We start from the raw sequence: 124,414 nt of genomic DNA on the forward strand, positions 1-124,414 counted from the left end.
CAAGGAAAGCCTCTCCCAGCAGCTGGTTCGGTCTCTGGCTGCTGGAGAAGATCAGGGACCCTCATTCCTTCACGCACCTGCCCTGCCCACAAACTCACACCACAGGAAATTGGGTTTGTTTTGGTTTTCTCTTCCAGTTAGGCCAATACTCTACCACTGACCCACAGTGCCCCAGCCTGAGTTTTCACGTCTTACTTGTTTTATGTTTTTGAAAGCAGGTCTTGCTATACACTGTCTTGGCTGGTTTGGAACTCATGAACTCAAAATGATCTTCCTCTCTCAGTTCCTCATGTACCAGCTGGTCATCAGACCAGCTACACAGAGGACTTTTGATAGGAGTGGAACCCATACTCTTAGGAACTTGCAACCCTTGCAGGCATCTTAAGATCTTCTCTAAGTTCGCAGGCTACCCTTTGGTGGATGGAGTCAAAGAACTGGGAAGCCCAGTGGAGAATTGGAGAGCTCTGTTAACAAGGAGGCAGGGAAGACCACAGACTCCACTTTCCAACCACCCACCTGCCCTCTGACCGGAAAGGGGTCTTTCATATGATTATTCAAGGGTGGTTTGTGGACTCCCAGACAGGTGGGGATCTCAGCTCTTTGGTGTTTTAAAAAGTAGCCAGGTACTGGGTATGGTGACACACATCTGTAAACCCAGCCCTTAGGAGGCAGAGGCAGGAGGATCTTGAGTTTGAGGCTAGCCTGAGCTACATAGAGAGTTCTGGGCTAGCCTGGAAAGAAAGACGATTTCTCAAAAATAAATCAATAGCCAACAATGAAAAATGAGAAAAAAAAAAAAAAAAGAAAGAAAGGAGGGGAGAAGAGGGAAGAGAAGGGTGTGACCTCAGGTAATTTGGAACTGGTTAGTGTTCAGGAAGGAGGGCATTTAAATTCCTGGCTAACTTCAGCATGAAGTGGATCTATGAATAGCCTTCAGCAATGGCAATTGAGAGTAAATAGAAACTTCTAGAATTGGGTCTGGTGGGGGGAGGGGCTGTCTTATGGTCAGATTGCATTTTCTCCTGTTCAGCCAGAGAAAGCAGAGCAGAATCGAAACCTTTTAAGGCCTCCATTTGTTTCCTCTGTCTGCCTCCCTGTAGGCCACTGTCCAGCGCAGCCTGGCATGGTCTGTAATGGAGACCTGCTCGCCCCCTCTCCCATTGTCATTGTCCAGGTTCTTGAGCCCAGCTCGCTCATTGCAACAGGCTCCTGAAGCACCAGAGTCCCACATATGGAAAATGGCTCAGCCAGCACAGGCAAGTGGCCAAGTCCGTGACAACCTGTGGGCCCAGCACAGCTGAGTACACCCAGGCAGGCTCTCCCTGGCAGCTTCCTCTCTCGCCTTTCCACCGCAGGCAAGCCATGTCTGTTTGGAAGGCATGCTCCCAAGGCTCCACATCATTTGCTCCCACGGTTTCCAGAGAGACTAGCGGCCCATGAGGCTGGAGGCCCTGCCAAGGCAGGGAGACAGAAGGCAGGGACTTCCAGCCGGCCTGGTTTTCACTTAAACAGCAGCAGTGTGCATGCTGGGCACGCGCCGTGGGCTCAGAGTTTCCCAGGCATTTGCTCATTTCATCCTGACAGAAGCCCTGGGAAGCAGAAGCACAGGGAGGTGAGGTAAGTTTTGCGAGATCACACAGCCGGTGAGCAGAGCAGCACTCTGAGGTTGGTTCTATCTTCCTAACTCCCAGGCAGGGCCCTGGATCCTGGCCCCTACTGCTGACCCCCTCACCAGCTTGCAGCTCGGCAGTTGTTCCCTAGGAGCCCAGGCACTAAGTGGAACTGAAAACCTTCAAGCTCCAGGCTCATTCTCATTTATTCTGCCGAGCTTTTCTCTTAATTGAAAAAGGATAAAAACAAAGAAACAGAGCCGATGCTAACACCTTATAAACAAGAACTTAACATCTCATGAGTACCAGGGACACAGACTCTTCTCCCCAGGGCCTTCTATGCCAACATGCTTCCGGTTCCAGGCTCAGCAGGTGACATGCCCCTCCACCATGGGCTGAGGAACCAACAGATCAGTCAAGACCCTGGACCTGGAGCCTTTGACAGCCCAGCCTCAAGGGGTTGGGTTGAAATTGTGAAAAATATCCCTCAGGACCCCCAGGGACTTCCAGGCTGACAAGCTGACAGGGAGCACAGAGGAGCCTACATCTTCAGCAGCTCAGCCTTGTGACTGGGACCTGGTAAGGAGGGAGGGTCTGGGCTGGGCCAAACTGCCAGAGGGCTCTCACCAGAAGCAGTGTGTTCTTCCAAGTTCCTCCTTCCCTAGACTGGCTCTCTTCTAAGAGGGGCCTTACTGGAGAAAGCGGCCAGAGCTATGGGGTGGGGGACAAGGAAGAAGGGCATTTGAGCAGCAGGCTAAGCCATGTCTGGACAGCCTTGCATGGAGCTCTGAGGAGATTAGAGGTGATTGTCACAGGATGGACCAGCAGAGAGCCTAACTCAGTCACCAGGTACCATGGATGGACGGTGTGTGTGTGAGTGTGTGTGTGTGTGTGTGTGTGTGTGTGTGTGTGTGAATGGAGCTGGAGGCAGAGTTGGGAGCTGCCGGGTGTGGAGTCTCCCCACGGGAATATCTTGAGCTCCTGTTCTTTGCACTTGGCATTTGACAATCCCAAGTTGTGTCTTTTCTTTCTTCTCCTCCTACTCCCATCTTCCAACCTAGCACGGCACAACACTACACCTCCACATACTCACACACACAGACACAACGCCCACATGCACCAGGAACACCCAGACAACTGCACGCTCTCAGATCACGTCAGCCTCCAGTGACACTGTGCCTCTCCCTACAGCACAGCACATGACACGCTTGCACACACAGACACAGGGCTTACGGCTTCTGTGTTTGCATATGCACAACCTTCCAAGCATCACTTGCAAACACACAGTCATGCGGGCATCCCACCACCTCAAGAACCCGCTCACCAAGCCTCTTGCTTATCTTTCTTCTTGTCCAGAAGGGTCTGTCTCTTCTCCTTTCCTGCTCTTTGCAACCAGCGATGAGCTTGCTTTTGTATATGCCTGTAAACTTGGCATTTTCTTTTTCAGAACAAGGCCTCACAGAGCCCAAGCTGGGCTCGAACTTGATATGTAATTTAAAAAATGACCTTGAACTCTTCTGATCCTTTAGCTTCCACATCCTGGGTGTTTTATAGACATGCACCATCATGCCTGGTTTATGTAGAACCTAGGGCTTCATGCATGCCAGGCAAATGCTGAGCCGCATTCCCAGGTCCCTACCTAAGCACTCTGGGTATGTCTCCTGGGCTGGGTTATACTTACCAAGATGAAGAGGCTGAAGACCTGGTGGCAGGGGCTCTTAATCTACTGTAAGAAACATAGAAAGTGACCAGCAGAGTCCAGTACTCACAGGACTCAAAAGCTGTGTACAGCACCAGTGACGCTGGGCCTAGGAACACAGAGCTAAGGAAGGGCTGGTTCTGCTGGCTTCTGGGGACTTTCAGACATCAGTGGAAAGAGAAGAGTGAAGGTGTATCAGATAGTGCCGAATGTCAACAGAACAGTGGGCGTCCTAGGGGTGTTCCTGAGGTGAACTGGGCTGTGAACTGGAGACACGGGTCCTTCAAAAGAACAGGAGGGTGGTCAGACTGAACACCTGACCAGGTTTGTCCCGAGCAGGTTCTAGTGTGAGCCCTATGAGCTCCGCCTCACCACCATTCCCCAAAGGAAGGCCATGTGTGGATTACAATGATGTGTGTTGATGAGGGTTGGCTGAGGGAGGAGACAAGATGAGAAGAAATGGAGGTGGTTGGGGGAAACTGAAATGAAAGTCACCGTCTGTGATATCTGCTGGCCATTCCCAGGCTCTGCGGCCGGCAACATATCCCGGGGCATTCCCTGAATAAATAAGGCCAGGCTGCTGCCTTCTAACTGAGAAGGTGGGAGATCTGTGGGCATGAGAGAGGCTGTCATGGCACTGCAGTTGTACTCTGAAGTCTAGCTTCTTAGGGTTTCTGTTTTGCAGTCCAGCTGAGGGGCCTGACCCTTTGAGACTGAACCTTCCCACGCTGGCCTGGCTCCCACCCTGCAGCTGCCTGGTATGCCTCCCCTGCCTAATCTTGGTCTTGCCTGTATTTCCCAGATCCCACCTCAGCTCTCTTAGAGGCTACTGTTCCCTCTACCGCCAATTAGCTGTCGTCAAGCAAGGAGTGGCTGGATCCCAGTCTCCAAGCTTCCCCCATCTGAATCACCTTCCTAAAAGGAGCCTCCTCATCGGAAGCAACTGTGTGAACTTGGTCTCAGCACTCACTGCTCTGAGCCTCAGTTTCCCTGACGTGCCCAGGAATATGGGTTTACAGGCCTGTGAAGGGTGGGCCACTTTCTTGTCCCACCTACACCTCCCTTCGTTTCCCTGGGGATGGAAGAGGAGGCCATAAGGCTCATAGCTTCCTGGGGACAGACCTGCTCAGCCGCCCTGTTTCACCACACCGTGTCTTATGAGGAACCTGCCCCTCCCAGGCACACCCCAGTTTGTCTCAGACCCCACAGCCTCCTGCTGTCTGTCCCCAGCTACTCTGCACGGCATCTGAAACATGTAAGTCCGAGAGCCCTGGACTAGCTGGGTCTAAACGTTCTTCTAAGTCCCTCATCACACCTCTGGGATGTGGATAACGGGGCAGGCCAGGGAGGCGTCAGGGCTGGCACATCACAGCACTTGCTCAGGGCCTTGCTTCCCAGCTGGCTGCCTTTCTTCGGTCGTTGGCCTAGCCTGTCATTCAGTGATGTCAGCTACTATCTGAGAGCACTGGGGTGGGCAGGGCTGGGCTTTCCCTCACAGTCAAAGACAGCACACAGGCAGGTCCCACAGTCAAAGACAGCACACAGGTCGCTGTTCACCTTCAGAGCCCAGAAAGGAGCTCCAGGTGGCTGTTAGTGGCTCTTGCACAGATAAACAGCAAGCGGGTGTGCTAAGCCTCACTCTCTCCCACCTGAACCCTTAGCCTGCACTCAGAGTCAGGAGGAGGGGCTCTCAGTGAAGCCAGTACAAGCGCTTCAACTACCATTTGCCAAACAAAGTCTTACTGCTGACAAAGCCTACCGGAAGTCCTGGCCCACAACTCACGCCGGCAGCCTAAAAATATTCAGATGCTTGTGCACATGTGTACGCGCGCACACACACTTTGATGGAGGTCCAGCGAAGCAGGCTTTCAGGACTTCAGCCCCCACCCCCCCATGACCCTGGCTGCTCTACTCCGCAGCTGTGAGGCCACCTCCCTCCCGATGGGGTACCTGTCTCTGGTTTCCTCATGTTCCCAAGAGGAGTGAGATGTCTGTGTGCCTCTCAGGCTCCCTTGGCTTTTCTTCCCATTTTTCCAGGCCCCATCTCTTTCTTCTGCTCAGATCTCTGTCTGCTCCCTCTGCTCTTATCACGGTCTCAAGCCCCTGTGGACAATGGTGTGTGTGTGTGTGTGTGTGTGCGTGTGCGTGTGTGTGTGTTGAGGGTGGTACGCACCTCAGCCAGAGAGGAGGAGCTCCTCTTTGTAGCTGCAGCAAATGGGTCAGTTAGAACTATCAGATGCTCAAGCAATTGAACAAAAAGAAAGCAAAGTAGCTGCAGGTGGCTCCCCAGGGAGAGGAAGAGGCCAAGGCCAATAGTCCCAGAGCTCAGAGGTGGGTCGGAGCTGCAGGCTTCCTGACCAGTTGGCTGTTTGGAGCATACCTCTTGTTTGGACTGTCAGCCACCTGGTGGGCGTGCCTGCTTCCCATCTGTCCCACTGGATCCAGCCTCCCGGAGCAACCCTGCCAGAATCCTGGAAGTCCTGAACTCCTTGGGGGTGGGGGATGCGGTGCTGCCAAGTACACAGGAGTCTCCTATTGTGGAGTGTAGGGTAAGGGCCCCACACTCCACTAAGGCCATCTACCCCCAGCGTGAACTGGGGACACAAAGGCAGCAGCATAGTGAGCTGTGCAGACACCATGCTTGTGAGCTGTGCAGACACCACGATGGTGAACCCTCACACACTCCTGCTCTTGCTGAGTGATCTACAGAAGAGGAAACAACAGCCTCAGTCACTTAGGGCTTGGGTGTTGCTGGCTAGTTCTATGACAACCTGACGCGAGCTCAAGTCATTTTAGAGGCGGGAACCTGATTTGAGAAAATGCCCCCACTGGGCTGATCTGCCGGCAAGGTTGTGGTGCATTTCCTTGGCTGATGATTGACGTGAGAGGGCCCAGCTCAACATGGACGGTGCCACCCTGGCTGGTTGGTGGTCCCTGGTGTTATAAACAGCAACCCTCCCTGGCCTCTGCAGTGGCTCCCACCTTCAGGTTCTTGCTGTGACTCCCCAGATGATGGACCACAAGCTGGAAGACAAAGGCAAACTCTTTTTTTCTGATCACAGTGTTTTATCAGAGCAATAGAGACTCCAAGTAAGACACTGGGGAGCCCAGAAAGTATCACTAGGATCTACCACCCATTCTCAGGATAAAGTCCATAGAGTGAGCCTGCTTAGAGCAGAGCAGAAGAAAACTCTGGACCTTTGAAAGACTCAGAAGGCCTGCCCCATGTGACTTGAAGTCTATGCTTGAGCTGTGGGGAGCCATGGAAGGTTTTGTGAAGAGAAAGGGCCATGCAGTTTGCTTCTTTCTAGCTATCCCATTGCCCAGTGGGAGGGGAGCAGGCTGAGGACTGCTGCAGACTTCCAGGGAAGAGGACACAGGCCCAAGGCAGAGGCAGCTGGGGAGACAGAAGACCCTGTATATGGAGACTGTCTGATGCAGGGACCCCAAGCTAGGTAACCAGACCCCTCCTCAGCTCACACTCCTGTAGGAACTTTTGCACAGGAGTGATGGCAGCCTTGCCACCCTCTGGTAACAGACACCCATCTTTCCCCCAGCACCCCATTTCAGCCTGGAACTGAATCTCTTCTGAATGACTAAATACTGTCCCCACAGCCTGGCCTTATATACACTCTGGATCTCCTCCTGTCCATTTCTGCCCTGCAGCTGGATTCACCTGGATATGCACTAGCCTGTGTTTTTTTTTCCTCCCTTGATGAATTTCTAGAATTTCCTTCTAGAATGTTCTTCCCTTATGCTACATGTCCAAATCCCTCTCAGCCATCAAGCTCAAATATTCCAAAGTTCAAAGATTTCCTCCACGCAGCCTTCCTTCTTCTTCCTCAGGGAACCACAGCACATTGTCAGAGCCTCTCTACTGCAGTTCCTGTTTATCTTCTGGATTGTCCTCTGTCCCAGTCCCAGAGCTCCTCTCTAAGCAAGTACTGTCTGTACAAAAGATGTTCTCAGGCCAGGGCTGAGGCTGGGACAGCCCCATGAGAAGACTCCGTAAAGGAACAGTGTTGGGGGAGGGGATGTGAGAGGAGACACCGTGGGCTGCAGCTTGAAGGGGAGGCTCAAATGCCTCAGCTCCTGTCAATGACTCATCCCCACCCTCGGCTCCACTCCTGCCTCAGTGCCCACACATGGCTCTGACTTGGAGATTGATCTATCCCCTCACATCAAATCTGACATTCACACCAGAAATCTTGCCTGCCTTCTTTCTTCCTAAAACTGTGACTAACTGCGTGTTCAAGTTTCCTCCGCTCTGCAGAATTAGATGGACAGATAGATGGATGGACACATGCATGTATGATGGATGGAAGATGAGTGGATGGGAGATGTGTGGGTGAGTGGGTTGATGGATAGGTGTGTGGGAGGAAGGATAGGTAAGTAGACTGATAGATGGAGTTGGCAGGTGGATGGGGTGGGCGGGTGAATGGATGAGTGGGCAGATGAATGTGTGGCTAGTGGGTAAGTGGTAGATAAATGAATGGAGAAATAGGTGGGTTGATAGATAGATGAATGGATGGATTGATAGATGGATGTATGGGTGGATGGGGTAGCTAGGTGTGTGTGTGTGTGTGTGTGTGTGTGTGTGGATTGTGGGTAAATGGGTGGGCATATAAACTGAGAAATAGGTAGGTTAGTGCATAGATGGGTGGATGTGGTAACCAGGTGGATGGATGGAGGGATGTATGGATAGATGGATGGATGGATGGATGGATGGATGGATGGATGTGTAGATATATAAATGTGTGGGAAGGAGGCTGGAAAGATAAATGGATGGGTGAATAGTTGGGTAGGTGACTGGATGGCTGGATAAATGGGTGAGTGGATATATGGATAGAATGGTAGATGGACAGATAAGTAGGGAACTAGATGGATAGATAGATGGCTGGCTAGCTGGACAAATGGATGGGTGGGTAAATTGGTGAACAGGTGGATGCATGAGTAAACAGGAAGATGACTGAAAAGATGGCTGGCTGGGTGGATGGTTGGATGGATAGACAGGTGGGCTAATGGACAAATCAATGAATGGATGGATGGAAGAATTGAGGAGTGGATGGATAGGATGATGGCTGGGCAGACAGAGGAGTACAGATAACTGTGTAAGTGTCTAGACGAAGTGATTGACCAAGATAATTACTAAGAGGAACACGTGCTAGAAATGGCAGTGACAGACTATGAATGACCGACCGTGAATGCTGCCACCAGACCTGTCAGATCAGAAATATTCTGCCTGAGCGTTCTTTTGCTTCCCTGGCACAATCTGAGTATTTAGCACCCATCTGACCTATGTTGACCACAGGGACCATGAATCAAACACACACCCTCAGCCAGTCAGCGCCTCGAGAAGACTGACAGAAGCAGGTTCTCAGCTTCCAACCAGCTGAGTATGTTGATCCAACCACGGGCCAAGTATGCTGACAGGCAAAAGTGCTGAGATGTGCCTAAGCAAGAAGGAACTTGGCTCTTCCTTCAGGAGCACAAGGGATGGCTTTTTGGGGAAAGCCGCATCACAATGCAAGTCAGTAGAGAACCAGAATGAGCCTAGTTTAGGGTCAGGAGGGAAGGCAAATGACAGATTTCAAGTGGGAAACAGGAGCCTGTGATAGGCCTGGAGCTCCCAGCATGAATCCAGGCAGCAGACAGGCTAGAGAGGAGGCAGGAGCCTGACACTGGACTTGGGATCCTGCCTCTTCCAAGGTCCAAGCTTGGCCTCAAGGCCAAGGTCCCTTGACAGCCTTGGGCAGGGAGAGGGCTGGTTGTAATCTCCAGGGACCTTTTAATTGAGTAACAGCTGTGTAAATTTCTTCTGGGAATACAGAAATGTGTTTTTCTCCTGACATCTTGTAAACAATGTCATGCTAAATCCATATGTCACCACAGACATTAAGCGGCATGATGCGGGGATGGGGGGAAGAGATGTCTGTTCTTGGTGATAGCAAAACTAAGAAGGCAGCCAACATGGTAACCTCTTACCCTGCCCTTTATGTTCATGGTGGCCGGGCTGAGCTGCTTCTATTTCCACATCGTCTAAAAGTCACTTCAGTTTTATTTAAAGCCCAAAGGTTACAGGGCCAGAAATCAAAGCTCATGACTGTCAAACAGTTCCCAAACTTCATTGAGGAAAAGAAAGCAGAGTTTCGAAATGCGGTCTCCTGGATAAATAATCCATTTTCTAGAAAAGTTCTCAAGTGCTCACTGTGTTGCTGTGAACTGATGAAGGATGGACAGCTCACATGATATAAAAATGATAGTGGCAAACTACTACCTCAGGAGACAGGGTTGCATTTTTCTGATGTGGCTATACAAGGAAGCAAAGAGAAGGGATCTTCCCATGGAAGGGTGATGATATGTCCCAGAGTGTGCTCCATGCTGCTGCTCTAGGGGTGACCTGAACAACAAGCTGGCATGCACAATTTTGGGGGCATCCCTTATGCCAAGGTTAGGAAAAGCCTGGCTTAGGAGGTGGGGTTTTCTCCAGGAGAGTACGGCTGTTCCCGCAAGGCATGGTGGTCCATGCCCTTCATCCCATGCCTCTCTCTCTTTCTGCTTGGGAGGGAGAAGCAGGAAGACATCTGCAGCCCAAGGCCAGCCTGGTCTACATGGCAAGTTCCAAACCAGCCAGGGCTGTACAGTGGGACCACACCTCAAACAAAACAACAAACCAATCCCACAGGTGTCCAGCCCTGTCTGGGAATGCTTCTTTACCACACACTTTGTGTGAGGGGACCCCAGGCTTTTGGGGATCCTGGCCAGCCTGCCCTCTTGCAGCTGTTGTCTCTAGGTGCTGGGAGCCTGAGGGGAGCTCAAGGCAAACCATTTAAGGCCAACCATTTAAGGAGATTGTGTCTCTAAACAAACACTCCAAGCCACTGCCTTTGTTCCCAGGGATGGGAGCACAGAGCTAGGGTCAGAGACACCCCAAGGGAGAGGTGACAAAGTGTCTATCCAAACCACAGACTCTCCAAAGTCTTTTCCCCAGTCCCCAAGTCCCACCCAGGCCATCTGGCCTCGGGCTGTTCCTTGGCTGTCTGCCAAGCTGTGCCAGGAAGAAGGCCAGAGTGCTTCCATGACTCGTCAGCAGGAATGTGGCTTCTATTTTCCTTCTTGGGCTTCACTTTATTATTTTTACTTTTTATTAGAAAAAGGAACATACAGAAAAATGTGCCCATGTAGGTACATTTTAAAGAACATGTTTATTCCAGAAATAATAAATGAAAGCTTGTACCCCTCCCCTCGTGAGAAACATTACAAGCACCTTCCAAACCCCAGTCAGACCCCGAATGAGTATCCAATAATGGGAACAGCCAGCTGCTCAAAGACCCTGGAATGCCACTTCTGTGGGCACAAAGCCTGGCTGCACCAACGTATGGCCGCCACGGGAGGCGCTGGAGTTACCAGTAGAGTCATGTGAACACAGAGGACAGCGTAGGATTTTCCAGGCTTGGGGGACCCAAGAAGCTGGCCCTCTGCACGCTGTTCAGAGTCGGCGCTCCATGTCAGTCTAGCTGGCAGGAGGGCAAAGAAGCCAGAGCTGTGGCAGTGAGGAGCAGCGTCTGCTGGGATCGGGAGTGGAGATGGGACATTCAGTCAGGGGTAGGAGACGTCAGAGCGGCAGCGGTGTCTGTGTCTCAGCTGGAGGCTGTTTGTCAGCTGGTCTCGTTTTTTTGCTCAGTGTTAGTGGTGTTTTTTACAGCTTGCCTGTGCTATCTGTGTCAGCTGTGTCTACACTGTGGGGCAGTATGTTGGGAATCACCACCACCGCCCCATCCCCGAGCTGTGTCCCGACCACATCTCTGCCGTCTCCATCTGCCCGACATCAACACATGTCCATGTCTCCACACCCCCGCAGCCTTGTGGGAGGTCACGTGTGCTCTGGGTGCTCTGCTGTGGGCGAGTGTCTGTGGGTGCAGGGCTGCGGTTGGGGAGCAACAGGAGGCTATTTAAAGAGTGGAGGCTAGCAGCCCATGAGCTGAGAAGCTGCAGAGCTGGGCTGCAGGAGAGCGTGCTGAGGCCTGCCTGCTAGGCCCTGCAGGTAGTCCCAGCCTGGGCCGTTCAGCAGGCCGGGTACCCAGAGACCCAAGGATCCAGAAGCTCAGAGACAGAGCAGGTCAAGGACAGCCAGGAGGACAGCCACAGGCTGGTCCTTCTGACCATCTTGATCCCAGCCAGTTTCAGGCAATTCTGCCTCTCCAGGCCTCAGCTTCTCTAACTGTAAAGTAACAATAAACAGTGGGAGACTCTGGACTGGTGAGAAGACCCAGGCCACATAAAGGCAGATGGCTGTGTGCAGATGGAGCCTCACCCTTATCCCCACCTGGGGAGTGCTGGAGCCACAGGTTAGCAGGTGCAGGTCACAGGAGGTAGATGCCGACCACCCTAAAGGTTTGCCATGACCTCACCTGATCGCTAATGTTGGACATGAACATGAAGTTGGAGAGGCCAAAGACTCATGTGACCTGCCCTGGCTGTTTTCTGTTGTCCTCTGGCCCAGTAGGCCTCCCAGAGAGTACGGTCTGAGCTGTCATGGGACAGGAATGGGAGGCTGGGGGCCAGGGGAAGGATGAACTGCTCAGGAAAGGATGGAGAATGGCAAATGAAAGAATATTCAGGAAGGAAAGAGGACCAGGAGGAAGGAGGAGAGGGCAGAAAAGACAGACATTTGAAGGATTTATTTGAAAGACTGGGTGAGGGGGAGGAAAAGAGGGTGAGAGGGAGCTTGAGAAGAGGCCTGCTCGGGCCATCTAGAAGAAGAGCAAAGTCAGACCTACCAGAAGCACTGTCCTTGTGGAGCTGACAGTGCAGAGCTGGAGGGAGCCTTGGGCAAGAGGCTGGACAGGCCTCTCCGGGAGCTGGCATCCTCTGCTCTCACCCTCTGCCACAGAGGAATCACATCAGCTTGCGGCTCCTTTCACTGGGAATGATGGGGAGCCATCCAGAGCTAGGTCACTAGTCCCTGCCCCAGAAGGAGATAGAAGTCCTGTGGTCCAGACCCAGGGCTCAGGGCCAGATGCCACCCTCCATGTCCACCTTCTTCCTCTGCTTCCTCCAGTCAGTCCTCAACACTTCCAGTTTCTCTCCCCAGGGACACCCCACACTGAGTCTTTCTACTTCCTGCCATTTGCTGGTCACACTGAGGGCAGACAGGAACTGGACAGTGAAAAGACACACGGGTTTTAGCCCAGACTTTATAACCATGATGGGCATGGTCACCTGTCCCTCATTGCCTCTTCTGTCCTTCCTGATAAATGTCACTCCTGATATTGGCTTCTCAGATGCAAAACTACACTTCCCGGTCTTCACTGCAGTTAAGTACAACCACGTGGCCAAATTCAGCCAAAGTAATATAACTACAACTGTGGAGGAATGTCTCTTCCCAAAGGACAGGCTTGATGGCTGCAGCTGGGCAGCCACCTTGGGCAATGAGGTTGGTGATAAGCAAACTGGGAAGAACTAGGATCCCTAATAATTGTGATACTGCCACACTCCCCAGGACCCTATCAATTTCCATTTACTGGAGAGAAAAAAATAGCTTGCTTGTGACATGATCTTTCGTGCTTTCCATCATTTGGATATTTTCATGATCTTAAATGGCAGAATTTTGAGTGTGCAGCATAATTTTGTACTTGTCATTTTCTGTCTCTTGACTCTAGTTGGTCCTCTGAACAGTGGACATTTCTCACTTCCAGGCACCTCTGAGAGCCCCAGCCTCTTCTGATGTTTTAAGGTTGGTGGGCTCTCAGATGACCTCACAGATGAACAAGATAATGGACAGCCTTTAAGTAAATGTACTTCATAAGGGCCCAGAAGGCTCTGCCAGAGGGGGCCTGCTCCCCTCTGCCACCCATGTACCTCCCTCTATACTCTCTGGCCTCCTTCCCAGGGCATCAGACTTCTGACCAGCACAGGACTTCTATACCTACTTCTCCCAGGCTAGAACGCTCTTCCCTAACTGTACCTGGGCCTCTGCTCATGGTCGGCTCCTTAGGAAGACCCACGCCAACTCTCCTTGAGACTTGACTCTTCTGCTCCTCCCCACCATAAAGCTGAGAGTTGTTTTGCTTTGTGGCAGTGTCTTGTAACCCAGACTGGCCTCAACCTCACTTGTTAGGCAAGGGATAACACTGAACTTCAGATCATCTTGCCTCCACCAACCAAGTTCTGGGATTATAGACATGTGCCACTATGCTCAGATTAGGCCTTGCTGGAGATGGAACCTGGAGATTTACAGGTGCTAGGTGAGTACTCTACCAAATAAGACGGGGTACAATGACTTCCCACCTAGCCTAAAGAACCTGGTGCACACTTAGTTCATGGATAAAGCGTTGGCGAGTAGACACGGGTGGACTGGAAGGACTGGGTGGGCACAGGAGCTGATTGAGTTGGTGCTAACATTGAAGAAGTCTCAACCCCAGCTCCCTTCATGTCCTCATGTCCCAGTTCTAGAATCCAGATGTAGAGTCCTGAGGTCACAGCTCACACCACTCCTGAGCCCAGAGGTCTGAGCAACGGGGCTGAGATCCGAATTCAAGGGCCCTGGATGTATTTCAAGTAAATGAAAAAGAGTGTGTTCTTCGTGCTGTGGGCAGCCCTGTGCTCCAACCACATCAGATATCTTGAACCAGCTGTAATTCCTTGACTCTAAGCCCCTCCCTCAATCCATGCACTGGTTGTGTGGTAGGAAACAAGTCCTTTCTCTTGTCTGATCTCAGTTTCCTCAGTGCCTAGACTTCTTCACCTTTCCTGGCAAAGGAAAATCAGTGGTTTTTAAGTGAGTTTTTGTTATGAGCCAGGCAGACTCTCCTGCCCCGATGCCATGAGGACTTTACAATTAATTCCATTTACCAGATGAGAAGACTGAGGTTCAGATGAAGGAAAAAGTCACACAAGGTCACACAGGGGATGTGGGACTTGAATTCAGGCCAGAGCTTGAGCCAGTCACCTGCTATGAATGCAGAAGGCCACAGTTCCTCTCCTTCCCACCCATGCTCAGCATTCTGCTTTGCCTGAAATGGCACCATGAGGTCTCCAGTGCTGCTTGCAGAGAGTGTGGAGAGGACTGGCAGGGAGTAGGATTCGTGACCTCCACTGCTCTGGAGGAAGCATTTGAGTAGGGGGGCGTCTGCCGAGGTGGAGGGGTAGGGGGTAGTAGGACAGTTGTCCAAGGGATTGGACAGGCAGGGGAAAGAGCTGTACATCCAACGTCACATCACTGGCAGAGGGCCAGGGAAGTGTCAGAACAAAATGTGCTTGCTGAGGCTGGAGATGAAAATTCATTCCTGGCTGCCCCAAGCAAAGCTTTTCACTTCCCAGCGGCCAGCTCAGGCAGAGGGATTAGTCACTGAGAGCGCGCTTCAGAACCACGGACAGCGCCCACCTCCCGTCCCTGTCCGTTTCAGGGACCAACACCTCAGCAAATACAAGGCTCCCCGGACTCAGCCTCTGGTTCAACAAGGAAAACTGTCAGGTCAGGAACTCTCACTCCATGGAAGAGCTGTTCCAGCTAGCATTGAACTTAAAACCTTTTCACACCCTGGGGCTAGACAGAGGGAGCCCTGTGTGTCTTCTCCCACAAGACACCACCGAAGGAAGGGTGTTTTGGTAGAGCTCTGGTTAATCTCAGAGACTGGAAAGAAAACGTTGACTAACAGCTTATACTCAGTTCTTAGCAGACTCGAGGGCGGCACTGGAAGCTTGATCCAGGACGGGGTGACGATGAGTCTCATTTTTTTTTTTTTTTTTTTTTTACCTACCAGTTAACGGGGACTGTGACCTATCCAAGGTGCTGAATCCAGGAAACTGTCTTGCAGCTGGACCCAGAAATTCCTCACGGTAACCACTACCAGGATGGGGTCAGAGAGAGAGAGTGAGCCCTGGGCCCAGCTCAGAAGGACCTCTGTGGTGTGAAAAACAAAGGAGTGAGAAAGAGCAGAGAGAAGAACTGAGGCTCAAGGAACTTGGTACCCCATGGTAGGTGTAGGATAGGGTGACAGGAAGGGCATAAGGACACAGTTGTCAAAAGTGGGGTCAGAAGGTCGTGAAAGGTGATCCCTTGGGGTGTTGTGCAAAGCTCAGGATTCTGGGCTTGAAATTAACGCTCTGTAGAGAAGCACTGAAGTGTGTGCTTAGGACTGTGCGCTGAAAGGCAGGCGACTGAGCTAGGTAAGGAACCATGGTGGGTGGTGTCCTGTGAAGGAGGGCCTGTGACAGGCCCGCGTGCTGGTGAGGAAGGGATGGCCATAGCACTCTATAAGCTGATGTCTCAGGCTTGGGGTCCCTGTCTCACAACAGAGAGCTAGGGTGCGAAGGCGGCTCCCGCAGTCCTCAGACCCCACCCACTGCTCTTACTTTACATACAGCTTCTACAGAAGGAGAGTCTCAGTCCCAAGCCCTGGAAAGCAAAGGCAGCAGCTGTTCAGTGGTGCATATTTGCTAACGGGAGCAGCAAGGAGAGGAACTGCAACGAGAGACCAGAACCTTCTTTAAAAGAAGAACAACTCAATGAAAGAAGAAAACTCTGAGTTGGCGATCTTGAAAGTATCAACACAGCTTACAGAGTTACCCTATTTAATAGAGTAAGAGAAACATTATTTCTATCCAAAATGTAAATGAAGAGGATGGGGAGTGGCCTACTCACTGAAGTGTTGGCCCCACAGTACAAGGACCTGAGTTTGAGTCCTTGGAATACAATCAGTAGCCAGGCATGGCAGTGTGTGCCTGTGATCTCAGCTATGTTGAGACGGAAGAGACAGGCTGATCCCTGAAAGCGTGTGGGCCAGTGAGCTTGACCCATGTGGCTAGGCTGCAGGCCCACAAAAGACCCTGTCTTTAAAAACTGCCTAAGGACCAACTCCCCAGGTTGTCTTCTGACTCCCCCACCTGTGTGCTCTGCACACACACCTGCACTCGAACACACAGGTGTGTGTATATGCATACACATCGCCACCTCATGATGCCACCACCACCACCACCACCACCACCAAATTCCAAGCACAGGTTGAGTCAGTAAAGGAGAACTAGCCGTCAGCCTCACAGATCTCCCGATGGTCCTTCAGATTCAGCTTGGCTGAGGGGACCCAACATGCCTACTCCATTGGAGGAAATTGAGGAGAACTTCCTGACAAGGAGGGCTGCAGGCAGGTTGTGCAGCAGAGACTTGCAAGCCTTCAGACCCTGGCCCTCCTGTGTGGCCTTCACGGGCTAGGCCAGAGGCTGGGTTGAAAGTCGCTCTGATCCCACTGAATGTGATCCCAGGAGTCTGTTCTCATCCCAGCTCTATGCTAGTGGTGATAACTACTGCAAGCTCCCACAGACGAGAGAATTCCCAGCCCGGTCTCACTGCACTTTTCATGGGCTGACCTGGGGTGACGCACCATAGCTAGGAGGTCCATCCAGCCACTTTTGGGAGCCCACTGTCTGCCCAGCAAATATTCCTCTCTGAGTCAGGCCACCGTCTCCTGGCCCATCTTGCTGGTTCATTGGGTCCCATCAGTCTGTTCCACACACTTAGGGATACATCCTGTGCTGGGAGCCTCAGCGGATACCAAAGTGAAAAGTGGGCTCTGGCCGTAGGAACTGGTACCTGACCCAGAGGACAGACCCGGAACAGTCCAGTATGAGCTCAGAAAGTCAGGGAAGGTTTCCTGGTGATAACTGAGCTCCCTGTGTCACTGGGGCCAACGGTGACTCTAGAGAGTGTGGCAGGGTTAACTTCTGACCCAGGTCTTTATTCCCCAGCTCAGGGTCCATCAGTACCTGAGCCACAGCCTGTGTATTTATCCTCATTTCCTATATGGACAGATATTGGGACAGGGGAACCAGCCATGTCTGCTGGACCAGATCCAGAGTGACTATCCACTGCTATCCCCACCTGCCATCCCAAAGGCCTGAAGCCAGGCCCAGTGTGGACCCCCGGATCTGTATTCCACACTTGACCCTTTGGCACCATCTGGAGGTTAGTTTGTAAAATGACAACTGGCCCATAGGACAACCATTCAAAGAGGAATTTGAGAATGAGGGATGCACAGGGGAAGGGGGGGGACCTATTTGGTTGATTCTGTGGATTGCTTTGTGCTCTGAGAGAGGGAGAGTGTCTGGGTCCTGGCCCGGAGAGGCATGGGACTGTGTGACCATCATGGCTTCTCTGCTAAACAGTGGATAAATCACCCCTAAACAATCATCAGCTCTAGAAGAAGCTGGGGACAGATATGTGCATATCAACCATTTAGGGACATTTTGTCCTCTCAGTAGCCCCAGGATGGCACAAAGGGACAATTATTTTCAAAAAAACATACATTGTGTTGGAGATTTCCTTATTTGTTTTGTTTAGGGTCGTGTGTGTGTGTGTGTGTGTGTGTGTGTGTGTGTGTGTGGTGTGGTCTCATGTAGCCTAGGCTGGCCAGTAACTTACTGGGCAGTGGAGGAAGACACTGAACTCCTCATCCTTGCCTCTAAAAACAGTGCTGCTACAGGCATGTGCCATGAAGTCCAGCCTGGTGGAGACAGAGTCCCAGTCCGTAGCCCAGGGATTTTGGAACTCACCCTGTGGCCCAGGCTGGCTTTGAATTGCATAGATGCAGACTGTCATATAGTCCAACCTGGCTTTGAACTTCTGATCTTCCTGCCTCCACCTCCCATATGCTGGGACTATAGTTGTTTGATACAAGATCAGCATGGCATTTTGAGACAGAATTTCACGCTGTAGCTCAGGTTCACCTGAAGCTCATTATGTTGCCCAGGCTGGGCTTGAACCCTGGACACTTCTGCCTTCACACCCTGAGTGCTGTAATTACAGGAGTGCCAAACTTCCAGCTCATTGTAGATGTTATAAAAAAAAAATCCAGGAATCATTAAGAATCTACAAAAGAATTTTCTAGAAAGCAGTGAGCACATACAGACTTTAGGTATCCCAGTGGGATTCCCAAAGGCCCCTCCATCCTGTCACTTACTGAGAGTTATAAACACTCAAAAAGTAGCCCATTACCATGAGTTATGACTGGTTTTGTGAGGTATGAGATCTGCATGAAGGGCTTTAGCTCAGAGCCTGGTGCAAAACCATTTCAGAGAGATGGCCGTGGTTACCCTGAGGTCATCTAGCGCTTTCAAATACAGCCACAGAGCCGGTAAGCTGGCTGGCTTTTACAGCAGAGGGCCTGGGACTCCATGAGAGCTTACTCCTCTTTGTATCATCCAGAACCAAGAAGTTTACACCTGAGCCTTGCCTTCTGGGCCCTGGACCGAGCCAGGTCCAAGGCAGCAGGGCATGGGAGCCATTCTGTTGTAGGATGGCATGGACATGGGAGACATGTCCAAGAAGCAGACAGAGCTGGGTTTAGGCCCAGGCTCCTCTGTGTGACCTAGGACACATCAATCACACAGGGCAAGATCTGTGTCCCTCCACCACTCATGGTTTCACTTCGAAAGTGCGGACACTCCATTATGTCCTCTGACCTTTCAAGGAGACAGAGCCCTCTCCATTTTACAGGCAAGTAAACCGAGGCTCAAATATTACAGATTAGCTCCAATCTACCTCTTACCCAAGACTTCAGCTCAGGGAAGAAAATAAACAAAGCTCAGAAAAGAAGGAATACTAAAAAGAAAGGACACCACAGCTGGACCAGATACCTAGGGCCACAGAGTAAAGAAGAGAAAAGATGTGGCCAAAGATACTCATGGGACAGGGTTATTGTCCCAGTACTGAGGCTGACTCAGACCAGATTCTGGATGGACCCTTGGGAACATGAGGACTAAGCCACTTTCTAGGCAGCCCTCCTCCAGGAAAATCTCAGACCTGGCTCCTCACCTGTATCCTCATCCATCATGGTCAGATGTCCCATGTCACCTCAAAACATGGAGCTACAGTGGAGCTCAAGGGGAAGCTTACAGATGAGCATTTATACCCATTACTTTGGCTGGAAAACCAAAGTCAGGGTGCCAGGTTCTGATATCTGGACAGACCCCCCCTTCCTAATTCTTGCATGGGGACTTCTTGCATCTATGATGGGGAGTTTCTCTCTGGGCCTGTTCAAGATTAAGAAACATTCATTTCAGGCCTCTGTGCTTATCATCTAAGCCATCCGAAGGCCCTGACACACCAGTGATTAGGATCTGATGTATTAGCCAGACCACAGTGTCCCATGACCTCCTGAGGCTACCCAGCCCTGGCTACTACAACAATCTCAGGGCCCAACTAAAGCAGGCCTTATTTTTCAGGGAAAGAGAGGGGCTCTTATCCTGAGACTAGGCCTCTGGGGGTGGGAACTGTGCTTGCTTGGCATTTGTGACCTGTGAGCACACAGCTTCAGCCTTTATGACTGCCTCTGATATTACCATTCCTCTGCCTAGCTAGGACAACCACAGGGCTGGAGGAAACTGGATCCAGGTTCCCTGAAGGATGGCCCTTCTAGACGAGCAGGGATGGCCTAGCCTGCCATCTAGGGATCACATTGAGAATTGTCAGGACAAGGACCCCGTCTCTGGTCTCGCCCCTGACCCTGGGAAAGACAAGCTTGGTGTAGAGTTGAAGGGAGGAGAAACCTGTGTCTTTCCCCAGAATTCCTTTATTCTGATACACAGAGGGCTCAGGGAGAATTTGATTGAAGCCTCTTCCTTGAGTCCACAGTCTCCTTTGGATGTTAGAAGGCCTGGGGTCCTGGGAAGTCAAATGTACTTGGAGTCGTACACTTCCTCAGGCCCTTCCAAGCTCTCTTGAGGGTTTCCTGGAACTGGGTGCCCTCATCTTGAATTGCACAAACTGGAGAAGGTATCTGTGTCCCGTAGGCCTCACGGTCACTGCAGCCCAGCTGCAGTCTGCCAAGTTTGGCTGTGTCCGCAGACTGATAGGTCTCTAGCTCCCCCTGTGTGTCACTTTCAGGCAGCCATTCCCCACTGGAGATCCTCAGCCAGCTAAGCGCTCTCCTGGGGCACAGGGTCTCAGAAGCCTCTGGTGATGGTGCGGTGTCTAAATATCACAATGGTGGGACTGCACACAGAGGCGCATATCTGAAAAGGATGGATACACTAGCCCAGGAGATGCCAGAGTCATCTGATAGCAGTTTCCGGTGCTCCCGGGTTTGGGGCTCGCCACCACTGTCTCATCTGCATGACCTTGAACAGGTGCTAGCCTGAGGGCAAAGGAGGATGGTTTTAGCTGAGAGAATCCCGTCTATTTTTAGACGTACAGAAAAGCTTGCTACAGACAAAACTGCTCTTTAAGACCCCAATGGGTATGCCAACACGGAGACCTAAGGTTCTGTGCACAGTACTGTGAAAAGGAAGTCTGACCCATGCTTACAGACAAGAGACAACGGGGAGGCTGCAGCAGGTGTCTGCCCTTTAGGACATATCCATTTGCAGCTGATGGGTGGGTAGGGTGGGGTGCTGAATCTGTCAGGCTTGCCAACTGGCTGTCTAGCTCTGTTTAGTATCAGTCCTCTATGATCTTAATAGCAGCCATGGACTGTATGCAAACTACCCTCGTGTAGAGGCTCTTGGCACAGTTCCTGGCTCCTAATAGCTGCTCAGTAAATAAAAGTTAGGTTTGAGTTTGGATATTGCTTGACTGGGGCAGATATGCAACTCCTTTTCAGCTGGCACGGTTTTTCTAGTCATTAAAATGTTAGAATGTGTCACACATTCTAGATGGCAGGCTAGGCCATCCCTGCTCGTCTAGAAGGGCCATCCTTCAGGGAACCTGGATCCAGTTTCCTCCAGCCCTGTGGTTGTCCTAGCTAGGCAGAGGAATGGTAGTATCAGAGGCAGTCATAAAGGCTGAAGCTGCGTGCTCACAGGTTCAGTTCCTCTATAGTCTCCGTCTTCCATGGGTGCTCCTTGTTGCTCCAGGGTTCTGTATGCTTCCCGCTTCCCTGGTATATTTAGAATGCCCGCTCACTGTCCCCAAGTCCCATGAGTGCTCCCCCATGCCCTCAAACACTGTGATTACTCCACGCCCCCATGTCCTGTAAGTGCTCTCCACTCATGTGCCCTCTCAGTTTTCCTCACTGCCCTGGCTCCCCTGACCTCTTACATGGGACCCTCTTATCTCCCATGATCCAGCACCTTGAGGATACTCTGAACCAGGACTTGTTTGTGGGCACTAGCCTGGGCTATTTTCATTCGGTTTCTCTCAGGAGCATCTGGAGTTCCATCTTTCCAGTCACTCTTGAGCACACCCACTGCTCTGTGAAGAAAAGATGGAGGAGCCAGCACACTTCTCTTGCTCTTAGTTCACGCCTCCTGTGGGGCCTTGGTCCCCTTGTTCAGCTTTGTGTTCATGCCAGGGGCTGGAATCTGGGAAGGTCGCATCCTTGCTGTGGGTTCCTACACACGAGAGGATACGTATGTTTGCACAGGGCATGAAGGGGCCTGGGTACAGCAGGTCCACCCCAGTGGCTGTTTTGGATACCCCAGGCCATGAGCCTGCCTGCTGTGAGTAAAGACCTTCCCCACAATGCTTCCTCCCTCCCTCCCTCCCAAGGCACCTGCTAGCACCAAGGGGAGATGAGCATGTCTGCCGCAGGCCACCAGCCGGAAGCAGCTGCTACAGGTGTGGGGTTCCTTTGAAGTCTTGATTTTGTCTCAAAAATAGAGCCAGGTCCTGCTTTGTCTGCTCCCTGCCTTCTACTCTAATGCCCTGCTGCTTTGTGAAAGACTTAAAATAGCTCTCTGAGTCCCTACTACTCACTACGCTGGTGCTCTGGGAAAGTGGGTTCATCCGTGGCTCCATCTTTCCTGCAGACTTGTGGTAGGGCCACACCCAAGATGACAAAGGGTTCTCGATGCATTTTGAGAGGGATCTTTAATTTGGTTTCTAAGGAGGATTAAGTTTTCTGTGGTCAGACTGGAAATGCAGCAGCATTAAAGAGTTAAACTTGTGCTCACAGCCTTAGCAAAATGAACTTCACTAAGTCCCGATGACAATACAGACCCAAATAGAACTGCCTGGAAACTGGAAAAGGTAAAAAAGTTAGAAAGTGGACAGGTCATTTAGTGTTAAATGTTAAAAAACCAAGTGTGATTTTTTTTTTTTTTTTTTTTTTTTTTTTTGAGACAGAATTTCAGTATGTAGTTCTGGATAACCTGGAACTCTCTATTCAGACCAGGTTGACCTTGAACCCATAGAGGTACACCTGACTCACCTGACTCTGCCTCAGTCGTCCTAGGTTTAAAGGGGTACACCATCATGTAGGACCTAAACAGGATGTTACATCAATCCTTGTAACCATCCTCAGAGAGACTAGGTTGCAAAAGACCCCCAAAGCTACACATATCCATGCCCCAAGCATCTGACCAGCTGCCCCCTGGTCTGTTGGCCACCATGCCCGGAGGATGTGCCCTGGACACAGCCGTAGCTTCCTTACCCAGGTACCCTGGGTTTGGGGGTCTGCTCTTCCCATAGTTGTAATGTTGTCCCCTTTGCCCAGCAGGGGGCAGTAAAGCATTCAAACAAGTGGTTCGCATAGCTGTCTTCTATGTATTTGTTCATCCATTCTTTTGCATGTGTGCACGGATGTGTGAATGCCAGTGCGTGTGCGTGTGTGTGTGTGTGTGTGTGTGTGTGTGTGTGTGTGTGTGTGTGTGTGTGTGTGTGCTGGTGAACTTGTGTGGAGATTAGAGATCAATTTACAGGAATCAACTTTCTCCACCATGTAGATCCATGGAATCAAATGCAGAGCATCCTGCTTAGTCACAAGCACCTTTACCCACGGAGCCATCTTGCCAACCCAGTGTTTTATATTCTGAGATAGGCTCTCACTGGGTTTCCCAGGATTGCCGTGAAAGCATTCTGCAGTTCACACAGGCCTTGGATGTGAGATCCTCCCACTTCAGCCTTCTGGGCAGCTGGGATGCACATTTCTAGGTGGGAGCTGCATTTCTGGCACAGCATTCAGTTAAATAATGAGAGTGTAGGGGACCTGTAGGGTACTAATGCAGATTGGTTATGAACAAGAGCTGCTAGTGTGCTCTGATTTGGCTCCAGGTCCAGTAACAGCAAACCGATTTAATTGAGTTAAACTTTCCTCTAGGTAAATAATAATCACACACTCTGAACATAATTATTTTCATACTATTTGAAGACACTAGAGGGAAAAAAAGAAAGTAACCAAAAAGTCAGAAAGTGGAGTGGTATGAGCAGAGGAGCAAGGGAATGGAACCATTTGAGAAGCACATTGTTGGTGCTTTGCTTGACACAGGTGCCTGTCCTGTGCAGAGCGGGGAGGGAAAACATTCTAGGAACCACCACATGGAACATGGAGAGCGGAGCAAAGAGACCACAAGGAAAAATTTCAGAAGGGATGAAACCACAAAATAGAATCTAAACTACAAAATTCATGGCTGCCCTCAGAGAGGCCAAGACAGCTAGTGAGCATCAAGAACAGGAGAGGGAAAGATGAAGGAAGATTTTGATGGCTGCCCATCAAGAGGAGACAACTCTTGGATGGAGTAGGCTGAACTCATTGATTGCTACAACAAATGTCAACACTGCACCGGAAGAGGCCAGAGAAAATAATGACAGAGCAACCAGACTGTGTGACAAAGACCTTAGCATCCTCACAAAGCTCACAGAAGATATTGCACATGCCCTCAAAGACTTAGAGGAAAGTGTTCACAACGAACGAACAAAAACGACAGAAAATGAGAACTGTAAAGAATGATAAAAAAATCTAGACTAGTGCACTGTATAAAACAAAAAGACTCTCAGCTGTGCACTGCAGCAGACAGAGTCTGAGGAAAAGAAAAGGTGAGCTTGAAGCTTGGAACGTGAGGGACCATCGGAGGGAGAGTGGGGATAAACGGAACAGCTGCTCAAACATGTGTGGGACAGGATCGCTTGGCCTAACATACAGACTAAAGTTGGAGAAAAGAGAAAATGAATACCAGAGAAAAAAAAAGATTTTCAAAAAATGGTTAAAAAATAATATGTACACTCAACACATTCCCCGAATGCCAAAGCGTATACTACAAAGGAAAAGTGTACACCTAGGAACACGATAAGGAGGAAAATCTTTAAAAGCAGCCAGGAAAAATGCAGATGAACAACAGAGGCATGAATGTCTCCAGCAGGGGCCACATGGGAGTTTCATATAGACAGCTGGGGAATTCCCAGCAGAGACAATGAACAGACTTCAAACATGGAGAAACAAAGACATTTCAAGTTAATGATAACTGAGGTGGTTCGTTGCCAGTAGATCTGTTGTACAAAAAGAAAAAAATAATGGCCCTAAACAGATGGCTCAACAGTTAAGAACACTGGGTGCTTTTCCAGAGGACCTGAGTTCATTTCCAAGCACCCACATAGCAGCTCAAAGACCGTTTCCAGAGGATCTGCTGCCTTCTTCTGGCCTCCGCATGCATGTGGTGCTTTAACATGCATGCAGGAAAAACACAATACACAAAAACATAAATTGAAAAAACATAAAGCTAAAAAATTTCTGAAAGAATGAAAGAAATAAAAAAGAAATCTTTCAAGTCTGAAGGGGAAATTTAGATCAGAAGAAAATTCAAACTCACAAGAAGAAATGAAGAATACTAAAAATAGCAAATGTGTAAGTAGCTATTAAAGTCTAATTTTTATTCTCTTTACTTAACAGATACATAATTGTGAGAAGCATAAACTATAACCTGATATTATAGAGTTTACAAGGCATATGATTGAAAGAAATGCAAAGAGCAGGGAGATTGTTGCAAAGTTTGACATAAAATGACAGGAATGATAACCTACGGGTGTAAATAAGTACTCTTACAACAAATACTACAAAATGATGCCCATAGATTGACCAAAAAAGTCAGAAGAAAAGAATAATTTTTTTAAAAGTTTAACTCAGAAGAAGACAGCGAAGGAGTAACAGTGGAACGAAAGTTGTGTGAGTAAACAGAATGCAGGTGGGAAAGCTGGGGGAAGTACATTCAAATATACCAGCAATTATATTTAATGGAAATGGATTAAACACTCCAGTTTAAAAAAAATGAGGCTTATCAGGTTGCATAAAGGAGTAAGAACTGACTCTGTGCTGCCTACCAGGGCCAATCTTCAAGGTACTTAGAGCCTGAAGACAAAGTTTTCCCACTCCAACATTAGAAAGATGAAATGGTGATGTTAGTGTCAGCTTCAATCATTTCAAACCAGGCGGTAGCTGCTAATGAAGTGCATACTGTGAAGACCAATTTATCAAAAAGCACAACGATTATGTGTGTGTGTTTCCCCCTGCAGCTTTGATTACATGAGAATAAACCTGATAAATCTAAAAAGAGACATGGACAAAAGCTATAATACTGCTGTATTTGTTTGTTTCTTTCTTTTGCTGTGATAAAATGGCCTGACAGAAGCAACTTATAGGAGAAAAGGTTAGCTTTGGCTCACGGTTCAAGGTACATCACAGTGGGAAATCAAGACAAGAGGGGTTCGGGCCAGCTGGTCACACAACATCTGAAGTCGGGGCGCAGAAAGTGATGCAAGCATGTTCCTGTCCAGCTGTTCTTTCTCCAGGAGCCAGGAGATGGCGCCACCAACAGTGGATGGGTCTTCCCACCTCCACCGAGGCGGCCAGGATTGTCCTTCACAGACGGCCATCTTCCGCGTGAGTCTAGATTTTTTTTTTTTCAAGTTGACGGTTAATGCCGACCGTTACGACCACCTTCTCAGAAATGATGGAACGGACCAAAGAGGAGCTAAAACGCAGTCGAGATCTGAACGGCACAGTACATATCCAGTTGTCACTCACAGACTATTACACCGTATGACCGCGCTAGGTTACTATCCATGTGGACATAAGAACATTCTTCTCTATGAGACGGGTTTCTCCGTGTAAGCCTGGCTGTCCCGGTACTCTGTAGACCAGGCTGGCCTGAAGCTCACAGAGATCCACCTGCCTCTGCCTCCCGAGTGCTGGAATTAAAAGCACGCTCCACCATCATCCTGCCTATAGAGCATTCTTACCCTTCTCTGGTATCCTTAAGTTTTGGTAATGAAATATTACAAACTGTGTTTTCTGTCAGTAATAATTTAAATTGAATTGCCTTATCTGCTACTAGTGAATAATCAGAAGCTTAAAATTTAAATGTATCATTAATTTAAAAGAAAAAGCTAATATATCGGCGTAGAATGTCCAATTTTAGAATTGTTTAAAATTCTAACATTGATCTATTCTAAAATTATCTATTATTTATATAAATATATTTATTTTTTATCTGCCTAAATAATTACCGAAGGTATTTTTAAATATTCCACATTGATAGTCTGTATATTGTGCTATATTATATGCTTCCTTCTCTTGAAGTTATTTTTTTTAAAGTTTTTCAGAAAACAAAATATTTTTTGTTTGTCAATAACAGTAAGAAAGCTACAAAGCTCCACAGACATTTGGAAACCAAACAACGTTGCTTTAAATAGCGCACCGGTCAGAGAAACACTCAGACAAACAATCGCACAGTCTTTGAGGCTGAGCAATGAGGTCAGGACAACGTTCAGGGCGTGCAGGAAGCCGCTGGCATGGAGCTCAGGGCCCTCACCCTGGGGTCGTGCGGAGAGACACCCAGCCTGTCCTCCCGTGTGGGCCGGCCCTCCCACACTGTTACAGATGACGGTCTGACTCAGGAGCTCCTGGTACTAAAATGTCGCCAGAGCGGAGGGGTTTCCGTGGAAATCCCACGCAGAGGGGAGTTTGGGACTTCACCCGCAGAAGCGGGACACTCAGGACGGCAGCGAGCCCTGCTGCTCTCAGCCACGTGACCGTGGGAACGAGGAGCTAGGTGGACTCGCTGAGTCGTCCTTGCCTTGACTCTGTAGCCCGGGCTGTCCTCAAACTCTCAGTCCTCCTGCCTCTACCTCCTGTGTACTGCGGTTACAGGGGAGTAGCTCCACAGCAGGCCCTTACATGTATCTATTGTGTTTATTTTGATGTGTGTTTGTGTGTGCACGCACACTTGTTTGTGTGTAAACGCACATGTTGAGGCCAGAGGCTTGCACCAAGTGTGTTCCTCAGTCTCTCTCTACACTTTTTTTATTTTTTAATTTTTAATTTTGAGATGGGGTTTCTCCCAGAACCTGGTGCTTAACAGTTGACTAGACTGGCTGAACTCAAGGATCCATCTATCTCTGTGTCCCCTGTGCTGCAGAAGTGCTGGGGCGTGAACAGATGCCAACGGCAGGCAGCGCCTAGCCTGTATGTGCACGGATGCCGGGAATCTGAACTCAGGTCCTCATTCACACTTGTGCAGCAAACACAAACTAGCTTTCTTCCCAGACCCTTAATCTTTTTTTTTTTTTTTTTCAAAATTCTTTTGCAAGGTCAAGGTCCTGTTTGTAGCCAGATCTATCTTCACATCGATGATGTCCTTGCCTCAACCCCACAGGTGCTGGGGTTAGAGACATGTGTCACCACACATAAAGGACTTGTAATACTTTCAGTTTATTATGGCTTTATTTGCACCTAACCCACTGGAAGTTCGGATACCCCAGCACAGGCCTCTACACTCCAACTCAGGAGTCGGGGCTCTCCAGTCAACGACCGAGGAGGGTAATATAAGAGATACATCCAGAAAAGCTCATAGCTGAAAGACAAACAGAAATCTCCCAAGTCGAGGTATTAATCGAAGGAAACTAGGAACCAACTGAAAGAAATATATAAGTGGTTAAGGCTGGAAAAATTCAGTAATAAAATCAGTGAGGAGCTATCGGATTAAAATGGAAGCATGATACGAATATTCCTGAATCCATAGTGATGCAATTAGTGATGTGACAAGTTAGGAACTGCAGGGAAAGAAATATCGCATGCAGAATAATCACAATGAATTGAAAGAAGCTTCACTTCTGGAGGAGCGGGGCCTGCTTGTCGGCGTGGAGCGCACATCCTGATGCCTTCCCAAGTGCGCTGTAGGAAATGAGGGCTAGGGTGGGTTTGCAGGGAGAAGCCTGGTAGACCCTTTCAGTTGGGTATCTAGAGTCTGCATCAACAGCCCTACACTGTACTGACAAGATGGATACCTGGTGCCATGTGATGAAAATGGAATTTCATTTCTGCCTCCTTCCACCCAGCAGTCCCTGACCTCAACCAGGTCAGTGAATGAAGAATATTGAATTTATGGCTGGGTAGCCAAGGCTATCCCCAAATGGGTGATCTTTTTTGTCTCAGTTTACTGAGTGCTGGGGTTAGCAGGTATTTGCTACTGAACCTGGTGATTTGCACTATTTTTAACTTATGATATAACAGGATTAATCATTTGTATCCAGTCGTTCCCCATCATACTGAATAACTACAGAAAGGATACCTCCTTGGAGATAGATAGATAGATAGATAGATAGATAGATAGATAGATAGATAGATATATTTTCAGACTAGATTGGCAACCAGCATAGACCTTATTAGCAGCGTAGCTAAAGAACACTTCAAAGGCCTGAAATTCTGTAGACTTGCTCCCTCAGTGGAGTGGAATGAAATGGAAAAGCTGTATGGAAAGGTCACAGCAGGCTCTCCAAAATGCTTGCAAACAACCAGCATATTGCTAAATAGTACATGGGTTCAAGAAGAAATGACACCACAGTAATTGGGAAATATTTTTAATGAGAAGATAGTGAGAATCATGAGCTGTGTATAAAAGCAAAATGAAACTGGAAAGTTGAAAGTTGGAGTCATTAAAAGAAAAAGCCATTTGGACTGGAGAGATGGCTCAGAGGTTAAGAGGTTAAGATGCTCTTTCAGAGGACCCAGGTTCAATTCCCAGCAATCACACATGGCATCTCACACCTGCCTGCAACTCCAGTTCCAGTGATCTGACATCCTCGCACAGACATACAGGAAGGCAAAACACCAATGCACATACAAATGAAAATAAATAAAAATAGCAAACTGTCACAGTCTAACTGACTGTGGGATCCAGGTGACTGACACCAGCCCTCCATACTCCAGGATTCTGCTAAGACCTTTCTGTATGTAATCTAGTTTAATCTGCAACAATTTAAGTGAAATGAGCACATTCATTGAAAATACAACCTGCCACATGAACAGAAGTTAAAATGTGACAGTGTGGTGTGCACTGTGAAATGCAACCTGTATTTTTAAATTAAAACCTTCCTGCACAGAGTGTTCCAGGCCAGACAACTGTGCTGGGAGTTTTCAGTGCTAATCTTGCAGAAATTCTTTCAGAAACTAGAGAAAGAGGAAACAACTCTGAACTCGTTCTGCAAGGCCAGCTACCCCTTGTGATAAAACATGACATTTTATTACCGTGTTTTAGAAAGGAAAATTACAGACCCGTATCTCTCATAAATATAAATAGAAAAATCACATGTGAAATATTTCCAAATCAAATCTAAGAAAGAGGTTAACATGGCACGACTAAATGTAATTGATTAAGAAACGTGTGGGGTGTGTGTGTGTGTGTGTGTGTGTGTGTGTGTGCTTATCTGTATGTACACTATGTGCATGCAAGTATCCAAGGCCAAGAGAAACTGTCAGTAACAGGTGACCGAGAGCTTCCCAGTGCAGGTCCTGAGAACCTCGCCCAGGTCCTCTGCAAGCACTGTTAAGCTCTGAGCATATTTTCAGCCCGATCAAGTGGGTTTTTAAAGATTGTCTTAACAAACTTTCAATGCAATTTACCCCATTAACCCAGCAGGAGAGAAAAAAAATACAAAATCAACTCAAGAGATAGAGAAGCATTACCAGACAAAATTTCAGCACTTTTTCACTCATCAGCACACAGGAACCAAAAGGAACTTCTCCCATCTAGTCACAATTGTGTAGAAAAATCCTTGGAGAACAAATTTTAAAGTTCAAATAAGCAAATGCTCTCTCTCTCTCTCTGGAGTTAAGCAAATACAAAGCTACATCAGTATTCCTGTTCTGCATTGTGCCAAGGACTGTAGCCGGTGCAATAGAGAAGAAAAAGCATATGGTTTGAAAGAAAAGCATAAAACCACTATCAGTCCACACATGGCATGATGATGTATACAGGAACGCCAAAAGGATCTAAAACAAACTGTTAGACTTAAAAAGCAAACCTTAAGGTGTTGTTTTCAAAAGGTAACTTCCAAATCAACTGCATTTCTATGAACAAGCAAAACAAATTAGAAGGACTTTCATTTGCAACTGAGTTGTTAAAATCAAATGCTTAAGAATTAGTTGTATTGGGGGCTGGAGACATGGCTCCTCAGCTAAGAGCACCCGCTGCTCCTGGAGAGGACCCAGGTTCAATTCCCAGCACTCATGTGACAGCTCACAACTCTCTGTAACTCCAGTTCCAAGAGTTCTGACACCTTCACACAGACAGACATGCAGGTAAAAAAATAATTTTTTAAAAAAACCTGTCTTTGGTGGTTTTTTAACCTCAGCTCTTGGGAGGTTAAACCTCATGCCTTTAACCTCAGCTCTTGGGAGGCAGAGGCAGAGACTAACAGAAGTGGGTCTCTATGAGCTCAAGGCCAGCCTAGTCTATAGACAGTTCCAAGACATCCAGAGCTACACAGAGAAACCCTGTCTTGAAAACAAACAAACAAACAAACAAAGAATAATTGGTACTGTATACACACTGGATGCTATGAATATGAATACTGCTGAGTAAAAGTAAAAATTATATGTTTATCAATTGGAAGGCTTGGTACTTTGTGAACAAACTGGAGAGCGACTTCTAAAACTTTCTCAGAAATGCAGAGAAGCTGAACTGCCAAGCCCCACCAAATAGTAATGCTGAGTTTAAAGCTACAGTGATGACGTTCATGCAGCTTTGGTTAGGAGAATGGCGTCCCGGAGTTTCTGTTCCTGTGACAAAACATGATGACCAAAAGCAACTTGGGGAGGAAAGACTTTATTTCCTCTTACGGGTTACAGTCCGTCAACCCAGGGAAGTCAAGGCACGATCTCAAGGCGGGAACCTGGAGGTAGAAACCGTTGCAGAAACCTTGGAGGAACACTGCTCACTGGTCTGTTCTAAATGGCTTGCTCAGCCTATTTCCTCCTATCACCTAAGACCGGGGTGAGTGCCGCCAGAGAGCTGGTTGCTTCTATATCATTCATCAGTCAAGAAAATGTGCCATGGACTTGCCTCCAGGCCAGTCATATAGAGGCATTTTCTCAATGGAAAATCCCTCCTCCCAAATGACTCTAGCTTGTGTCAGGATGACGCACCCTAGCCAGAAGAAGATAGTGGGCTAGACTCCAGATAGACTCACACATACAGAGTTGATTGATTCGTAGGGAAGGGGCACACAGACGTAGGGGGTTAGTAATATGGGAGAGAAGGGGCAGGCACCTGTGTGGGGGTCAGAGGACAGCCTCCAGCAGTTGGCTCTCGCTTCCTATCTTCTTCTCTTTTCAGATGAGGTTATTGCTGTGTGGCCCTGGCTGGGCTGGACATGGTGATCCTCTCACCTCTGCTTGAATTAAAGGTGTCACCAGCACATCCAACTTCAGCTTCACAGAGTCTCTGCTGTCTCTGCTGCTGTGTTGCTGTGTTGCTGCAGGCTGGCCCCTGATCTTCACGCATACCCCCCCAGCCTCCATTTTCCTTGTGGCCATAGGAGTGCTGGGGTTATGGATGCCTTGGTATGTGAGCTCTATGAATCAAAAAGCGTTTTATACACTGAGCCATCTCTCTGGCCCCTTGACTGATTTTTGATACACACACACACACATTAATGGGGTAAGGATACCCTTTAAATGCACATTCTAATATTCTTTTTTTATGAGATAAACTAATGTCATTTATTCTAGAAAGCTGCCTAGAACTTTCAAAAATGAAGTTAGGCATATATCTACATACATCTATTACCCATCATTGAGTAATATGAGAAAACCAACACACATACATTAATCAAAAACAAAAAACAAAACATGTGTCAAATGGTTTATGGTGTCCATTTAAAGGGGTCAGGAATTAGGTGCAACTCAAACAGCAAAATGGATCTACAAACAGCAAAATGGATCACTGTGTTTATACAATGGAATATTACACAGTAACAAGAGGAACATGTCTGCTTTTCTCAGTATTCTCTGAATCACACACAAAGGAATGAGCAGAGGCAGCAAACCTAGCAGTTTATGGACTGTGTGATTTCCTTATATGAAGTCCAAGATTGGCTGTGGTAAAAGCGACCTCTGAAGTACTGGCTGTGGTAAAGTCTGCCTCTGAGGTACTGGCTGTGGTAAAGGCTGCCTCTGAGGTACTGGCTGTGGTAAAGGCTGCCTCTGAGGTAAAGGCTGCCTCTGAGGTACTGGCTGTGGTAAAGGCTGCCTCTGAGGTACTGGCTGGGTGAAGTGGGCCTGGGCCTCCTCTGTTCCCCAGTTCAGTGTGACTACATAGAAGGTGTTCAGGATCTGAGAATTAGAAATAACTATTCTAGTTACTATAATCCAAATTTCTGATAAGAATGAGTAGAGGGGAGAATTCATGTTGGCTCACACTTGAGGGGATGAGGTTATTGGGGGTGGGAAGGCTGGAAGCCGGAGACCAGCTCCTGTTTGTGGCAGTGGGAATGTGAGACTGCTTACTCACATCCCAGCAGATCAGGACACAGCATCCTGCCCAGTTGCCATCTTCCTCTTCCTCTTTTTATTTAGTCCAGGACATCCCCCCACTGGAATGTGTCATCCACATTCATTAATACTCTCTGGGAACCCAAAGGTGTACCCCCTAATTAAGTCAAGGTCACAAAGTCTACAATTCCATAGTTGCACATGACATGCTCACCAAGCAGGTTGGTAACAGTAATGAGAGTATGTGCATGCTCAGACTCTGCTGACATCACTACGGATCAACAGAAAGTTCTGGAGAGAAACCTAAGGAAGATCTTAATAAGGCAGAGATGTTTCCCCCCAGTAATTTTATTCCTAGAAAAATTTCCCTCGAACCAAATGAGGATAGTATCACACCATTATTTGTAATGGCAAAAACTGGCAGCATCCAAACACATCACAACGTGCTCTGAGCAGTGCAGCCACTTAAAATGGTCTTAGAGATAAAAAGGTGCTTGAGAGAGAGAGAGAGAGAGAGAGAGAGAGAGAGAGAGAGATTTGAAAAAAAAAGAAAAAGGGAGGGAATTTGTAAAAACCTTCACAGTGTGTTATGAAATGAACGGGCACATTCAAAATGACCTGTGCCACTCTGCCTGTCTGCAACCTTTAGAACACCTTTACAGCAAATCACAAAAGGCAGACTCAAGGGCCCCAGTGGTAAGGGCAGCTCCTCCCAAATCACAGGGTCCCAAGAAGAGGCAGTTTCCACCCACTTATGCACCTTGCTTTTGTTGCTTTACCCAGGGCTCAGGGTGGTTCTTTCAAGCTACGAGGCTTGTCCTGCCTCATTGGAGGGGATGGAGCTCCCACAGCAAGGCTGAGGGGCAGAAAGATAACTGTGACCAAAATAAACCCTTTCTCTTTTAAGCTGCTTTTGTCAGAGTATTTTAGCACAGCAACAGGAAAGGATACCAGGACAGGAATTGGTACTTGGAACTGGGACCATTGCTTGATAAACCTGGTCATGTGTTTCTTAGGCCACTGGAACTGTTCTATGGCTGGCATTCATGGAAAAACTGGAATTTTGGAACCTTGGGCTAGAAAAGCCCTCAAAAGCTAGACACAGAGCTTAACGGCCAATTCTGGTGGGAGCTAGGAAGGTGAGAATGTTGAGAAAATTTGGTGAGGGCCCAGCTCAAGAGGTTTCAGGGGACAAGGCCTCTGTCACGAACTGGCAAGGAGCCATTTATGTGATATTTTTTCCAAATAATCTGGCTTCATTCTGCCCCACCCCCAAACCTGGATGAAGTTTAATTTGAAGGCAACCGATTGACTTTTCTGGCAGAAAAATTTCAAGACAGGAGAGCTTTTAGGCCCGTGCTGGGGAAGCAGCTGTAATTATTAAAGACATCAGCACCACTAAAGAGAAACCTCCTGACCCACTGGGAAAGGTATCCTGAGGACCAAACCCATTAAAGCCTCCCTTCGACGAAGATTCACTGACTGGATTTACTGATTTTCTGGAAAGCAACTGCCTGGAAAACTGTTTCTCTGGGATCAACACACAGAAGTACATAGAGCTGTCAGCCAAGGTAGGCAGGCTTCATTTTAAGTGAGAAGCAGAACGCTGCAGTGTCATCCATATAATGTTGGCTTCACAAGTATGGAAAATACAGGACCAAGAAGGCCATGGAGTCTTGCTCCATGTTTTCAGAGATGCCAAGGTCAGGCAATGTGTATGGGGTTAGAGTCCTTGCTAGGGGGCCATGAGAGGCGATGATAAAGGTCAAGTGGGGACCACAAGGACATGCAAGGAGAGCTGTGGACATAGATTGACACTAGTCCAGGAGAGAATCTGAGGGCAGGAGAACAGAATGGCTGGTGCTATCCTAGTCTTTTGGAACCCAGCCGATTTTATCACAAGCTCCAGATGCCAGACATGGAGCTCATGATTTGATGTTTTCCCTGTTTGATTTTGGTTTTGCTCTTGTGTGATTTTTACTTGTTATATCCTGGTTTCTCCATTTGGGAATAGGAAGGTTTCTTCTATGCCATTATATGTCACATGTATTTAACTTAATTTCACAGTAGTACACAGTAAGAGAGTATTGATGAAAAATATATTTATTTTTGTTTTATATGCATAAATATTTGCCTGCAAATACATCTATCTGTCATCTATCTATCTATCTATCTATCTATCTATCTATGCACCACATGTATGCTTGGTGCTCACAGAGACCAGAAGAAGAGGGCATCAGATTCTCTGGAACTAAAATTATAGGTGGTTATGAGTAATTGGACATGGGTGCTGGGAATCAAGTCTAGGTTATCTACAAATGCAGCAACTGCTATTAACTGCTCCATTCTTTCTCCAGCCCAGACACTGGACTTTTTTTTTTAACTTCTTACTTTATTTGACATTCAGAAGGTTAGTTCTCATCCACACTGACTGTCTGTAACTTTTTAAATGTGGTAACAGGCACGTTATGTTAGTTATGTGTAGAAATTGTTTGGTGAGTCCTTGTCCTCATTATGGTTTTTATACAAATGTACACAGAAACAATATGGAACATTCCATATCCCTTAGCCATTCCAGATGGCTTTATTGAGCCTGGTATCAATGTGCACATCTGGAGTACCCATCTTCCTGGCAAATTTCTGAATTTCTTTGAGTACCTAAGGAGCACATTTCTTGAAGCCCATTTTATGGATGCTGCCATGGTATATTTTCCTGTCACCACCTCATTGATGACAGAATAGACCTTCTTAATTTCACCACTCTTCTTTGTGGGAGCCATTCTGCTGGGCCCAAGTTGGAAAAAGAATGAGTCTGCACTTCTAAAGTGTTGGAATCATTAAAGACTTTGGAGACTTTTAGAGTCAGGCTATTTAAATTTATAGCAATACCATGAGACTTTGAGGACAAGGTGTACAAGATTATGGCTTAAAAATGATGTATTCAAGTATCAAGTTGACAAAGAGTAGAGCTGTAAAATGTTAACTGTCAGCCTGGCAGAATCTCTTTTTAAATAATTTGCTTTTTATTTTGTATGCATGTGTGTTTGGCCTGTATGTTTGTGTGTGTGAGGGTGTTAAGGAGCTTGAGTTATAGACAGTTGTGAGCTGCCATATGGGTGCTTGGTTTTGAACTTGGGTCCTTAAAAAACAAAAACAAAACAGTCAGTATTCTTAACTGCTGAGCCATCTCACCAGCTCCCAGAATCTAGTCTCACCTGGGAGATAGGCTTAAGGCATGCTTGTGAAGTGTTATCTTGTCTTTTTTTTTAATGTATTTTGTTCAATTCTTCCCTCTCCATTTCCTGCCCTATCACTTCCCAACTTTTCCCTCCTACCTTCATGTTCTCTTTTCTTTCTTTTTTTTTTTTTAAATTCATTTAATTTTATTTTATGTGCATTAGTGTGAGGGTGTCAGATCACCTGGGGCTGGAGTTACAGTTATGAGCTGCCACGTGGGTTCTGGGACTTGAACCCGAGTCCTTTGGAAGAACAGTGCTTTTAAGCACTGAGCCATCTCTCCAGCCCCATTCTTGCTCATCTTAATTGGTGTGAGAAGACCCATCTTCATTATCGATGAGGCCAGTCCTGGGCAAGGAATCCTGAACTGTATGAAACAGAGAGAGCAAGCTGAGCACTAGCATGTCCTGACTGTGGGTTTAATGCAACCCACTACTTCAGGCTCCTGCTGCTCTGCCTTCTAGCTACAGCAGATTGTACCTTAAAGCTCGAGCTAAAATAAGCCCTTTTTTCTGTAAGTCAATTCTTTCCAGAATATTTTCTCATGGCAACAGAAAAGAAACTAAGGCTCCATGGCAGCTGGGTGAGCTTGTGCAAACGCAAAGCAGAGCTCGTGTCTCCCAGCCCCGAGGCTCAGTGGCTTTTCCTGCTCTTCCAGCAAATCTAATCGGGAAGGGCTGGGCTCCGACCTCACTGCTGCCTTCATCATCTTTGCTACTTCCCTCCCATACTGTGTTGTTCGTCCTACCTCAGTGTCTTCACAGTGGCTGTGTCCCCTGCTCTGGATTCTGTCATTCTACTCTTGGCAAAACTGAGTCTTCAATCTAGCACAAGCCCCTGCAGTGCCACTTTCTCAGAGAGGGCTGTCCCTGTCTAAAGACATTCGACAGTGCTCTGGGCCTCCCACCCCAATCTCCCACCTGCAACCTATCGCCTCTCCTTGCTTGGCACACGACAGGAGTCTGGTAAGTGGCTTTTCCAGAGAGATGGAATTGTCTCCTGCCATGTCTCAGTGGGATGGATCCTTAGGAGACACTTGGGGTGCTGAGTTGCGGGTGTGGTTTGTGTGCCTAGGGAGCTAGCAGGAGAGAGGCGAGCTGCCTGTCAGTAGAGAACCTGACCCTGGCTGTTTGATCTCAGCCTCTGCCGGCAGCTGTGTGAGCAATCCCTTGGTGTTAAGCCAGTCCCTCTTTCCTTCCAAGAGAGAGATCCCTCAGCTGTTGGGTAAGTGGGCAAGACCAAAATGGAACCATGCCTGGCCAAGAGCTCGGCTCACGGGATCCAGGTCACTTCAGCAACTCTTCCAAATGTGGATTCATTTGAAAGATTTATTTCTTGCCATCAACAAAGGGAGACATCTTTAATGAAAGGCAGAGAAAACAAGGCTTAGCCAGGATTAGAAGCGGGAAGCAGAAATGAGAAGGAAGTAGCTGCCAATGCTGTTGGGAATGAGGATGGAATTTGGCTCTGAGCTTCCTGGCAGCCCTGTGAAAAGGGAAGCCCGGTCAGTTACAGAGTTCCTCTCACTAGCAAGGAAGATGCTTGCTGGTTCCCCAGGGGAGATGTAATTTGTTCCAGTCTTAGTTTTTCCAGGCAATAAATCCTGAATGAAATTTCTCCCTTGAGGTTGTAGGAGATATCATTAATTGATGGGATAAATAAAATGCTTGTCTTACAGTTAACTATGGAAATGACTCCCCAGGGACCTGGAGGGTACCTACCATGCAGTTCACTAGGTATGGGTTTTGTTTGGGTGCCCTTATTTTTCAATTAATTAATTAACTAATTAATTAATTAATTTTGAGACATGGTCTCTTTCTGCAGCTGCAGCTCTCTGGGATTGGTATCCTTACCGATAGATCTCACACGGACTTTTCCTTCTGAAGAACTAAGACTATTTACAAATCATATCTCAATGTCTTCACAGGGACGTTTTTGCAAGGAGAGGTAAGGAAGAACCTGGCTTCCCCCCACAACGTGCTGGTGAACTCTCTGTGTGCCAAAGTTATGGCACAAAGCGAAGGAAATCCTTGGTGGCTTTGTGGGAAAAGAACAACTATGGGAGAAACAGTGGAGGGCACTGCCTAATGGAGGGAGGCAGGCTGTGCTGGAATCTCCCCTGCCTCTAGCTGTGAGAGTTCAGTTGACCCTCTCTGCGCATGCTCCCCTGTTGGTAAACCTGATACTTGCCCTGGACGATGAAAAGGGCAAAGAAAGGGTCAACCGCAAAGCACCCGATGTGGGTGCCATGCACCCTATTTATTTCAGTTCCTGTGTCGGAGGTCTTCAGGGAATTCCAATGAGCACCCTCCCACGCACATTTCTGGGATTCAAGCCCAACTTACCCACAGAGGGAAGCTTGAAACACGCACTGACTCTGCCTTAGCCACATATCTCTGGGAAGAGGGGATGTCCCATGAGCCCTGTCAAATCGTTCAGACCAGAGTAACTCAGTCTCTAAGGACCGGACAATCTCTAAAGAGCCCTCTGGTCATGGCCACGCCCTTTCTTTTCCTCGGCCTTTCTGGTTTTTCTCAGCTTCTCCACCCCACCAGCACTAGTCACTGAAGACCATAGGTCAATTTCCTGGGCACTTTGACACCTCCAGGTCTTCCCTCTTCACCTTCCTGGCACGCTACCCGAGGATTCCTGGCCCACTTTTGATGTCCCTTCATGTATGCCCTCCTCCCCTCTGAAAAGTATCTAACTCCTCAGCCTGACCTCTCCCATGTGTTAGTTAGAGCTTGAGGTAGTCTTTCAGACCTCGGGCTGGGCTGGAGTCTCACTGGAATACACCGATCCAGGTCTTCATCTGCATTACCCACAATACCCAGTACTTCAGAAAGCAGCACCCGCAGGACTCACCCTAGAGCTGGCAGCTGGACCTCACAGCTTTGCAAGATGAGGAAACAGGGTCAAAGCGATGGACACTCAAGGTTACACTGCAAGTGAAAGACAAGGGATTCCAAGAAGCATTTGTAGTATCAAGGTCACAAGAAACAAGCCGTGAAGTTCCCTCCTCTCCCAGCCCCCATCGGATCTCCAGGAGCTACACCATTATCAGGAATGCTTAACCTTAGAAGGCCCCCTGGGACCACCCTGGCGGAAGCTCCTTTCTCTTGGCAATCCGCTCCCCTGAAGTGATACCTTCTTGGGACTGTCTGGGACCTTCCTGGACATACCCAGCACTGAGCAGGCCTTAGACCTCTTACTGGGGCAGAATCCTTTTTGGCAACTTCCAGGCTGAGGTGAGACCCACCTAGGGCCAAGGAATCAACCCTGCAGCAGCCTCCCCTTGTGGGGCATTACAAAGAAGGGCTTGCTTGGGGTGTGGTTATCCGGTTCCCCAGCTCACCATTCACACCTTCAAAGGTCCCAGCCTCACCACATCCCTTCTTGCTGTGTCCTATTTCACAGATGGAGAAAACGAGGCAGTAGGCAAGAAAGTGCTACTTAAACATCTTGTCCAAACCAAAGTTAGAGCGCAGTTGGTCCCAGTTTTCTATTCTGTCTTGGTCACTGTACTTCGATCTGGGCATCAAGTGAGGCTCACCTTTTAAGCCTGCAGCCCCACGTAAATGGTTAATTTTTCTCAGGGGCCCCGGGGCCCTTCCCCCTGGTGGTCTGTGGGACCGCATGCCACCCAGCTTCGGCTGATACTTCCAAACTGCCGAGTACCCAAAGGGTTAAAGGGGCCCGGAAGGGGACCCAGGAAGGGTTAAAATTATAAACGCATTTCTGGCTCTCTGACTATTTATTGGGTTGCAGACCGACAGCTTCGAAGCCCGGCAGAGGCAGGGGCCACCCTCTGATGGGCTTGCGCAAACGCCACAACTTTCCAGCACGACCCCCCGAAAGTATCCCGGGCGCAAAGTTGGCGCAGCCCGCTCCTCCTCCGCGGCGTCGCCCTCCCCGTGGGGCGCGCGGCGGGGACGCGCGAGCTCCCGCGCGGGGCCGGCTCGGGGGACGCGGGGCTCGGCGAGGCCCGGCTCCGGCCCCCTGAATTGGGGGGTCCGCGTCTGCCCCAAACGCCGCTTTCTTCCGTTTTCCATGTCATTTCCTGTACTAATAAGATGGTGGTCAAAGCAGGGGAGGAGAGCAGCAGCAAGTCGCCGCCGCGCTGCCGCTGGCGCTGAAACTTTGCCCGGCCGGGGACCCCGCGCGCGGCCGCCCCGTCCCGCCGCGCCCCGTCGCCCCGGCCCCGGCCCGGCCCGCCGCCCCGCGTGGGACCCCGCGAAGGTGAGTGGGCCCGGTGGCCACCGTGGCCATGAAAGCGAACATGGCTTCGGAAGGCGCTGGGCGGCTCGCCAACCGGCGCGGGGACCGCGGCGACGCGCGCGCGGGGACACTGGGGAGCGGGGCGCGTGCGGGCGACGGGGCACGGGCCGGAGCACCGGGAGCGGGGCGGGTCCCAAGGTGGCCCCGGCCCTCAGGTCGCCGCCGCCGCCCGCCGCGGGCCTCGGGCGGCCCAGCCTCCGCCTCCTTCCTCCGCGCACTCGCCCGCCTTGTTCCACTGTAGCCTTTTCCTCGGCTCCGCCGCGCGCTGACGGACGCGGCCGCCGGCCAATGGGAGCGGCTTCCCGGGCCCGGCGTTCGGAAAGAGAACGCGTAGACAGGGGGCAGGGCGGGGCGAGGGCGGGATGCGGCCGCTGGCCTAGTTGGGAGGACCGGGTCCCCGGTGCTCCGGGGCTGGGCTGGGGGGGATTGGGGACCGCATCCCGCTCTGTGACCTGCCGCGGGCATAGGGCTGCGGAGGAGGGCGTGTCTTTTTTTTGCTATTTTAAGTCTTGGTTGCGGCGTGGACTCTTCGGGAGATCGCTCTTGAGTGTCTTCTCCACCCCCACCTCCTCATTCCAGGTCCCCAAGGTACTATGTGATGCAGAAAACTGCAGAAACTTGGTGGCCAATGACCTTCCTCTGTCAAGGCCAGCGTGCCCTAGGCAAGTCGCTGCAGGGACTACAGAGCAGCAGCCCTGGGCTAATTCGGCAAAAAGTTGCTGGTGTCTTGAGCCCAGCAGAGTTGGAGCTCAGACCCTTAGAATGAGTTGGCGACCTAGAGGAGGAAAGTCTCCTAATCTTCTATTTTTCGACTATGGCTTTGTGTGGAGGACAGCTTTAGTCTGTAATTTCGAGTGATCTAGAGGAAGCACGCCCAGTCCTTTGTGCATGGGGACCACGGATGGTGAAGGGAGCATGCTCTTCATCTTGGAAACACTCTAAACTTTGGGACTTCTGTCCATCCTGAAGCAGAATAATTTTCCACGAAGTGTGCTGTCTGTGACACCCCAGGCTTGCCTGGCCCACTTGTCCCCTGCAGAGGAAGAAGGCTGGGGCTTTCCTAGGTCTTGATTGGTGGTCTAGGGCATACGGGTCAGAAGTCCCAGTCTGTTGCCCTCAATCCCTGGGGAGCGGGCGGTGTTCTCTGCTGGGAATCTTCTGGGCACACGGCCCAGGCCCCTTGGTTTATTTAGTTTCATGGAAAGGACATCTCCAGGATCCTTCCCGCAGGGCTTTGGACTTTGCAGGGCTGCAGCTGATCTCCTCAAGCGGGCTCTTCTTCTCTACCATGTGCTCTGGGAGTCAGCTGGGAGAGGGTTGGGAAAGGAGGAGTCAAGTACCTGGCCTAGGATCAGGTTCATGGTCTCAGAAGCCAGGGCTTTGATCCTGAGCAACGCTCTGCAAACCATCTTGGGTATCACAATCCTTTGCCAGATCCCAGCCTGCTCCACCCAGCCTCTAACTGACAGTGTCCGCAGGGAGCAGCTGTTCTCAGGGTGTGGTACCTTCTGAGTGTCCTTCTAGGGATGAGAAGGCTCTTGTCCCAGGGGCTCTTAATCTGTCACCACAGTTGTCACCTCCAGCCTGAGTAACTGGACTTTTTTCAGTCCACGTGTTTCTTTGATTGGTTTTCTGAGGTGTCTGTCATCTGGCTTCCTTACTCTTCATCTAGATTCAACATGGGGTTATCAGAAAGCATGAAAGACATTGGAGGACCAGTTGGATCAGGCATGTTTATTAAGCTGCCTCTGCGGTCTCTCACTTGGGGATCCTAGCCTACTGATGGCCTTCCTCCGTAAGCTTCGTCCACCATTGATCAAGGGCACAGAATGTCATGGGTCCTTCTGGGAAGCATGCTGGTGTCTCTGCCTCCCTCAGCCAGTCCACCCATCTCCAGGCCCAGGCAGCTCTCTTGAGTGAATCCATCCTGGCTTTGTAACTTCTCCCCACTAGCATGTTGGTGAAACCATGCTGCCTGTTCCCAGGACAACTGCTCCAGCCTGAGAGAATGCACCTGCTCTTGCCCTGCTCCCCACTGTATTCAAGAGTGGTACCATTAGGGTCACTTGGGGCTCCCTGGTTCCTGCTCCTGCTCCCCCTCTAGTCTGCCTAGCGCATTTCTGATAAGGATCAAGTTGTTGCTAGACCTAATGTATTCTTATACATTAGGCTCTCCCCTTTTTCCAGCCTCATCTTCTGCCCTTCCCACCTCCCTGTGCCCAGCCCACTCTGCCCTGGCCAGCCTGCCTTGGAATCCTGATCTGGGATTTATGAATGAGTGAAAGATAATGAGGGGCAGGGTGGTGTGGAAATGTCTGGTAGTCTTTATTGCTCTCCCAGAAGTATTTCCAGGAAATCCAGGCACACCTGAGGGCTGGGGTCAGGTCCTTTTATGCTAGGACAGGGCCACGTGACCAGCAAGGGAGTTGGGACCCACAGAGATGTGTTACTTGTGGCTCAAAGCATTTAACTGTCAAGGCAGACTTCTCCTAGGGTCTCATTCTTGGTGGTGGGGCATCTGATGGCAGGCTGAGGGCTGCTTCTGTGTCACTCCATGACCAGTGGATCCTTGATGGTCTACAATAACAATGCAGTGTAAGTGAGAGATAGATCTTTGTTGTTTGAAACCACTGAGACTGGGCTGGCTTGTTACTACAGGATAGCTATGTCACCCCAGAAAGCCTGTCAGGGTTAGGCTAAACTTTGGGTTACAGGTGTTTCCAGTCTCCTACCCCTCTCCTTGGATTTTTCTTTCTGTAGCAACTTTCCACCTGCTCGTGTTGTTATTTGGTGGTGGTCCTGTTTCGGGTATGTGGCTTGTGTCTGAGAGCCTCTAGATGAATGCCTTCTTTGAGTGCTTGGCCTTGACTTGGAGTCACCACAGGCAAAGTCTGGGGACAGGCAGTATGCTCCAAGCTTCCCTGGACTGCTTTCCCGGCAGAAGGTTTCAAAAGCTCATGATCCTTACAGGTCAGCTCAGCAGTGCTGAGCCGCAGAGAACTATGACACACAATTCTAGGAGAGTGAGATTGGTGACCCCGGGGTCTCCACTGATGTGTAGGGAAATTCAGTGCAAGGGCCAAGGCGTGGAGACTGGGATGCTAAAGGTGGAGAAGACGGTGGTCACAGCAGCTAGTGTTTCCTGAGGGCTTACACCTGTCTGACACTATCTGGGCAGTCACATTCTGTATAGGTCATTTTTTTCATTATGATAGTGAAAGGCTGAGGCTGTATGGTATCTGAGGCAGGCGCATTCATTTAGCTAATGGTTTTGGAATCTGAAGGAACAAACAGCATGGCTCCAGCTCCGGGGAGGATACCTTTGACGGTATCCTCATTGTGGTGGATAGCACGGTAGAAGGGGGCACTTGATGGGAGATCACATGGTAAGACAGGAAGTCTGGAAGGAGCGTCTTCAGACCCTTCATCAGAGTTACACACACACACACACACACACACACACACACACATCGTACAAGGGCCCTCAGTAGGCCCCATGTCTTCAAATGCTACCACCTCTGTACTGCCACAGAGCCCTTAAATGCATGAACCATTAGGATACACTCAAGTGCTTAGCCACGCATTACCACATCCCCATTCTGGACGCACCACAGGCATTTCACAGATGGGGAAACTGAGGCTCTGAGAGGTGGGGTGAGGGATACAGAGCTACTGACACTATCAGAATTGGAAAGTGGCAGTCTGGTGTCGCCCCCTGAGAGTGCCCTCTTGGAGCAAAGGCAGGGGATCCTGGGACCTCCCTGGGTAGGCTGGGCAGGATGGAGAGAGAGAGAAGAGGCATCAGTGTGGGAAGGGGCCTGTGGCCAGCCTCAGAGAGGCAAGAGTTGGTCAGTGGCTGGTGAGCGTGTGAGTGTGAGAAGGTAGAAAGCACATATATAATAGAGCAAGCTCTAGGAAAGTGTCACATGGGGTCTGAGGACCTCTTCTGGACATCCCTCTATTATCGGGGTTTGAGCAGAGGAGTACCTGGCGCAGGAATACCTGGGAGTGAGGCTTGAGGGCTCGTTCTGAGGCCGGTTGGTAATCTCCACCTCTGACTGGAGCCTGTAAGTCCTTGGAGGTTCCAGAGCCCCATGTTCTCAGAGTGGGGCCAGGGAGGAGTTTCTCGGCAGCTGGCCCAGGGGCCATGCCGGAAAAACAAGCCGTGAAGAAAGAAAAGAAAGAAAGAGGGAGAATGTGCTGTTATTTTTAAAAAGCCTGTTTCCTGTTGCAGATTCGTAGTGTAACTACACTGGTGGTGTCCCCCACAAAAGGTTTCAGGAGGAGGAGACTGGGGCTCAGGACTGGGTGTCATCCTGTCTTTCATTCCTGCCTGAAGCTCATATATCCTTGCTGTGCCAAGCTTGGGGCCACCCGGTCTCTGCTTTCCACAGCTCACAGGCCAACACACAGCGAAGCACCAGGAAAGGTGATCATAGGCTGCAGTAGATGGGAGAGGGAAAGGGGAGAGCTGTCAAGGCACAGTCTCCTCAGGGGAGTAAGCCTTCAGGTGGGACTCTGAAGGATGGGCAGGATGTAGAGGAAAAGAGAGAGGGGAGAGAGACATCAGAGCGGGTCAGGGCCTGTGGTCGACCCTGGAAAGAGTGGGCCTGTGGTTGGTGAGTGTGTGGGTGCGAGAAGACGGGAAGGGAATAACAGAGCAATGTCCTGTTCCTGCTCTCAGTACTCCATCTCCCTGGAGTACTGAACCCGTTAGCTCTGTACTGCCTCTGTCTGCCAAAATACTGGCTTCTGGGGCACTTTCCTGTTTAGAATTGTAGCCATACAACAGCCTGTCTCAGCTTCCTGCTTTTTTTTTTTTTTTTTCTCTTTACAACACATCTTATGCCTTATTTACCAGTTTTGTTTATTTCTCCCTCTCTGTAAGTTTCTAGAGAGCTAGGGCATCTGGCACTTGGTTTGCTCTTGTGGTCAGAGAGTGTAGTAGGGTTTGGTGATCCTGGCCTGGAAGCTGTGTGAAATGTGAATGTGTGGAGTACTCATTCCTCACAGATTGCTTGTCCTGCCTGGTCCTCTCATGTGTGTTTCCCCAGTCTGTAGTTTGGAACAATGAGGTTCAGAAAGGGAGAGGGCTTCACTGTTGATAAGCCCGTGCACTGGGATTTCCAGCTAGGTCACCTGGCTCCTGAGTGGTACTTCCTCACCCTGACCCTAGATCCCAGCTGGTTTGGAATAGTTGTGCTGGCTGAGGAGGGGTTTGCACAGTGGTGGGCTGCAGGGAGCCTCAGGAGGGGGCGGGGTTCTAAGACACAGTGATCAGATCCTTGGTCTAGAATGCACAGGCTGCATAGAAGCAGAAGTGACAGAGGGGGAGGGTGAAGCCAGCAGAAGGAGATGGCTACAGGTCAGAGTTGACAGGTGAAGGCTCAGCTCAAGAGGGCAGAGACTCCTAGTGTTCATGGTTTGGTTTGGGAGTTCCTGGATTTGGGGCCCTTTCAGGGAGAGGGAGTTGACGTTATGCCCTGCAGAGGACATGGATCTCTCAGGTCAGGTCCCTTGCCTTGCTGCTTGGCAGTAGGGGTGTCCTGACAAGAGGAGGCCACGCCCCCCAGGCTGCCTGTAGAGTGAGGCTGATAACCATGTCCAGCCCAGGGTTACACAGACAGCTCCCAGCAAGCACTGGGCACCAGTGACTTGATGTCAGGTAAACTTGGAGCCACCTTCCTGGATGGAAAGTCCAGGGAAGCATGTCCTAGGCATGGAGATATTTTTTTTTAATCCCTTCCTGGGGACAAGGGTACCCAAAAAGAGATGAGCAGAGAGGCCTCTGTGCTTGCCTGTGCTCTGGCCACACCCTCAGGCACTCATTATTCCATATGCTGGCTGCTGTCTGAGGCCACTGAGCCTGTCTGCCTTCAGTTTCCTTTTCTGGCCACAGAGATGAGGGTATCAATCCTGCCTCATAGTCTGTGGAAGAAAACATTCCCCTCTGTATTGTCAGTACCAAATTGAAGACACTGCTCCACAGGAGGGCTCGGCTGCTGGAAGGAACATGTTCTGAGTGCCATGCTTCTTGGCAACAGTTGCTTTTCCCATCGATTTATGGGATGGGGAACCTGGGGCTCAGAGAGGCCCCTTGACTGGCTGAAGGTCACACAGCTTAGATTCCTCTGAGGCACCCCGTGAAAGCTACAGCACAGAGAAAGCCTTAGGGGCCACTTGATGTCTTATCTAGTAATCCCCATCAGGTTTCTTTGGTGCTTTAAAATGGATTTGGCTGGTAGGGTCTTGGTACAGCTATTTTCAGGACCTTTCCCACCCTGGAAATCTCAGAGTCAGTACGTGGAGTCATATTTGGCTAGACCAAGAGTCTCAGATGAAGTGATGATGGGGGAGGGGACTAGACACGGGCAGCTGGCACCCTGCCTCTTGGCATTGGCCTCAGAGTAGAGCAGCTGTGGAGGCCCGGGATCTGTCTCTTCACATACACACCTGAACCTCTGGAGCCTTCTATGGCTTGTGAAATGTTTTTTCCCGTTTGACACAGAAAGAAAAAATAAACAAAAAACAAAAAACAACTAAGTCATCATTCTCCTTCCAATTCTGCCTTCCCCCAAAACCTTTATCCAAATTCCCAAGGCAGGCAGGCCAGCTCATAGGACACCTCATTGTGCCAATGAGGAAACTGAGTCTCAGCAACCAGAAGTGACCTATGAGAAGTCATGTGCTTCACTCCAAATCCAACTCCAAATCTAACCTTCCCCTGTGCCCCAGGACCTCATTCCTGGATGTACTTGTAGTTCCCAGTGTCCACACTCAGGGAGGGGTTGGAAGTAAGCACAGGGTTGGCAGGCTACAGGTGGGAGTCGGGTGGGGATATGGTTTGCCTCAACCTTGAGCTGAGCTGGTATGGACATAACTGAGGAAGTAAATGTGGCACCTCCCCATTGTCAGAGCTCTCAGACTTTCGACTCCTGCTTTCTAGAATTTTCCTGGAGGGAAAGGATGAGGGCTAAGAAAGGGTCCCTTGCCAGCTTCCCTGGGTGATGGAGCGCCTGGCTTGGGATACAAGAGAGGTAGGAATAGTAACTGGGCAAACCCTCAGTTCCTGCAAGGAGAAAGACTCCTCCGAGAGAAGTTGTCATGGCCTGAGGTAGGGTGTGACTCTGGAGGTTGGGGATCTGTTAATGGGACCTGACTCAGGCCTCACAGACCCAGCATAGTCAGGGTGACTTGCTTTGTATGTATCCATGTATCTGTGTACCTGCAAAGGCCCTCTGCAGGCCAGCGGGGTTCCAGGAGGCAAGTCAGACTAGCCAGGGAGGCTGGTGTTTGCAGAGGACCCAGTGGCCCAGTGAGAGATTGTGGTGTGAAGAGAGAAGTCCCTTGCCTCGGGAAGAGGAGGTGTGCCAAAGAGACCAGTGGCTTAGCAGCTGGTACAGGGCTTATCCCGAAGGTGTAGGGCTAAATCCCAAGGAATGCTGAGATTCCTGTGGGCTTCTTCTAAACCCCAATACTAGCCATGCCTGCAAAAGGCACATCTGTGTGCACAGTCCTGCTGGCACCAGCTGCCCCATGGTGCTGATGTTTTTGGATCCGGTTTGTAAAGGTGAAATGGGGGTCCAAAGAAGGGAAGTGACTTACCCGGAGTCACATGGATGGGCAAGGCTGAGCCAAGGTCACTCACTGCTGTTGTGAGTGCTGTGTTACTGCTGTAGGTGGTCTGGGCTACAGGAATCTTTGCACTGGGTGACTGGTGGCTTTGGGGTTTCACCCCTGCGATGCTGGGTGGTACAGGAAAAAAACAAAAAAAACAAAAAACTGGACATGAAGAACTATAGCCAAGGCCAGTCTGGGAAATGGGGCCCCTTGGCACACGTAGAGCTGTATTGTGGGTATATTGGATCTACCTACCCAATATTTTGTCATCACACGTTTGAGCAGTATTCCCTTGGGGTCTGCAAATGCAAACACCCCACTGGATGGCTCTCCTCAGAAGGCTAGGCTAAGAGCAGCCCAGCCAGTGTCATCCAGTGCATGCAGGGTGGGCCTCTGCTCTAGGTAAGCAGCTGCCAGTTACTCGGCTACAGGCCTGTCACGGGTGTGTCACGGATCTGTAGGGAGAGTGGCACAGACCTGGAGGAAAAAACCTCTTACTGCAACATATGGTCCCCATGCCGTTTTTATTGTGATTTACAAATGAAACCATGGGCCACTTTTTGGAAGCTGAAACAAAAGGTCCCTTTTCTCACAGGCAGTTTGAGCAGCTCTGGCTCCCATCCTGACTATAAGTGAAGGCAGGAACTGGGAAGGTTGGTATTGGCAGTGAGAAAAAGTGCAGGTTCAGTTCTCAAAGGTAGTGGAGCAGCTGGACACCCCTCCAAAAAAGTGTGTTGGGGGCAGGGGGAAGGGAAGGGCATTTGGGCATGGAGAACAGCCATGCAGAGATGAGCATCGGAAGGCCTGTGATCCATGGAATGGCAGGCGGTCTTGGCATTTGAGAGAGGGGAGGAGATGGCCCTGGAGACTGGAAGGGAGTTGCTGTGAGGGGAGCTCTTGATAGCTCCTTAGTAGGGGTGGGATGCAGTTAGTTTTTAGGTTGACAACTTGTGTCCCTGTGGTGGGAGGCCTGGAATGGAGATACGTCATGGTTATTTAGAGGAAGGACAAGACCACCCTGGTGTGCAGCCCTTCTTTACACTTGCCAGGGAGGCTGCCCTTGGACCCAGTGGAGTGAGTTGCCAGGAAGGAGCTATCTGCCCTAGGAGACAGTCCTCGCTGGCAAGCCAGCAGGTCCCTGGGGTGAGGCCACAGTCTTCCTAGGCTGTCCTGGCCGTGGGCTGACATCTGTTGTGGTTGCTGGCTGTTCTTGAAGTTTCATTCCCCCCACCTCTAACAACAGAGCTATGGGGGCGTGGCCTGGAGAGCAGCCAGTGGGGTGTCCAAGTTCTTTGAGGCCCCACTGGGGCCTGTGCAAGGAGGGACGTTGGGACTTGTAGAGGCTGAGGCTCCCTGGGCTTGTGGTCGTCTGGGGACCTGGGGGAAGAAGGGACAGCTGCCTGAAGTTGTTTCCCATGTGGGTCCTCTACTGGCTGGGTCTGAGGCCTGCATTCCTGCCACACCTGGAAGCTGGGCCCAGCCTTTGCCAGTCCAAGGAAACACTGCATAGTCTTAAGAAGTTACTCCCTCAGCTCTCTCCCAGGCTCTTTTCTGAGCTGGAGGGACCCACCTTGTCCTTGGGTTTCTGGGAACAACCCAAGGTGTGCCTGGGTCTGCATGTGGCCACAAGCCCAAGGAGGGGGCTGCCCAGGAAGAGCTGTGGGAGCACCCCTCCCACTAGCACCAGCCTCACCCTTCTCCTCGGGGCCCTGTTAAGGGTGCCCCTAGCTCACTGTCTCTTAGGCTCCCAGACCAGCTGGGTCCTGCAGCCCTTCGGGAATCCGAACTCCTGCAGAACGGGGCGGGGCAGAGCAGGGCAGGCCTCCTTCACCTGACCCAACTTGGGCTTGGGCCAACCAGCCCAGAGTCACTGGGCTGCCTTGGTTTTGACAGCGGTTCTGGTCATGCTGGAAGAGTGGCATGCTCTGGGGGCGGGGGGAGGGAGCAGATCCTACGCCAGTGGCCCTGGTCTCAGGTTTCTCCCTGCCGCCCACCCTCCCCGAAGCTGGCAATGCCCCTGGCAAATGCCGCGCAGGACCAACTTGCTTCCCATGTCCCTTGTTTCTCAAAAGACACCCAAAGCCTGCTTGGCAGTGCTCCCTCCCCCATCCCAGGAGTCAGGGCACAGTCAGGTGTTTGTCTTGTCTCAGGCACCGTTGAGTGTCCCGCAGTAACAGCTCCCTCCTCCTCCTCCCCTTCCAGCTCCTCCTCTCCGTGTAGATCAGGCTGGCCTCAAATTCAGAGATCTGCCGAGTTCTGTCTCCCAAGTGCTGGAATTAAAGGCACATGCCTCCACGTTCAGCAAGCCTGGCCATGTTGGAGCCCAGGCATTGCCCATTTATTTTTTCAGCACCTTGGGTCCCCTGTGACCGCTTATGTAAATGAAGTGACTGTTTTTCACAAAGAAGTGGACTGACATTAACTTACTCATAACCAGCTTGGGAGATGCTCCACCATTGACCCAACTGGCAATGGACCAGCTGAGGCTCCCAAGGGTTCCCTGAAGTTGGTACATTCTTGTGTGGATACTTGAAGGCAGAGCTGAGACTCAGGTCTATTTCTCCTGGCTCTTCTCTCCAAACTGGAGCTGGCTTGAAGTAGTGATGTCATCGGCACTTGACTGTTACCTGGGGCTATCAGGTTCAGCCTGTTTGGGGTTAGGGTTCACTGGGCAGTCAGGGCTCTTGCCTGGGTACAGTGTAACAGTCAGTTGTTTGGCCCCGTGAGCGCTTGGTATGTGTGCCTGCTTTCTCCTCTTTTCTTCCTGAACTTCACCCCCATTCAGATTCCTCCCAGATGCACGCTTCATTCTGAAGCACCCCAGAAGCTGAGCAGGAGCTGGTCAGCTTCTGGGAGGGAGGCTTGAGGTCACAGAGGAAGCTGGATTGTGTGGGGAAGGGAGGATTGCTCTCAGTAGTGAGGCTGTTCACCTCTGACTGCCTAAGCTGTTTCTTAAGTCACAATGGGATCTACATTGGGATCTACATTGCCCTCCCCTGCCCCCGCTTCCAGGACCTAACATGTACCGTGTTTCTTTAAAATGACTCCACGTGTGGGTAGACAGGCCTTGGCTCCTGCTTACCTAACCAGGCTCAGCAGGGACATCCAATCTCCTGTTGAGGGGCATTAGAATTTCCTTTGATGTTGTATTGCTGGGAAACGGGGTGGTGGCTCAGTTTCCCAAGGCAAATCTTTGCGCCTTTTAAATTTTGCTGTGCTGAGTTGTAATCCTTTATAAAGAACACACGACCATATATTGGCTGCAAAAGTGGAATGTTGACAAGGAAGGTTTTCCTCAGCAGACTCCACATTCCCAACCCCTCAGCAAGGCTAGCATGCCGGTTGCCGTAGCTCTGCAGAGTTCTTTCTACATACAAACTCATAGCATATAGCACATAGACAGCGGCTGTTGCCTGTGGTGCTGATTACTGAGTACATTAACCCTCAACAGTCTACATAGAAAATCGGGGGGCTTTGTGGTGTGTGTGTGTGTGTGTGTGTGTGTCCTTCTGTGTGAGTGTTGGGTCTGTGTGTACATGTGCTAGTGCACGTAGAGGCCAGAGCCTAGTGTTTATCCTCAGTCACACTCTGCCTTGTGACCTTGTGCGTGACTGCTAGGGTCTTTATCTCACCAAAGGTGGAGCCCACTGTTTGGCTAGGCTGGCTAGCTAGCAAGCCCCAGGATACCATCTGCCTCCCCAGATTTCAGGAACACAGTGGTGCACCTGACTATTGACACCCTGAAGGTTTCTGCTTGGATACAAGCACTTTTCCTGATGGGGCTTTCTTCCTGTTCTTCCCCAACCAGCCCCTCTTTGCTATGTAGCCCAGGCTGGCTTCCAGCTTCTTGATCCTCGGGCCTCAGTGTTCTGAGTACTGAGATTACAGGCCTGAGCCTTCATAGACAGTTTGGTTATATCTTCATATGGAGAACTACCACTTTAAAAGAACACCAATACCCAGTATTTGGAAGCCATTGTTATTTAGCCATTCCCCTACTACTGGACATTGAGGCCAGTTACGATTTTATTCCAGAGCTTTCTTGGGCCTCTCTAGAGTTGCACTTGTCCAGTTATGGGAACCAGCTGTGTTTTTAAAATGTATTATCGGATATTTAAAATTGGTTCTTTGAGAGTTTGTGAAGAACCAAATGCCTCCTGTGGATGCCAGTTATCCTGGGCTCTCTTCTTTCGAGCTGGATGAGAAACCAGTATCCCTTGCTCCTGGAGTTTCCTCTCCTTCACAGACTCCTTTTCTCCCCTTGTTCCAGTGACACAGTTCTGATGAGCTGGGGGCAGGGTTGTGATGGCAAAAGATCAGCAGCCTCTGGAAGCAGAATGCCCGGGTTGGAACTTTGACCTGGCTCCAGAGCCACCATTTCTAGAATTGTGGCACCTCTGTGGCTTGACCGTACCCACTGAGAACCAGAAATAACAACACTCACGTCAGTTAAGCGAAAAGGACTGGCCAGGCAACGGGTAGATGCCCGGCAGTATCCCTATCATGGGGTCCCACCTCTGCCTTAGCTCACCATCATCTCACTGGGCGCTGAGCCTGCAGCCCGGGTCGGATCTTGCCTTTGTGATGCCTCCATTCCCCCTTCAGCGGGTGTCCCAGAGGACGCTGCTGCCTGGGAATGCAGTGGCTGATCAGATTTCTACCCTGCTTGGCCCTGGAAGTTTTGGACTGGGGCCTGCAGAGAAGGGGAAGAGTCTGTCCTGGTCATTTGCTCTGAGGAGGTGGCCAGAAGCATAGTGCCTAATGTAACCCCACACCTTGGACACATTTTCTGGTTTTCAATGGGACTGTTGTAGCTGTGGATTTGATCTCTGTTGGCCTGCAGGGTAGGCAGGAGAAGAAAGCACCTTGGTCCAGAGCCAGACTTTCCCCTGGGAGCTGGGTGTCTTAGTACCATGTTGGCCCAGACTAGGGTTTGCCTCAGCGTCTGGAGCACATCTTTCTCCTGGTTCCATGTTGGCGTTGGAAGAATAGCTCTGGCTCTTCCTTACAACCCTTGCAAGCAGTAGAGCACCTGCACTTCCTGTGAAAGAGGTTCCCTGGCTGTGGCCATTGCCCAGGAGGAGACACCAAGCTCACAGATTTCTAAATGACATTCTCAAAGCCACCCACATGGTCAGCCACGGGCAGAGCTGGGAGTGGTACTTATGCCATCTGGCTGTCCATCCACTCCTTTCTTACAAGACCACCCAACGTGATCATTTTGGCAGAGGGTGCCCAGCCGGGCAACCTGGTTGGCCTTGCCTCTCTGGGCAGTGGTGTGGTCAGTGAGTGTAGACAGCTGGGATTACATTCTAAAAGCAGAGAAGTGTGTGACTGGCCCTGGCCCAGCCCTCCCCAGCACCAAGCCACACACCCTCCTGGTAGTCGAAGTGGCCAGCTGGAGAGTCTCTGCTCCAACGTCCCTCTGCCTTGCTAGAGAGAGGGACACTGGGGACTCCCAGGGAAGAGAGGGCAGCATCATTGGTCCAGTTTTCAACCAGGGGAATTAAGTGTCTGAAAGACTAATGGGCTAGTGGGTGCTGGTGGGTGGCAGGGCAACCGAATGCCCCTCTGTTCTTGCTGCTGGCTCCTGCTGGTCAGCTGTTGCCTTGCTCTGAAGGTGTTGGCCTGGCCCTGCTTGGAGTGAAGGTTGTGAGTGTAGTTGGAGGGTCTTACACATGAGTCTGGTCTCGAATCTCTCACGTGTACTGAGCTAGGTGATGTTCGGCCCCTTGTGATGAGCCTACCACTCCTTAGAATAACCCCAGGTTATGGCTATGCCCATTATTAGTTCCTGTGTACAGCTGAGGAGGCTGAGGCATGGGGAGACAGCCTCACCATGAAGCCCAGGCTGGCCTCAAACCCATAGGGGTCCTCTTGTGTCAGCCTCTGAAGTGCTGGAGTTACAGGTGTGCCTGGCTACGTCCAGCACAGGCTCCGTAAGCAGGGATCCCATCAGACTGTGGAATAAAGGCTTTTCCATGAGGCACTGCTGACTGGGGAGGGGGGGTGATTTGTGGGAGCCACTTGGACTCTTTGCATGTAGGTTTTGAGGGGGAGAGGCCTGAGCAGTGCAGTTTGGAAGCTCTGTAGCCAGGGCCCTGGCCGCGGCAGCTGTGTTCACTCTGGGAGACCTGTGGCTGATCTGATCTGAATTACATCCTGGGGAGGAGGCGCTGCTTCTCCCAGCTGTCCACGCAGCCTCTCAGCTGCCAGCCCTGGGAATGGAAGTACACTCTATCTGCATGGGTGGCTGTACCGTGCTACTGGTGCTGGCTGTGGCTTTCTCTGGAGCCAGAGGGGCTGCGGACAGACAGTGTGCCCACCTTCATGGAGGACACTTGAGTTGCCATCGAACAATTCCAGTCTACAATGCTCTCCCCTGCCCCATGTGCCTATCTTCAGCGAGGCTCGGGAAAGTGAGGTAACTTATCTGCCTCACTTGCCTTCAGATGAGCCCCCCTCCAGTGACTTCTGTGTCCCCCGTGGGTTCCCAAGAATAGGAACAGATACCTAGATGAGAGCTAGACCCAGGGTCTTACAAGTGACGCTGCCACATGGTTCCCTGTATGCAATGAGTCCTCACACCCACCCAGATATATTCTCTGCACAAATAGCCCAACAGCAGGGTCTCTGCAATAGTACTCACACTTGCTGTGTGGCTTTTTGTAAGCCCCTCTCCCTGGGTGACTATGGAGCCTCCCTCCACCTTGACAGTGGAAGGAATGGAGCTTGGGCTCCAGAATCCGAGAATGGAAAACACACAGTAGGTTTGAGGGGCTGCCAGTGTCCATTTATCACACTCACCTGAGGACTGGAGCTCAGGCAGAAGTGCCAAGCATGGGAAAGCATACCACCTCATGGAAAGCAGGGGTCTGGGTTCGAATTCAGATTTGTTACTTCTCTGTAGTTGCCCAAGTGGCCCCTCTGAGCCGTGTTTGTCCCACCTGTGAACTGAGGATACCAATCAGGAACTTAAGACATTTGCTAGAGGTCTGCTGCCAGGGAGGGGCAAGAAGAGTTTTAGGAAAGTTTAGGAGTCTGTGCCAGCAGTCCAGGAAGCTGAGGCCAGAAATAGACAAGCCCAGAGACAGGGGCTCCAGATGGCCAGGCTGCCCTCTGCCAAACCAGGGGCCACCCCAAGTCTGCATACAGTCCTACCTCCCAGAGCTGCTTACTGCATAAATTACTCCTTGGCAGGGCAGACTAATTTTACCTTCTTGGTTTTCATGATTCCTTTCTTGTCTGGGAACCTGTGAGAAAGGGAAAGAGCTCTGCTACTTGGATGCTGGGTGCGGGCTGCAGTGGCATGCCATGCCCTGTGGGGTGCCACTGAGGTTTCATGATTTGGTGGAGAGGATCCCAGGGCTGGGATCCATTGGTTTTTACCACATTCTATTTTGGCCTCTGTGGCGGAGTAGATTGGCAGGAAGGTGTTTGTCACCTGCTGGTCCAGGGCTGAGAGTTTGCATTAGACTGACTTTTTTCCCTCACCATGGTCACAGAAAGCCAGAGCAAACAGATGCTAAAGGAAATCAAGCCCCACCACCTCACTGTACAGACAGGTAAACTGAGGCTCAGTGCCTGAGTGGAAGAGGTCACTGGGCTCCCTGCAGCCCAGTATTGTTTCATTTTGTAAAGGGACACGGAGGCTTTCCTAGTTATGATCACACCAGGGAGTGTGATCCTAACATCTGACACCCGCACTTCCCGCTTTCACTAGAGCCACTCCTTTCGGGGACATGGCTGCCTATGTTCTGCTTTCCTGCCTCCCCTGCACTCCTTGGGAGCACACAGTTGCCTCCGCTCTACCTCAGAGCCTGCAGGGTTCAGTGTGTTAGAGCAGTCCAAAGGAAGGCTGACGGTTCCCAAGTCATCATCTGGGATTTGTCCTCACCAGCTCCGATGCCTCCCTCATGCAGGGAACTCAGAAGGCTGAGTGGCTGCCTCCGGAGCCGGGGAGCCGCGCTGGCCCATCTGAGTAGGGCTCCCACTTACCTCCAGCGCACCGCCCCCACGTGGAGCCACCTGACCGTGTGACCGGCCCTTCTGACTGTGGAGAAGCAGACTGTCCATCCACGCTTTCTTATGGAATCTTCTGCTTCTTTAAAGTTGGCACAAATGAAAGTTGAGAAAGCAGCAGCTGCCAGTTTGCCACCTACGCTTCCTTCCTTCCTGCCGCCTCAGGGTGGAGCAGGTTCCATGGTAATTATCTTGTGGGATCCCCTCAGGAAGCCCCATCCTCCTGGGCAGGATCCCTTCCTCTCTCCATTGCAATTTGTCACCTGTCCTACAGGCTTGCTGCCTGGGAATGGTGGCAAGAGGGTGGTAGGCTTTGGGCTGGTTAGACCCCACATAGCTGCTGTGCTGCTTTGTTCAAGCTGTTTGACCTCCCTGGCCTGCCATCTGAACAGCAAAGGAAAACTGCTTCCAAGGTCGTGGACTTTATGGAGTACAGCCTGCTAGAAACCCAGCAGTCATGCACAAATGGATTGCATGTGGCTCAGCTCGGGGTCCAAGAGGATCCTGAAAGCTTCAGGCATTGTTGGATCCAGGGACTCACACAGTGTCTTCAGGACTCTGTCCAGCCTTCTCTGCTTCTGTACTGGCTCCATTCAGAGGCAGCCGCTGGAATGGGGTTGTGGATGGTGGTGAGGCACAAGCCTGGCTGTTCTGCATCCTTTTCTCTTCCTAGTGGGTTCCTGTGAAGCCAGAGTTGGTGGCAGAAAGGAGAAGGGACAGGGAAAGGCATGCCCACAGACATAGTTTCTGACCTGTGAGGACGGGAGCCGTCCTTGTTCTCCAGGTTCCCGGCATGTAGGACAGCGCTGTCATTCAATGCCAGTACCGGTACTGCAAGAGCACAGGTCAAGAGGAATGAATGGACACTCCACACTAGCTTTAGAAGATGCCCAGCCAGGGCATTGACACATTAGAGCTGCTTCCCTCCCACCTTCTTCCTGGAGGCCTGCGAGGAAGGTCACCTTCCTGGCAATGTTACTGCTCTGCAGAGCCTTTCTTCCACCAGAGCAGCCCCACAACCCCAGTGTGTCCCATAGGTGTGACAAACAGCCATTATAAGTGTTAGTGCCCGTGTGACATCTTAGCCGATGTCATTTCCCCCCACCCCCCTACCTTGGCTGCATTTATCTGTAAGCTTCAATAGCTCACACTGTTTGTCCTCCATTCAAAGCAGAGCTCCTGTCCCCTCATCCGCAGGAAGAGCAAGGTGATGAGTGAGATCGTGCATGCAGTAGGTGCTTGAGAAAGGCAGGACCCCTGTGCTTGGAGGGCCAAGCCAGGATCTCCCTCAGCACATGGGTCTGTGCATGAGCCCTTCCACCTCTATGGAAAAATGCTCACTCAGTTCATAAAGAACATGACTGACAGGCATACATGTACACATACACACACACACATGAGTCATGGAAGAATCCCAGGCACATAGTGTCAATACCAAAGTACAAAGGATCACAACAACTACATCACCAGCAGCTCGGTGCATAGTAGGGTCATCTGCAAGACTAGTCACCCCATCCTCAAATCACATGAGAGTGTGTGATGAGGCGGTAGCTCTATATGCAGTGGGTTGCTGTGTAGGGGAAGGACCCAGGGCCGAGGGCTCAGCGCCTTTCATAGCAAACAGAGAAGCCAGTGTCAGTCGCTCTTGACCTACTTTGTTACTGTGTGACTAGCTGCAGAAATGGTTTTGGGGCCAGAGGACTGGAAGTCCTTATAGCTGGAGATGCATAGTGACGATGGGGCAAGGATGTCCAGAGCTCAGGCAGGCAGTCCTCCCCCATCTTGAACACACACTGTTATAGTCTGCTAAACAGGTCATGGTAGGCAGACTCTGGCTCAGGAACTCAGGGCTGGAGCCTAGGGCTCTGTTTTATCATCAGGCTCCATGAAATGCCAGCACTTGAGAGTTTTGGACTCGTCCTTTGGAAAAGAGGGTTGTTTTTTGTTTTGTTTTGGTTTGTTTGTTTTTGATTGTAAGATTCTAGGCCGTGGCAATAAATACAGAGCCAATGAGAATGGCAGGAATGGATGGGATGGATGTAGAGGAGGAGACTGCGGAGTTGCCAACCTGGGCCTCCAGTGGTCTGTATGTGCCTGTCCCAGTCTTCTCCCACACTGTGCAGGAGGCAGGGGCATGTCTGAGAGCTCACTGCTAGCCAGTGTTCCAGTCTCAACACCACCTTGGGAAGGTCTTATACATGACTTACAGGGGTGCTTGCTCAGGCTCCCAGGGATTCTCCAGTAATGTTGTGAGGCGAACAGTTGGTGAGACCAGGCCTGTGGGAGTGGGGGGGGGGGTCCCAGCACTTGCCCAGCATAGGCAAGTTAGTGGGCTATGTGGGAAACCATTTGTTATTTTCCAGAGAGCCCCCATGTTCAGGCCCGGGCCCATTCTGTTTTGCCCTACTGCTTTGCCATTGGTGACGGCTTTCCTGGGCCCAGACTCTTTTCACCCCTTGTATCCTGCCCCTGGATAGCTTTTACTGGTCTCTGGATGACCCATATTTAGGATTCTGGAGGCCCTGGAAGGGGGTGTCTTGAGGAATTTGTTTGGACTTCAGGGCTCTCCTCTACAGAGTGGCAGATGGGAGCCCCCACTTATGCCCCTCCCCCATTTGTTGCCAGCATTCTGGTATAGCCATTGGGGAGAAGGAACCTGGGGGATTTGCTGTTAAAATGCTTAGTATCAAGAAATATTTTTATTATCTATCAAAGAATGAATAAGAAATTTCCACATACTTGTCACCCAGCCTCAGTTACTAATTCCTGGGCGTTGCTGGTCTATGTTTTAAATCGAGAATGTAGCCCAGTGGTCTCAAATACAGTGAGAGGCGCCTCCTCCCCGGCTATTCATCTACTGCTGGGAACCATCACTGCCCAGAGCCACCCAGAACATACACATACAGCTAAGTACCAGACACATTCTGTCTGTATTACCAGTGTTATCATGTATTTGAAAATAAATGTGTCCGTTTATTGTGTATGTGTGTGTGTGTGTGCATGTGGATGGGTGCACATCAGCCGTTATGCAAGTGTAGAGGTCAGAAGATAACATAAGTCAGTCCACTCCCTCCACCATGCCTGGGCATTGAACTCATGTCATCAGGCTTGGCAAGAAGGACCCGAAGGGCCTTTACTCAATGAGCTCCACAAATATTTCGCATAGCAGCCTTACCAAGTAGATGCTGCCCGTACCCACAGGCCCGGAGGGGTCCCGGCATTCCCCCAGCTGTGCGACGATAACTTGAAACGTCTTGGTGTGCACCTCTCACCAGCCATTGTGTTTCAGATCCCGCTGTCACCATGGAGAAGGTCAGCATCCGAGAGCCTGTTGTGTGTCCACTTCTCACCAGGCTGCAGGGGACACAGCAAGGGACAGCAAAGATAAGCATCTTCACTTCCTGGAGTCTACATTCTAGCTGGAGAGACCGGGGCCAGTCTTATAAATAAATACTGTGCGAGCTGGATGATGATCTGGTCTGCAGCAAGTACAGCAGGAAGGAGAGAAAGAGCAGGGGGTGCTGTTTAGTGTAGGGTTGCCCAGAGATTTGACATCAGCCAGAGCCTGGAGGGCGGGACAAGCCAAATGGCTCTGCTGGAAAAGTGCTCCTTCTAGAGGGAACAGCCAATGAAAAAGGCTCATGCAGGAGGCAGGGCAGGCCCCTGAAGCTATGCTGGGGGTAGTGGGAGAAAGAACCATGAGAGGTGAGGACTCAGGAAATGGGGACAGGATCCTGTATTCATTTGCTGTGCATGAGATGGTCACTTTGCAGGGTTTGAAGCAAGGGGCCCCTTGTGACAGGTTTGCCCTGGCTGTGGATGGACAGTAGGGAGCCACGCTGGAGAGGCTGCTATCTGCTAGTAGCTGAGATCAGGAAGAGTCACTGGGGAGGGGTGGCTTCCTTCTTTGGGACAACTGCCTGATGTGTACATGTGTTATGGATCTCATAAACCCATTGGTAGGCTCAGGAAAAAGAAGAGAAATGGTGGTATTGAAAGTTACATGTAACTTTTCTTTTTAATAAGAAGTTATTTTATTTTTGTTAATTACAGTCTATTCACTTTGTATCCCAGTGGTAGCCCCTTCCATCTGACCCTAGTCTTTCAGGTCTCATCAGGACTGGCTTCATTGTCTTCCTCTGTGGACTGGTAAGACTGCTCCCCACTCAGGTGGAGGTGACCAAAGAGCCAGCCCACCAGAGATGGTCCCTGAAGCAGAGAGACACACATATATACTCACTTATAATATAAGATGCTCAACCTACATGTAACTTTGAAGTGTTCTCATTTTGGGACCAGATCTCACTATGGAGGCTGTCCTTGAACTCATGATGTGGATTACAGGTTCGAGGCATTACATCCAGGTTCTGTGCATCTGGTAGAGGCCCCAGTTCCAGGTGTCTCCCCACAGAGTGCCCAGTGCTGACTCCAGTCAAGAGAGGGTGCATCCGAGCAGGAGATGGCTTCCAAGGCCCGGGTGGAGTGCTGGAGCCTATCTTTAGGGGGCTCCCCATGCCTGCAGTAGGGCAGGGTGAAGCAAGGATGGGTGACAGCTGCTCAGAATGTAAACCCTGTCTGCACAGGCTGGAGGGAGGAAAACAGGGTTCCAGGAAATGAAGAGGTGGGCTGGCTTCCCAACCTGCTGACCTTGCCTGCCGACTCCTGCCTTGCCCATTGAATTCCCCCCTCGAGTATGTCCGGCACCATGCAGCCCTCTGATCGTCCAGCCCCAACTGTGTCAACCAGTCCACCCACCTCTGACACTGGCTTCCCAGCCTCAGCACAGACCCCTGAGGACCAGGACTCAGTCCCATAGGACGTCCTTCAGGCTCCTCTTTCAGATCCTAGTTGTCCAGGCTTCTGACCTCTAGAGCTGAGAGGCTCCAACTTTCTCAGTCTCCGTCATCCACTGGGTTGACACACAGACTTCAGGAAATGGTGTTTCTCACCATTCTCGCCTTAGAGAAAGGGCCCAACCCACACACTGCCAGGTGGAAGAGCTGCATAGGAGATGGTGTGTGTGTGGGGGGGGGAGGAGCTATGGAGCCCTCTCTGGGTACACCACCCTGACTCATGAGCCTCAGTGTGTGTGTTCGCTAGTCTGACAGGTCTCTGGATCTCATGCTTTCGTGTGTGTGTGTGTGTGTGTGTGTGTGTGTGTGTTGTTCATGCAGTATGCATGTATGCATGCATGCGCCCGCACTCTTGAAAGCACATTCGAAAGCACATCCTCTATTTTTGAGACAGGATTTCTTCTTGAACCTGGAGCTTAGTTGCAGCTAGACTGGGTAGCCTGCAAGTCCCCAGGATCTGTCTGTCTATCTGTCCCCACCCCCTTCTGCAACCCTGGGGTTATAGGCACCCGACCCCGTGCTCGGATTTTGTGTGGGTGCTGGGAACTGAGCTCAGCTTTTCATGCTGGCCGAGCACTTTGCTCATTGAACATTTTAAATTTTATTTTAATCTTCTTGTTCTGGTCACGGGATCCAGGGCCCTGTGCATACGAGGCAAGGACTCTGCCACAGAATCACACCCCAGCCCTGTTGTGGTTTTATGGGTTAATCTCGAGCCCACTCATTGCCCTCTTCCAGGGCTCAGTGGGTGAGGCTGAAAGCTCTAGCCTTCTAATGACTTGGGCTTTTTAGAGGCCAGCCACACCCTGAAGCTCTCGGAGTCCACACAAGTCACCTCATTAGCATAAGCTCCGGTGCTGGCCAAAGGGCTTCTTATGAATAATAAGTTAGAGAGTTTGCCGGAAATCAAGGACAAGGCCAAATACGTTTCTTAATGTACCCCATGTCCTTCTGCTCTGACACTGGCTTCATGATTAAGAACGTGCTGTGCAGAACTTTGCAGGGCTTGTCTGGCTTGTCTGTGGGCTTTCTCACTGAAGTCACAAAATAAACACCTATCACTCCCTTTGACTGCTCCAAAGTGGGTCAGGTGTCTTCTCCAGAGGGGAAGTCATTTCTTAAAGGCCAGGTTCTAACTGGGCATGATGGTGGACACCTTTAATCCCAGTTCTTGGGAAGCAGAGGTAAGTTTGATGCCAGCCTTGTCTACAGAACGATTTCCAGGACAGTCAGGACTACACAGAGAAACCCTGTCTCGAAAACAAAACCAAACCAGAGAGCTGGCTGGAAGGATGGCTCAGTGGTTAAGAGGACTGGCTGCTCTTCCAGAGGATCGGGGTTCGATTCCCAGCACCTGCATGACAGCTTACAACTGTCAGCAACTCCAGCTCCAGGGCGTCCAACACCCTCACACAGACATGAATGCAGGCAAAGCACCACACATAAAACAAAAATAAGTAAGCCATAAAAAAGAAAAACAAACACTGGGGAGGCCATGGAGGTGTGCCATTGGTTGACATGGGTGGCCCCTGCTTCTGGGGCTGAGAGCAGGCTCATCTGCTCCTGAGGGGAGGCATGACACCTGAGTACGTCAACCACAGTTAGAAGCAAGCCCACCAAAAAGGGTGCCACTCTGGAGCACCTTCCCCAGGGCTCGCTCCAACCTCTGCCTCTCCAAGTCCTACAGCTGAGGAGAACAGGCAGCACATGTTAGAAGGCCTGCAGGAGGGACCACCTTGGGAGGACACAGTGTTCAGTCCCAACCAGCTGTGCTCTACTGACAGTCCTGGGAAGAAGCCCTGATCTGGCCGGAGCTCACTCCACAGCTGGCTATGGAGTCTCTTGCCTTTGCATACTAGCTCATACAAAAAGAATATATATATATATATATATATATATATATATATATATATATATGTATATATATTACAAAAGCATGGCCAGAGGTATTTCCACAAACATACTCATGGAGCCAGCCCCCAGGCCAAGAAATCAAACCTGATTTTAGCACCCGAGAACGCTGTGTGCTTTCTGCCTATTTCACTCTGTACCAGGAATAGCTCCGAACTTGCCCTGTGCTTTTCTCACTCCTCTCGGAGCTGTGACTGCATACCTGAGAGAAACAATGTGAGAGAGGAAGGCTCTATTCTGGCTCATGGTTCAGGAGATATAGGCCATCATGGGGGCTGGGGCTCCATCTGTGGCAGCTGGAGTGAGGTCTCAGTGACAGACAATGTTATAGAGAGACCTAAGTGAGAACTGGTCAGCCATGGACTTTAGGTTTTCCTCTACCTGCTGGTATCCATTGCAAAAGGTTCTACACCTTCCCCCAAACAGTGCCACCAGCTGGGGACTAACTGTTCACAAACCCCTGAGCCTGTGAGGGGACAGGGTTCAAGGGCGTCGCAAGTTAAACCGTAACAGTTTTACACGACAGCCGATTGTTTAGTTTCTTAACTTTCTATAAACCAAATCCCACAGAGAATTCTCTGGTAGCTAGCTGCTCTTCTCAGTGCTATGATTCAGCCACGGGGTACATATGGCTGTGGTTAAATTGCTCCCCTTTCCACATGGCATTCTATCCACCGATTGATTTTATTTTAAAACATGAAACTGGATACTTTGGCAAATGCTTGTCACCTCAGTTTTCAGGAAGCGAAGGTAGAAGGGTCAAGAATTCAAGGCCAGCTTTCGATGTATAGGAAGACTCTGTCTCAAAAACAACAAAACAAAACAAAAACAAACAAACAAAAACCAAGCAAACTTAGGGAGCAGTGTGTACTCCAGGAGGAGGCAGGGCAGAGTGAGTGCACTTTAGGGCCTTTGCTTAGGATGCTGACAGCTAGCCAGCCTGTTGATCTGATTGGCACACAGCCTGAGTGCAGTGTGGAGGGGGAGGATGGATGCAGCAGGCAGGCAAGCCTTTCAAAACAGGATCATAAAACAGAACCAAAGATGCCTCCTGGTGGGAATCCCAGGCTGCATTGCTCCACATATGCTGAACGCCACTTTTGTACTCAGCTTCTAACCTGAATCCCTCCTTTTACCACTCCGCGGTCGGATCTAAGAGTCTATTGACAAGTGGAAAGAATTCCTTTAAAGCAGCGGTTCGCTCTCTTTTTTAATTTTTAATTTATGTATTCAATTTACATCCCAATCGTAGCTCCCTCCCTCCTCTCCTGTCAGTCCCCTCTCCCATCCTATTTTTCCTATGCCCCCCTCCCCTTCTCAGAAAAGGGAAGCCCCCACTAACCCACCCCAGGACTGAGCTCTTCCTCATCCACCTGTGCATTGCAATCCTTATGTGGTCGAATGACCCTTTCCCAGGGGTTGCTTAAGATCGTCTCACATATCAGATATTTACATTATGATTCATAATGTTAGCCAAATTACAGTTATGAAGTAAGAATGAAAATAGTTTTGTGGGTGGACGTCATGAGGAACTGTATTAAAGGAGCAGCATCAGGAAGGTTGAGAGCCACAGACTTAAAGGCTTCATTCTCCTAGCCCGTCCCTCTTTCTCTTCCTTTACCGCTTCCTCTTCCACTTCTTTCTCCTCCCCTTCCTCCTCCTCCTCTTCTTTCTCTTCCTCTTGCTCTTCTTCATGCTGAGGTCAAACCCATGTCCTTATGCAGATCTTCAAGTGGAATTGTTTTGTGTGTATCTTTTTATATCGCTCCTGGGATCATTCCCCTGCCCACAGCCGTTTTAGACCCAGCCCAAAACTAAGTGCGAAGTACAGAGCTCCATGTCCCTGATCCTCCCTCACCCACCACGAGGGTTGCATATTTGTTTCAGCTGATGACGTCACAGTGACATCACTGTCAAAGTCTACAGTAGCATGAGGCTTCCCTCTTGGTATTGGCGCCCCATAATTCCAAATAAATGGGTGACTGGATGTTGATTTTATATATATATATATATATATATATATATATATATATATCTGTTGTCAGAGTGTCTGACACAGTCACTTCATGTCTAGTGCTCTGCTGCTTTTTCCCTTCCTCCCCATTACTGTCTTTACAGATTTCCTTTCTCAGAATGTCACACGGAGGCAATCTTATAATACGTAGCTTTTTCCTCAGTGACCTTTTTCCACTTAGTAATAACTTCCATTTTTTTCTTTCATATGTGGAGCATGTGTTTTATGTCAGTAGTCGCCCAGCAACATTGTAAATTGCCCTTCAGCGTTCTCTGTGTCAACTTCTCCCTGTATTTGGAGGTTTAAATCACTTCCGTGTTTCTGCCATCATGGATCACATTGTGGAGGACAGCTCTGCAGAGCCGTGTTTGCTCCAGCCATCATCCTTACGATTGCTTCCTTACAGCGGATTCCTAGGGGGAGATTTCTCATGTAGAGCGCTCGCTGGTCTCTGAGTTGCTGAACCGCCTTCTGGAAACACTGTTCCACATCCCACTCTAACGCATAATCTGAGGTCCTCAGTGTCACTCGGATTTCAAGGTTTTGTGAATTTGCTAATGGAGACATGATGCTGGAAGGCACCGCCTAGTACTGAGAAAGAGCCAGTCAGAGGCCAAGTTCAAGCCAAGAAGGGAGGAGGACTTGGATAGGTTAGTGATGTTTACCATGGGTGCCACATTAGAATTATGAGAGACATATGCTTGTTATCTCTGACACCCAGAGCCTGAGTATTGATAATCTTTTACATTTTTCCATTGATTAGTGTTTAATCACTTCTTTTACACATTTTTCATGATTTTTTTTTCTACTGAGCTGAGCATCATTATAAACAGATGAGAAGTAGCTTTATGTTGGGTATTGTAACTGCTATGAAGCTCTTCAACCAAGTGCTAAAGATATGGTTCAGGGCCTCAGACATGATTGGCAGATGGTCTACCTCTGACCTATATTTTCAGCCCAACCCCGTTTTTAAAAGTCAGAAAAATGCCAGGCGAAGTCACCCATGCCTTTATTCCTAGCACTCAGGTAGGCAGAGGCAGGTAGATCGCTGTGAGTTTGAGGCCAGCCTGGTCTACAAAGTGAGTCCAGGACAGCGAGGGCTACACAGAGAAAGCCTGTCTCTAAAACAAAACAAAAAGTCAGAAAAATGTCACCAACCTCCCTTTAATGTCTAGTATACTTTTTTTTTGAGACATGATCTTACTATGTTTCTATGGCTGACCTTGAACTCATGACTCTCCTATCAACCTCTCAAGGAGCTGGGCTTAGTTTTTATATGCTTTTAAATGACACTAACATTTAAATAAAAATAATAACTAATGTTAATAAAGTGATTGTTATGGGCTAAAAACATTGTGTGTGTACCTGTCCTATGAAACAGAAATGTGTGAAGAATCAGTCCCTCTAAACAAGTGGGAAAACCAAGACAAGGGTCATTTGTCAAAGTTACAGAGCCTAGGTAGGTCAGTGACAGAATGTATGCTGGAGGAAGATTTCCATAAATTTAGCAGGGTGTAATGGCACTCCTTTAATCCCAGCATTTGGGAGGCGGAGGCAGGATGATTGCCACAAGTTTGAGGCCAGCTTGGTTTACACAGCAAACATCAGTTCAAGTAGACTACATAGCGAAACTTGGTCTTAAAAGAAACCAACTTGGATTAGAGTTGACTCGGCAGTTGAGAGCACTTGTCCTGGCAGACGACCGGGGTTTGAGTACCAGCGCCCACATTGTGGCTCACAACCTCTTGTAACTCCAGTTCCGGGGTATCTGACATCTTCTGGCCTTCCTAAGTAATCCACACACACAGTATGCATATATACACATAGGTAAAGCACTCATACACGTAAATCAATAAAATAAAATTTTAACTCTCTACAAAACAAAAAAAGAGAACACTAATCAAATCTTTTCAAGAAGGGGAAACCGAGACTCAGAGCACAGGCAGAAAATATCTCAGTTTATGGCACAAACAAGCCCAAGCCCCCAAGCTTAGGGACCCCCATCCCTGGTCTGTGTCTGACCTTCAGTCCTTTTGTTATTCAAGGGGACATCAGAAGATGCAGGGTGGATAGCAAACAGAACTGCCAACTCTCATGGGGCCAAGCTTAAGGGAGGCCAAGTGGGCACAGCCTCCTGATGCCCCAGTCCCCTAGCTGCCAGGCATTCTGGGATCCTGGCTCTGTGCCAAGGGTGAAAATGAGCCGCCGGCCTCTGGCCACTCGCTACCCCTCCTCTTGGGTTTGCATCTCATTGCTGAAGGTTGCACCAGGCTTAATCTCTGTGAGTGCAGACTCCGAGGAGCCAGGCTGGAGGGAGCAGTGCCAGCAGCTTGGAGTGCTTCGAGAGGCTGCCCTCTGCTCGGGCAAGGAGGCCAGAGCAGCATGCAGAAATGGCTTTCTGAGCTTCACCTGGCCCATGCCTTCCGGTGCCTCCTGAGATGGATATGAAGGACTTGGTGAAGGTCACTTAGTCACATCCTATTCTGACCCATATCCCCGTAAGCCTTCAGTTGAAGTCCATTTCAAAGTAAAATGCACAGCACTCGTACAAGTGAGGCTTGTTCATGGTCTTCAGGCGGCTTTTCCAAGAATGGGAAGACCAACGGCTAGTAAGTAGACATTAAGGATAATGAGAGTAGGGAACCGTTTCTGTTTTGTTTGCCAGGAAGCTCAGAACTGAATGGATGCTCCATCACTAACCATCTAACAACAGGCAATTATAATCTGTTGGGCGCCACATGGGTGGGCATAGGACATGCTTGTCATCTCTGACCTCTGGAACCTGAGGTCTTTGACACTTTTTGTTTCTTGAGCATCTGATTTTTTGTACAAGTAGAATATTCCTAATCTGAAAATCCCAAATCCAACATAAGTCAAAATCTGACAATGTTCAACAAACAATCAAGTTTTGGGATTTGGGGGTGTGGTAAAGAGTATGCCAGCCTTCCAATGCTGGGACACCACCAGGTCTGAAATACTTCTGGTCAAGCATCTCAGACAAGTGACATACAAGCTGGGTGTGATTCTGTCAGACAATGTGAAATGTCACATGCAAGCAAGAGCCACAGGCCTCCCTGCTGGGAGGTAGGGACACTGTCAGTGACCACTTGATTTGGCCTGTCTGTGGGCCTCTTCTCCTAGCTCCTAGTCATTGTGTCTCTTCTCCCTCAACCCCTACCCTGACACTTGTCCTTGTCTCTGGGCAGCCAATGAAACACAGCCCCTATAAAGTGGTGGTACTTGGCGCTTTCCAAGGCCTCCCATCAGTCTGTCCCTTTTTCTACCCATTGGATGCCCTGGCAGTTATGACATGAAGACTCCTTAAGGCTTAACAGGAATGTCCAACCTTTTGATGTTGCTACTGATGCTGTCTTCCACAGTATTCACACTCCATAACCTTGTTTAAAAAAGAAAGAAAAGCAGAGGCTGGAGGGATGGCTCAGTCACTCACACTGCGCTTTCCTGGGGTTCATGTTTACTCCCCAGCATCCATATTGGTTGACTCACAACCACCTGCAATTCCAGCTCCAGGTGACCCCACAACCTCTTCTTGCTGTCCATGGGCACCTCCACTCACATGTACACGCACACACACACTTAAAAAATGAAATCAATAAAAAATTTTTAAAACTATTTTCGATTTATTTATTTTTATTTTACGTGTATGAGTGTTTTGCCTGCTCTTATGTCCATCTACCACATGTATGTAGTGCCCACAGAGGCCAGAAGAGAGTGTTGGATTTCCTAGAATTGGACTTATAGATGGTTGAGCTGCCAAGTTCTGGGAATCGCCTCTGGTAGACCAACAAGTGCTCTTAACTGCTAAGCCATGTCTCCAACCCCTAGAAAATGTGTGTGTGTGTGTGTGTGTGTGTGTGTGTTTAATGTTTTAAGAAACTCCCGTGATTCATTAAGTGAGTTTATGCGTCTAAGGGTGCATGTGTCCTGTGAGCCACAGGCTTGACATGCCCAGTAGAAAGACAGGATGACTGCCTGGAAGCTGGCATACTTTAGGGCTTGCTGTGAGAATCCGGCTCTTATATTTGTGAATCGGATTCAGCCGCACCTCTCACTGCTCTAGCCCCTCGCTGCCAGCCTTGTCACCTCTCTTGCCACCCCTTGTCTGGTCACATGGGGAAGTAGAGTCAAATGTAACTCTCCAGGCTTGCTTGCTGAAGTCTCTTGTGGAGCTCCCTACGAGTCAGCGGGACACAGAAGACAGTGCACTGATTGTGACCAGGCTCACTTGATTGTCAATTCATTTGGCAGATGTGAATTCTGCTGGGGTGGGATGGGGCAGAGAGCAGGATGAGACCAGCTAGGTGCTTAAGGTGCAGAATTAAAGGGAGTCCACTCCCACACCCCACAGACTCCCTGAGGATGAGGTTCATGCCTCAGTCCTTGGTGCCTATGTTCCCGGTGCTGGAGAGTCAGTGGCAAGTCAGAGCCCAGGAAAGCCATTTGTCCTGCCCTCAGGGAGCTTACAATTGCAAGTTAGCAAAAGGCCAGTATACGTAAGGCATGTATTGTCAAACATGACCAAGACTAGTAGAGGCATTACTGGGGGTAGGGGCCAGTGAGGAGATGGGTGGAGCACAGCTAGGCAGTGTTGCCGGTGGAGTAGACAGGGGCCAGAGGAAAAAAAAAAAAAGCTCTGTAAAGTGGTCCTAGGCCATGTGCCCTCAGAAAGCACCGAGACTGTCAGCGATTAGCTAAAAAAGAGAAATCCAGCCTTGCAGAGACCATCCATTCTAAGCTGCCTTTGTCATTGTTGCCTGGCTATGTTCCTGTTCAGCTTTCTCTGTCTCTCTGTCTCTCCCTCTCTCTCGTTTTTGAGTCAGAGTCTCACTCTATAACCCTGTGTGTCCTGGGACTCACTATGTCGACCAGGCTGACCTCGAACTAACTTAACAGATCTGCCTGCCTCTGCTTCCTGAGTGCTGGGATCAAAGGTGTGCGGCACTATGGGTGGCTCCTGATTAGCTTTCTAACCTGGGATTGTAGCCTCCTCCAAGCTTCTCTCTGTCCCTCTCACCCACCACAACTGTGATGGAATCTATCAAGCTGTCCTCTGACCTCCGCACACGTGCACACACACCCCTACTAAATTAAATAGGGTTACTAAAAGAAATGGGAATGTAGAGAAATCAGACAACCTTCCTTATCAGTCAGCTTGGTAGCCATGGCCACTGACTGGCCACATGGCTTCAGCCTCCCAGGAGTGAAGGTTAAGAGGTCAAAGGTCAAGGTGCTTTCCTCTTAGTTCCATCCAGATAAGGACTACCATGAAGATGGGACCATCCTGCTGCCCCCTCACAAGCAGAGAGCCCCATGTCATGCTCTCTTATGAGGGCACCTGACCCTACAGCCCTAATCTAGTCTTTGCCTCCTCTCCAAATAGTCACAGTGGGATTTGGGACTTGAACATGACAGAGTGTCAAGGGTTCAGCCCCTAACACCTGCCCCATGGCTGCACAGCCTGTCATTGAGCTTGAACTTGACTCTCTACAGTGCAGGCTGCTCTTAGACGCTGTGCTTGAGAAACTCCTGCCCTTGCAACAGCATCCCGGTCAGCCTGCGTGACCTTGGGCCAGTAACTTCTCAGCCTTCAGCCCGCTGCACCCCTTTCCTCAGCGGGTGGCTGGGGAACCGTCGGCCTGACTGGGAGGTGGAGCAAAACGCACCGCTCGCACCCGGGGCGGTGCAGGTGGCGCAGGGCTGCGGTGGCCGAGGTGGGTGGCGGCGGCGGCGCTGCAGAGGCGGCTGCGGGCCGCGCGCAACCGTCCGCGCGTGACCCCGGGGCTGTCCCCTCGGCGGCCGCCCCCTCCCGCCGCTCGTGTCCTGCGAGCCCCGCGCCCCTCCCGGCCGCCAGCCAACTGCGTGCCCCCGGGGCCGGCAAGAAGCCACATGCCCCCGCAAGGAATGCCGGGCTGCCGGGCGGGCGGGGGACGGGCCGGGCCGCGGCGCCCCGCCGCGAAGGTGGGTGATGGCCGGGGCGCCGCCCCCGAGCACACTTTCCCTGTGGGCCACACGCGCGGCCGAACGGCGGCCCCCGGGCTGGGGGCAGGGCTCCCGGTCCCCTGCGCGCGCCCCCCCGCGTCCCGGCTCGCAGGAGGGGCAGGCCGTGCAGCTCCCCCACCCCTCCCGCCGCCGCGGGGCTTTGGGGCCCCCGGTGGGGAGCAGGGGGCTGGTGAGCCGAGGAGCAGGGGTGTGGCCAGCGGGGGCCCCGGGGAGTGAGTCACACACACACTCTGTTCGCCCAGTCCCGGGGCCCAGCACAGTCCCAAGGCCGAGCTACTGCACAGCCCGCTGAAGAAGAGTGTCCCTGGGTCTGGCATGAGGACCGTGGGGAGGGGCTGCAGCCAGGTTCTGTGGTCAGGGCGGTAAGCATGCTCTGGGGACACTGCCCCCTGGAGAGAGAGGTGGGCTTGGAGTCAGCGCTAGCCCTGGCTGGCACTCAACCAGTTCCCCAGCCCCGCCTGTACCTGCCCAAGGGGCCTGGCTTCTTCCTCCTGGCAGCCCCTCACTCGGGGCCTCACAGCCAGCCATGCAGAGCGCATTTCAGCTTTCCACTCCCTCAGGCCCAGTTGGACTTGTGGGGTCTCCTTCCTGCTCCCTTTGACAGAGTTTGCCAGGTTCTTGGGGGTTCCTTGTGTCCTTTGGACCTAGTGTCCAAGACTGTGCTTCCCAGCCCTGTCTCCTGGCCTGAGCTGCCCCTGGGCCCTGACCCCATGGGGCTGGTGGCTCCAATCGTCCCCAGGACCAGCCCGGGATAGAAATGGCATTTCCTCTTGGCCAGGCTACAGCTGTTTTTGTTGTCTGAGTCCTCAAGCGCTTCCTCTGGGGATGGCAGGGAGGGTAACCAGATTCCTAGGGACCCCTGCTCTCCCTCCCAGCCACTCACCCTTCTTCCCCTGTCTCTTTGATCTTCTTCCTGTGCTGGTCCTGCCTCCTGTCCCCAGGACAGAATGACTGAGAACATGAAGGAGTGCTTGTCTCACACCAAGGCGGCTGTAGGGGACATGGTGTCAGTAGTGAAGACAGAGGTCTGCTCACCACTCCGGGACCAGGAGTATGGCCAGCCCTGGTGAGGCCCCTGGGTGGTGACTTGAGGAGAGGAGGGTGGGTGGCTGGGCTGGAGTGGTTGGGGACCCAGGGAATGTTCTTACTCGATGTCCACCTTCAATACTGGGCAGCTTCTGGGGTCAGAGGTGAGCAGGCACTAGATGAAGTGAGGGCCCAGCCCTCAGGAATTCACGTGCTCCACTGCTCTTACAGAGAACAACCAGCCTGTTGCCCATCTGCACCTTCTGCCTCCTGGACAGGTGTCCAGCCTGTCTTTCCTTGCACTGTCTCTGATGGCTTCTTTGCCTTTTTTTTTTTTTTTTTTTTTTTTTTTTGCTTTTTGTGGGCCCTTGCCCTGACCAGCTCTCGGAGACCGGAGTCCTCTTCCATGGAAGTTGAACCCAAGAAACTGAAGGGAAAGCGTGACCTCATCGTGACCAAAAGCTTCCAGCAAGTGGACTTCTGGTGTAAGTGCAGCTGGGGCTCTGGGGGGCCTCCTCCCTTCACCCCATACCCCACCTGCCCCTGGTTTGGGAATATTGTGCCAGAGTTCCAGTGAGAGGCATTCACCCAGGAACGCCAGTGGCCTGCCTTAGGTCTTTAGCCCACAGACATACAGTTGCAATTCCAGCTCGGGCCTGTGACCCCAAAGCCATTTGTTTTACTTGAGACAAAAACCTTGACATTAGCGGCCTGACCTTCAACCCCATGGGGAGTAAAATGAGTTACTGCTTCTTATGGCCCTGCGCCTGCAGCTAGCTGGGCAGATCTAGGGCCGGGAGGCCTTGCATACACTATGTGCTTCTATTGCTTAGTTGTGGCACCCAGTAATTTCCTCAGCCACCGGGAGGGGGAGAGTCCACCGAACTTTCTCTCTTCTTCACATTCCTCCAGTCTGTGAGTCCTGCCAAGAATACTTCGTGGATGAGTGCCCGAACCATGGTCCCCCCGTGTTTGTGTCTGACACGCCAGTGCCTGTGGGCATCCCAGATCGGGCAGCCCTCACCATTCCACACGGCATGGAGGTGGTAAAGGAAGCCGGCGGTGAGAGCGATGTGCGGTGCATCAGTGAGGTCGTCCCCAAGGGCCACATCTTTGGCCCCTATGAGGGGCAAATCTCCACCCAAGACAAGTCAGCTGGCTTCTTCTCGTGGCTGGTGAGTGTCCCCCGTCCCATTCCTGGGGAGAGGTTGACAAGGGACTTAGAAGCGAGTCGGCCGGCGATATTTATGCTTGCACAAGTTCTCTTCTGTGGCTACCTCTGGACATGTGGATGGTGGGTCTTGCTGTCCTCTTGTCCCAGCCATGTGGCTTTTGTCCTTTGGTGTCCAAGGGCCACCTCAGTAGCCTAAGGGTGTCTAAGGGATCACAGCTCAGTAGCAATCAGTTAATCATCACCAGGTTAAACTTAAGACTGGTTTTCCCAAGTATCTTAGTGTGTGCATGTGCCTGGCCAGTAGTAGTTACAATGACCTCAGCCAACCCTCTTCCAAAGTGGAAGACTTGTAGCTGGGGGCTGTGGGGCCACAGAACATGATACTCAGCTAGGAAAACGCGCATCCCAGGTACTGGAGGGAAGGCCTTCCACAAGGCAGGCATGGGTCCCATTCTTGAGAGCAAATGGTCTCTTGGGGAGACAAGCATCAAACAAGCATGTACTAGTGATTGTACCAAATGTTGTATAACTATACAAGTGTTGTCAGCAGAGGGAGAGCACAGAACACTTTGGGACGCTGTGCTTGTGGTACCTGGAGCCTGCACTGGGAATGTCTGCAAGCTTCGCTGTTTACTGTCTAATGACCTTGAACGCGTCGCTTTCTTCTCGGCCTGTTTTGTGACACAGGCTAATGAGAGCTGCTGGTGGACGAGGACTCCAGGTGGCCTTGCTCTGTGCTTGGGGAGCTGCTTCCTGAGTCACAAGGCATTTGCCATTGCTTGATGTTACTGCTCTTGGCCTGGTTTGAGGAATGGCTTCCTTCAGTCTAAGACCTGAAAAATGAGTTGTAGTTTCTCTGGGAGGTAGACCCCCATTCCATGCAGACAGAAGAGATAGGAAGAAGTCTGGTGTGGTGGCAATGGAGGTTAGTGGGGAGGATGGCAGGGGCTGTGTGTGACGCATTTCCCTGGCCTGAGGACTCAGGAAAGCTAGTGATGTGGCTTGTCAGGTTGTGGCACAGAAAGTCTTGGTTTTCAGGATGAGGCTGGGGAGAGAGTTTTTTTTCATATGAGCATGATGATGGCTTGAACTGAGGTCTGGAAGTAGGTGAATCTGAGTGATTCAGGAGGGAGAAACCTGAGGTCTGTGGGATGGGTAGGGTGCCAGAGTGAGTAGGGGCTTTCAAAAACATGAGGAGGAATTTCTAGGACTGTTTATGGGAGGAGAGGTAGACAATAGGTGGAGAGAGGATGATAGAAGAAAGCAGTGAGGTCATTTATACCATATCTATGTCTCTGAGCCTCTCCTTGTTGCCAGGCCCAGTGGCAGGCCAGATCAGGCATAAATCCTACCTTCATGGGCAGGAGATGGAATTAACCAAAGAATAATGAAAATGCACATAAAACTACTGGCAGTTGTTGAAGAGATAAGAAGCTGAGAGAAAGTGAAGAACAAGGGGGATCCATGTGGCCAGAGGACAGAGGAAGCCTCCAGATACTGAGCTGAGGTCAAAGGAAGAACATGGTCACCTGTAAGAGTCAGGGTTCTTTACAGTAACAGAACTTATAGAATGAATATCTCTCTCTCTCTCTCTCTCTCTTCCCCTCTCTCCATACACTTATATATGGGATTTATTTATTAGAATGGCTTACAGACTGTGGTCCAGCTAATCCAACAATGGCTGTGTATGAATGGGCAGTTCCATGAATCAAGTAGTTGTTCAGTCCATGATGCTGGATGTCTCAATTGGTCTTCAGAATATGCTAGAATCCTGAAGTAGTAGGCTCCAGTGCCAGAGAAGGAGTAGACTTGCTAGCAAGGCGAGAGCAAGCAGACAAAGAGCAAACACTTCCTTCTTCCATTTCCTTGTATAGACTTCCATCAGAAGGTGTGGCCCAGATTAGAGGTGGGTCTTCCCGCCTCAAAGATCCACATTAAAAGTGGATATTGCTACTTTAAATTAAGAAGAAAAAAAAGTTCACAGGTGTTCCCTCCCTTTTTGAGTTTTAGTTAATTTCAGATGTAGTCAGGTTGACAATCAAGAGTAGATGCCGCACTACCAAAGATCACATAGCAAGAGGTATCAGACAGGTGGACTCACAAGAGCAAAGGCCCTGTGGCAGGACGGGACACAGAACATGTCTGAACAGCAAACATGGGGCTGGAGAAGCATCGGAGGCGTACCGTGTGGGGTGCAGGGCAGGCTTCACTCACTGAAGGATGGCGGGAAGTTTCTAAATGGTTTCAAGTAACGATGAGTGACTAGATTACTTTAGCTTCTGTTTGTTTAACTATTTGTTTTGCTGTGTGTATATGTGTTCAGGGTGGTGATGGTATGTGTATGTCTGCATATGTGTGTGTGTGTGTGTGTGTGTGTGTGTGTATGTGTGTTCATGTGTATGCCCATGTGGAGGTCAGAGGTCAATGTCAAGCCTCTTTCTTAACTATTCTCCACCTTATTTTGAGACAGGGTTTCTCTAACCCAGGAGCTCACCAATTCAGCTGGACTGGCTGGCCAGTAAACCTCCAGGGGTCTCCTGTCTTTCCCCCACCCCCCAGCACTGGGATTACAGGTGCATGACATGGTGTTGGGGCTTTTACCTGGGTCCTGGGGACCAGCTCATGTCTTCACGGTCACACAGAAAACACTCTTCACTGAGCCATGTCCTCCAACCCAACATTAATGTTTTGAAAGAACAACGTTGGCTGCAGCCTACGGAACTGATTGGGGCAGAAATGCGGCATTGGTTAGGAAGCAGATAGAGTCACAGTAATCACAAGCCTGAGATGAAGGTGGCATGGAGAGAGACAGGGCAAAGACCGACTTGATGGGACTGGATGGGAGTGAAGGCCAGGCAGGATGGGGTGTCTTCCATAGAGGAGCCAAGTACCAAGGTCAGCTTAGGTCCTCCCTGCCTCTCACCCAGCAGGTGGGCAGAGGTTCCTTCACTTCTGAAGCGAAGACTGCCAGGTGGAGAGAAGGTTGAGAATGGTTGGGATTCCGTGTTGGTCTTGTTGAATGGTGGTGTCAGCAGGCAGGTGGATGTACAGTTCTGGAACGTGCTGAGGAAGTACAGAGATGTGACTTAGCTCACAGGAAGTGGGTGGGGCCAGCCTCGGTGTCGAGGGAATTCAACAGTTACCAGTGCAGAAGGGAGCACGAGAGAGAGAGCTGCACTGGAGGAAAGTGGGCCAGCAGAGGGGCCTGCGTAGCAAGAAGGGTGTTCACAGGCCTCAGGGCCAATGGTGTCTCTTGCTGCTGGGAAGCCCAGGATGACAGGGCTCAGAAGTGTCTTGTTGGGGCTTGCACCTGCAAGAACGTTGTGACATCAGCAGGAGCCGTAGGCTTTAAACCTGGGATTTTGTATTCACATGGTATTTGGTAATATTGACAGCTCAAGGTGGGGGTGTGCTACCCGTACCTAGGGCAGAGGCCAGGGTCAGTGCTAAGAGGTTTGTACTGCCTAGGACTGCAGCCCACAGCAAGGGCTTATCAGTAGCCCCCTGCAGAGAGTGCTAGAGCTAGGCACCTGATTAGCTCAGAGGTGGCTAGTAAAGCAGTTTCTCAGAAATTTGGTTAGAGCTCAGAAGTGAAAGAGAGAGATAAGAGAGGTGGATGGTGATTGGAGGGAGCCACTGAGGTCCATTTTTAGGACCAGCAGGAGGAGTGCTTTGGTAAGAAACAGGAGGATGAGGTAAAAACTCCAGCCATATGCATTTGTAGCCCTTCTAGAAGGTTCTAAAGAAGCCACTGGGTATAGAAAGGGGTGGGTCGGCATACTTTCCATCACCTAAGGGAGAGCCCAAGGTAAGTAGGTGTGGCAGGTCAACTAATGGCTCTGTGAAGATTAGTGTTAATTGACACCTTGGCAGGATCTGGAGTCACCTAGGGGACAAGCTTCCAGGGAATCATTGAGCCTCTGTGGGGATTTTATAAGCTGATTGATATGGGAAGATCCATCTTAATTGCATTCCCTAGGCAGGGGTCCTGGACTGTATAAAATGGAGTGAGCTGAGCATAGGTGTTCATCCCTCTTTGCTTCCAGATTGTGAAGGCACTGGAACCAGGCTCCTGGCTGTGTGACTTGCCCATCACAATAGACTCTGGAATTGTGAGCCAGAATGACCCTTCCCTTCTTCCTTAAGTTGGATTTGTCAGAGTATTCCGTGACAGAAATGAGATTAAGATAGGCTCTATAGTGTCCTCATTCTTGTCCCCAGAACTTGTGACTGTCTTTTGGTGGCAGAAGGAGCTAGCATCTGTGGCACCGGTGAACATCTTGATGCAGGGAGATGATCTTAAGTTTTCTGGCTGGGTTCTTTCATGGAGGGAGACAGAAGGGTCAGAGTCAAATGGAGGCTGCTGGCCTCCCAGACGTGGAGGTTCCTGGAGGTGTTAGGTCTCAAACCCAGGGCAAACGGCTAACTGAAATGCCTATTAATGTATCAAAGTGGACTCTGGCTGCCAGTCTCCCTCAGCCCCTACCTGTTACAGGGTCCTCCTGGCTGGCATATTTTCTCCTCACCCCCACCCCGAACTCTTCAGCCCCTTTCCCCAGCTTGTCTTCCCTCTATAACTCAGCCATTTTGGCTAAGTGATCCTTTTGGTCTCTTGGTCTCCTGGCTCGCTCCTGGTCTCTTGGCTTCTGGTTCTGACCCCTCTTGCTGTCTTGCTTTCTCTCCCTCTCATGGCCCACTTCAGTCCAGACCCTTCCAGATGCCTCTGCCTGTGTTCTCCCTTATATGTGTATTAAAAACCTCAACCCATTAAGAGCAGTCGTGTCCTTTTTTTGTTTATTTTTATTCAGGAGGCAAGGATGCTGGTGGCCTATAGAAGTGAAACAGTAGGTGACAAGGCAGGTTCTTGTTTGGAGGAGTTTTCACCTGCAGAATTGTAAAAGAATGTATTTGCTTTGTCCAAAGTGTGTGTGTGTGTGTGTGTGTGTGTGTGTGTGTGTGTTTCTACAGTGATAGGAGACTAGATTAACAGAGGAGGACATCTGTTAAAATGTGCAAGGTGGTATAGGGAGGTAGCTAGGCCACATAGTGGGCCCTTGACTTTCAGAATATCAAGAAAAAAAAGGAGCTTCTCTCTCTCTCTCTCTCTCTCTCTCTCTCTCTCTCTCTCTCTCTCTGTGTGTGTGTGTGTGTGTGTGTGTATCCCACATATGTCAGATGTCAGGAACAGCTGTTTACCTCGCTGGGGAGCCCAGGGAGCAGCTTGGCCTACTCAGATGATAAATGAGAAAGGAAAGAAAAGACCTGGGTCATGATACTGACATGGGGCCAGAATCTGGAAACCCTGCATCGTAAATAAAATGCACTCATTGGCAAATCCTGTCCCCAAGCTTTCCTGGGTACGATCCCTTTCTTAGCCTTTTTCCTGGTCTCAGAAGACCTGGCCCTGTCCAAGAAAATATGTTTGCAGGAAGCAGTTACAGAGTTGGCTCTGTCACCGAATGAATGCTTGCCATATGGGCATCAGGACCTGAGTTTGATCCCAGAATGCATATAAAGTAAATCATGCTGTGGTGGCTAGCTCTTGCAATCTCAGCAGTGGGGAGGCGGAGGCCTGAAAAAAGGAGGGGAGTCGAAGTGTGTGTGTGTGTGTGTGTGTGTGTGTGTGTGTGTGTGTGGTATGTGTGTCCAGTCCAAGCCTTTTATAAAGTAGTTTAGGGGGTTGGAGAGATGGGTTAGCAGGTGAAAGCCTTTGCTGCTCTTCCAGAAGATCCAAATTCAGTTCCCAGCACTGGTGTCTAGCAGCAGCTCACAACTGTCCATCACTCCAGCTCCCTGGCTGGACCTCAGCACCTTCTTCTCGCCTCTTCAGGCAGCCTCACACACGTGGCATGCACATGTGTAAAAATAAGTCTTTTTTTTTTAAGTGGTTAGAACCCATGACGCACCCAGTTTCTGTCCCAGCTACTGCACTGTGCCCATTGTAGTGAAGAAGCAGCCCCAGATGACCTGGGAGTGGGTGGGGGCAAAGTGTGTTCCAGTAACATTTTATTTAGGTTCTAAAATCTGAATGGTATGTGATTTCAAATAAAATTTGAATTTGTTATAAATGTGTAAATCCACAGAAGTAAAGTTACATGAAGAAAAATATTTCAAAAACCATTCTTAGCCCCAGGAGTGTGTGAAAACCAGGTGGGTGCATGCTGGTGTGACTTGCCATCAGTACTTATCATGTGTCATCCTGGGTTAGTACCCCGGGCATATCTCCCATGCTCAGCGCTATCTTGTCTCTACTCCATATTCAGATTTTCCCAGCTGCTCGAGTCATGCCCTTTATGAAGGCCCTCCCCTGGAGCCAATTAATGGCCCACATGACATGGATGGTCACGCTTCTTTCTCGATGCTTACTAAAGCGTGCGGGCCAATAGAATGTTTATAAGGTGTTCCACAGCTTCTACTCATCCCGCTCTTCACTTCTAACCAACTCAGATCACGCATTTTCCCCACGGCAGTGCATTGTGGGGTGTTTGGAGGGAAAGGAGGAGGTAAAAACAAATTCACCAATAGAGCAACTTAGAAAGAGTTTGCCCCTCGCAGTTGAGACCAACGAAGTCATTTGAATGTGACATGCCCTAGCTTCGTAGCTAGTGTTTCTGGTGAAGTTCTTAGAGTCTCCAGACACCCAGATTCTCCGGGGTTGGAATGCCACACCTTTGCGTGCCGTGCTTGAGCCCCCTCCCCTTCGTGTGTGTATATAATGTGCATGTGTATCTGCACACCTATGTGAGCATGCCTATGGAGTCCCAAAGCAGACACCCAGTGTCTTCTCCAGTAGCTCCCTACCTCACTTATGGGGTGAATCTACAGGCAGCCTTTGCCTGGATTCCCTGGCTGGGCTTCCCCAGTACTGCCACGCCTGCCCAGCTTTCACATGGAGTCTGGGGATATGGACTCCATCTACCTGTGCAGCAAGCGCTTTATCCACTGAGCCACTAACCTAGCCCCAGCGATCTCTTTATTCCCCCCTTCATCCCCCGCCCCGTGTTTGTCCTTGGCTTTGATTACCGCTACCGCTGTGGGGAGCTTTGCCTGAAGCAAGTATTTATTTACTTACACAGTGTGCATCCGCCCTTTGGTCACTGTCTAGTGACGAGTAGTAATAACTGATAGCGCAAAATCAACTCTTCTGTGACACCAGCTACCTCGGCGTCATGAAACTCCGCCAATGGGTTTTCTGTAAAGGGCCAGATGGGAAACTCTCCCGTTTCCTGGGTCACAGTGTCTCTCGCAAGGACAGATGTCCTTAGGACGGTGCTGTAGCCTGATAAATCCAGAGTATACTCGGGTCACCTCCTCTGCGCAGCATCCTGCGCTGTGACACGGTGCTCTCTGCAGGCCCAGTTGTCCCTGTGACTGCAGAGGTGCCAGGGTATGATTCACCGCTGCTGGAAACCTTTCTGAGCTTCAGTATGGTACTTCACATTGGCTTTTGCTTCCTCCTCTGACCAGTCCAGTTTATACTCATGTTGCCTCTAGGGCAGGTAGATCCGTCTAGGTTTCACGCCCCTGCTCAAGGCTCATCTTGCTCCAAGCCACCCTTGCCAACCCCACCTCATATAATTCCTGAGATCTGCTGTAAGACCTGAAGAGATGCCCTTTGCTTCCCTGGGAGCCCACTCCTCACCCTGAGGAAGGGGTAGATGGGTGGTACTGACACTGCTTTTGTGGGGCCAGATGCCCCTCCCAGGCAGAACCATGAGACCCTCAAGGTGAAGCAGTGTCTGAGGTGGCCAAAGGACTCTGGATAGTTCAATCCTGGCTCTTTAACTAACTAGAAGTATGGCTTTGGGTTTGTCATCTGTTCTCTCTGTGCTCTAGCTTTGATGTGTGAAACAAGCACAGCCTCTGGAAGACACCCAGGATTTATAAGTATTGATGTTCAGCGGGCCTGGTGCCTGTGGTGATGAGCAGGTGACAGGCTGCTTTGATTGTCCTTGGCCAACTTCACATGGCTTCAGAAAGGGCTGGAGAAGGTGAATGTGTCAGACTTGGCTGTAAGATCTGGGTTTGTGTGAATTAGGCCTCATTTCCCACACCACAGGGACATAGATAGATAGATAGATAGATAGATAGATAGATAGATAGATAGATGTTGTTTAGATAGATAGATAGATGTTGTTTATGGTGATGGCTACACAGAAATAAAGAAACCCATCCCACAACAGTTCTAGGAAGAATTGGAGACCACCAAACTCGCAGAGGCAGAGACAAAAAGACTGGCAGTTGCTGAGAGCTGGGACACAGAAAATCAAACCTCTGTCAGAGAGTGCCAAGTGTCCATCATGTAGGACATTACTGTAGATCTCAGGGGCTTGGAATGCATAGTGTTGTGTCAGGGCGGCCAAGGGCAGTGCGGATACTTCACGGAGTCACAGTAACAGTGGCCCTTAATGCAGAAGCAGGAGGGACCCACGGAGGCAATGGGCATGGATTGTGCTGATGTATCAAGATGGGTACTTCTCAGACTCATCAAGGGCAGTCTGTTACCAGTGAGCATGACAGACCCCAGGAAGGTGGTTTTACAGACAGAAATGTGATAAACAGCAGTTTTAGAACGGTAAAAGGAAGTACTCATTGTTTTTTTGCAATGACGACAATGGACTAAACCTCTGAAGCCATAAGCAAGCCCTCAATTAAATGCTTTCTTTCATAAGAGTTGCCTTGATCATGGTGTCTCTTCACAGCAGAAGAGCAGTGAGGAAGACAGAGGTTGGTTCCAAGGACTTGGGTGTTGCTTTGGCGGGCATGACCATACTGTTTGTGGAGGAACAGGGAAGACTTTGGGACTTTGGGCTAGAAAAGTGACTGGAAGCTTTAAGCAGGACTTTACGGGCCACTTTTGTAGGAGCATAGAAAACAGTGCTGGGGGCAATTTGAACTGTGGGAGCCCAGAAAAGAAGTTTCAGAGGGGCAAAATATTAGTGAGTGTTCTGGAGACCAGTCCTGTAATATTTTAGCAAAGAATATGGCTGCTTTTATCGTTGTCCTAAAAGTCTGCCCGAGGTTAAATTGAAGAGTTTTGGGTTAATGGCACTGGCAGAGGAGACCTCAAGGCTTGTATCGTGCAGCTATTAGTAATCACTCTTATGCAGACTTATAATGAAAAAGAGCCAACTGGACAGCAAGCAGTACAAGATATGCAGTTTGAGGAGAAAAAGAGCACCAGGGAAAGTAATGTGGGAGCCAACGCCAGTGCCCAGAGCCATAAATGCTTAAAGCAAAGCCTGATGCTAAAAGTAATAAAAGGTTTGGTGACCCCAGGATTCAACCTCAGGACAAGACCCCACCCAGCTAAGGTTCTAACTTAAGTGGTGAAGGACAACTTCAGTGACAGAAAACTGATGCTTATGTAGTTGAAGGAGGGCCAAGATCAAGCAGCAGAACTTGGCAGCTTTGGCCACGGGGTTCTGGCTTTAGAGTCAAGGAAAGGGGTGTGGAATCTCCCCTCAGGACTGAGTAAAGCTGCTGAGGCCAGGCATGTGTCAGGGCTGTCCCTGCATGGAGGCCCAGAGAGGCCATTGTGTGAAGCTGTGAAAGTGAAGCCTGAACGGCTCAGAGACTCCATGATGTTGGAGATGCCAGAGTCATGGGTTACCTGCCGTGGAGAGCTGCTTACAGGGAGTGGACTCAGCCTAAGAGAGAGAAGTGTGTTGCAGGCAACCAAGCTGAAAGGAGATGGAGATCTGAAGACCGTTTTGACATCAGACATAGAGATGCAGAATTTGGAGTTCGCCATGATGGGTTTTGGTCTTGCTGTGTTTTATTTCCTTGCTCTGCTCTCTTTCATCCCTTTTGGAATGGTAATGTATACTGTGTGCCATTGTATGTTGGAAGTATGTGATCTGCTTTTGATTTTGGTTTTACAGGGGATTACAGTTAAGAGATTGCATGAACTCAGAAGAGACTATGAGCTTGTAAACTGTGATAGACTATGGGGACTTTTGAAGTTGGCTGAAAGCATTTTTGCGTTATGATATGGCTACAAGCCTACGGGGGCCAGGGAGTGGAATGTGGTGGTTTGAATAAGAATGACCTCATAGGCTCATATAAGCATGATTAGGAAGTGTGGCTTGTTGGAGGAAGGGGGTGGGTGTTTTAAGAGCCCGTGTCAAGCCCAGTGTTGCTCTCTCTGTCTGCCTATGACCAGGATGTAGCTCTCAGCTACTGCTCCAGCACCTGCCTGCATGCCACCATGCTCCCCTCCATGGTGACAGTGGATTAACCCTCTGAGACCATAAGCTTCTAGTCAAATGATTTCTTTCACAAGAGTTGCCTTGGTCATAGCGTCTCTTCAAAGCAGTGGAACAGTGACTGAGATTTCTAAGTCTTCACCATTTTGTCCCTAGAGCTTGTCACTGTAGTTGCTCTCTTGGTGGCATTTACTGAATGATTGACTGCTTGAATCAAGAAAGTCCTGAATGGTAATAAGGCTTAGCCAATGAACACTCCCTGGAAAACCTTTAGGCCCGAAGCAGCCACAGAGGCTTTAGGCATACCATGTCTTTCCCAGTGCAGCTAGAGCCCTCTGCTCTGTTGAAACTATAAGGGGCCAAAAGGTAGTTAGTACCACTCTATGTTAACTGGCAGACACTACCCCCACACCCAGAACTAACACCAGGGAATGTTTAGTCATGACGCCTCATGCCTTCTGCTGTGGTTAGGGTGGAAAGGCTGCAAGGTTCGTTCTCACTGGCATTACCGGGAAAACCAGTGAAACACTTGCCCAAGGCTGCACATGCAGGTCCTAAACTGTGAGCTGAGATTTCAGCTCACTGGGAGCTGTGATGTAAGTGTGCAGGGTTGACATAAGGACCGGAGGCTCTGCCATTCCGTAGAGGTCCCAATCTGTCACCTGGGGAGACTGTGGAAGAGGAGAAGCCTGAAATGCTGCACATTTGACCTTTAGATCTTAAGCAAGTATGTTCGCACTTGTTCCTGTGTGTGCAGGAACACGTGTGCACGTGTGTAGAGGCCAGCATTCAACCTCGGGCATCACGCTTCAGAAGAGGTCCGTTTTCCTTCTGTTTCTGAAGCAAGGTTTCTCACTTGCTGGAGGGACTGCAGAGTGGCTAGACTGTCCATACATCAAGCCCCAAAGATCCTCTGTGTCCATCTCTTCAGGGTCAGGGTTACAAGGTTACATTTATGTCCAGCTTTTTTATTTGGGTTCTGAAGGTTGAACTTGGATGAAAAAAAAAAAAAAGAAATTAAAAGGAAAGAACATCTGCTCCTAGGCATAATGGAGGAGAAACTTTAGTGTAGATAAAAGGGAGAAAGAGCATAGTCAGAGGCTGGTAAATCTACAAGAGTCCAGAGTAGGCGTGACCAGACTGAGCTGAGCCAGGTTGGGAGCGGGGGAGGAAGAGGGAAGAGAGGGGAACCAGGTACAGCAGCCAGGAGGCCAAGAAAGGACTGTTAACCAAAATGGTTGATTATATTGGGAAGGACAGCCTTGCCCCATGGCATGGGGAGTTCAGGGTAGGGGGCAGGGTATGCTAACAACACCCTGTAGGTACTGAGGCATGCTGGGAGAATCTGGCTGCTGGGATTGATTTGATATGTCAAATAGGCACCTCAGCTCCTTGTCCCAGGTTTTGAGACTTACCAGAACTCAGGACTTCATGTTTGGATGGCAAGTACTTTACTGAAGGGGTCTTCTTCCCAGTGTCCTTTTCTGAGATTTTGAAAGCGCAAAGGGAGGTTAGGCTCATGCACAGACAGAGAACACCCCGATTCTCTCTCTCCTCCTTTAGCAATAAAGGAGAGTGCCGCCCAGGTCCTCCGATCCTATAAGCATGGCCATAGCTGTGTGCTTGTGTGACCACCTTCTGGTAGTGGCAGACACGCATTTTGGTTCCTGGGGTGCTGATGCTTTTGACGTGCCTTGCTCCCAGATCTCCCACCTGGATCCCCCGAGTCCGAAGTTGGAAAGAAATACTTTGAATATGGTACTTCCCTACACAGAGTCAGAGTGTGTGCTAAATGGATTGGATGACTCCAGCGAGTGAGTGTGTGGTCCTGGGAATGGAACCCAGGGTCTGTGTGTGTTAACAAAGGGCCCCACTGTGCCTGTTGCTGTAACGGGATATGTGAGCCGGCTAAGTTGAGGCCTGGGCTCACAGTTTTGGTGGTTTCAATTCCTGACCACATGGTTGCTTTAGTTTGGGGCCGGGCATTGTGATGGGGAGCACGGAGGAGCAAGCTGCTACATCATGTGGCCCTGGATAGACACTGGCATTCCATAAGCACCTTGAAGGGTATGTCTTCATGACCCACTAGGCCCTGCAGCTTAAACGTGCCATCAGCTCTTAGTAGTGCTGAGCTGAGGACCAAGTTACTAACTCAAGAGCTTTTGGGGAACAGTCTAGGTCCAAGCTGTAGCCATACAGACAATAGTCAATTGTAGTAAAACAGCAGGGGAATGCTAAGTTATGAGTTACCTTTTTGTTTTGTTTGTAGAGATAGGATTTCTCTGTGTGTAGCCCTGGCTGTCCTGGAACTCACTTTGTATTCCAGGCTGGCCTTGAACTCACAGATATCCGCCTGCTTCTGCCTCCTGAGTGCTGGGATTAAATGCGTGTGCCACCATCACGCCCGACTCTGAGTGTTACCTTTTAAAAATCTGAAATCTGTCGCCTTGTAAGTTTTGGTGATGTCTGTGTCGGTTTAGGAAAGTCCAGCAAGGTAACAGTTGGCCCTGGTTATGACAGGCTAGCTCTGTGTACCCACTCATTGCTTCTTTACTAATCGACACTTAGGGGTGTTTTTTCCCCCTTAACTTGCTTTTTACCTAAAAGGCTTTGTTCCATCATCGACCAATCAACCAGGATTCTACCACTTATATATACACTAAATAGGGAGGTGGGTTGTGGGTGGCAGAGCCCTGTGCCTTATCTTCATTCCTTTAGACCTGGTGAGGGGGCCTCTCCTTCAGACTCACAGCTAACAGACGTATAGCATCAGCAGAAATGTGCTTTGTCACTAGGGTTCTGAAAAAAGTAATAGGATGTCATGGAGCCAGGGCTGTGGGAAGCCAGGGCTGTGGCAGGAGAAAGCTAGCTCAGATCAGGAAGGCCTGCAGAGGTGACATAGTTGAGATCCACAGATCAGAAGGGAGCAGGTACCCACAGCCTGGGGAGGAAACGTTTGACCAGGTTGTGGCCACCGGGAGGCCATTTCTGCAAACTCCCGACATTAGTTACTGCTGTTTGTCTGTAGTCGGGTACCCAATAGAAAAGGAAGAAACGCTTATTTTAGCTTAGGGTTTCAGAGGGATTTCAGACCATCACATCAGGAAAGGGCTGGCAGAGTGTGTGTGTGTGGTAGGGGGAGAATGTGCAGAAGACGCCTCACACCCGAAGCAGAGTCAGCCAGCTGGGCCCACCTCCTGCATCCTCACACACTTCAGAAGAGCGCCACCAGCAGGTCCACACTGTCAAAGCAGAAGCCTGCAGGGAACATTCCAGACTAAACTGTAACGTTTTCTAGATTTTTGCAGAAGAGTACTGCATGTTGCTCTTAGGAGAGGAAAATGTATGTGAAAAACATGGGGTATGGGGCTCCCTGCCAGCTTCAGGATGTCGTTACCCTCGGAGGGAGGACGTGGAAAGGAGTTGGAGGCAGAGAGGGTCTTTCTTAGGGATTTATAATTTGTATTTATTTGAGGTGTGTGTGTGTGCAAGTGTGTGCATGTGTGTGTTGACAGTGTGGTGCATGTGTGTGTGTGGTGTATATGGTGTATGGTATGTATGTGTGTATATGGAATGCGTATGGTATGTGTATGTGGTATGTGCGTGTAGTGTCTGTATGTGGCGGTGTATGTGTGTGTATGTGGAGGGGGAGTGTTGGCTGTGTGTGGCATGTGTGGTGTGTGCAAGTGTGTGCATGTGTTGGTCAGAGGACAGCTCTCAGGAACTGGTTCTTTCCATACTCCATTTGTGATCTGAAGATTAAACTCAAGTTGTCAGGCCCAAGTCCTGGTGTGTACAGCCACCAAGTCGTCTTCCTGTTCCAACGTGGGATCTTCCTGAAGCAAAGGGGAAGGTCTGAGGAGAATATGACTGGTGTGCATTTTGTTGGCTCTGGCTGTCAGCTACATTATCCTCTTATCATTTCTGAGTGTTTGAAATACTCCCTGAGTATGATTCTCTTATGATTATGGAAAAGAGATCTGGGCATGGATGTCAGCTGGGCTGACTGCCCCTCAGAACAGTGAAGTGAGGGACAGAGAAAGGCTGGATTATTTACCTTTCTCCTACTATGAAAACATACTTGACATAAACAGCTAGACAAAGGAAAGCTTATTTTGGCTCACCGTCTTGGGGGTGCCAGTCCACCATCATTGGTTCCATTAATCCTGGGCCTGTTGTGAGGTGGTGAGGGAGAAGATGTTAGCAGGAGCTGTGGGGAGAGTGTTGACCTTATGGTGAAAGGAAGCAGACAGCAAGGAAGGAACCCTTCACAGCATTCCCCAGGTACATCTTCTGAAGTTCTCAGCAACTCCTAAAATAGCACCACCAGCCCAAGACCGTGTGCTCGGCTCAGGAGCCTGAGGTGCACCCTTCATGTTCAAACCATAACAGGCCAAGATCAGTCAGCCATCTGGGCAGGGCTGGAAGGCTATGACCACAATGTGAATCAGAAGCTCAAGGGATAAAACCTTGAGAGGACATGAATGGGATGATCTGATTTCAATTGACAAAAATTTGTTCTGCCATCATGAGGAGAAAGGCTGGAACACTACCACCAGCATCCAGGGGCTTGTGATTGCTCCAGCAAGTCCTCAAGGAACTAGCATCCATCTAACCCCCATTTCCACAATCAGAAAAGTTTAAGTTGTATGCTAATTATACCTCAACTAAGCTGTGGAAATGAGGAAAAGGGAAACCCAAAGAGACAAACGAGAAAAAGACAGATCTTCAAAAGGAATCAGTAATATTGAAATTGAAAAACATTAATCAAATGAGAGATGCTCATTAAAAAGGAAGCAAAGATGTTGGTGAGTACCTGTAATTCCATCACCCACGAGGTTGATGGGAGGACCGAGAGTTCAAGACCAGCCTGGGCCACCTAGTGAAGGTCTGTCTCAAAAAAATTTACAAACCAAAACGAAAACAAAACATCTAAAATAAAAGCAGGTGAGGTAAGAAAGGAGAGCTATGGTAGATGGAAGAAACTGGAGTAGACAGAAGAGACGATTAGTGAATCAGAATAGAGAAAATTTCTGAGAATTTTTCCTTGCCACTGCTCCGAAAGCAGAGCAAACTATGACGAGGCAGTTAAAAGACGAAGGGGATTGAATGAGCTGTTCCAGGGTTCAGGTTTATTTTTTATTTAATAGAAATTCTATCAGAAGAGAATAGAGGCAATGAGGGGTTGTACTAAAAAAAAAAAAAAAAAACAAAAACAAAAAAAAAAAACGTAAAAGCTGAGAAATTTCCAGAACTGAAATGCAGAGGTGCTCACTTAGTAGTGAAGAGAATTTTATAATCTTTACTTCAAAAAACGCAGTGGAAAATGATGTCAAGTATTGAACAAATGGAAAGATTATAGACTGATTGCCTACAGAAGGTCCATAGTAGACTAACAGGAGGTTGCTTGTGCTTGGGTTGAGAGAGAAACAGACATACTAACTGCTACAGAAGCCGACACCCATGATCCCTGGTGTATCTGCCTTCCTGAGTGCCTCTCTTTCTGCCTTACCACCTTAACCTTCAAGCTTAAAATCCGTATCAGAAAGACACCTACCCTCAAAAGAAGAAATTAAGGGATAACCTAAAATTCCATTGTCTCACTGGCCCTCGATATGCAGAATGACTGAGCAGGATAGACATTTGGACACAACCCTACCCCAAGTCCCAAGGGTCTTGACTATTTGAAGTTTGGGGAGAGGAGGTGCCCTTTTAGATCACAAGTGCCTGGGTTCCGGTGATGACCTTCATCCCCTGCAGACACACCGGAGAGAGAGAGAGAAAAGGGCCGTGTTCAGCTTTGTGGTGCAGCCCGGTACCTGTGGGGAGTGGTGATCATGGGCTATGTTGCCAGGATTCCGATTCCCCCACCATCTCCTCTTGGGTCTTCTCCAGGGTCTCTAAAAGAATAGGAGTGGGTAGACAGAAGGCAACAAAGATTCTTGACCCTAGATGGGGTGGTAATGGAGACAGTGTAGGAGGGCAGAGGGAAGAGAGGTGAGACTGGGGCTGGAGCTGAGCCCTGGGCCCCAGGTAAGGAGCCCAGGCATGTGAGAGCCCCTTCTCTAATGCCCCACTCTACACAGTCTCTCTCTTTTCCAGATTGTGGACAAGAACAACCGCTACAAGTCTATAGATGGGTCGGATGAGACCAAGGCCAACTGGATGAGGTGAGTCCATCCCTGCCAGCTCCAGTGGACCTCACCAGCCTCTGGGATGAGCCAAGGGAGTGTCTTGGGCCTCCAGGCCCTCAGCGCTCTTTAGGCTGCTCCAGAACTGCTGCTGCCAGGGTCTAAGAACTACCTGGCTTCCATCAGAGGTTCTAGAGGTGAGCCTGCGGCCAGACCAGTGGGCTGCAGGAATTGGGCTGCGGAAGTCAGGCTGTAGGCCATGGCTCCTGGTAGAACTCCTGCAGAAGAAGAAAATATCTACAGCCTAGGCTGGACCAGGGACATTTCTCCCAAAGCGGATTTCTGCTGCCTGGGTGGCACCGCTCCAGGGAAGACCCAGAAGTCATTCCATGGTTGTGGGAGTGAAGGCTTCTGGCATCTCCACCTTTCTTTCCCCTGGGGCTCACACTAAGCCTGCCTGTTGATGAGCATGGGTTTACGCCGGCCCAGCCTGTGGTCCAGGAGAGTGTCAGAAGAGTCCCTGAAGTCTAGCCAGAGAGAGCAGAGAATTGAACAAGGGGCCCTCCCAGGTGGCCATACTGAGTTGGGATCCATGCTCAGAGCTGGCCTGTGTGGTATGTGTGGTACTACTGGGTGTGTATGAGGGAAAAGGTCAGGGGTCTAGCTGAGACCCAGAGCTGGCGACAGGGCATTTTCATCTGGTTGAGAGGAAAGGGAAGCCTTCAAGGACCCAGGGGCCCAGGCACATCATGGGTCCAAGGCCCTGTCATTGTACAGTCCTATGAGTCTCAGATTGGTGACCATTGGGGGCTGATGGGAAGACAAGAGGTGAGGACAGGAAGGGATGTCTCAGGCAGTCCGAGCACATGACGAGGAGCTGGTTGCAAGTGGGGCATCGTGAGGGGGGTCTCTTTTGTCCCTCTCAGTGGCCTCTCTGTCACCTGTGTGTCCTCAGACCTTCAACCTCCTCTTATGGAGGGCACAGCTGTTCCCACTGCCCTGAAGTGGTGCAGCACCAGCGGCCACACCGTGCCTCCTCCTATACAAGCTAGCCAGCTATCCCTGAAAATGGCACAGGACATTGGGCTTGACATTCATAGCCACCTTCTTCTCCCTGTGTCCGAAGGTCCAGACAGGGCCTCGTATCCCTTATGCTGAGCCCTACTTCTGCTCATATGCAGGCTGGGCGCTTGAGAGTAGGCCAGCTCAGCCCTGAGCTTTTCTGCCCTCTGCATTCTTACAGGCTCACACCCGCCGCGTCTTAAATGGCAGAGAGGCACAGGCATGTGCTGTGGGGGTCGAGATAGACTAGAAAAGAGCCTTTGTCGTGGGTCTTTAGAGGGGCTAGGACTTTGTTGAGCAAGTGTGCCCAAGCCTTGCAGAATGGCTGTTAATGGAGAGCACAGACCAGACCCTGGCTGGGCCTTTGGTCACTGCAGTCAACTGACAGAGTGGGTCTGATGCGTCCTGGCGTCAGGCTTTTGTGCTGTCACCTGCAGAGCTCCAGCCACTATGGCTTAGAGAGCTGACCTGTCCCTTGTATTCTCATTTCTGAGCTTTTGTCTGGGAGAAAGAAAGGGCTTTCCCACAGTCCCTTAGAACATAGTGCCTCGTCTCAACCACCTCGGCCGTTGTTTAGCGTTCCAGGACTGCTGATGTAACTTGGTTGGGGATGGGTCTGGGGCATCACAATTTTACAAGCTCTATATAGTGGCTCTGATGTGGCCACTCAGGCTGACAGCCGTTGCTCCGTGCTGGTGGTCATGCCCCAGTCATGAACTGAGACCCGAAGCAGGGCAAAGTCTTGCTCATGTTCAGGTCATCCGTGGCAAAATGTGGACTGGGCCCCCGTGTCTCAAGCCACAGTCCTTTCTGCTAATATACAAGGGACCAAGCAGAGCATGGCTCCTTGTGACTATGGTGGATGCAGTGGGCTGCCGTCTGCTCCTCCCACCTTTATTGGCATGACTCTGTCCTGCCGCCACTAGCCTGTCCTGACTAGGTGGCTCCTGGGTGGTCTTAGCTGATGTGTCCTGACTTGGGAAGGTTCCAGGATCCAGTGTTTGTGTTTGTGTGTGGCCTTGCTTTTGGTAGCTCTTGTTAATTTACAGACAGTCTGAGTTGTGCTGCCATGGGCCAGGGGCTTGGGGCTGATGTAATGGATCAATGCCTTTATGGAATTAGTGGTGGGCCAGGCGAGGGGTAGGTATTCACATCTTGAGTGTTAACCTGTGCAAGCTCTGCATTACGTGTGCTCTGCGCGCAGTAATTCTCAAAGAGGGGCACTTGAGACATGCGTGCCTTTAGAGTGCCTTCAGACATTTCAGAAGGGGTGCAGCTTCATGCATGGGTACTCCTGGTTTGTGGGGGTAAAAGGTAAGCGTGTTATTGAACGTTCCATACTGTACAGTAACCTCCTTCTCTCCTAACACAGACTCTATGAATGCCCATAGGGGAATAATGGAGGCCCTGAAGGCTTCACCCTAGTTTTAGAGAGGCCCTGTGGTCCCCAAGGATGGTCACAAGTCTGAGTGCAAGGCCTTTGTCCCGAGCTGGGTACCGAAGCCCCTAGTTTTCCTTTATCTGATCATACTCTGTTGACTGGGAGAACTGAGAAATAAGGTTTGAGGAACTGAGTACTGCCGGTCTCCCTCCGGATGGTTTGGGATCGGAGCTTCCCTCAGCACCCTGCTTCCTCCTGGGTGGAACTCCCGTTTTAAAGCTATGGTGAAAGGCGGGTAGAACCACAGTGTGGAAAGACTGAGTTCCAAAGCCAGAGCAGGTGCAAGGTCAGGTTGGAGATCCTCAGCAGAATCCAGGTTATCCTGGTGTCCTTCCAACGGTAACGCATCTCTGGGGGCCTCTTATGGGTGCCTTACATCTTAACTAGAGTGCCACAGCAGCCGCCCCGTGAGGAGCCTCTGGTGGTGCCTCTGAGCACACAGGGAGGTAAGGGACATGGGGGGCACTGGAAGAAGGGAAATGAGCCCACAGGTGACAGAATAAGACACCCTACCTCTGTGGTTGCAACATGGACACCATCAGCCAATGCCACAGGCCACTGTAGACTATTTGTTTTTAGATTAACTTTGGATTTTTATATCTATGTGTGTGTATTCACACATGTGTGTAGATGCCCACAGAAGCCAAAAGGGGGCAACAGATCCATTGGACTTTGAATGACAGTCATTCGCGAATTACCTGATGTGGTTGCTGGGATCCAAACTCTAATCCTCAGAGAGAGCTGCGGTGAATGCTCTTAAACACTGAGCTGTTTCTCCAGTCCCTTAAGTTGTGAGAGCTCTTGTACATAGACAGAACCCTCAGATACTGGTGTGGTTGGCATCCCCACTCTGGATGGGGAGAAGGAGCCAGCAAAGGTTGGATAAAGTTGAACTGCCTGGTGCTCGAGGCTGATGAGAGGTAGGGTAGCCCTACCCTGCAGTCACTAGGCTCCTTACCACCTCCTTCCTGCCTTCCCTCTGAGGATGAGGGAGGGAAAGGCATCACTGTAGGAGGAGGGTGTGGAGGGGGCCCAGGTGGCCCCAGGCTTCCCAGATGGGGCCTGTGATTAGGAAGGAGGAGGACCACCCTCACTGACGGTCATTTACCCAATTATGCTTTGTGGGATATTCAACCCAAGGAACATGCTGCCCCTGGCCGAGCGTAAGAGGAAGCCTAAGTTCTCCAAGGAGGAGCTGGACATTCTGGTCACAGAGGTGACCCGTCATGAAGCGGTTCTCTTTGGGAGAGAGACCATTCGACTGTCCCACGCTGACAGGGACAAGATTTGGGAAGGCATAGCTCGGAAAGTCACCTCCGTCAGCCAGGTGCCCCGCTCCATCAAGGACATTAAGCACAGATGGGATGACATGAAGCGCAGGACCAAGGACAAGCTAGCCTTCATGCAGCAGTCACTGTCGGGCCCAGGGATCGGGGGCCACACCCATCCCATCGTCCTCACTGCCCACGAGAGGGCCATCAAGTCGGCACTGCTTACTGCCAGGGCTGGACACAGCTTTCCCAGGGCAGAACTGGACGGTACCGACAGCCCTTCTACCAGCTGTAAGTATCGCTGCCCGTCCATGGCCTGAGTGTGGGGGCTTGCTTCCTTAGGTACACCCATTCCCTTTCTAGCTCGGGACCCTCCCTGTCTCCCTGACTCTTTCCATGATCCCATCCTACCTCTGTCCTGTCTCCACTCCTTGTATGTCCATTCTGTGCCAGAAGCTGGCTTGGGAGCAGGAAGGACAGGGCTACATCTAAAACCTACACAGACACTTGTAGGACTAAGCGAGCTTCAGATGCATCTAGACTGTGGCCCGAGGGCCATAAGCACATAGCTATGAAGGTGGACTAACCCAAATCATAAGCTTGTTTAAAGCAATTACATTTACTTGTTTGCTTATTTGTTTGTGGTGCCTGGAGCCAGGAACTTTGTAGGTGCTGCAATGTCAAAAGGTTAGACATGCCTGCTTGAGATAGATTATTGTCCACCTTAGAGGAAGGATAAGGGCTGACCCAGCCCGGGACATCCCAGATTTCCAGCCTTAGGCTTGTGTGTTCCCCAGGGCCCACACTGGGTCTGCTGCTCTGTAGTCAGTGGGGCCCAGCGTCCTCAATCTGTGCTGCGTCTGCAAAGCACATGGCAGGAGAAGCTGAAGCTGTAGAAAAGACCAGGCCAAGCCTGGCTGAGGAGGATGTTTGAAGGGTGAGGAAGAGTTAACCAGGCCTGGTGCGAGGCGCACAGGAGGGGAGGGGAGGGGAGGGGAGGGCAGGCAGGCTGGGAACAGCATGTACAGGGCCCACATCAGGAAGGCACTTGGCACGTTCCAGGAACTGCAGAAGCCAGGGAAGCCCCATAATGGCCAGCAGGGGGAGGGGCACCACCGCAGCAGCCAAGTGTCAGGGCCCGGCCAGAGAAAGACCTTCCTGTGATTGCCTGGTCACTTGGTCAGCCTTGGCCGTGTCATCCGCTCTCCAGTCCTCTGAGCTTGATCTACTTCTCTTTAGTCTGAGCCTCTCGGTGCTCACCTGAAACTGGCTTGGGCTCCCTCCCTGTTCTCTTCCGGCTCCCCTGCCCCATCCTCTGTTTCCTGTGTTCTCCCACCTTTGCTTCCTGGGACTTTAGCACTGCCTTTCTACTGGGAGTTCACCAGAAGGGGGAGCCGTGGAGTCCCTTCCTGAAGCACTTCACCCCTCCCCTCCTCCTCTTCACACACCCACACTCGTCCTCATCTACTGTCCTCAACAGAGGCTAGGAGCCCAGCAGAAGGATCCACTGAGGCTCTTGTGTCCAGCACTCAGCCAGTGGGAAGGTGGTTCACAGTCTGCCTTCCTCCCTGGCCCTTTGCCATGGGGATCTGCTCATTTCCTGTTTGGCCGAGGCCTCCAACAGGTGGCCACTCACAAAGTCAGCCTCAGGAGTAGAAAAGAGTGTTCATGATGAGGCAGACTTCCTGGTTAGCCAGCTGAAGAAAACAATCTTCCAGAAAAGGGAGGTGGTCATGAGACGTCAGAACCAGACTTGAGCCTGGATCTGCCAGGGTTTGCTGAAGCCTCAGGGTGGGCAGTATCCAGAAAAGTCTATTTCCTGAACCCTGCCCTGTTTACTTATCCATTTCCTAGAGATCAAAAATGATGAGGTTAGCCAAGGTAACCTGGGCTGCAGGAGCCCCCAAATCTACTAACAGTCGGTAGCTTTAGTGTGGCTGGGGCCTTAATGGCCTGAGGGCTTGGGAAAGGAGAAATGACATATCAGAGTGCTCCTGCCCACCCTGTCTGGCATCCCAGGAGGTTGGCTGCCACTTACTGAGCATGCTTTCACTGTGCCAGCCCCACGAGCCCGCAAGGGACCTGCGTAACTGAGTGCTCACGGATGAGGTCAGGCCATGGTATGCCTGACCTCACAGCCCACCTCAGGGGACAGCAGGACTGCTGGCTTACCCCACATAATCCTGCTCCAGCCCTTCCCTCCCATCTCCAGCCTTTTGGTATCTCCCTATAGTGACTTTTAAGAAGTTAGGATTCCAGCCAGGCCACAAGGTGGCCCCAAGCAGCTTTGAAAGTGCCTCACTTGTGGAGTCTGGAGCTCCTAAGAGAGCAGCTTAGACCCTCTCACAGGGGGTAGTGCTTTCCACCCTGCAATACACTGTAAGGGTCTGGGATCTCACAGCCCAACTGACAGCCCAGCCAGGGGCTCCAGGGGTTCAGAAGAGCAGTTGTTATTGCTCCTCTGAAATGAAATACAGTGACACCATCAAGATCATGAGCCCTTAGATTGGCATGGCCGCCACTGGAACTGGGGACTCTAGGTACTCAGGCTGGACTCCTTCATCTCACAGCTACGTCTGTGGGAAAAAGTAAGCCAGCGTCTCTTCACCCTTCACCCCATGCCTGGCCTATTCACCTCAGGGACTTAGGGGCTGGCATTTCTCCAGAGGTGGTACCAATGGTAGGCTGAGGGGTGGGGGGGCAGTAAGGAGTTTTCAGATGTGGGTCCATGACCACAGATGCCCTTTCCTTTGTTTTCATAATCATCTGTCCTTCTCTCCTTGTATGCCCCAAGATGATGAAGATGAGGAGGCTCCTGGGCCCTCACAGCAGCCTCTTCGAATACCCCTACTACGTCCTCCAGAAGAAGAGGCCAACCTGGCCAGCCCCACGCTGCTCTATTCATCTTCCTCAGACCAGTCCAGGATGTTGGGCCCTAAGCCAGAGGGCCTGCCCCAACCCTCACCCGAGGCCCAGGCCTTCAGGACCCCAGAACCACATCCCAGCTCACCTACCATGGGCCTAGACTGGCATCTCCTCCATGCCCATGCCCACCAGACTGAAATGTTCCAGCAGTTCTGCCAGGAGCTGGTGACCGTGCACCAGGACATGGCCGACAACATGCATGTCATCAGCCAGGCCATGGCTGAGCTGAACAGCCGTGTTGGTCAGATGTGTGAGACACTGATGGAGATCCGGGATGCAGTTCAGGCATCTCAGCGGGGGCCAGAAAGTCCAGCCCCCATGAACTCTACTTCCCAGACTCAGGCACCCCTGCTGGACCCTACACCAACTGCCCCAGAACCAGCCCCCACACGGACTACCAGGTCTCGAAAGAGAAAGCACAGTTTCTAACCTGGCCAGCTTGCACATGGAGGAGCGATGGCTGTGGTGTCTGGCCTTGACATGGGGGAGTCTCCTGGGTCCAGAAACAAGACTGATGACCCTGGGGGCACAGTCATCTCCTCACCTGGTACAGTCCAGCCTCCCGTGCTATAGCAGAGCACACACTCTTATCTCAGGAAGATGTTCAAGACACAAGAAGCTTCCTGCTTGATGCTTGCTTGGCCTAGAGGCTTGCTCTCCTCATGGCCTGTGGCCTGTGGCCTGTGGAGCAGGCCTTGCTGGGGCAAGGGGCAGCATCCAACAGAATCTTGCTTCCGACTCAGGGCTGCAGCAGAGCTGACCTCTCAGGTCCTGATTCTGCCTTGTCCCAGGTCTGTGGGTGGGCGGGGCTAGCTCGGCCGGGTGGGAGGGGCCCGGCCTTGGCCCTATGCTTGCCCTGCCTTGCTCAGCTGCTGTGCTTGCCTTTTGTGGAAGGAAGGAGAGTGGGGAGGCGTGCTGAGGGAAAATAGGTGATTTTTGAGTCTTAGCACACTGTAAGCTTTTCCCCAAGCCTGCCCATGGCAGGTTATCTCAGGGAGCTTTCTGAACAGTGTGGAGGCAGCCAGGTCAATCTTTATAGTCACTGATTACTGGTCATTCCAATCATTACCATGTATCTCAGGGGTCAGAGGTGACACAGTCATGTAGTGGGGACCAGGACTGTGGACCCGGGCAACTTTCTTCAAGAGGCCAGACCTGGAGTGCTTAGAGATGGGAATCCTGCTCCTCACCTCTGCCTCAGGTCCTACAGTTGGAAGAGGGAACAAAAACATCATGGAGATGAGTCTGCCAGCCTGCCGTGGCCCTGGGTCTCACAGAGAGTGCTGGGGAGGTCCTGAGCCCAGGCCTCAGGAGCCAGCGGGCAGACTGTCTTCTCACTTGGCTCCTATTAAGGCCAGACCCCAATAAGGCCGTGTCCAGACCACTTCCCAGCATGCCTTGCCTGTTCTTGCTTGGGCTGTATATTCACTTAGCCACATACACTTCCAGCTTTGTGTTTTGTTTAGCGGGCATGATCAGAGAGCTGGGTTCTTAGAGTTAGGGAGGGAGACTAAGCCAAAAGCTTAACTGACCTAGGTGCAGCTTTGTCATCGCTCCTTGGCCTGAGGCTGACCCTGGCAGACCTTTTGCACCCTTCCCTTCCCCCTAAGAGACTAAGTGGACCTGGAAGCCTATTGGACCCAGTGCCCACCGAGGCTGTTGCTAGAGCTGTTTATAAACACACCGTGCTTTATCCTACATGAGGCGAACAGATGGATGGCACCTGCCATGGCCCTGGGCTCTGGGCCCTGGGCTCCATCGCCTGAATTTGTGGTTCTTTGGGGGCTCCTGCCCCCTCAAAGTGAACATTGTCTCATCCAGTAATAGTCTGGTGCCTGGAATTGCCCTGTCTGGAACCCAAGATGGCCTTCTCACGTATTTTTGTTAAGATGGCAATAAAACGAAATGGATGTCACACTTTAAACACAGTCAGGCTCCAGGATCTTTTTTTATTTTGGTGTGTATTTTCTTTCTTCCCAAGGAAACCCACAAGCCTCCAGAGCAGGGATTAGAGGCTTAAGGGAAAGCGTGTGGGAAAGAAGGATAGTGGGGACTTACAGGCCAAAGGCAGCTGAGCACCCACGGATACTAGGTCAACTGTACTTTATTTTCCTGTACATCAAAAGCGATATAGTGCTCAGTGACTTTAACCCTATGCTCCCCAAAAGTATTAGGATATCTAGGGAGTGAGATAATTTCTGGATGGAGACTTGAGAGGCTCCTGGCTATCAATTAGGGGCCATCCTGAGACACGTGGCTGCATCTCCACTGATCTTGGTTATGCCTGTGAAAGGCCTGGCCCTGCCTAACGAGATCCAAGACTCTTCAGAGGAACCAAAGTGGCTTCCTCTGGCATTCGCCAGAGTGTGCCCCCCACAGAGCAGCCCCACTTACCTGGCTTAACCTTCAGTCGTGGAGAGAGTTTCCTTGGGGCAGGAATCCCCCAATTGTAGCCTGTGATGTCCTTTCTGAAAAGCTCTTAGTTACCTTCGGTTTTGGCATCCAGACTGTTCTCTAAGTTCCCGGCCAAAATGCATGACCTTGGAAATCAAGACTGCAGTTTTCAGGAGGTACAGAGACCCCATGCAGCTGGCCTGGGTCTCCCCGACTCCCAAGTACTGTGCAACTGTTTGGCCTCTACTTCTGGTCTTGGGGAAGAAGAGGCCAAATTAAAGACTGTATACCAGAAACAAGGTCAGAGCCTAAGGGGGAGTGGTCAGTTTGAGATGGGGATGATTTCCATTTTGGTATCTTGGCGGCAGTGGGGAACCCAAAATATTCTATTGGAAGAGGAAATGAGTGGGAAGCCTATGCCAGCTACCCAAAGGGATGGCTTGAGTGGAAGCTCATAGCATATGGGGGTGATGTTTTACAGAGGCAGGGTGACTGCCTGGATGTTGGGTACCAGAGACCTAATCCAGTGACATCAAAAAGGGCCCAGGCTCTTCTTGTTTGGTCTTGCCATTTCTGTCTCCCTGGGCAACTTCCTTTCTGTTGGAAAGCTGTGTTGACCAGGCTAGGCTTGTGTTGGTTCCATTAAACAAAGTGGAAGTCTCCATGGGCCATTTTCTTTCTTGAGTCGGAACCCATAATCATTTCCTGACCCAGCTAGAAAATATGGTACGTTAGATAAGAACCAGTGGGTGAGGCCCGAGAATTGTCTCCTGTGCTTATCTGTCTGGTACCCAAGGCCAGAGAGGAGACAGGACTGAAAACAATGTGTTATCTTCTGAAAAGATTCAGTCCAGGTCTCTTACTCTCTCCGCCACTGTCACTCACCTTTCAAGAACTTCTAGGGTTTCTGAGTCTGAACTGCCAGACATGAGCTCTGTCGCTACAAGACACAGCCTGGGTCAAACATTTCCCACTCTGCTTTGTGCTCCCAACCGGGGAATGAGGGGAGCAACTCAGACCCTCTTGCAGACGACTGAGCTTGACTACAAGGAAGAGGTCGTTCCTGGAAGCCTTGGAGTCCTGGACTGTGTGACACAGGGCAGACAGTATTTCATAAGAATGAGGACAACAGGGTTCTGGGAATGGTCTGAGCCATTGAGTGTTACCAAATTGAAAGGAAGGGACCTAATTAGAGGTGATGGGTGCTGAGTCTTAGCTGGATGCAGTTAACCTTCTCTTGAAAGTTCTGACACACACACACACACACACACACACACACACACACAAGTTTTGTCGGGGGACCGGGTGGCTGTGGTTCACCCACAGTTGCCATATGTGTCTCGTTTCAAAAGCCAAGTTTTAAAACAACCAAATGCAAGATGCTCAACACATTTTGATCTGATGCTGAAAATACTTTGTGATCTGTATCAAGACTGAGGGTGCTCTCTGAAAGCTGGCTCTTGTTGGGCAGGACAAGAGGGTGAGGGTGGAATGGAATGGAAGTGGATGTGAATCTTTTGACTCAGACACTGCTGTGTTGAAACCTCGACAGTAACTTGTTCCTCATTCACCTTTTCTTCTGGCATTTAGTATTTGATGGCTGGCCAGAAACCGAAAGGGGAAAGGGAGATGGTACCCTTAGGTGTTCTCTGAGTCTAGTGATTTTTAAGAAAGTACATGAATGACGTTTCTGCCTTCCAGATGTGTCTGGAGCAGAAAAGCTTGGAGCTACATTCATTCTGAGCCCTGCTGACCATTAAGCTGGTTGATTTGGGACACCAAGCTTAGAGTCTTGCTAAACTGGGAACTTAGAATTGTTCTGCACATGTAAAAGATGTCTCAGCAGTGAAATTGAGGCTGGTCCTTTGAATGAAGACATGAGTGTGATTCCTGCTGTCTCAGGGTCTTGTCTTTTGCCTTGGCTAACGATGTTGTGGCTAGGTGCATAGAGATCCCAGTGAGACTTTTTATAGCTCATGGGGGCTCTCTGGTGCTCATATAAGAGACTGATGGGAACATAAGTGTGCTGAGGCTAAAGTCCTGGATGGGATGTCTGACCCAGGGCTGTAAACACCACCAATCTTGTCCAGATTGGTGCTTGCTGTTTGCTCTCCCACTGCTTTGGTCTTCATCCCTCCTGCCTATGATATATTCTGTCACCAGAGTGGATTGTTTCCTAGATTTTAGGGGATGCCTTTGTAAAGTGCCAGCCTACACCAAGGCTAAGTCAAGCTGAGTCTGCAGGGACCTGTCCAGATAAGAACAGGGCAGATATGAGGACTGCAGGTACCGCCCTGGGGGTAGAGAGGTCTCCAGTGCAAATTATTGGAGCTACTGGTTCCCATTGTCACCTTGCAAAGGAAGTGACATCTGTGTGAATATTTTCTCTCTGTCTATAGGAGAGATAAGTAGCACAGACTTTACTGAGGAAACATAAAAGGTATAGACAGTTCCAGAGATGGTCCACCCAAAACAATGGTCATGGTTAAAACATGGGCGTGTTTACTTCAAGTTGTCCTGCTGAGTAGACACATTGTTGGAGCACAGGGTGATTGGCTCTGGCCCTGACCTGTCTCAGTTGTCGTCATAGCAGCACAGTTTTGGAATTGGGTGAGGTGACACCAGGATGTTGGAAGTGCCATCTGAAGGAAACTAGGTGAGGGGTGTGAATTCTGAGTTGGGCAGAACTTCAGTGGTATCTTGGGCATTTGCTGAGTCAGTGCTTTCCATGGCCACATGGAAGCCATGAGTTGTAGCGGAGAAGTGTAGGCCACAAAGCTGTATCACCTATTAATTAACTACGTGTTGGGGCAAGGTTCTCAGTCTCTCTCTGAGCCTTTCTGTCCTCATCTTAAATTATTTAGATGAAGCAGATGTTGCTGATCTTCTGTTGTCTCTTACTGACCTTCCCCCTTTGTCCTCACTGGACCACTGTAAAGACACTGCTCATTAACCTGAACTGTCATCAGTCACTCTTGGAGGATGGGTTATTTCTGCTATGCCTAGTAAAAAATGGATATAGTCCAAAGCTTTCCCCTGGCTAACTGTCATCAGAGGCCTGAGGCTAAAAATCAGTGAAAGCAGAGCTAGAGCAGTGGCTTAAGCCACTGTTCTCTTAGAGGACCCAGGTTTGACTACCAGCATCCTCATGGTGGCTCACAACCATCTCTAACTCCAGTTCCAGGGGATCCAGTGCCCTCCTCTGGCCTCTGAGAGGAGCACATTCATAGGCTACGCAGACATACATGAAGACAAAACACCCCTACATGCAAAATATTAAACTAAGTTTTAAGAAAAGTCAGTGAGGGAGAGGAGGGGATAGCCACCTGCTGTTGAGTCTAGCATTGACTGTGACCCACAAGGTTGGCAGGGCACATATCATTTCCAAGCTCAGGTAAACAGATTCCTAAGTCCAGAGAACTTGCTAGACATGACGCAGAATGGAGATACAGGTGGGAGGGTCAGCTCTAGTTAGCCGTCTCTCAGTGAGACATCACTCTGCTTACATGCCCACATACCTTAACCTCTAGTGCCCTGCACCGAAGGCACTCAACCAGGTGTGACCCCTGGTTCTCACCTGTCCCCTCCCCACCAGGTACGTGGTCATTTCCCGGGAGGAGAGGGAGCAGAACCTCCTGGCCTTCCAGCACAGCGAACGCATCTACTTCCGGGCATGCCGAGACATCCGGCCAGGAGAGTGGCTGCGGGTCTGGTACAGCGAGGACTACATGAAGCGCCTACATAGCATGTCCCAAGAAACCATCCACCGCAACCTAACCCGGGGTGAGTATGGGCATGGTAAGGAGCGTGCCCTCGGGGCCGGAGCCACGCCCACACAGCGAAATCCATAGGACTAGGCCTGTAATGATTGTGAAAGGACACACTCACAAAGCTAGAGGTCCAAGATCACGCCCACACTGCTAAGGCCCTGCCCACCAGGAAGGGTCACACCCACTCTGAGCCACAGAAGTTTAGAAAGCTCCTCTGGGAACCTTCCAAGCAAACCAGTGAGGAGTCCAGTATTCAGCAGAACAAAGAGCCAGGGCAGGCCAGACCTGTCAGCACAGTAAGCCAGTGACCACCCCAGGGAATCTTTTGCCTAGGAGGCAGTCCTGGAGATCAGCAAACCCCAGCCAAGGAAGTCAGTTGAATGAGCACCAGTCCTGTTCTCCCAACTCGAATTGATGAAAAGACAACTTCCCACTCAGTACCTCCATAGATACTTCCTGTGTGCTAGCTGTGTGCTAGCTTCTTACACATCGCCGTGAGATCATGGTAACACACACTAACCCACCAAGATGCTCTAAGAATCCGTGGAACAATGCACTTACCACCATTATTGCGATCTCCTTCATTGTAAAATTCTAATCTGCTGATTCCTGTGGTATCAGCCTCATCATCATTCAGATGTCCGAACTGACCATTCCAGAAAGTCAGTGGCTTACTGAGAGTCACACGACTAAACAGGCCAGAGCTAAGACTACAACCTCAGGCATCTCAAGTGAAGATCTAAATTCTAAGCAACAGTGGCCACCACACAAAGCCAGTCTTGGGAACTGCTGATCTTGTTCCTGGAAGCTCAGATGAAGCACGGCATGAAAGAATGGTTTCTACCAGAATAAGGCTAAAAGACAAGGCTAAAAGACATCAAGAAGATGGTCTCAGGTGGAGACCCTGCTGAATTGGGTGTCCATTGGCAGGCTTCATTGAAATGAATTATTTCGAAGGAGCTTGTGTCATTCCCTGTCTCTGGCCCTGTACCTGCCATCCCCAGCCTGGCCACGTTCTTTCAAGAGAACCACCTTTGCACAGAAGCCACACATATACACACACCCAGAATCCATTTGGTTCTTGGAGCCACACCCAAGCCCTTCTAGACCATCTTTTTAACTAACCTCTTTGCTGGAGATAGTCTTGTTTAGAAGATGAGTGGAGGATGTGGAAGCAGGTAGCTCGCTGGAATGAAGCTGGCTTGGAAGACAAAGCAGAACAGGTCTTCAGGTGCCCAGAAAGCCATTTGGCTTGGTCAAAAGCATCTGGCAGTCTTGGGAAAGATGAGAGACCTGTGGGTAAAATCATCTCTGTCTCCTTTGTTGCTGAGCTTCGGCTATGTTGTTTTCATTGAGAAGGCGTGCTTCTGTGATGGGTGCTGGCTGCCATTGGACCTCTTCCTGAGACTCCAGACCTCTGTTGCATTGATAAAAGCAGAAGTGAATGAAAACAGCCAGGTGCTTTCCAGAAGAATCATACTTCCCAGAGAAAAGAAAACTAAGAGAAGTCACAGCTCTGGCACAGATTTCATCACTTGCCCACCTCTTGGATTCTTCTGGAACATTTCTTCCTGTGTCTTCTCCAAAGTACTTCAACTAGCATCATCTTCAGAAAGCCCTGAGACCCAGGGACAGCTCAGAGAGAGGAGTTTGGGGGGAATGAATGCTCACAGGAGGCTTGAAAAGAGAGAGCAAGCCTTAGAAGCTATAGGAGGAAGGCATCTGTCCATGACCAGGCTGGACTTTAGGAAATCAACAACTACAGTGAGCCCAGCCACAACTGTAATGAAAGTGGTCCTTGAGAGTGACTGTGGGTTTGGTAGCTGATTGATGTATGTTAGATGTTAGCTACAGAGTCTGGGTCCTTTAAGTGTCTTGGATGGCCTGTCAGCCCTGTTGAGAAGGTCCCTCTGCCCAGTCATTAAGGTATTACAGACAGAGCCGAGTATGGTGCTGCATGGCTGTAATCCTAGCACTCATGGAAGCAGAGAAAGGTGGATCTTTGTGAGTTTGAGGCCAGCCTGGTCTACAAAGCAAGTCGAGAACAGCAAGGGCTACACAGGGAAACCCTGTCTCCAAATGGGCTAGGCTGCCTGGCCAGTGCACTGCAGGAATCCACCTGCTCCACCTTCCCAGCACTGGAATTACAAGTGCCTGCCACCACACCTGGCCATTTCTTAACGTGAATTCTGGGGATTGAACTTGGGCCCTCATACTTGCAAAGCAAACACTTGACCACCTGAGCCATCTTCCCAGTCAGGCCCCTCCCTACTTTGTGAGACATGGTCTCATGTATCCCAGGCTGGCCTTGAATTCCATACGTAGTTGAGGCTGGCTTTGAACTGTGGACCCTCCTGCCTCTACCCTCCAAGCAGTGGGTTTACTAGTGGGCACTACTGTACCTGGCTTCTTCACAGTGGGAGACTGCTTAACCACGTCATAGTTATCCTCATTGTTACAGAAGAGTGTTGTTTGGGGCCCAGGGCTTGTGCAGAGAATGTAAATTATTCCTTTGTGGTTGTCTTTGAAAGATAGGAGTCAACACACTTGGGTGATCTATTTGGTTTATGTGGGGATTTTTTATTTGCTCTGACTTTATCCCTGAATGTCATGAAGGATTTGGAATAGAACTCATGGTGACCTTTATTAAAGGTCATCTCTGCACCAGGGGTTTTAGGTGGAAGCCACAAGTCCAGAAGGGTTTTCTACTCATCCTAGGAAACATGAACGACTTTATCTTCGGTCACAAAGACAATGGGAGTCTGCTGTGATTGTCATCCTGACCTCTAGCATGCCTAGCTGTCTGATATCTGATGAGTCTGTGAGAAGGTGAAAGGGCACCTTTGATTTTCAGAGGTTCAGCTTGGGAAACACCCCACCTGTTCTGTGACACTAACATTACAATTTTTTAATTTAACTTTATCTATATATTTTATGTGTATGGGTGTTTTGTCTGCATGTATGTCTGTGTACCACATGTGTGCCTTTGAAGTACCCTGGGGTTAGAGTCACAGAGTGTTCTGGGCTGCCATGTGAACTGGTACTGGGAGTTGAATTCTGGTCTTTTGGAAAAGCAGCCAGTGCTTTCAGCCTCCGAGCCATCTCTCCAACCCACACATTTGCCTTTTGAAAAAGTTCTCATCTCATCATCACTGAGCTGTCTGTGGTTCTGCACTCCAGGAGCTTAGGATGGGGCTGTTACTTAAGCAGCTCCTGTAGGGACAGAATAGGGACCTGAGTGGTTTAAACCATGTGTGCTATTATCTGTGGGAGCCTGGCATGAGGAAAGCAGCTGAGGGAAGCCAAGCATGGAGCCTCCTGACCTTCACTCAGGGCCTATGAACTCCTTCCTCCAGAATCCTAGAAACTGTACAGAGGCCCAAGGTTACAGCAACAGGACCCTGACCCTGACCTTGACCCTGATCCTGATTCAGGAAGTCTTTGAGATTGCCCAATCCCTCAGGCTGCCAGACCTTTCAGAGAGCCTAGTGACGCCTCTGCTTTCTCAGAATGTCTCCCCCTGGGGATACCAGCACTTCTGTAGCAGTCTGTGCTGTTCTTCTGGCCACATTAAAGACTCTAAAATAGCTTACCAACATTTCAAGGTAATTAAAAACAGCAGAAAATGAGACATCTTTTATCAGGTGGGAAACAGCTGTATTTGAGAATAGTCTGGCTCTTGTGGCCATCTTGCCTCTATCTTGAGGGAGGCTGATATTCTAGTATCTTTAGGAATCTCTCCCAAAGCATCGAGCTTTCTTTTTTCTACCTTAGCCATGACTGAGAACCACAGGGCTTTCAACCATCTTTTTTCTTTTTTCTTTTTCTTTTTTCCTTATTTCCTGCCTTTAGACTGCTGGGAGAAAGAGAATAGAAAGATGGCAGCTATAGGGTGGCTGTTTCTCACAGTTCTCCAGAACCCTGAGCATGGAGGAATGTGGGCCTGTGCTATCCCTGTGACTTTTACTGAGGCACAGAAACCACTGTGTAGTTTCTAGGTTTAGAGGGCAGCTTGCCCATGGTGGGTGGCCATTTACTCAGCTCTGAAGTTTGTTACATTAGCCAGATAGGGTAGAATACTGTCTCCTAGGATCACAGTATGGCAAGTCCTGTCCCCCTAAGATGGTAACTTCTTTTTATTCTCCCCTTCAGATATATCCCAACTCACAAGTGTAGCATTTATCTGTGTGAGATTCTTCCAAACTGCCTTTTGGTAAAGGTCTTGTCCTGTGACTCTAGTCCCCATCATCCATTCTTTTCTCCATTTGGGTCTCACCTGATCCAGATGGTCAGAATCAGGGGGATGTGTCAGGCAGCGCCCTAGCAGAAGGCCCATTCTGTTTCCTGTTGGTTTCTCCATTTGGGGCTTTTCCCGACGTCCTCACACCCTGGTTTTCCTTCCTAGGAGAGAAGAGGTTGCAGAGGGAGAAGGCTGAGCAAGCCCTGGATAGCCCGGAAGACCTAAGGGGTCCCGCTCAGTTCCCTGTGTTGAAGCAGGGCAGAAGTCCTTACAAGCGCAGCTTTGATGAGGGCGACACGCACCCTCAGGCCAAGAAGAAGAAGATAGACCTCATCTTCAAGGATGTACTGGAAGCCTCCCTGGAGTCTGCCAATGTGGAAGCCCGCCAGCTGGCCCTGAGCACCTCTCTGGTCATCCGGAAAGTCCCCAAGTACCAGGACGATGACTATGGGCGGAGTACAGCTGCCATGACACAGGGCATACAGAACATCCACAGGACCCAAGGGGAAGAGGACTGGAAGGTCCCCCAAAGGGTGGCCAAGAAACTGGGCCCTTTGGAGGATGAAGAGGAAGAGCCTACATCATTCAAGGCCGACAGCCCTGCTGAGGCCTCTCTGGCGTCTGACCCCCATGAGCTGCCCACCACCTCCTTTTGCCCTAACTGCATTCGCCTGAAGAAGAAAGTACGGGAATTGCAGGCAGAGCTAGATATGCTTAAGTCTGGAAAGCTGCCCGAGCCCCCCATTCTGCCACCGCAGGTACTGGAGCTCCCCGAGTTCTCAGATCCTGCAGGTAAGTCGCTGAGGATGAGTCTGCGGTTAGAGGGAAGAGTGCTCGGTGCGCAGTGTGGAGGGTGGCCCAGAGCTCTCTGTCACAGCCGCCTGCCAGGAGACCGGAGGAGTGCAACGCAGAGGCCGCCACCTCTGGCAGTGGGAACCCACCCCCTCGGGGGCCAGAGGCAGGCTGGCTTGAAGCTCTGGGGAGCACTGCATGTGCCAACCTGTATTCTCCTTGTCAATAAAGTATGTCCCATCGCAGGAGGGCTGTGTGCTGTGTTCTTGACCTGTTGTTTTCTTCGGGGAAGGGAGGGCACTGTTGTCTTCCCCTGGCCCAACTTCTCTCTTCCCCAGTCTTGAACAGGGTATCTTCTGCGAGCTTTCACAGCTCCCCACACTCAGGCCAGGAGCACAGCCTTGTCCACTTCTTCCAGACTCTGTCCTGCCCACATGGTGCTCAGTTCCCAGCCTGGAGTTCTGGAAGGATGAGGAACCAGACAGCCTGGGGCCGACAGCTCTGTGACTATCCTTCATTGCTGGCTGCCTGGATCTCTTCAAGTTGTTGAACCGAGGAGGGATGGGGGTGGGGTGGGGTGGGATGGGAATCTGTTCTGTGCAGATCTGCAGCTAGGCCAGGTTATCTTCCTCAGGCTTTCTTTCTCAGCTGCCCTCAGAACGGGATGGGGTGGACATAGAAGCTACATTTTGCCTCAGTATCCAGGCTGCCTTCAGTTAAGAGCCACATGCTTACCCTGGCCGTATCAGTGTGTGTGTGTGGTGGGGGGCATTCCAGTGCCTCGTCCTCCAGTGTAACTTGAATGTGTGACATCAAACATTCTGCCTCTTCTAGAACCTTCCACCCAAGAAGCACCCACAAGTCAACACTGAGCTCAGGTGCAGGCAGCTTGGAGCATGAAGAGTAGTGTCCAGAGAGCGCCATGGGCAATCCGTGGGGAAGGAACCTCAGCATGGAGAGCAGCAGTACCTCAAATTAACTCTGGGCTGAGGTTCCATCTCTGTGGGGCCTGCTCTCCAGCAGTGTCCCTTGCTGAGGCTGTGTTGTCAATAGCCCGCATGAATGTTTCCTTCCGCTCTTATTTTCCAGCCTCTGAGAGCATGGTCTCCGGCCCCGCCATCATGGAGGACGATGACCAGGAGGTCGATTCCGCGGATGAGTCTGTCTCCAATGACGTGATGACGGCAACCGATGAACCCTCCAAGATGTCCTCCGCCACCGGGCGCCGCATCCGGCGCTTCAAGCAGGAGTGGCTGAAGAAATTCTGGTTCCTGCGGTACTCCCCGACCCTCAACGAGATGTGGTGCCACGTGTGCCGTCAGTACACAGTGCAGTCCTCACGCACTTCGGCCTTCATCATCGGCTCCAAGCAGTTTAAGATCCACACCATCAAGCTGCACAGCCAGAGCAACCTGCACAAGAAGTGCCTCCAGCTGTACAAGCTGCGCATGCACCCAGAGAAGACGGAGGAGATGTGCCGCAACATGACCCTGCTCTTCAACACGGCCTACCACCTGGCGCTGGAGGGCAGGCCCTACCTGGACTTCAGGCCGCTGGCGGAGCTGCTGCGGAAGTGCGAGCTCAAGGTGGTGGACCAGTACATGAACGAGGGGGACTGCCAGATCCTCATCCATCACATCGCCCGGGCACTGAGGGAGGACCTGGTGGAGCGCATCCGCCAGTCGCCCTGCCTCAGCATCATCCTGGATGGGCAGAGCGACGACCTTCTGGCTGACACCGTGGCTGTCTACGTGCAGTATACCAGCAGTGATGGGCCCCCGGCCACAGAATTCCTGTCCCTGCAGGAGCTAGGCTTCTCCAGCACGGAAAGCTATCTGCAGGCGCTTGACCGGGCCTTCGCCGCCCTGGGCATCCGCCTCCAGGATGAGAAGCCAACCGTTGGCCTGGGGGTGGATGGAGCCAACATCACCGCCAGCTTGCGAGCAAGCATGTTCATGACCATCCGCAAGACGCTGCCCTGGCTGCTGTGCTTGCCCTTTATGGTGCACCGGCCCCACCTGGAGATCCTGGACGCCATCAGCGGGAAGGAGCTGCCCTGCCTGGAGGAGCTGGAGAACAACCTGAAGCAGCTCCTCAGCTTTTACCGCTACTCGCCGCGCCTCCTGTGCGAGCTGCGCTCCACGGCCTCCACCCTGTGCGAGGAGACCGAGTTCCTGGGGGACATCCGCGCCGTGAGGTGGATCATCGGCGAGCAGAATGTCCTGAACGCCCTCATCAAGGACTACCTGGAAGTGGTGGCCCACCTGAAGGACGTCAGCAGCCAGACGCAGCGGGCAGACGCTTCCGCCATCGCCCTGGCCCTGCTGCAGTTCCTCATGGACTACCAGTCCATCAAGCTCATCTACTTCCTGCTCGACGTGATCGCCGTGCTCTCCCGCCTGGCCTACATCTTCCAGGGAGAGTACCTGCTGGTGTCACAGGTGGACGACAAGATCGAGGAGGCAATCCAGGAGATCAGCAGGCTTGCGGACTCCCCAGGGGAGTACCTGCAGGAATTCGAGGAGAATTTCCGAGAGAGCTTCAACGGGATCGCTGTGAAGAACCTCAGGGTGGCCGAGGCCAAGTTCCAGTCTATCAGGGAGAAGATCTGTCAGAAGACACAGGTCATTCTGGCCCAGAGGTTTGATTCCCGAAGCCGGGGCTTTGTGAAGGCCTGCCAAGTGTTTGACATAGCCGCCTGGCCCAGGAACAGTGAGGAGCTCCTGAGCTTCGGCAAGGAGGACATGGTCCAGATCTTCGACCACCTGGAAGCCATTCCTACCTTCTCCCGGGATGTGTGCCGTGAAGGGATGGACCCCCGGGGGAGCCTGCTGATGGAGTGGAGAGACCTCAAGGCTGATTACTACACCAAAAATGGCTTCAAAGACCTCATCAGCCACATCTGCAAGTACAAGCAAAGATTTCCGCTCTTGAACAAGATCATTCAGGTCCTTAAAGTCCTCCCCACCTCCACTGCCTGCTGTGAGAAAGGCCGCAGTGCCCTCCAGCGGGTCCGCAAAAACCACCGCTCCCGCCTGACCCTGGAGCAGCTCAGTGACCTGCTGACAATTGCTGTGAATGGACCACCCATCGCCAACTTTGATGCCAAGCGAGCCCTGGACAGCTGGTTTGAGGAGAAGTCCGGCAATAGCTACGCACTGTCAGCCGAGGTCCTCAGTAGGATGTCTGCCCTGGAGCAGAAGCCCATCCTGCAGGCTGTGGACCACGGCTCTGAGTTCTACCCAGACATGTAGGGGGCATGCGCTGCAGAGGTCACAAAGCCGGTGAATATTTTTTTAATCTATACTCATAAGCTTTGATATATTATATAAATATATATTATATTATATTATATATATGTAAACCCACACTGAAAATTTTTTTAAAAAACTAAGGTGATGTGTCCACCAGAAGCTACTGGCAGCTTTCAGAAAGGAGCAATGTCGGCAACTGACTCTTGTCTCCGCAATTGGCAGCTGCAGCCTACGAGGCAACTCATCTTCACTCACACGAGCATGTTCTGGGGCCACGCGTGTTCCCACCAAACGGTCAAAGCAGCATAAGCTAAATGACGACTCTCTTCGTCACTTCTAGGTGGCTTGTTCCGTTTCTGTTCTCATGTGTTGGTCGAAGGCCTGGGGGTTGGGGTGATGATCTTGCCTTCTCCTTTTTTTGGTTTTACGACTGGGGAGCTTTGTGGTCTCCTCATTGGCATTCTGGTCCAGACACACTGCGTCTGGCTTTCCATAGGGTGAATTGGATTTATGTGTTGGACTATCTGGTCTTTCTCCCCTTTCCTGACTTCAGCTTGGGAGATCTTCCTTTGTTCGTTTTCTGACTGATTCCTTCACTTGTCCCACCAACAAACGCGTCGCTCTCCCTCAACTGTGAACCCTTCATTCTCACCCACGCCACCCCTCCCATCCCTCGGTCGTCAGTTCCCTTCTTAGGCCTCTGGACATTAAGGATATTAGCTACTACACTGAAGGCAACTTGTTTTTCACATTTAAGCTTGAAATCTGGGGAGCAGGAGGAAGGGTAAGCTTTGTGCCACCTTCCTTCCAGCCAGTGGAGGAGAAAACATACTTCCATTCAGATCTGGGGCTGTTGGGGGAGACAAATGAGCCAAGAAATCGAAACCCTAACAGGTTTGTTTTCTTTCTTTCTTTTATTTTTAATTTTTTTCTTTCTTTTTTTTTTTCTTTCTTTCTTCTTTTTTTTTATTTTTATTTTTTTAGCAATTTTTGGCTAAAAGCAAGTAAAATGAAAAGTGTTATTCAACTTCCACAATTTTTTTTGTCCTTATAATTATAGAATGTGTTGGGAAATTTTGGGTTTCTTTTTGTAATCAAAGAGCAGCTGTTTTGTAGTTCAAGGGCAGAATCTATGAATGCAGGTCATGCCCTGAGTTATACAGAAGAGTCCCCAGAGAGGCTGTTCCTTTTGCGAAAGGCTGATGATATGCTCCTCAGCCTGGTAGGAAGGTCAGAGGACACAGGGCAGTGCTTCTCTGCCTGTGAATTCTTCCTATTTTGAATAGAAGTGGAATGTCCAAAAGAAAAGGAAGTGAGGCGGGATTCTCAAAGTAAGAGCAGGAATGCACACATACACAAACACACACATACACACACACTCTGTAACCACATATAAGCTTTAGAAATGCCACTTGCCTCCCCCTAGCAGGGGGCCAGACAGTGGTTTTAGCCAGAGGAGTCTGACCAATGTTCACTTATCTACCAGTATACCTCGCAAAGAGTTTTCAGAAATGTGCGTGAGCTGTTAAAAACTTCTCTCCTGTTTCCACATCTGATCTGTGCAGTCTCTGCAGGTCCCAGGATGTGGATACGGGTTGTCTTGGGGGAAGGGAGGAAGATCTGAAGTACCTACCCAGGGTCAGTTCTGCAGAGGACTGTCCCTCTCCTTCAGTGGGGGTACTGGAGATCCAACCACAGGCAAGGCCCCATGTCCTTGACCTGCCTGGTTGGACCTATAACTACGTGGTGACTTCCTTCCTTCTGGGTTCGTCTCGTCTCTGAGGCCTCATGGAAATGTCATTAACACTGAACATGTTGCTACCCTTTCCTGGTTCTGCAGTCTGTCCGTCCTCCCTTAGATCCTCCCATTGCCTCGATGGTCTTGGTGCTAAGATAACTTTAGAAACATTGCTGCTAGCCAATAGCTTTTCATGATATAAATATATTATATATATATATATATTATATTATTTTTGAAATGTTTTTGTTTTCAACAGTGATGTAGCATGTTTAAAACAAGAAACAAAACTAAGCAAACAAACAGAAAGCTGGGTCTTTCCAACTGTTCCACTGCCAGGCCTCTTACGCTGCCTTCTTCAACAAGTTGATACACCCCGCCCGGTGACTTTCATCCCTGACCTCACTCTGGTCCCCATCTTATCTCCCTTCCCTCTGCACAGGGAGAGTTAGCAGGAGCTAGGTAGGAAAACCCAAAGCCCGTTTTAGAAGCTTGGGAATCCCCATCCTCGTCCTATTTGCCGGCTCTGAGCTGGTCTCTCCCTCCAGCTGCCCCTCCCACCCAGGGCCAAGCCTAGCTGGAGCCTCGTGGCTCACTATTGTGAAACACAAGGTCTCCCACCTGCCCAGGTCCTGCCCTGGGACCTCCTCACGGACAGACTTTGGTCTGGGGCATTTTCATTGAAAACTGAACAGACCAAGGTGGCTCAGAGTAGGGATGTCTGGCAAGGCAGTCTCCCATGGGCAGCCTGCAGCCGTAAACAGTGGCCTGGGTCTTTCTTTCTTGCCAACAGTTGCCTTACACCTCTCTTTCCCAATGCATGGGGCTTTCTCATCCAGGAAGGCCAGACATGTGAAACCAGGACTGAGTGTTAGTTCCCAGGGGGCTGTGGCTGAGCTAACTCAAGTCCTCAGCTATAGAGACAAGTTCTACCAGCCCAAGCCAGTGTTCTCTAAGTCTCCTCAAAATACCCAGGGAACAATGGACCTACTTTGGGGCCTAGAAAATTACCTGATCTGGCAGCATGGGTGCCTAGTCACCCATTCCCCTGGTCCTCTGTCTCCCCAACCCTACCCCTGTCCTCTGTTTCAATGGCCTCCACCTGAGAGCCACTGAGAAGCTGCACTCTCCTGGTGTCTTACATTCGGCCTCTGGGACACTGGGGTCCTGGTGACCTGGATTTAGCCAAGCAGGGCTGTGGCAGATGCTCTATAGACCACTTTGCCTTGGGATGATGAGTGAGTAAGGATGATGAGGATGAACCCCACCCAGTCTTTCCTCAGAGTGGATGCTCCCTGGGAGGGCCAGGGCTTCTGCCCAGTGACTTCCATTTGTGATGCCCTGTGATCCCAGACCTAAGGACTTCACACACTTCTCTTGGAGAAGGGCTTGGGTCCGCCAGAGAACCATATGCCTGGTTTACCTCCTATCTTGGCTGGTTTAACAGACTGTGGGAAGATAGCCCTTGCAGGGTAAATGCAGTTTTTTTCTGATTGGACGGGGACTGTAACTCAGCCCCTGGTGTAGAACTAGTAGCCATGGGCATTAGAATGAAAAGCATCTGTGAGACTTATTCTCTCTGGGCTGATTAATAGTGGCTTTCATTGGCTCACAGCGAGAGTAGGAAGTGAGACAATGTTGAAGACTGAAGCTTGGGGCTGTTGTGCCAAATGGGTACCTTTGCTGAACCACATGTTTAAAATGTACTCCTGAGCGAAGGGAAACAATGACAGCTTAGCGTGTGTGAGACAGGAGGACTATGCAGCCTGTGAGCAGTTCCTGCCCAGTCAGAATCTCTTCAGGGACAGCAGAGTCCAGGCATCAGAAGTGGAGGAGGTTTTTGTAACGTCTGCTTGTGGCATCACATGATGACAGGTCCATCTTCCCTTTCACATCCTCACTGGGAAACGAGAGCCCACTGAGCTCCAGGACCCTGTGTAGCCAAGTTCTGCCTGGAGCCCTTAGGTCTGAGGTGCCTGGAACTTCCGCCCTTTGCTCTCCCTGTGCGTTTCCCAACTTGAGTTGTTTTGCTGAGGTTTCTCCTTGGCTTGTTCATCCCAGACCTTTGATTTTGAGCAAGGACCCTCTGAGTGACTTAAAACCCCCTTTTAAATGTTTCTCATTTGTTTGGAGGAGGAGGAAACAGGGGAAGAGGTGGAGAAGGTGGACATGGGCAAAGAGAGGTAGAAATGGACTTAGAATGTTACTCAGCCTGAGCTGGAGGACCGGCATCCCATTGCTGCCCGCCTGGAGCCAGTTGGGGCCCGGGAGAGGCCAGATGGCTGAAAGCCCAATTTCTGTCTTCTGGAACGCTCCTTTATTTTCACTTCTGCCTCCCTGAAAGGCATCCCAGACTGTTTTCAGTGTATGGTCTGGGTTAAATTCTAACTCAGATTTGTGCTTTTTTTTTTTTTTTCCTTTTTGTGGCCCATGCACCCCATTTGGGCATAGGCTCCAGGTTCGCTGGAGGTCATGTGTGCCCTGGAGGCCCTCCAACTTTTCGAAGAGGCAGCCCAGCCAGACTGGGCTAGCAACTGAAGCAGGGAGAGCGGGCCTCCAGAGTGAGGAAAGGAGGACACAGAGGGCAGTTAAGGTAGACCACCCCTTTTATACACTGCTCTAGGTTCCAACCTGGCCGTCCCTCCGATCCTCGAGAGGGAAAGTGCACGAGACATGCGCAGCCCTCTTCTCAGAGGAATGCCCTTTTCTAGTCCTCTGTCAGTCAGGGTCATTTTAAGAGTCTTCGAGGTAATCTTTGCATGTTAGTCAGAGGGAGAAAAAGTGCCCTTTGGAGAGGAAAATAGTATGGTCCTCCTCTTCCATCTAGCACTCTCTCCCCTTCCCCCATCCCTTCAGGCAGTATCACCCTAGAAATACCTATGCAATCTAGTCTCCCCAGGAGGCTGTGCATGGAGGCAGGGGTATGTGCAGTGTATCATAGTGATGCTAAGGCATATCAATTGTATATACGGACATATACAGTACGTATGCACACAGAGTAAATCACGTCTATATATCTATAAATAATATCCTATATATTTATACATTTCTATGTTTTAAATATATGTAAAAATAGTCTATAGAGTTGGAGGGGTGGTGGGGAAGCATGGTGCTGGGTTGGCCAAGGGGAAGGAGACAGGGCTCTGGAGGGGAGGTGGGAATGTTTTTCAGGCTGGTTTGCTAACCATTGTGGGGACAGCTTCCTTGGGGTGTTGGAGAGGGGTGGCTGGGTCCACGCTCTCTCCATGCACTTTCTCTCCTTTCCAGCCAGCTCAGGCTGAGGTTGGAAGGAGAAACCCCCGAGCTCGGGCTGCAGTAGCCCCTACCTCCCACTACCGCCAGCCTGCACTTAGCTGGTCATTGCTGCTTGGCAGTAGGGGGTTGGACTTGGTCCCTGACTCCCAGTGAAGGGACCTCTGCACAAACTCCCCCAACACCCTCCCTTATCAGGAGTGAGCAGCATTGATGGCAATAGGAGCACCTTGGAAGAACAGTTAATTGTCCGGGAAGATGTCATCCCTATTTCCCAGATGCTTCTGCCTGCCCCCTAGAGGCCAAGCCTCTGAAGTACAGCCGTCCTGGCCTTCACCCATTCAACCCCTGGGAGTTGAGGAAGGCAGCGTGAGCTTCACATGGGTCCCACCCATCCTGAGGCCCCACCTGGTGGAAGAGATCTATCTGCACACTTAGATTCTCAATGGCAACTCAAATTCAGGAGCGGGGCCTTGGCCCTGCCCACTCTGCGCAGCTGCTGGCTGTACTCAGGACAACGTTGTCCCCTCTTCCCAAACCAACCAAACAGCCCAAACCACCTCCGCTGTGACAGCAGGTTTAGGCTTAGTTCACAAACACTGTTCTCATTCTGTGACCGGATGCCCAAGCCCACTCTTTTCTGGGAAGGGTATCTTCTTCACCTTGTCCCCAGACAATGCCCCCCTCCTGAGCTGGGTGGGGATGCCTGGGGCCCCAGGGAGTCTGGTGGCTGTCAGCATGATAGTGGGCTTGTGTAGCCAGGATGGGAGTCAGAAGCTTTACTGCTCCCAGCAGCCTCTATTCCCTTCTCTCTCCTGGAAGCAGGAGGGGTCTGGCGATAGAGGCCCTTCCCTGCTCTCCAGAGCAGCCTGCCTTTGGGCTCCACAAACACACTCATTTCCCATACCGAGCCTTCGCAGGTCTCTCCCTGCTCTTCCTCACCATCCTACCAACGGACCTCAGTCTCTAGCAGACCAGTCCTGTACCACGGTTGAGACCAGGTCTGCTCTGCCAGTGCCCACTTCCTTGAGCCACAGCTAGCTGCCAACTGGGCTGAACACCTTCTAGTGCCTGGCTCAGTGGAGTTCAGGACCAGCGGCCCAAGCCTTCATCCCACTACAGTGGGGCAGAGCCTGGCCAGGGGATAGGCATTCCCAGTAGCAATCCCACAATGCACTGTACCTCAGAGAGAGAGAACGCACCACAGGGCATCGAGGGGACTGGCCTCCATGCAGAGGGGGCAACCACTCACAACACTGTTCATGAGAAGGCAAAGGCCAGGCTGTCCTAGGGCATCCCTCAGTCTACCCTTTGGCCTCTCTGGAAGAACTAGTAGTCTTTTTCAGCCCTGGTTTCTCTCCTCCTTTCCACCCCCAAGCTGCTGAACCATTTTTCATGTCAATCACAAAGAAAAAAAAAATTAGGTGGGGGTGGGGGGAATTCCTAGGAGCCTATTACCACATACATATTAATTACTATGTTAATACTTTCTTTCTTAAAGACAACTCTCAATGTTATTATTTGGCAGACTGTGCTTTATAGTACCTGTGTGTCGGGGCTAGAACACTGGATACAAATAGAGCTATGCTGGTTTATAATCTGTATGCAGAGTCTTTCCTTTTATCACATTATCCTCGTAATGTAAGAAGATTATTATTAATAAAAGCATTTAAATTGACACACCAAGCTTGGCTCCTTGCTTCTGTGACAGACCTCAGTAAGTCACACTGAAAGGCTCAGGTGTGGGGTTGGAAGGAGCTCAAGTCCTCTTTAGCTGTTCCCTGCTTTTTCCCATTGCAGCTTCATTTTCCCGTTGCAGTCCACTTCTGGCAGGAAACCCCTGAACATGTCAATCAGAGCACAGGAGGTATGACTGAGACCACAGAAAACACCTACCCCATGAACACTGGGCCTTGCAAGACTCTGGTGAAACATCCAGAGCCTCTGCAAATGAACTGGCTCCAGCACTCCTGCTGACTGCCCTTGGTGCCTCTCCACTTGCGGGCCTGGTCCCCACTTAGAAAGGCATCTCTTAGTACCTTGCTGCTGTCACTGATGGCACTGGGCGATGAGCAAGATTTTCCGAGGAAGGAGTTAGATAAGCAGATAGTAAACAATGGCATTGCTCTAAGCTCAGGTTTGGGACGCTGAGGCCTCCACTCTCAGTCCCTCTCCCTATCCAGCTTCCCCATAGTGGTCTTCCCTCTTCCTTTATCCTTACTTCTGCCTTCTTAGCATTAGATATTTTTTCTTTCAAGCACCATCATCTCCACCATGGTCACCAAGTGGCTGTTGTCTGACACTACCTCTAGGGAGATGTAAACAAAGGTCTTCTCAATCCAGAGAGAGAACCAGTAACAGGCCAGAGTAAGGATACCACCAAAATCCAACTTAGCCAGCCAATGAGTTTATTGGGTTTACTTAGAGGAACATGGGTGAGGGCTTACTTACAGAAGCACGGATGACTCAAAGGCAGCTACGTTACCAAAAGCTCATTCCAACATGGGTGATGACTCATGAAAGCTGAAATCCTGTTGATGTCTTGGTGGCTTGCATCAGCTCAACAGGTAAGAGATTCTGTCCTTACCGCTTATGTAACTTGGAGAGGGTGGGGCTTGGGAAATCTGATTATGCTTCAGGGACTTCCTGGGACTTGAGCTGTTTATTTCCAGAGTCTTAAGGAGCAGCCTCCCTTTAGAATCTCTCAAGTCCTATTGAGTCTCCATTCAGGATGCAATGTTTCAATTCAGAGGTAACTGTTACACAGCACTCTACCCCTTCCTCGAGTTGGCATATACTTTCTCCTCCCTGTCCATAGTGTTCTCTGAGCCTTGGAGTGGTGATAAAGAAGCCTTGAACTACTGTTCCAGAGCAACAGTCTCTTGTTCTCAGGACCTCCACTAGTGGTTATTAGTCTCAGCAGCCTACCATCACTTGTAAAGGAAACATCCTTCTATGACCAATTGTAGTTGACAACAGAGCTCTATGGTTGGTCCTAAGCAGAAATGTTTAGAGAGAAGTTTGACCCTTCCAACATTATAAAAACAAGCCAGAAGGGAGTGAATAACCAGTTCAGTCTCAGTGTTATCTCTGTCTTATAATCATGCATTGTCTTTATCCATAGGGTTGTATTATCCAGTTCTGGCATGCAACCAACAGCAGTGGCAATATTATTTGGAGGGGGGCTTCTGGGACTTCCCCAGCCAACAGCTACCCTCTCTGAGCTTTTTACCCAACAATGCTTTGACTTCTGTGAGTGCTCACTCCTAATACATGATGTGTCTATGTCTTTGTTTAAATTCAACTCTTGCCCTTACTGCTTTTCTATGAATCCATAAGACACTCAAGGGTTGGCATTATGCAACAAAAACCTTTTTACAGAGAGCTGCAGGATCTCTAAATGCCCACCATCATCTTTCCTAGATTTAAAAAAAAAAAAAATTCTAGTTGGTTTTAGTCAGCTAAGGGGATAGTTAAAAAAATAAAAGTTAGCAAGTCCCAATACATATAAAAAGATCTCATGACTTTGTATCAGTTCTTTAGTCAAAGGAGCAGTGCTGGGTACAGTGACATGGACAAGAGATACTGCCTCATCTAGCTTTCCGTGATCCACAGACATTTCCCGTGGTCTATCTGCCTCCCCATCTTTGCCTGATGCTATTGTCATGGAAACAGCATCTCCCAACCCCTAATGGTCTCAGTGGGGCTGGCTTGTGTTCTTCGTCTGAATTCCACCCCAAGGGCTTTACTCTACCTCACCAAGCCCATTGCTGGAGCTATCTTCTTGGTTCTGCCAGGCTGCAGACCAGTACTATGGCACTTGCCTTCCCATCGCCACATTTGGCTAATAAAGGGCTCAGTGTGGGTGAGCAACTCCAGTGTACTTTGCCATACATATTTTGTGGGGAATCTCATTCATCAAGGAGACACACAACTCCATACCAAGCAGAGGAAGATAACTGCCCTGGGATTTCCTTCTAAACATGCTCCACTCATAGACAAGTTCAGCTTTGTTGTGTATCCTGTTGAACATCTAATGAAGCTTGCAACCACCACTACATTTAAGGAGGCACAACATTCCATTCCCCGTGGGGGAAGGGTCACCATATTGAGCACTTCCCTCATGGGCATTCCACCGTCATATCCGTCAACCTCAGTTGTTTATCTCAGCATCTACTGCAGGGGACATGTAGCCACATCCCTCCCAACTCTTCAGTTCATCTTTGATTTTTGTCAGTCATTGCTTGGATACCAGAGACTCAAATAAACATTTTCTCATCCTAGAGAGGAAACCAATGACAGACCAAAATAGCAACAGTCCAACTTGTTGAAACAGTTTTATTGAAGTTTCTTACAGGAGTATGAGTGAGGGCTTCCTTACAGAGCATGGATAACTGAAAGAGAAGTTGTGTCACTAAGAGCCTACCCGAGCACAGATGAAGACTTATGAAAGTTGGAACTCTGGAGCTTTCTGTGCAACTTGTGGAATCCAGTAAACTTCTACTGTTTATAGACCCTTGAGCAGGGAAGGGTCTTGTGAATCTAGTCAGTTTCAGGGACTTTTTGAAACTTGTGAGTTGTTTACTTCCTGAGTCTAAAGGAGCCTCTTTCTAGGGTAGACTGTTTCAGTTAGGAGGACATTATTACACAATATCCCCAGATCTGACCCAGATTTGCAGAAGTTTCTGGACCATGGTAATTTTGTCACCAGGAAGCAAGGGAAGGAAAGTCCTTCACCTGACACTGACTATGAAGTCGTTCCCCCAGGGTGACTCTAGGAGGATGTTGTAAGGTCTTTCCATTCCCTTCCCTTATTCCTCCAACTTTCCAAGGTCCGAAGGACAAGGTGAAGTCACCCCAGAAAGAAGACTGGGGTGCCTGGCTAGGGGTCTGGAGACTGTCAGGGAAGTTTCTAGGGCAGTATTTTTAAAACAGATCTAGCCATGGTGCTCACTTAGCAGAACACATAGTTTTCCCAGTGTAAATAATCCTGTGCCCCAGCTGCTGCCTGCCTCTTGTGTATGTGTGTGTGTATCATTTTGACACAACCTGCTGCCATGCTATTAAACAGCTGTCTCAGGCATAGGGCTCAGGCTATCAACTACGCTGATAAAACAAAACAAAACAAACAAACAAAAGGCAGACAGTGTCACCTCTAAGGAAGGAGAAGATGAGACAAAGAGGCAGGCAGCAGCTGGGGCACATGTGTGCATGTATGTGTGTGTTTGTGTATGTGTGTGTATGTTTCTGTTCCTAAGCAGTGCCCATGAAGGGAAGTAGAGGCTTTCATTTTATGGTGGGTAGTGCCTGTATACACGGTAACCGTGGATGCTGAAGGAATGAAGGACTGTGAACAGCTCCTCAGAGGAGCCCGATCCCTGCACCTGTACTGGCCACAGCTTGGGTCCTTGATTCCTCCTCATTGCCTGTCTGTCTTGATGTCCTCATGTAATCAGAATGACCCTACACTTGACTCCTAGAGACATCTGGCTTTGACCCAGTCCCTTTCCTGCAAAGGGAGAGGTTGCGCACAGTTGGCCATTTTGCCTATATTCCCTTTTCTTGCCCTTGGACAGAATCCCAGACAAATCACCAAGCATCTCCTTGTCCCCTAGAGAAGATCTTCCCTGCTCTTTCTATGTTAGCCATGTCTGAACTCTGTAGTTCTAGCTAACATTTGAGGACTATAACCTCTATACTTCTAAGTGACCTTCAAGTGAGGATCCATGGCTAATGGATATATCGTAAGTCTTGACTTGAGGGCTAGACAGCACCATATTAAATGTCCCCAGTCTCTAAGAAGCACATGACCTTGGATAAATCATGAATCCCAGACTACTTCTTCAGTTGCCCAGCACAGAGCTGTGGTCTGCTGGGTACAATTATCTTTTCATTGCTGTTGTGTCCTTTTTAATCAGGATGAACTGGTGTCAAGGAGTATTGGGGCTCTCATTTTAGAATATTAATGGGAATACCAGAGAGTTGGATACCCTGAATCTTAGCCTGGGAACTATCATTCCCTCCTCAGAGTACTGGAGTTGCCTCAAGCCACCCCAAGATCATCTCAGCACAAAGGAGATTTATTTGCCCCAGAGAGACAAGGACAGGGAATAAGAGCCAAAGACAGGAGATAGAAGATGAGGAAGAATGGGACAAAGGACTGCCTCTGGATAGAGAGGAGACAGATATGGCCCATAGGAAAATGTTGGCTTATAAAGATAAAAGGGTAACCCCTATATTAGGATGAGGTGTTGAATTTTAATTGGGAATGTTAATTAGGTGAGCCAGAGAGGGCTTTTGATTGCTGGACTTTAATGCTTTGGAAGCTAGAGTTTGATAGTCAGCCTCGAGAGGAGAAAGTGGCCAAATAAGGGAACAGACCTTGGTGGCTAGCTTTATGAACGTAGTCTAATGTTATTAGCAAGGCAGAGGGAATGGGGGAAAAGAGCAAGGTCTGCCAGAGCCATGTTTGCCACACTTGGGCTAGCTGGAGTCCCTTCAGCTGGTGCTCCTTCCTCAGTTTGTGTCTGCTCATCTTACCTGAACCCCCAAGGGAAAGGGGCTGAAGAGAAATTTGATTTATTCCTTTGGGCTGGAAAAGCAGGTTTCCCTTGCTTGTCCCTGGATGGTATCCAAGTTTCCGAAGTAGGACTCTTGCCACCCACATTTGCCTACAAGCTGTCTCAAAGTCTCTGGAAAGAGCATCAGGAAATTGGAGATGAGTCTGATGAGCAACAAAGCCCAGCTAAAGACTATACTCCATGAGAGCTGTGTTTTAATCACAGTGGTCACCACCAGACTGGTTTCCATACCAAGACTGACTTGACTCCTTTACCCTGGGCTGGGGAAAGCTGCTCAGGTCCCACCAGGGACCATCTGTGCCGACTCATTTGCAAGAGACAAAGGCGGGGAGTGTGAGATGGGGGTGTGGAGCATTCACCAGCACTAAGGTAGTACCCAACCCCTCGTCTCTTGACTTAATCCCTGGCAGATGTTCGCTGTAGTGGGGGATGGACATGTGCTCTGAATCGGATCTCCCAAAAGGTGGCATCCAACTGGCTCTAAAGAGTAAGAACCCTTGAGTGGAAAAGTGCCAGTGCCCATCAAACAGATGAGACTCAGCTCCCTCAGAGCCTCAGGTGCCATGCTCAGGGGAGCACCTTCAGAAGGACAGCCAAAGGATGCCAAAGCCTTATCCAGTGTGGGGCAGAGAGGGCAGGCACCCTCCTGTGTAGGTTTTCTTCCATTTCTATGGGAGACAGTCAGATAAAGATGTGTGGAAATAAAGCTGTTACCGGTCTACACTGGCTGGTTCTATGCCAACCTGACATGATTAAAGTCATCTGAGAGGAAACCTCAGTTGAGAAAATGTCTTTAAAAGATCAGTCTGTAAGCAGGCAAGCGATTGATGAGAGAAGACCCAGGCCATTTTGGGTGGTGCCACCCCTGAGTGGTGGTTCTTAGTTCTATAAGGAAGCAGGCTAAGCAAGCCATGGGGACCAAGACAATCAGCAGCACCTCTCCATGGCATCTCAGCAGCTCCTGCCTCCAGGTTCCTGCCCATTTGAGTTCCTGACTTGGCTTCCCTCAGTGGATCCTGATGTGGAATATGTAAGCCAAATGTAAACCCTTTTCTCTCTAAGTTGCTTTTAGTTATGGTTGTTTCATAATATAGCCCTAACTAAGGCACAGAATTACAAAAGGTTAAAGCTGGAAGGGGCCTTCAGGTTATTTTGTCCAGACTGATTTTACAGATATGGGTGCTGAGGCCCAGAGGCTCAGAGGTGGCCAGGGACGGTGCCCCACAGGGTTTCAGGGCCTTGGCTCTGACTCGGAGCTCCAGACAGAGGTGACCATTTTCTGTCAGAGTATGGTTCGCTGTTGAGGGCACCTCACTGGAAAGCCTTTGATTCAGCAACTGGGGATGGCCACCATTTCTTTTTCACATGTAGCCAGAAGCAAATGTTAGTTTGGGGCTCACGTGGGCTGTCTTCATAGCTACCTGTGAATTAGTGAATAATGCTTGGCTCTGCGAAATGAAGCCTACTTAGCCCGTTTTATTACAGAAAGGCAAATGCTTCCCAGCTGCCATTACGATGTAGTAATGGGTGTGCAAAGTATAAAGGCAGGAGTCACATGTGAAAATACCACAGGACTGTTTTAGAGCTTATTCATCCTGGCTATGAACCGCTCATGTTGAGCGGGCATGGTGACACACCTCTTTAATCACGGCACTCAGGGAGCAGAAGCAGGCCAATACCTGTGGTTTCAGGGCCAGTCTGGTCTATACAGCAAGTTCCAGGACTGTGAGGAATAAATGGAGAGACCCCGTCTCGAAAGTAAGATAAAATGAACCCTCAAAAAAAAATCAAATAAATAAAATTCAGGTTCGAGTCTTTGCTTAAACGCAAAACACCTTTTTTAGAGGCCTGAGCTGAGGTGGTCACCTGGAAGGCCAGTGGTGGCAGGAATCCAGGAGGCCCTTTGTACCTCCTGTCCTCTGCTTCCTCAGTCCTCCACTGATGGGGTGATGGGGGGGTTGAAGAATCATAAGAGCCCATGTGATATTTCTTACCAGGAATGAAGTCAAAGCTCTAACACACATACAAACTCTCTCTCTCTCTCTCTCTCTCTCTCTCTCTTTATCTCTCTCTCATCCACCCCTCTTTGTCCTAGCAGTTCCACTCACTTTTAGACATATTTCCAAGAGACTATACATGTACATGAGAAACAGGCATAAAAATATCCACAGTGGTAGTTCCTACAAAAATAACTGTGAGGGGGGAAGAAGGTGGTTTAAATGAACATCAATAGAATGGACTGTGGTAGAGTCGTACAGCAGAATATTATACAGCTGTGAAAGAGAAACTAGGACCGCATGTCTGCATGAAGCTTAAAGTTTTAATGTTGAACAAAAATAGTGTGGTGCAACTTACGAGTTTAAGTAAAGCTTAGAAACAGACAGATACTCTCCAGTGCTCAGGAGTCACGCGC

At 50.1% G+C, this 124,414-nt stretch overlaps 1 protein-coding gene and 2 long non-coding RNA genes across 10 annotated transcripts; 2 read left to right on the plus strand and 1 right to left on the minus strand.

The window, feature by feature from the left end:
• Positions 1 to 1,544: 1,544 nt before the first annotated feature.
• Positions 1,545 to 16,778, plus strand: LOC132649024 (uncharacterized). The gene is made up of 3 exons (XR_009587423.1): positions 1,545 to 1,617; positions 15,075 to 15,150; positions 15,678 to 16,778. It is a non-coding gene; the product is annotated as an uncharacterized LOC132649024 (long non-coding RNA).
• A 14,325-nt stretch (positions 16,779 to 31,103) lies between these two features.
• On the minus strand, positions 31,104 to 39,997 carry LOC110554149 (uncharacterized). Of its 2 annotated transcripts, none has more exons than XR_009587412.1 (3): positions 38,889 to 39,997; positions 38,369 to 38,446; positions 31,104 to 31,867 (listed from the first exon to the last, which is right to left on the minus strand). It is a non-coding gene; the product is annotated as an uncharacterized LOC110554149 (long non-coding RNA). The 2 variants fall into 2 exon arrangements; XR_002476762.2 differs by lacking the exon at positions 31,104 to 31,867 and adding an exon at positions 31,884 to 37,508.
• Positions 39,998 to 40,073: 76 nt separating this feature from the next.
• Positions 40,074 to 117,100, plus strand: Prdm11 (PR/SET domain 11). Of its 7 annotated transcripts, none has more exons than XM_021646568.2 (8): positions 40,074 to 40,262; positions 71,684 to 71,808; positions 72,150 to 72,253; positions 72,681 to 72,943; positions 89,253 to 89,320; positions 101,970 to 102,157; positions 106,550 to 107,176; positions 108,266 to 117,100. In XM_021646568.2, the coding sequence occupies exons 1-8, from the start codon at positions 40,074 to 40,076 to the stop codon at positions 110,428 to 110,430; spliced, it is 3,729 nt and encodes a 1,242-aa protein (XP_021502243.2). In that variant the 3' UTR covers positions 110,431 to 117,100. The 7 variants fall into 7 exon arrangements, with proteins under 7 accessions (XP_021502243.2, XP_060227738.1, XP_060227739.1 ...); XM_060371753.1 differs by lacking the exon at positions 40,074 to 40,262 and adding an exon at positions 64,767 to 70,453; XM_060371752.1 differs by lacking the exon at positions 40,074 to 40,262 and adding an exon at positions 70,464 to 70,700.
• The last annotated feature ends 7,314 nt before the right edge of the window (positions 117,101 to 124,414 follow it).

The sequence above is a fragment of the Meriones unguiculatus genome, chromosome 18, assembly GCF_030254825.1.
Source record: "Meriones unguiculatus strain TT.TT164.6M chromosome 18, Bangor_MerUng_6.1, whole genome shotgun sequence".
NCBI classification, from domain to species: domain Eukaryota; kingdom Metazoa; phylum Chordata; class Mammalia; order Rodentia; family Muridae; genus Meriones; species Meriones unguiculatus.

What these genes read in the sequence shown, in the direction of transcription:
- Prdm11 (XM_021646568.2), top strand. Translation starts at nt 40,074, where the DNA reads ATGTCATTTCCTGTACTAATAAGATGGTGGTCAAAGCAGGGGAGGAGA. An exon ending in CCGCGTGGGACCCCGCGAAG is followed by an intron (nt 40,263 to 71,683) that starts GTGAGTGGGCCC and finishes TCCTGTCCCCAG; the next exon opens with GACAGAATGACTGAGAACAT. An exon ending in CTGGCTTCTTCTCGTGGCTG is followed by an intron (nt 72,944 to 89,252) that starts GTGAGTGTCCCC and finishes TCTCTTTTCCAG; the next exon opens with ATTGTGGACAAGAACAACCG.